The following is a 143,856-nucleotide window of genomic DNA, read 5'->3' on the forward strand; positions in this document are numbered from 1 at the left end:
TCAGGAAGATTTTCTTCTATGTTTTCTTCTAAAAGTTTTATAGTTTTATCTCTTAAGTTTAGTCCTTTGATTGATTTTTTGGTTAACTTTTGATTTAACTTTTGTGTGTGGTATGAGGATATCCAGTTTTCCCAGCACCAATTGTTTAAAAAGCCATTCTTTCCTCCTTGCATGGTCTTGGCACCCTTGTCAAAAATCAATTGACCATACACGTGAGAGCTTTTCTGGGGGGACTCTATGTTCTATTCCGTTGGTTTATATGTCTGTCCTTATGCCAATACCCCACTGTTTTGATTACCGATGTTTTGTAGTTAAGTTTCAAAATCAGAAAGTGTGAGAACTTCCAACTTTGTTCTTTTCTTAAAGATTGTTTTGGCTATTTGGGGTCTGTTGAGATTCCATTCAGACTTTAAGTTGGATTTTTCTATTTTTGCAAAAAACATTATTGGGAGTTTGGTAGGGATTACACTGAATCTGTAGATCACTCTGGATAGTATCATCATCTTAAAAATATTAAGCTTTCCATTCCAGTAACACAGGCTGTCTTTCTATTTATTTATGTTTCTTTAATTTCTTTCAGGAATGTTTTATAGTTTCAGTATACAAGTCTTTTGCCTGCTTAGTTATATGTATTCCTAAGTGTTTATTCTTTTTGTTGCATTGTAAATGAAACTTTTTAAAATTTCCTTTTCGGATTGTTTATTGCTGGTGTATAGAAAGTGAATTGATTTTTGTGTGTTGATTTTGTATTCTACAACTTTGTTGAATACACTTATTTGTTCTAACAGGTTTGTGTGTGTGTGTGTGTGTGTGTGTGTGTGTGTGTAATCTTTAGAGTTTTCTACATAGAAGATCATGTTACCTGCCAACAGATAATCTTACTTCTTCCTTCCAATTTAGATGCCTTTTATTTCTTTTTCTTGCCTAATTGCTCTGGTGAGGCCTTCTAGCACTATGTTAAATAGGTGTGGCAAAAGTGGGCATGCTTGTCTTATTCCTTATTGGGGGACAAGCTTTCCGTCTTTCATTATTGAGTGTGATGTTATCTGGGGCTGTTTTATGTATTGTCTTCACCACATTGAAGAAATTTCCTTCTAGAAATTAGGTTTCTAGAACTAAGTTTCTAGAAATTGGAAACCATTCAAAAGATCTGAGAAAGCCAAAAGCCTCCAGGGGGATGGAAAAAGTCTCACTGTTCTAGTAGAGTTCTCTAGTCAATGGTATTATTTCAAACCAGAGGTGATGGTACAAATGGGTACAACCCTTTGGTAAGGTGATTTGCTAAATATATTCAAGAGCTCTAAAGCTATTCATAACCTTGAGCCAATAATTTCATTTCTGAGAAATGATCTGAGAAATGGACTTATTTTAAATATGTAAAGAGCTTTATGAAAAAGTAGAAAGAAAAGTTTCTGCATAGTATTGTACAGTCCTGTGACATGACTGGGAAAGTTTAAGTCAGAGCATGGATTTGTCCACAGCTATAGAAAATTAAAGTTTGCTACCAGGGCAACACAGAGAAATTCAGGGTGCCTTCTCTTCACTTTACATCCACAGCTCTTTTGTGAGGTGAAACATTAAAAAAAAAAAAATCAAATTCAGTTATCCCTAGTATTTCAATGTGATACTGTGGTCAACATTGTTTTGGTGGCTAAGTAAGATCTTATATTAAGGAACAAAAGGGAATTATTTGGCAAGATAGGACAGTGGAGTATGGGATGAAAAAGTTATTTCCAGTGTGGTGTAACTGTCCTTTGCATCTGGAATGCTCTAGAACAGTGGTTCTGAACCAGGGGGGATTTTGGCCCAAGGGACCTTTGGCAATGTCTGGAGCCATTTTATTGTCCTGACTGGGGGTGGCGGTTGGGGTGCGCTACTGACATCTAGTGGTAAAGGCTGGAGATGCTGCTCAATACACGGTGCTGGCTCGCTATATTATACGTGAATATTATATACAGGGTGATACAAGTAATGATGCATTGAATGAATACCCACAAGCCCACCACCCAACTTATGAGTTAGAACATTATCCATACTGTAGGCTCCTCCTAAGTTCCATCCCCCTGCTTCTTCCCAAGAAGAGTTCAAGAATTCACCATCTTGAATTTTATCTTTATCATTCCTTTGCCTTTTAAAAATAGTGATATGCATCCCTAAATTATACACTTTTTAATCTTGCTGTCCTTTTCCTGTGTAAAAATGGTGTCGTAATGGAGGTCGTCCTTTGTGACTTGCTTTTGACATTCAACATTATCCATTTTCTCACATGTCCTTGTAATTCATCCATGGTACTGCTGTATAATACTTGAGTAATTATTCCAAAATTTACCTATTCTCCTAGTGATATACATTTGGGTTTGCTATGGGCTGAACTGTGTTCCCCCAAACTCATATGTTGAAGGCCTAACCCCCAGTACTTCAGAATGTGACTGGATTTGGAGATCAGGTCTTTAAAGTGGTGATTAAGTTAAAATGAGGCCCTTAGGATGGGCCCTAATCCAATTTGACTGGTATCCTTATAAGAAGAAGAGATTAGGGGAAATTAGGGGGAAATTAGGGGGAATTCCCTGGTGGTCCAGTGGGTAAGACTCCGCGCTCCCAGTGCAGGGGCCTGGGTTCGATCCCTGGTCGGGGAACTAGATCCCGCATTCATGCCGCAACTAAGAAGTCCGTGTGCTGCAACTAAAGATCCCACATGCTGCAACGAAGATCCCGCATGCTGCAACTAAGACCCAGAGCAGCCAAAATAAATAAATATTAAAAAAAAAAAAAAAGACGCTAGGGATATACATGGACCGAGGAAAGACCACGTAAGGACACAGCAAGAAGGTAGCCATCCACAAGCCAAGAAGAAAGAGGCCTCGGGAGAAACCAAACCTGATCTCTGACTTCTAGCCTCCAAAACTGTAAGACAATAAATTTTGTTGTTTAAGCCACCCATTGACATCTTTTTATGACAGCCCTAGCAAGTACATATATATGTAATATATACATAATGTATGTGTACTATATATATATATATAGTTGTTTCTAGTCTTTAACATTATGAGCAGTGTTGTTAAAAACTCCCTTGCTCCTATACACATGTATGTGCCAACAGTCGGTATTCTCAGACCTGTTAGTTATTGTTCTTTCTTTTTTTCAATTGAATTTTCTTCTTATCCCATTTTACCTCTTCCACTGGTTTGGAAGTCATATACTTTATTTCTTTTATTTTAGTGGTTACCCTTAGTATTTTACCATACATATTTAATTTAACGTTAATCAGCATTTTTCCTCTCCCAGGGTCATAAAAGAGCTTTAGAACATATGCTTGCGATCACTCTTTCCCAATTTATATGCTGTTATTGTCCAGCATTTCATCTTTTTAAAAAACCCGTTTAGATATTATTATTTTATGCAGATGATATCTGCTTTAGGCACACACACATGCGTGCACACACACACACTTATCAGTTTCATTATTTTTTTGTTCATTCATTCCTCCTTACATCGCACACTTGGTTCCTGAAGCAGGTTTTGTTTTTGTTTTTCTTCCCCTCTGAGGTTCTTTTATGAGTTCTTTTTAGTGGAGATGCACTGGAAACAAAAACTGAAAATTTATTTTCCATCTGAAAATGTCTTTATTTCAACTTGATTCTTGAAACGTAGTCTTTCTGAGTTCATAATTCGAGATCCACAGTAGTTTGCTCTCGGCATTTTTTAAGTGTTTCTTGGCAGTTCCCTGGCTTCCGTTGCTACTGGTGAGAAGTCAGCCGTCAGTCTAATTGTCATTCTGAGGAGGTCATCTTGTCTCACTGGCTGCTTTAACAGGATGACCTTGCCTCTGCATGTGCCCAGACAGCCCAGTTTAAGACTGCTGCCTTAGGACAGTGATGAAGAATGCCCTCTTTGATGCCAAAAATATGTCCCCGTTTGGACAATAAACAATATGGCAACCATAGCGTTCAAGATCTTCTTTTTCTCTTGCATGGTCTTCAATTTCACAAACCGTGTCTAGAATTAGATTCACTGTCATTCATCCCCCGCCCCCCACCATGTGCAGGGCACATTATTTACTTTCCTGTCTCTCTTTGCAGCAATCTGTGCTGTTTTTCTAATCTCTCCCCAAGTTTGCCAATTATCTCTCAACTACACCTAATCTGCCTTTTTACCCATACATTGAGAGTGTCAATTAATATATTTTAAAGATTTGGTTCTTTTAAAAAATTGTTGGCTCATGTTATGTTTTGTTGCTTCCTTATCACTCTTTTACACATTTCCCCCCCCTCTTCATTCATGCTTATTTTGTATTCTGTATCTGGTAACTTCAGTATTCAAGTTCTTGGAGTACTAAGTTTATTGTTCCTTGTTTCTCGACTTTGGGTCATGGTGGCGTACTTCCTTACATGTTTGGTGAGCTTGCATTGTGAGTTCAGGTTTGGTTGATTTTAATCAGTTGGAATTCTGAGGGCCTAAATCCAGGATGCTTTCTTTAGGAAGAAAGTGTTTTATCCTCTGGTGTGTGCCTGATGGTCCCCTCAGAAGACCCAGAGAAATGTGAGACTCTGAGGTTTAGCTCTCAGACCTCGTGGTGAGCTCAAGTATTGTGGATTTTTCTATATCACCTTCAGCTCTACAAGCTTTGCTTCATGTACTTTGGATCTCTGTTGCTAAGCGCACACACATTTAGTATTGTTGTCTTCTTGCTGAGTTGGCCCCTTTATCGCTGTGTAATGTCCTCTACATTCAGGGTAATATTCCTTGTTCTGAAGCCTACTTTGTCTGATATTTACATAGCTGCTCCAACTTTCTTTTGGTTAGAGTTTACATGGTATATTTTTTCCCAGCCTTTTACTTTAAACCTATCTTATGTCTTTATATTTAAAGTTGGTTCTTCAAATGTATGTATACCAAGGGGGAAAGGGATGGGGTGGGAGGAACTGGGAGATTGGGATTGACACACATACACTACTGATACTATGTATAAAATAGGCAACTGGTAGGAACATACCGCATGGCACAGAGAACTCTACTTAATGCACTGTGGTGTCCTAAATGGAAGGGAAATCCAAAAGGGAAGGGATACATGTATATGTATGACTAATTCATTTTGCTGTGCAGTAGAAACTAACACAACATTGTAAAGCAACTATACTCCAATAAACATTAATTAATAAAAAAATAAAGTCGGTTCTTGTACACAGAATATAATTGAGTCTTGCTTTTTAAATTATTATTCTAATCTAATGATTTGTCTTTTACTGATGCTTTTAGAGTTAATTGTATTGTATGAAGTTTATACAAGAAGGGCCTAAAGATTCCCAAACTGAAAAATTTCAATAGCATTATTGATATAACAATTTATTAATAATTGGATGAATCAAAAGTTACTAAATTAATCTAAAATATAAAAGTTCTAAATGTTGCCTACTACCATTTAGCAGAAATAGCTAAAAACAATTAAGGTTACCTAGATTCCACCAAATACATTTATTGAATGTTTACTATTTGCTAAATTCTGTATCAGGTGCCATCCTGGCTGAAACAAAGAAAATACTTTGTTGACTTGTGTGAGTCCACCCTTTCGCTCTGGAAAGATCAGTGGGAATGGAAGTGGTACAGGTAGTTTCTCAACAGCCCGGAACCTGCTTAGAGGATTCTTTGTGACTGGCTTTTTGATTGCCTGTGGTAATATTTGCCCCCGATTTTGCATGTAATTAGAAGTGGGATGTATTTTGAATAACATATTGAAGCGTGACCTGAAAGATCTGAGTCAGCAAACCCATTCCACCCTCTTTCCCATTGCCATGTTCCTGTTAGATGTGACGATGGGACAGCAGCACCCTGGCTCTTGGTGTAACTGAAACAGCCATAGGGGCTTCGAAGCCTGGAAGGCGGACCAGCCACTGACTTGCTCTGAGACTTAGAAGAGATTCAATTCCTAAGCATCAAATGTATAGTAGATGCTAATTCCTAACCCCTGTCTCGTTAAAGAGTTTAGAAACTCAAAGATGATGTGAAACATTATTTTTAAAGATAGAAGGGATCCTGGAAGGTTATTGGTGACTTTCCAAGAAATGTTTATTACGAAAAATTTCAAACTTACTCAAAAGTAGAGAGAATATTGCAATAAATTCCCATATTCTCATTGCCAAAACAGTGTGCCAATCTTACTTTACCTACCGCCCAGGCCAACTTTTTCTTTGTTTCCCGAAGGATTTTAAAGCAAACCATAGTACCACTTCATTAAATCCATAAATACTTCAGTATGTAAGTAAATCCTTTAAAAATTACATCTATTAATTCTTTGTTAGTCCCACTCCCTCCTTATTAGATTAGGAAACTAAGAGGGTTAGTGATTTGTCCAAAACCATGTAATTAGTGGTGGAACCAGAGTTAGAACCTTAGTGTTCTTAATACTTAAGCCTATATTCTTTTCCCATAAAACTTGTTGCCTCTGAAGATTACCTACTTTCCAGCTACAGAGATTGAAAAAAAACCTGCAATTAGATTCTCTACCAGTATCTTACATTGGCATCATCCTGGGAGATATTAAAAATGTAAATTCCTGACCCCCGACCCCAGAGAACCTAATTCCTTGAGGTTTGCTGGAGCCAACTTATACTGGTTCTTGAGAGCCAACTATTAAATTTTAAGGAATCTTATGAGTCAATTACTAAAAATCATTAAAAATTAAATTATATATGCTTACAGTTAAATACAGTATATTAAAAACAAAGGTAACAAATATTCAAAACTCATCACTTCTTGGGCTTTACTACACTCTACTATGATCTATGCTCTCGAGGCCGGTTGTGTCTGGCTGGTGGAAATACTGAGTCACAGTGTGCTGTTGGGTGTCAATTCCCAGCTGCACGCTCAGTTGTGGCTTGAAAATGGCCACGTGGGGCTTGGCAAATACAAACCAGGCTTAGTTTATGGTTTTGTTGATTATCTAGACCTAAGAGAGTAATGGAGAAAATGTTAATAATGCAGATTAAACTTAAAAGTGTGTCGTGTCTATGGCCATTACATTTTGAATAGTACAAAGTATGAGAAAATATTCTTCCAGTATTCAAAAAACAATTACAGTTCAGCAAAGAAGTCTCTCACATCATTAATAATTGATGTTTCACTTTTTTATTACTCATTAATATAAACGAAAATATCAACCCACATTCATGTCAGAGCTACACTTAGTCATCAATCGCGACCACAGGTTGGCTATAGATAAAAGAGTTTGGCAAAAAAAAAAAAAAGCATTTCTGTGGGAATCGATTAGCTGTATGAAATTTACAATAAAAAACATTGTTGGGCTTCCCTGGTGGCGCAGTGGTTGAGAGTCTGCCTGCTAATGCAGGGGACACGGGTTCGAGCCCTGGTCTGGGAGGATACCACATGCCGCGGAGCGACTGGGCCCGTGAGCCACAATTACTGAGCCTGCACGTCTGGAGCCTGTGCTCTGCAATGGGAGAGGCTGCGATAGTGAGAGGCCCACGCACCGCGATGAAGAGTGGGCCCCGCTTGCCACAACTAGAGAAAGCCCTCGCACAGAAACGAAGACCCAAGACAGCCAAAAATAAATAAATAAATAAATTTAAAAGAGCTTAAAAAAAAAAACAAAACCCAAAAAAACCCAAAAAACGTTGTATCATTAATTGTAAATTATGTACTACACATCCTTTTTATCAGCAAGATATATAATATACTTAGGTATGTATAGAATGCTACATTGTTTTCTTTTTTGTTTTTTGGGAGGGCCAGTTGATCAACATTTTCTAGCACACCTCTGTGTGACACTCAGGAGTCCGCATTTCAAACGAGCATCTCAGGTATTCTTAGGCCTCCTGAATTTGGAGAATCACTGTTTTAGCCGTTGAACAAAAAGTCAGGATCATTCATCAAGACTGTGAACGTATCCATCACCCACGAGTTCTCTCATGCCCTTTATGGTCCTTCCCTTCTACCCCTCCTGCCCACCCCACACCCAGGCACCACTGACCTGCTTTATGTCACTATAGGTCCTTTTGCATTTTCATACAGAATGTGCTCTTTTTGCTCTGGTTTCGTTCACTCAGCATAACTGTTCTGAGTTTCATCCATGTTGGGGTCTAAATAGTTTGTTCCTTTTTATTGTGAGTAGTATTCCATTGTATGGATTCAACACAATTTCTGTATTCATTCAACGTTGATGGACATTTGGGTTGTTTCCATTTTTGCCTATTACAAATAACATTGCTAGGAACATCTGTGTGTAAATCTTTGGACATAACATTTATTTTTCTTTGGGGTAAATATCTAGGAATGAAATGGCTGGATCACATGGTTGATACGTGTGCTACTTTTTAAGAAACTGCCACACTGTTTTTCGAAGTGACACAGGCCATTTGTTTCCCTTTTTTTGTGGTGAAAAAAGCATGGGTGGTTTCTGACGTTGGCTCAAGATTTTCACGTGAGCACCCTAAGCAAGCCAGGAATGCAATTACACAGCAATGCATATGCTTTAAATAATTATGTAGCCTTGAGTTAGTGGGAGTGGGAAGAAACTAGTCTATAGGAATGAACATTGCATGGGGTTAGAGTTGCTCATTTAATTCACTTCAATGGCTGATGATACATTTGTTTGAATTTATTTTCCATTTTTCTGTAGTTCTTATTTGTCCTTCCCTTTCCTTCTGTGATTTTTCTGAACCAGACAACATCTTAGGCGGTATATTAAAAGGTTTAAAATTTTGGATCGTAACTCACTTCAGTAAACATTATGCTATACATTATTTGATTTCAGAATTTTAGCTGAAGGCAACTAATTACTATTTAGCACATATACATTGACAACATACTCAACAGAGATAGGCGTGTGTGTGTACGTGTGTGTGTGTGGTGTGTTTATTTTCCCACTCCAGAATGTCATCTATTTCCAGAGCAGTGAGACCAATTCTGTTTTACTCAGGCTAACAGGGGCTGTAGCTCTGATTCATTTCAGTGATATGTTAGTCTCCTTTTATAGATTATTACTCCAAGAAGCTGCCTGGCTGGCCTCACAGTTTATCTGGCTCTGAAGGGCCCCTTGAAGAAAGACAACCTGAAAGCTAAGACTAGGTATGCAGTTATGATATAAATAGATTTTGCAAAACCCCATATAAAATAGCACAGTCAGAGCTCACCTCCAGTTAATTGTACCTAGAAATTCAGGGCAGCATCAGGGCTTCTGCAAGGAGATGGCCACAGGGAACCCTGACTAGGGAACACTTTCTCGTGTAAGTGTGACGGCTTCTTAAGCACTTCAAAATGGGTTTTTTCCCCCCAGTTTTTCTCAGAATGGGTTGCTCAGAGGCAGGACTGGAAGAGCGGACGAGCCTGCCTGAGCTTTACAGAGATGCCCCAGGAAAGAGGCCACACATGCAAACTGCCGAAAGTCAATGGACGAGTGCCCAGTTCCCTTCTGATGAAATTCAGCTGCAATGTGGTATTGTTATTTCTTTTCCCATTTTATTTGTAACACCATATTACTCTAGAAAAAAATAGAACTGTATGTACAGCAATAAGTAATATGTCCCCCCTTTTCCTGGGCATTATTCTCAAATACACTGCAGAAGTTATGTAAAAGTCTTCAAAAAGCCGTTTCTCAGTGAGAGAGCAGGCTATCTTCTCCGTCCAATCAAGATAAAAGCTCTATCTGGAGGGGAGCACTGTTTATAGATCCTGGGACTGGTCCTCTTCCAAGATGCTGGTAAAAAAAAATTAGGAACGAGACGTATCTGTTCTGTGAGAAGGAAAAAAACCAAAAAGCCTTCTCTATTTCGTTAGGTAAACACTGTTAGTATGACTCTAGTTGTTGGCTTAATAAATTGAAAATACATAAATGATGTTGATTGTCACCTCAACTGGAGTACAAAACGCGGCATCATGTGACTAAAGAATAAAGGAAATGACGGAAAAACCAGCTCCATTCATTAAAATCTAGGTTAACTTTCCATTGTAATACTTGGCCGCACTTCCTAAAAGCTCTGACCACGTACACTTAGACCATGAGAAGAACGTGTTGGAATGCAAGTCAGGTGGGCTAGGTCCCAGTTCTGGATTCGCCTTGTTCTCAAAGGGGGCACTGGAGAGATTGCTGGTCCCCAGCTTTTCCACTACAAAGAAACTATTTTATAATTTTTGCCCTGCAGACATGATGTTTTGAAAGATTTTATTAGTTATCTAAACTGTTACAGTATCAGGCTAAGACACGAGCCCCCAGAGGTGTGTCCATGGGGAAAGGAAGCTGGTCTGGGTGTGAATCCTGGTCCCACGGCTTACCAGCTATATGATCTTGGGAAAGCTATATACCCTCTTTAAGCCTGTTTCCTCATCAGGTGTGGCAAGTATATAAATATATTTATGGCTTAGATCAGTGCCTGCAACATGGTAAAAGCCAAAATCTTAACAATGATACTACTAATAATAGTGATATCATTATTATTATTATTTGAACTAACCAGACAGAAGGGCTGGCCCTCCTGGAGCTTGCTAGCAGCCCCACCCAGAGTGCCCAGAGGGACACAGCAGACTTTGGTCTGAGTGATGCTGCTGTACCTTTAAGGGAGTGTGGATTGGACTGCAGGAGTTTGGGTGCAGAGGTGGTCCTGTTTTTCGAGGGCAGAGGTCAAAGCTGAGTTTGCTTGGGTTATCAAGGTTGGAGCAGCTTTTGATTAGGGAGTTGTACTGCAGGTGGAGGAAGTGAAATTGGAGAAAACAAACAAACGAATAAACAAAACAGCCGGGAAGGGATCAGGGCCTGGGTCAGACTGCCAGGCTTGAAAGCAGAGGTTGTTCTCAGAGAACTCAGACCTCCGGAAAGGGGAGAGGATGCTGCCCGTGGTGACCGGATGCTCACGGTGGATACAGACTGAGGGCAGCGAGACCAGAGACAGCCCCTGCTCCACAGCGGGGCTGCGGATCCGAATAGTTTAGGACGAACTCAGGGCTCGGACACAGCTGGGTCTTTAGATTCAAGGTCTTGAGAGCCTGTAACAAAAATGACTTTCTCCATTTGGAGTCACATTATTTTTCTATTTTATCTCTGATTCATCCAGATTTTAACCAAAGCTTCACCATTATCAAAGGGATAGAATAAATTTACTTTGTGGCTTGAATTACTGATATGGTTGTGATGCTAAAAAACAATCAGGATGGGTAAACATACAGGCACTTAAGTTTCTAGGCCAGGATTGACGGCTTGCTGGACCCTCTGTGCACAGTGACCGGGTCACCATCCACATCCCAGAAAGTCCTGGAATGCCATCAGCAGCAAATCAGCTTGGGTCCATTGTGAAATGTCAGTGTAACCGCAGTGATTTCAGATGATTCTAGTAAAAAAAAAACAGGGAAATTTTTGTGCTTAGTTAGCTGATGCTGTCCCATTGTAGATATACATACCTTTTCTGTTGGGTTTTTGAAGTGATGATAATGGCTCATCTACAACTAAAGTGGCTTCTGGACAAACCCAGTAGATGCTACAGAACTTCACGCTTGTATACCCGTCCCTCACCCCGTGAAGCTCTCTGGCTCGTAAGACACCTGGTTCCTGTCTTTCTCACACCTTCCAGTTTCCTTCATAGAGCCTCTTTTCTTGTTCCATTAACTCTAATGTCCCCTGGGATTGTGCTCTCAGCCACCTTCTTTCATTGTATATACGTTCATCCTCATTTAAATGGTCATATTTCATACATGGAGGACTCCCCATTCTGTCCATATCCCTGGCTCTGGCCTACCCTGAGCTCCAGCTCTCTAGTTCTTTTTTTCTTTTTTTGGTGGTGCCGCGCAGCATGGGGGATCTTAGTCTCCCACCAGGGATCGAATCCACGCCCCCCCCCCACCCCTGTGGTGGAAGCGCAGAGTCTTAACCACTGGACCGCCAGGGAAGTCCCCAGCTCTCTAGTTCTAATGGAAAACCAGACCTGTCCTCGGGTCCCACAGATACCATAAGCTCAGCCATTTTTCACACTGATTTTCCTCTTGGCTAAAACCAACCACAATTCACCCTTCCCTCCCAAGAGCTGGGGGCGTGTTGACCTCCCTCTTAGGGCCTCATGGGGGGGGGCCACCGGGGGATGCGCTCTGAACAGCTAAGAGTTCCTCCAGCAAGGAAGGCTGTGATTCGGCAACTATCGCTGCTGGTCCACACATACAATTCCCCGCTCACGAAAATCCATATCATAAATTCCTTACCTGTCATTCAAAGTCCCCATAGTCTAGACTCAGGCCACTTCTGGACTCTTACCTCTCTCTCTAAACGTCCCCTGTGTTCTGGCACCTTTTCAGGACGTGTGCAGCCCTTCCCATCCCTGCCTCACTGGTCAGGCATTGCTGCTTGGGGCCACACTCCTATTTTCTCTGCCCATCAAAAGCCACTCATCTCTCAAGATGTAGCTGGAAAGCCGCTTCTAACACGGAGCAGTCCGTGGACACCTCAGGTGTCTCTCTCTTTTCTCCTTTGGATTCCTATAATACTGTGTTCGGTCTTTCCTACTAGATTTTAGGTTCCTTGAGGTTAAGGGCTGTGCTTAGTCATTTTTGTAGTTTCCACAGTGCCTGGCACACCTGAACTGCCTAACTTACTGGTATTGGATGAATAATGATTTGCCTAAAACATTTTGGTTGTGTTTACAAAGAAGCCAAACATGTCTCATGTAGCAAGAGAGGCAATGCTGGCATCTTTGAATTTGAAAAGCTCCCCCGCAAATGCATGTGTGTGGTTATACACAATGAATCCCTTGTATGCCCAGGTTTTAGATATGTATGAAAAAAGGAAAGGAAACACACTTGTTTCTAAAATTGGCAATGCTTGTTTCCTGCATCACCTTTGCCTTTCTGTGTCTTTTTAATTTGTCAGTGGGCATTTCACTTGTTGCTTCTCCTTTAGGATTAATTATCCTTGGACCTATTGATAATTACTATCCTTGCCTTTCTGGTCTTCCAGCCACTTTCCCTGTTGAGTGTTAATATTTTATACAGTAGCTTTCCTGTACATCCTGTACATCCTTGAGTACATCTTATACATCCTATTTCTACTGTCAGTAATAAAGATTCTTATGGTAATGTGTGTTATTGAAACATATTCTTTTATTAATGGAGATCTCACCATAACATGTATTTATAGCAGTGACAGGGCCCAGAGCGAGGCCTGGAAGTCAGACAGGACTTTGCCGATATTGACTTAAATGATAAATGATCAATTTTTTAAAAAAAAGATGCTAATAATGCTTGGAAAGAGATAATAATAATTTAAAATAATCTGTCCATCAGAGTTAAAAAATTAAAGCTGGGGTGAAAGCTACCTACCCCTTTTCTGTACACCTTAGAGACGTGAGGTGTCCAAGGGAAATGTTTACAAACCAGTATTCCTGGTTTCCAAGAAGACAGGCCTGGGTGAGCTAGAGCTGTATAAGGGTGAATTAGCGCATCCACTGTCGAAATAAAAGGCACCGTCTTGAGCTGATCTGTGTTTAGATCTCGGGATTTTATGTCAGGCAGATGCAGACCAGATGTGGATTAGTCTACGGTGCCGCCGTGCTGTTTGTTTTTTTTCCCCCTGTGGTTCCCTCTGTAACACTCTTCTTTTCTCGTGGGAATGCTGGGTGCACAGAAGCAGAATGGCAGCATTGCCCTGCGAGGCGCTTGGTGTGCTAGAGGCTTCTGTGTGAGGTCCCAGCGATCCTCTTGGTGGCACGTGCCTGCGGAACTGCTCCCGCTGCCTGTCGCTTGGAGAAGAGCACTTGGTAGGGGCACAAAGATGGGAGTATGTCTTCTTGTCCTGCTCCTGGAATGACTCGGGAGAAACAGCGCAAAGAACGGAGAGTGTAGGATTGAAAATAATACCAACCAACTCATTGATTTTGATGCGTATATTTAAAGATGTTAATGCAAAAGTCTAGACGAAGTTAATAGCATCCCTTATTCAGTCAACACATTTTAAGTGAGCCCCACTATGTCTGAGTTACAGGGCTTATGGAATGAGGTCTTCAACGGGGGTGGCTTTTGGTCTCGAAAAACAAAGCTTGCCTTTTTAGGTCACACATTATTTATTTTCGTCAGTTTAAACGAAAACCTGTTTGAAAATACATTGCATATTTGCGAGATTTCTGAAGTAGACGCTCTGGACTATAATTAGACCCGATCTCAATGACACCTCTCCCAGCAGCTCCAGCCCACGAGTCCTCACGCTTGAGCACGACAGACCTCGCCCACCGCATGAGTCCCTCTGACTCCACAGCACAGCTGCTGTGATCTAAGAAACCAGATAACCCTGATTATTAGAGCTCTTTAAAGAAAGAGTCAACACACTTGAGTGACTGCCTGGCTGCGTCCCTTAGAAAGTACAGCAGTAACTGAGCTTTAATGACTGAGCTTCATAAATGCTCCCTGGGTTCCTGGACGGCTCTGGGTCACGGTTCTCAAGGGTCCAGGTGAGGCTGAGAAGTCTGACCTTGAACTGCGTGAAATACTTCTGTGCTTAAAGTTTAATATCTATGCAGTGTATATCTGAAACAGGTTATTAAACAAATTACATATTATACTACACATATTTTGTATTTTATAAGTGTAAAAGTTTGACACCTTACGTATTTTTTTTGCTTGTTTTACAGTATATTTTTATATGGACTAGTTCCCCCCCCCGACACCCCAAGAGGGTAAAATCATTCTGGCATCATGATCGTACTTATTTCCAGAACTCTGTGTATATTTCTGTACTGTTACCACATTACCAGGACCATGTGACGGTGGCAGCACCTTTATAATGTGCTTGGAAATTCAAATAACATGTTCTGATTCCTGAATCACTATGTTTATGAAAAACGTTTACATAAGAGCACAACGGCTAAAAGCTAAAACCCATGTAGAAAACTAAGAAAGTCTAAGGGAACCCATCCTTCTACTGGTTTCACTGTCCCAATTCTGTTTGGCATCGTCCGTCACAGAGCGGGAGCTGCAGAGGTGAGCTGGTTGGTCTTTCCCCTGTTCTGTTTCTGTTAATGGTGGACACTAAGGATGACTGACACTGCCTCGTAATAGTGCCTCCACCCCCAAAAGTGGCCCTCCCCAAAGATAATCCATGTAATCAAAATAGTATCTACTAAATAATAATTGAAAGAATATCTACTTTCTTTCTGGGTAGCACACCCACAAAAGGTATGTTTTCTCACATTATGCTATTAGTTTTGTAGTTTTATCATTTTTCAGCTCTCTTATTTTCTCATTATTGTACCAATTATTGTGAAGATGTACCTGGAGGCACCAAGCCCTCAGCTAGCACTGGCTTCATGACTCGGTACATATTGATGTGAACCGCTGTGAAACGTATTGATACCTACGCTGCAGTGCTGATCTATTCGTATCCTAACTGAGAAAGGTTGGAAAATTTCTTCCCGTACCTTGACAGGTGTGTTACGAGCCCTGGAGCTAATGTGATTAATCCTGACGTGATCTCCCTTTTCCTTCTAGATGATGGGAAAAGAGACAATCGCAGCCACAGGGGTGGGTGCCTCCCCCGCCTCCCCCAAGCCAGTGCACGTGACCTCTAGGTCGCCCAGTGTGCCGGCACAGCAACCCCTACTCAAGTCCTTGGCCCATCCTCCAAACCAGATTTGTCGCTTAAACCCTATTATACAGAGATTCTGGAGACATCACTGAACAGAGAGATGGGAGATACCTCGGCAGAGGCAAGAAAATCAATGCTTTAGCAACCTACCTATTACTGCATGGGGGTGGGGAATGTCTTGGGGACAGTTGGAAGGCTCTGAAGAGGTTACTTGGTTACCCAGAGTGCCTGATTGTGCTGGCTCTAATCTTTACACGACTCATCACTAACCCAGCCTCTATGTGGGCCCTGCACCTGCACAGTGGAGATTGTCCTACGATCATGTATGGAGGAGGCTTGACCAATCACTCGTACCTACATGTGTGTGGATGCCGCGTTAGCCATTTAGGTACCACCTCCATTACTTTGCAACATTCTGGGGGCAGTACATTGACCCTGTGTTTTTCATCCATTTGGTAAACACCTGCTTCTCCCCTCTTTCTCAAATCACAGTTGAGTTGCTGTGGGGACCTCCTCACAAGGTGAGTAACTCACTCAGGGGAGTCGGGGTGCGGACAGAGCCACTGAGGTCCCGGGGCATCCTTGGAAGAAGGGTGGCCTGGGGTGGTCTGGGGAGTTGCCGTAGGAAGCAGGCTTGCTGCTGGGATGCTGGCTTCTGGAGTGCTTCTTGCGGGTCAGTAGGTGCTTGCCTCCAGGACTTACCAGCCTGTGCCCACATACAGTCTGTGCCCCCAAATCTCTGGGATGGGGACCCTGGGCATTCTGCTGGCCGGGCAGTAGAAGGAGCACCAGGCGCCGGAGGACCGGTCTCAGCTCTGGTCCTGCCTTGCCTCAGCCGTGGGCGCCTCTGCAAGCTGCGTGGAGAGATGGCCTCCTCCAGGCGGACCCTGTTGCCTCCCGAGTCTCCTTCATTATACCGAGAATTGGGGTTCAAAATACCTCCCCCTCCCGCAGAGGAGCGCTGGAGCACTGGCAAGTCAAGGGCACTTGTGGCCCCAAGGGCCTCTGTGTGTGTGTGTGTGTGTGTGTGTGTGTGTGAGAGCGGGGAGGCGCTTTATTACTCAACACCTCGCCTGCCTGCTTTCCATCCTTCTCCACCCGCTCCGACCGACCTCCTCGGCCTCCCAGTGGCCGTCAGGGCTCCCTGCAGACATCACTTCCCCACGGCGGTGGGGTCGCGGAGCTCACGGGCTTTCTGACCTTCACTGTGAGTAACAGCTCTCTAGTGAAGGGTTATAACCCACTCGGGCCGCAGAGACCGCGACTGCGGGATTAATCCTCCAAAGTGCCATGTGCAAAGTTTGGGTAAGTCAGTCGGCCCAGGGAGGGGAGGGCAGCCGAGAGCAGGCAAGGGGACAGGGCGGCTGGGGGGAGGGGGTCGGGCGGGGGTCTCAGTCCAGAAAGAGGAAGGGCCACACTTGCCGAGTGGACACCGACGCCCCCTGCTGGGGCCCCACCGCCACCGCGTCCTCGCCCCTCCCTCAACTTCGCCGGGTCTCAGGCGCGCGCGGAGCCGCCACCTGCGGGGTGGTCTCGGGCGCGCCCGCCGCAGGGGCAGCGGCTCGGGCCCGAGGGACCCCCGCCCCGCGCCCCGCGGCTCGCGGCCCCCACCCGGCGCGGGGCTCGGCCGCGGTCCCGCGCTCCCCGCCCCCGGGTCCCCGGAGGCTCCGCGGCCGCCCGAGCGGGAGGTGGAGCCGAGCCCGCGGCGCCGCGCAGGAGGAGCCGGCGGCGGCGGGAGCGGCGGGAGCCGGCCAGCAGCGCCTCGCGGTGAGTCGGGCCCGGGCCGGCCGGGCGTGGGCGTCGGGGCGGCATCCTCGCGCCCCGCGGCTCCACCACGGGTGGCTCGCGCGGCCGTGGGGGGCGGTGCCGCGGGGAGGGGGTCGCGCCGCAGGGGGGGGGTGGGGGAGGAGAGGGGAGGGGGTGGCGCGGCGCCCGCAGGTGGGCGCGCGGGGTCGCGGGGGAGGCTTCCCGGGAGGGCCCCGGGCGCTGCTGGCCGGGGTCGCTGTGGCTTCACCAGACTCTGGTGGCCTTCAGCTGTTTGATGACTTTCTTGAACACCGACTAAAAAGTAGCCTTTGCACGTGCCCGCGTGACTGCTTTAGCTGCGGCTGCACAGAGTCGTCTTTGCTGGGATGGAGAGGGCGCGGGGGGCGCGCCCAGGTGGAGGTGGGCAGCGTGCCCTCTGCCTGGGACCCGGGCCGGGGCGAACGTGCCTGAGGGTCGCCGCGATCCGAGATGCCGGGAGGAAGTGCTGTGCGCGGTCAGCGGAGGGGCCCCTCGAGGGCACGGTGTGGGGTTGGGGGTGAAGGGCGGCCGCGGAGGAGAGCTGTACGGAGACGCCGCGAAGTTGGTGTTTCCGCTGCGCTTCCTGCACCTGCACGCCGGTCGGTGACTTTGAATTTATCTTTTCACCGATGAGCCAAGGGATGGGAGAGGAGAAGGTCTAACAGCGCCGTGCACGCCGAAACAGCGAGCCTTGGGAAGCCCGCGTACATAATAGAGTGGCTATTTCGCCGCCAACTCCGCTTTTATTCTGATTTCAAAGCCTCGGAGTGGTTTTTACTTAAATGTCGTTAGAGAGGTCTAGATAATAAAGATAATTAACTGTTCTTTCACGTCTTTTTACTAGAAATGGAAATTCAATTCTACCGGGTTTGTTGGATTTTGTTAACATTTTCAAACAAGAAACTCGTAATTGTCGTAGCGTTACTTGCAACAGTGAACATTAACAAGCCCTGCGCGGTGCTGTCATGTTGCTAATTGGAAGCAGAAACGCCAAACTTAGATATAGAAGCATAAAGCAAAAAACATAAAGTCTTAGTCGTAAAAAATGACTCGGACACGTGTAATAGTGCATACTAGGGCATGGGACGGCGTGTTGTGCTCCCGGAGAGGGTCAATTCCTGGAAAGCGAGAGATGGGCCGTAACGGTTTAAACATGTGATGGTTCTTTCCATCCTATGTGTACTCTAAAGTATACAGCATTGAAATGCTTTAATTCTGTTCATCTTTGTGCTCCAGATTGCAAACTGTCATAATGGGGTTCAAAGCAAAATCTCAAGCTTTTGGATTCACCAGATGACACGAAAGCGAAGGGAACTTTTGCTTTGCCGTCCCAGACTCCTGGGCTCCAGGCAGCCTCCCATTTATTAACTGTATGACCTTGGGCAAGTCACCCTTTCACAGCCTTGGTTTCGACTTTGTAAAATGCCAGTAATATCCCTCACCTTATGAAGACGTTGGGAAAAAGGAAGTAACACCTAGGAGCTTATCCCAGCGCCCAGAGCACACTAAGTGCTCTGGAAAAGTTGTCTCTTGTCTTCCTTGACTTTTAGGAACCCCCAGGTCTGGCATGTTTCAGCGTTGTTGCTGTTTTTAACTTAAAATTCCTTGTGTGCAGCCTTCCTTCCCATCCATCCCTTCAAGCACCCTTGATTGAAGAACCTCAGATGCTGCCCTGTCTGGGTGTTTGGAAGTGAGGGGCTGAGACTCTGGAGGTGGAGGTGGGCAATACTTCAGGTTTTTCCTGTTGGTAAGAATCCATCACGAGGTCACACGATGACGCATTGTACTTCCCGGTCTTCATGTTGCTCTAGCTCTGTCCCCAGTGTAATGTTGTCACACTGGAAAGAAAGCACAGGAAGCTCTGCACAGTGCTTGCTCTCGCTTTTACCCTGTCTCTCCAGGCCAGCTCAGGCCGGGCAGGGCGCGCGGCTTCATCAGTATTTGTGGATTTGAAAGACAGGATGTAATGAAGTTATTCTTCAGGTCACATGTTTTTTATTCCTAGTGAAAGGACCTTGGGATTCTAAATGATGGCCCTACTGTATATTAGGGCTAATAGAGGTTATTAAAGAAGGTAGGTAGCTCAGGTAGACTTGATTACCTATCGATTTTGCCCTGGTGGTGAAGCAGTCTTATAAAAGCTTACGCAGCCAAGTCGGAGCAGCGGCTCCACCACTAGGGGCCTCTTCTGCATAGCGTATCACCCAGGCTGTCATTCTTTGCCATTATTATGTCCTGTAAGGTAGCGAAGGAACTTAACTTCCTGGGTTCGCCACACGGAATACTTTATTAGAAAAGGGCAACCTTGTGTGAAAAGCATTACCAAAGGCCTAAAAATATGTGCAGGTGATCAGCTCGGTGCTTTGTGACCACCTAGAGGGGTGGGATAGGGAGGGTGGGAGGGAGGGAGATGCAAGAGGGAAGAGATACGGGAACATATGTATATGTATAACTGTTTCACTTTGTTATAAAGCAGAAACTAACACACCATTGTAAAGTAATTATACTCCAATAAAGATGTTAAGAAAAAATATGTGCAAGTGGTCTTAAATGACAGATTCGGTACCATCTGAGAATAACTTTAAAGGTTTAAAGGAGATGTAATAATCGGGCTTTTTGCTTTGCATATCCTCATATTCCAATATATGACTTTAAAAAAACTGTCTAAAAATTCAAATATATGATTTAGCTCTAGTATTTTTCAGGGGTTTTGGGGAGTACGTTTTTGGTAGAGTTTATTTTTATCTTTTAATGTGTTTAAAATTGCTTTATTTCCCAAATTGGTACTTGGAGCGCTAATAACTTGTTTCTCAAGGAGTTTATCTGGCCAGTAGGAGCTGCTGGTGTCTTGTGTTTTTTAAAAAAGGGGCCACGTGAAATTCCACGCATAAAAATATATATTTCATTACATTCCAAGATGTATCATTGAAAGGCATTTTTCTTCTGGGAGTTTTTGAAAAGTCCTCTTATTTCTAAATTAGAGCTTGAATGAAGTTAGTCAGGCTTGAGACTATTGAACAACTTGAAGGTGTGTTGGTGTTTTTATTTGTCAGATGGAATTTGCTATTTGGTAGAAAAAAATACCGACAAGGTATGTAAGCAAACACGATGACTGAAAATATTGCCATATGGTTTGTGAGTGAATAAGAGAATATTGTATTTTCAGGTTTTCACTGAAATGTAATTACAGTGACAAGCTAAATACCAGTAATCGGTAAAGTAAAACTAACTACCATTACAGAAGAGTTCAGCGCATTGCAGGCCCCAAATCTTACCGAGGGATTTCTTCTGAATTCAGTACGTTATCAGACTTCTGATTCCGATTTTCACGTGGCAGGACTTTTTTTTCAGCGTGTTTTTTATTGAAGTATTGTTGATTTACAATGTTGTGTTAATTTCTGCTGTACAGCAAAGTGATTCAGTATATGTATACATATATGTTCTTTTCCATTATGGTTTATCATAGGATATTGAATATAGTTCCCTGTGCTATACAGTAGGACCTTGCTGTTTATCCATTCTCTATATAAAAGCTTACGTCTACTAACCGCAGCCTCCCACTCCATCCCTCCCCCAACCCCCTCCCCCTTGGCAACCACCAGTCTGTTGTCTATGTCCGTGATTCTGTTTCTGTTTCATAGATAGGTTCATTTGTGTCATATTTTAGATTCCACATGTAAGTGATATCCTATGGTATTTATCTTTCTCTTTCTGACTTACTTCACTTAGTATGATAATCTCTAGGTCCATCCATGTTGCTGCAAATGGCATTATTTCATTCTTTTTTATGGCTGAGTAGTATTCCATTGTATATATGCACCACATCTTCTTTATCCATTCATCTGTCAATGGACAGATAGGTTGCTTCCATATCTTGGCTATTGTGAATAGTGCTGCTATGAACATAGGGATGCATGTATCTTTTTGAATTATAGTTTTGTCTGGATATACATCACGTGGTGGGACTTTAAAGCAAGGCAGTCTGATCGTTGCTGCCTTTCTTTCAAGGTCTAGATCATTACTAAGAACTGGGGAAGAGGAGAACTTCTGTGTGAAAGTCATAGATAATTCTTCTTATCACTTCCCGATGAGTTAGCTAACTTTTGGGGGTTATGTTTAGGATTCTGAGCATGTCAAAGAGTTACACAGATCCTGTTTGCACAAGAACGCTTCTTTAAACTGGGGGAGCGCTGCCGCTGCCCTCAAACATCCCGCCGGTGAAGGCCCTGCGTCTCCCTGCCTCCCCGACTTCCCCCAGAAGGAGGCGAGGCTCAGCCACAGTGATGGGTGTAGAGCTGCGTGTAAGGCGAGGCATGTGAGTTTGGACAGCAGCCTGGAGCTGACCAAGATGATGGAAGCCCCAGGTGGGAGGAATTGCATGTTTATACATGGGAGTCTTTTTTTAGGAACTTGCACTTGGGCCCTGGATGCACAGAAACAGCAGCACTAGAGTTTGCAGAGAGGTTTGGATCCTGTGACTTAGTGAAACAGTACTTTGATGCACAGATCATTTTAGTTGTTGCTTTTGGACAGTGCAAAACATACATTTGGTTATCCTGGGGTCATATCTGTTACTCTGTTTCCTTTTCACCCAAAGGGATATTTGAGTTGATGGAGGAAGAGGGAAGTAGGAGGCAGGGAGGAGGTAGATGGGAGTTGTCTGTTTATGCTGGACCCCCCGGGCCGCTTATTTTCCCTTCTCAAGGGACGTGAGCACATACCCTGCAACTTGATGATAGGAGCTGTTCACTGGTGTTTTGGGGCTGTCCTCATCTACTCTGTTAACGAAACTACTAAGATGATGGTCTTCGACTTAGGTCCTGGGTACTCTCCAAAGTGACCTTCTACTTCTGTCTGCTGTCTTTAGAAACTTGCTCAGTTAATGTGGCAGCTAACCTCTGTGAACAGGGCTGCCAGCCCAGCAGGGGCCCCTTTAAGGTGGAGCGTCCGCGCCAGGGTGCACAGCGTGGGAAGCAGAGTGTGGGCCTCAGCCTGCTCGCCTCCCGTCGGGCACTCTCGTGGGACAGTTGTCCACACAACTGTCTGTGAGGCTTACACCTGTACAAGTGGTTAGAACAGTGCCGGGCACATGATCGATGAGAGATGTATCATTGCGGCTGCTGGCGGTGGTGGTGATTATTATTATTATCATTACTGATAGCGTTGCTTTCAGGGTAGACCATGCTGGTAGGCACAATAATCTGGAACAGAGGATTCAGGTGAACTTAGTGCTTATAATAATGTTTGCAAAAGCAAGTGATTCATTCTTTTCAGATTTCTTGCTACATTTCCATTAGAGTTCTTCTCTTCATGTGTCAGAAACGGCTCACACAGAGCCCTTAACCGCGTGACAACTGCTCTGCGAAATGTGGGCCGTGAGTTGTTCATTCAATCAGCACAGCAACCTTAGGAAATACGCGCTATTATTCTCTGCATTTTTGCAGATGAGAAAACCAGGGTGTAGGGCGGCCAGTTACCTGCCCGAGGTCAGCTCGTGGGTGGCGGGCCTGAGCCTTGAGTCCGTGTCTGCCCGGCTCCAGAACCTCTGTGCTGTCTTTTCCAGCATCCATAGTCTTTGAATTGGTAGCCCAGAAAGCGTCTTCGAGTTCTGAGGGTTAACAAAATGTGAAAACATTGATTTCCCTTAGATTCTTGTATCTGTATCCTTTTCTAGACACGATGGAGCAGGATGACAAATGAACTGTTATCAGTGGGTCTGCTTCAGCACTTTTTATTTATAGATTTTTATATGTGGCTTTTCCTAGTAGCTCGAAATACAATACAGCGTGGTACAACTTATTTCTGTACAACGTTTAACGTCTTGTGAAGGCGCTTCTCAGGCATGTTATAAGCAGAATATATGAATAAAAGCCAGCGTGTGGTTGCAGAATATTAAGGTGTGAAGGCTGGCGTCAGGCGTTCATGCATTCACTCAACAAATACTTCTTACTCACCTCTTCTCTGGAGTCACTCTGCCAGACACCACAGAGACGGCGAAGATGTGGAAGGCTGCAGCGCAGAGGAAGGCTCTGGGCCTTCGGGGTGGGCATTGCTGGGGTTTGAATCTCAGCTCTGTCGCTCACTGACTGGGGGTCCTGCCCCATCAGTGGACATCTCTGAGGCTTAGTTTCTTGTGTGCATAATGGGGAATAATAATACTTGGTAGGCTGTTGCACGAATTAAATGAGATGCATGGGGAAGCCATCAGGCCGCTGGAGGTGGTGGGTACTGACCCACAGCGGTGCCCTTCCTCTTCCCCCATCTTACCTGTCTCTTCTCCCACTTCCACCAATTACAGGGGCTGGGAGAGATAAAGATACTTAAACTCCAAGATAGAATCCTTCCACATGTTCCTTTCTGGCTCTCCCTTGCGGGGCTGGGACAGACCCGGCAGCGGGGTTGGGTGATACGTGAGCTGGTGCCAGGGTAGCGTTCCTGTCACGCTGGCTTGTTACCCAGGAGGCCCAGAGGAGGATGGATTCCAGGAAGCAAGGGCAGCTTGGAGCCCAGCATAGGTGCCTATGGGTCCCGGGGGTGGGGATGAGAGTCTTCTGGGGGAGTAGCCAGGAACTCGGGTCCCATGGAGATTGGAACAGGCCAGAAAAGAAGTCAGAGGCGGGCTGAGTGGAAAGGGTTTGAGACGTGCGTGGAGGGCGAGGCAAGAACGTGAGCAGCTTGTCCTTGGGGACACGAGGGGGTCAGGCGGCTCAGATCTGTGGCTGGCGGGCGGTGCTGAGGCGTGGGGAGAGGCCTGCAGCCCTCCTGCACTGCCTCCCCCACTGCTGCAGGGCCTGTTACGGACTTCCAGCTCCCTGGCCTCCCACTGCAGGGTTTTTCCAGAAGCACTGCAGCCTCTCCCAGCAAACAGCTAAGTCAAAATTACTAGTTGTTGCCAGTTCTCACTCTAGATCTTCAAGGGGTAGCCGGTATCATGGGAAAATAAGCCTTTACTTATTCCAGTTGGAGATTCGGTTAAACACACCCAGATCTGTTTCTGGTGAGGCCGGGAGCCCGGTCCGCAGGGCCCTGTTTAGGGTCCTGCTGGCCTTTCTGGAGCGTGGGCTGTGTTGTGAGATCAGGGGTGTTTTCAGGGAGATGTTCCTAGTGGTTTTATGGTAATGGGCCACCTTGTTTGGTGTCTGGGGCAGGTGCCGTGTGTGGTAGGGATGGAGCGCGGGCTTCACAAAATCATTACGGTCTGGGACCGGCTACCTCAGCCAGGGAGCAGGAGGCCCTGACTCATTTATTCTGCACTGGCTCATGGGCATAAACCAGCCCTTCTGTGAATAAGCAAACAGAACCTGCCCAGGTGCAAGAGAAGCTTGATTCAGCATTTAAAAAAAATGCGAGAAATTTAAAAAACGTATTGAATCGGGGAACAGTTTGTTTAAAGTAAGCTACTGTAATTTTCAAAAGCCCATTTTATAGAATTAATAGAGTGTATTAAAATGAAATGAACAAGCAGACTTTAAAAAAGCGACAGAAGGATAGTTTTGTGGGGAGGAGAGTAATCCTTGAAATGGATTCCAGGTTGGTTCCTTTGGTTTCCGGGGAGCTGAGTGGAATGAATGTTTGCTGATTGCTCTAATAAGTGAGACCGTCTGGTCAGCTCCGGGACGGGCCTGGGCGGTGGAGCCAGTTCACCCAGGTCCACCCTTTCTTAACTGTGATCCTGGACAAGTTACTGAATTCTTTAGATCTCAGTTTTCTCATCTGTAAAGTGAGGATAATAGTGCCCATCGTATTGGGCAGTTTGCTGATTGATTTAGAGAATGTATGTGAACGGCTTAGCACGAGGTGGTTACTTGGTAGCATCAGCTGTTGTGATTACACAGGTGCACAGGAAGGAAGGTGGAAGGGAAACATAGGCGCGCAGGAAGGAAGTTTTTAATGTCTTAAGTCCTAGATGATTATAATCAGATACGTCTTGAACACCTGCTGTGTATATGTCCCTATGATAAGGTGCCTGGGTGTAGACTCTGATCCCAGAAAACTGCCCTCGGTATCCTCACGTAGCTCATGGTCTTAGGCTGAGAGGGGCAGGACCGTGACGGGGTCTTGCCGTTCAAGAAGGAATTCTTAGTGTCCCTCGGCTATTTCAGTGAGCTGCCCAAAGGATACTTGCCGTCCTTGGCTTATTTCCCATCTACTCTACTTACAGATGGATAGAAAATAAGTACTTCTTGGGCCTCGACATAAATAACTCAAAATACCCAGGGTACCTTTGGGTGTCTTATTTGCATAGAAATAAGATTTATTTAAGTACGTTTGTGGCTACATAATGGGAACCCAGCGGAGGAGACTTGTGTTTGGGGGGATATTTCTTTGGATGTGGCTCTGACCTGCAAGCTCTTGTATCTAAAGCATGTCCTTTGGTGTGGACATGTGGGAGGGTCCTTTTGTCTTTTCACTGAACTCATGGCCCATAGATTTCTGGGCCACACTAACGAGAGAGCTGAGTGTAAAGGGGGTTTTGTTTGTTTGTTTGTTTTGTATCTCTCCTCCAGATGGAGGTGTACACGTGTTGCTGCAGAAGGAGACTAGGTCGGTGGAGAAAGGATTCCCGAGCTGACTCACTCTGTGGCCATGGGCAAGTTCTTAATCCCTAAAGTAGGAATTTAATCATTGAGACTCAGGGGCCATTTGAATGCGAAGCAATAAAGTTTATGGACTGTGAACAGCTTCATCAGTCCAAACGGTGGCTGAAGCCAAAACCTGAGCATAAAGCTAGTTACTCTGCTGGATCAAGTGAGCTGTTTCTACATCTTGGGCCTTGGATTGTCTCAAAAATGGGTTTTCTTTGTAGAGAGGATATTTTTCACTTAAGTAATTAAAAATCGTGAGAGTGTTTTCCATGAATATCCTTGGGCATACAGGAGAATTTATCCAGCGTCACTGGAATTACCTTTTTCTCTTCCTCCAAGAGTGAGTCTGGACCAGTGCCTGGGCGGTTATTCGTGTGGAGCGCAGAGGCCATGAGAACACGCCCTTTACGCAGAGCGGGTGTCTCATGTTCTGATGGAAACGAGGCCGGAGACAGGAGGAGATGCAGGAACTAGACCCGTCTGGTCGCCTGAAAGCACGGGGAGGTGACTGTTTGGCTTGTGGGGACAGCCCTTCCTGGGGTGAAGGCACGTGGGAGGCACCAGCTTTTTAAAACTCTCTTCCCTGGTCTCTGTAAGTGACTGTTTCATTATCTTGGGGGCAAATGTCATGCCAGTGTGAAGTGGACAGGCATTACTGCAGCTCTTAGTCACTTCGGAATAAGAGTCAGAGAATGAATGGAGAAGCTTTGACTAAAGCTAGCCATGTTCATCTATTTTATCTATATGAACTAAAAAATCTTTGAAATGGCAAAATCGTGCATCTGAAGGGGACACGTGGATTCTGGAGGATTTGTAGACTTCATTTAACGGTTTTGTCAGTGACTTGTTGGAGTTAGAAGTCACGGGAGGACCACTGCTTAGCAAGAATACATCAACAGAAATAATGTTATTTCTGAGATCAGTTGGACCAACGTAAGTATTTTGCAGAAATAATAGCACCATTTGAGATCATTTGGACTATCTCCGTATTTTTCAGATGAACAGAAAGAGGCCCAGAGAAGTGAAGTGCCTTATCTAAGATGGCCCAGCTACTGAGGGGAATGACATTGTCAGGAATGGAGCCCAGGTGCCTTGTTTCCATCCCACTGCTCTTGATGGGCCATGCAGCATCCTTGGGTAGCACCGCCAGCTGGCAGGTAGTTTTAGGTGCCCCGACAATGATGCCACCTACACAACGGCCTGCTCTTAGGTTTTTCAGAATCTGGTTATGGAGCGCCTACCGTGTGCCCAGCACTGTTCTCAGTGCTAGAGATACACAGGTGAAAAGACAGGGGTTTCTGACCTCAAGGAGCTCTCAGTAGAGTGAAATACAAAGAAGGGACTATATTATTAAGCCATAGCTTAGTGACATGTGGAACATCTTCCTTGGAGATGTAAGCTCTCAGTGCCTACTTCAAGGTCAATGGGATTAGTTTTAATTTCCTGTTGATTTTACAGCATCAGAAATGGAAATCATGGCCATAAACTTCATGAATCAAATTGACTCCAAATGATCCCAGTCTCATCTGGATTAAAATGTGAAACTCTTTTTTCTCTGCACTTCAAATCCATGATCTTTCTGGAAACACTTGCTAAGAATAGTTCTGGAGGAGTTTGTTTATGGACACAAGTCAAAAATTAAATTGTTTATGTCAAAGAGAAGTAAGATGTCGATATGGGTATCACTGCAGCTAAGTCAGGGGTTGAATTATTGGCTTTTTAATTAAATTGAGGCCCTTTTTTTTCCCTGGGAGTGCAGAAGTGGCAGAAGCTTAGGAAGAAATCTACTAGGTACTGGGCAGTATCCAAAGCACTTTATTTGTGGAATTGTTTTTAAACCCATATAAAAATACTGGAAGGACTGAGGTTCAGGTAGACGGAATGCCTTGGCAGGGGCAGATGGCGTGGCAGGGAGACCCAGCGTTTGCACAAAGTCTGTCTGCCGCTGAAGCTCCTGTGCCCAAGCGTGGCGCCTCCATGGGTACCAAGTGTGATGTGGCAGCGGCCTTGCAGTTGCTTTTGTGTCATTCTTGAACAGGACTGCAGACCTGGAGCATGGGGTCCACAGCTCACACCATTGTTGGATGCGCTGCAAGCAGCAAGGTGCAGTGTGTAGACACGGTAGGTTCTTTGTAAGTACGCGTGAAATGAACAGAGGCAGCAACTGAACAGTCAACAGGCTTTGTGAGAAACTGTGTTCACGAACAGGGCACGTTACCTTCCAGGGTCCCTGCAGGTGAGTGTAAAGCTGACCTTGGAGAAACCAAACAAACTACCCACCCCAAAAGAAAAGTCTTTTTTAATATCATTTGCTGTTCATAAGCGTGCCTGTTTGCAACTGTCTTCCCACATACTGTTTTCTTGCTTGGTGTTTTCTTCCAAGCTACCTGTAAACAAATTATGCATTCATAATCTTATGGCAGGCTGGCTGGATCTAACAGAGTCAGGAAGGCTTCCAACACATTAAGTGTTCTTGAAGGTTATATAAAGGAGGACTAATTATCGCACTGACGTGATTATAAGAGAGATGCTGGAGGTCTCTCTTTTTTTTTTTTAACTCTAGGTGTGTGGGCTTCAGTAGTTGTGGCGTGCAGGCTCAGTAGTTGTGGCTTGCGGGCTCTAGAGTGCAGGCTCAGTAGTTGTGGCGCACAGGCTTAGTTGCTCTGCGGCATGTGGGATCTTCCCGGCCCAGGGCTCGAACCCGTGTCCCCTGCATTGGCAGGCGGATTCTCAACCCCTGCGCCACCAGGGAAGCCCCGATGCTGGAGATCTTGATTCACTGGGATTTTGACAGCAGCCAGAGTGGTTAAGACGCTTTGAGAAACAGCAGAGGTGATCTGTTTCCACCAAGTGATTTTCTTAAATCTGTGACATGGGCGTACTCTAGGCTCCCGAGCAAGAGGACGGACTAAATAAGGCATGGAGTCACTGGGGTTGGAGTGGTGATGCGTCGCTGGTGCTCACAGTGGGAGCCTGTGAGATGTTATATTTAGTGATAATACCTCTCCCGTAGCCATCTGTCTCTCTCTTTAATAAGCCATGTTCCTTATCAGGTAATTTGTGTACATCGATTACACCATTATACTTGTTAAATATTAAAGCGTTTATCCCCCCCTTGTGTGAAGTCTAATTAGGCAAAGCGCTCAGCACAAGCCTGGATTATCAGGGTAATAGTCTGCTCGTTACCTGCGACATACCTCAGCTTCCTGGATCATTTGTGTTTTTTTTTTTTCCTCCTATCAGAGTGCCCGTGTACCTAATACAGTGCAGGAGGGTTTGGTGAAGGGTTCAGCACCGTCGGGCCATTAATAAGGGGCCTGCTACAAAGATTATGAAACCTTTAAAAAATGAGTGGAGCGATGTATTATCTATAGTTGGCATTTTTCATGAATCAGTCTTCTGAACAGATATTTCTGATGAAACTAATTTGACTAAATTAAAGAATCTTAAAATAGCTTTAAAGGCTAAAAATACAAGTTACAATGTTGTTTGGAAGAAGAGAAAACCCATCAGTAAGTAGTTGCATTTTATACATGCTGCTGATGAAAAGAATAATTTTAGATGTCAAACCAGTATCACCTGAAAGTCCATGGGGTGGTCCATTACTTACTTTTTCAACTTATTTCTTCTGTGCAGTCTAATGCAAAAATTAATTTGCATCATGGATTTCCTAGCAAGCATTTTATTAGTATAAGGCCAAAAGTAAGGTTATGAATCAGGCTAGTATCTTTGATAAGTTATCTACATCCTTTTGAGACAATCATTGTAAAGACCGTTTTTTTTGGAAGTGTTCGTGGTACTCCCTCATTATTTACATTCCTAAAAAAATCTGCAGTGTGCTGTGAGCATGTACACACACACACACAGGAACATGCATGTGCACACGTGTAATCTGGGGCTGATGGGCATGAACCAGATAAGGATTAAGCCCAGTTTACTGCTTATTATTCTCAGGGAGAAAAGCTTTTAAGCCGTGTTTCATGTAATGGGTGGCTATCGGGGCGAATCGGTTTTTCCCTCTCATGGTCCCAGCAGCTCCTGTTAGGGTTTTGAAAGCGCCTTCATCCCTTCACAATTGCAAATAGCAGTAGCGTCACTTGTCCTTTATGCACTATGGAAAGAAAGCAGCCTGTATCTCCTTAAAATGAGAGTTTATTTTGGGTTGTTTTTGAATGTAGTCAAATCAAAATGAGACTTAGCTCTGAGTTAAAATATGGATATAAAGATCAGAGAATGGAAGGGAACTCACAGGTCATCTGGTCTAATGCTTCTGCTTCTCTAGTGGGGAAGCTGAGGCAGGGAGGCACGTGGCTCCTCAAGGTCACATGGTGTTAGCAGGGGTCCTGCTCTACTGCACTTGTCTGCAGGCCTGATGGTGACCCTCGGGCCAGGTCCCACCTTCCGGCCCTTCACAGGTATAGTGTACCTGGGCCTGGATCAGTTCGAAAATTTTTTTAAATTTAATTTTTATTTTATACTGGAGTCTAGTTGATTTACAATCTTGTGTTAGTTTCAGGTGTACAGCAGAGTGATTCAGATATACATGTACATATATCCACTCTTTTCCAGATACTTTTCTCATATAGGTTATTACAGGATATTGAGCAGAGTTCCCTGTGCGACACAGTAGGTCCTTGTCGTTAATCTATTTTATATATAGTAGTGTGTATATGTTAATCCCAAACTCCTAATTTAACCCTCCCCCCACCTTTCCCCTTTGGTAACCATAAGTTTGTTTTCGAAGTGTGTGAGTCTGTTTCTATTTTGTAAAGAAGCAAAAGCTAAGAGAATTCAGCACCACCAAACCCGCTTTACAACAAATGCTAAAGGAACTTCTCTAGATGGAAAAGAAAAGGCCACGACTAGAAATAAGAAAATTATGAATGGGAAAGCTCACCAGTAAAGGCAAACATACAGTAAAGGTAGGAAATCATCCACACACAAATATGATATCAAAACCAGAAATTGTGGGAAGAGGAGAGCACAAATGCAGGATATTGGAAATGCATTTGAAACTTAGAGATCAACAAGTTAAAATCTTGTTGATCAAATTCAACAAATCTTGTGTAAATATAGACTGCTATGTCAAAACCTCATGGGGACCACAAACCAAAAATCTACAGTAGATACACACACAAAAAAGAAAAAGCAATCCAAACACAAGATAGTCACCGAATCACAAGAGGAAGGGAAGAAAAAAGACCTGCAAAAACAAATCCAAAACAGCTAACAAAATGGCAGTAAGAACATACATATCAATAATTACCTTAAATGTAAATGGATTAAATGCTCCAACCAAAAGACATAGACTGGCTGAATGGATACAAAAATAAGACCCATATATATGCTGCCTACAACAGACCCACATCAGATCCAGGGACACATACAGACAAAGTGAGGGGATGGAAAAAGGTATTCCATGCAAATGGAAATCAGAAGAAACCTGGAGTAGCAATACTCCTGTCAGATAAAACAGACTTTAAAATAAAGACTAAGAGACAGAGAAGGACACTACGTAATGAGCAAGGGATCAATCCAAGCAGAAAGATTTTGAAGGAAAGCTTGCTGCCTTACAGCCAACTCAAGGCAGAGTGGGTGTAGTCTGAACCTGTCCGGGGTTGGAGAACTTACATTTTGTATCTGCTCATTGGCATATTCCTAGAAGTGGAGAACTGGGAGCCAGCGTGTGCCTCTGAGCATCTCTGAGTTCAGCAGGGGGTCAGCAGGGAGGCCGCTGTCTGCTGTCCTGGGATGATGATCCAAGGGAGGGGCGCCTGCCGCTCGGCCGACCTCAGCTGTGAAGGCCCAGAGTCTGGCCTTTTCCAGCCTGCGGTTGCATCGTCAGGCCCCGAGTAAGTCATCCAACCAACACACCCCAGGGCACAGGGGTTAGGGGTTAGTTCACCTTGACAAATAACTGTCTTGGTGGTTGGTAAGAAGCGTGGTGGTTAAGCCTGTGGGGTCTGAAGCCTAATGTATTTGGGTTGCACTAGCTGCCGTGTATGGAATTTAGGCAAGTTACCTTACTACTTGAGCCTCAGGCGTTTTGTCTGTAAAATGGGAATAGTAGCAAACATTTATATTGTACTCACTATGTGACAGCTGTTGTCTCAGTGCTTCAGGACCACTGACTCATGTACTCTTCACAGAAACCCTATGAGGTAGGTACTACCATCATTCCCACTTTACAGATAAGGAGACTGAGGCCCAAAGAAGTTCAGTGAATTGCTCCAGGTGACACAGCTGTTAAGGGTTGGAGCCGGGGTGTGAATCTTGGCAGCCCGTTGCTCTTTATCTCTCTCCTCTGCTTCCTCTCAGTGGGATTAAGATGATTGTGAGGATCAAGTGAGATAAGCTCTCAAGCAGTATCAGCTGTCCTCGCTGATTGTAACAAAGCTGACAGTGCCTCAATAACAGCAACAGGAAAATCTACGTGATCAGCGCCTTCTTTACCCGTCACCCAGCTCCTAGAAACGAGATCATGATCAGAACGTCACTTTGACAATTACAGAAGTCACACAGAATTCGGAAGGCTTAACCAAATGTCCCTCTGTGTGGACAGTGTGGGCACAGCCATAGGAGAGCCGACCAGGGCTGGGGGGCCGCGGGGCCGAGCCGATGGCTGAGATTCCTTTCCTGCTCGCAGGACCTGGTGACTTTCTCCGCTGCAGGTGGCTCTGGGGTTTCAGACAGCAGCTTTGAACTATTTCCCCTCATCTGTCATCTGGACAGTTGAGTGGATCAGATCCACCCAGAGTGCTGTCACTGACCTCCGCCGCAGAGGTCAAGGGTGACACACCTTCGAGGAAGTCTGCCACCGCTGACCAGCATCTTCCACTTTGTGTTGAGTTCATAGCCTCGTCGTCAGGTGCAGGCTTCTTTCCGGATTGTTTTGCTATGGAGTTTAGAGATTATGCTGTGTTGTTCTTTGTTTCCTTTTAAATTCATAAGTCATGATAAGTATATGTGTATGTAACGTGTGTGTGCCTTTTGACTTATAATAATAAAGCGAGTAACGATCCAGTAAGCATCTAGAACGTTCCCTCTGAAGCCCCTCCCATGTACTTCCGGGTCTTATTTCCTTCCTTCCTCCTGCCCCACCCGAGGGGTAACTGCTCCTCCAGATATCGTGTTAATCATCTCCTTGCTTTATTAGAGTTTTACCACCAGTGTGCATCCCCACATAGTTTATTGTTTTTGTGACAGGCTGTTGAATTGGAAAACTTGACTAAAGCCTCCAGATGCACTAGATAGCAGTTACAAAAATGAGGTGTGAGCACGACCAAGATGGGCATTTTCAGAGGCAGTATCGGCACACGAGGCTCACAGCTCTCGAAAATCCTCCTTACTGTGAGGGTATAAGAAGCACCCATCTATCTGGAGAAAATTCTGCTGTGAATCTGCACCAGCCCCTCCCCTCCTGGAGGAAATGGGGGTGGAGGTGCTGCCCACGCACCCCGAGCCCTGTGTCCCCTCAGCTGGGTGCGTGGTGGGCTGGCTCTGACTCTGGTGAGACGTTTGGGGGTGTGGAGAGTGAAGAGCAGCTGGGACAGGCCTCCCCGCCACTGCTGTGTTTCTTGGGGCCATTGTAGGGGGGCTCCCCCTGGACCAGGTGTGGCCCCTGCAGGGAGGGAGAGCCAGCCTGGAACTTGACCCCTGCCCAAGGACACAGCCAGTGGAGAGCTTGTGGAGTGAGTTTCAGGGTCTGGGTGCATCGCCCACACCACAGGGATCGGAGGGGAACCCCTGGAGAATCCACAAAAGTGCCCACGAGAGTCAGAGTCAGGCCTGAGTATCGGCTGGTCCATAGAGTGCAAAGCCATCTGTGCTGGTGAGGAGGAAGTTTGCCTGCATGTAAGAGAAACAACAGTGGTAACACACAGTAGAAGTTAATTTCTGTCTTACGTAGAATCAGTTGGGAAGTAGGCAGTTCAGGGATGGGATGGGGGCGCCACACAGATGTCAAGGTCACACCTCCTAGTTCACTGCCCCACGGCCCAGGCCCATGACTGTGGTCCTCGTGCTCCTGCTCAGAGGGGCTGCTGCAGCTCCAGCCATCATGTTACAGTTCAGGCAGACAGAGGCAGGATCTGCTCCCTCCCTTTTAAGGATACTTTCAAGATACATCACCCAACATTTCTGCTTATATGCCATTAGCCAGAGTCGAGTCACGGGGTCAGGCCCAGCTCCAAGAGAGCCTTGGAAATACAGACTTGTTGCTGGGTAGCCATGGGCCCAGCTTAAAGTTGGGATTCTTTTTGTCAAGAGGAAGGGACTAGTGGATATTGGGAGGCAGCCAGCAGCCTGTGCCACTTCTTTTTCATGGCACTAGCAGTCAGGTGGCCTTTTTCCACGTTCCAACGCTGGAGGGGAGGGTAACCGCGGCCAGCAAGGGGGGAGGGGGAGGGGAGGAAATGCAGAAGCCAATGCCTCTTACTCTTTTTGGCCTTACTTAAAGGGTCGATAATACACTGACCTGACATTTTATTTTTTGAGTTACAGTTGTGTTTTGTGACTTAAATTAACTTTAGGACTTTCTGTTACCTACAAGTGGCCAGAGAATTATGGGACCTACCAGAGTTTCCCTCGGGTAGCAGGGGGAAAACATACTGCTTGAATATTATATTTATTTCAACTTAATAATGTCTTTGTTATATAAAACCACCATGCCGTTTTCACACCTAAAATATTAATAATCATCCTTTAAAAATCGCCTAATACCCAGGCCATATTTAAGTTTTCCTCATTTTGTAATTACCTGTGGTGATGGATGTTAACTGGACTTGCTGTGGCGATCGTTTTGCAGTTTGTACAAATATTGTATCATTACATTGTACATCTGAAACTAATTATATTATGTTAGTTATACCTCAATTAAAAAAATACATACTCTAACCTAGTAAGTCTGCTTATAATCATTCATTCTATGGAGATCATCAGACTAGTATCCAAAGGTGTGTAAAAGCATGTTCATCAAAACCTTATTTGTAGAGAAAAGATCCTAAATATCACTCAGTGGGAAATGGGTTAAGATATTATGGTGCCTCCATACAGAGGAATTATTATTAGCCATTAGAAAGAATGATGTAGATGATTAATGATGTGCACATATGATTAAACTATATTGATGAGTGAAAAAAAAGGTTTCCTTGATTATCCTTGAGTATCTCAAGGAGTATCTTTTTCTTTGTTTGCATCTCATTTCCAAAAGGTCAGCGTGTGTGAGGTGTGTTTCAGGTGTATTTCAGCTGGCATAGGTTAGCCCTCAATGTTCCCCTATCAGCAGAAAGACCTAGACCTCTCAGCACACAGAGTGCCTGGTGCGTTGCCTCCGTGACCCTGTTTTAGGAATTTGGAGGAGGTTAGCAATAATCTGTATTCATGTGTCACACAGCTGCTGACTTCTAAATCAGAAAGCTTGAGACAGTGGAGTTTGACTTGGGGCTTATCCTGAACAGAGAATTGATTTATTCTTACTAACAGAAAGTAAAGGTCTTCAAAGTGGGAAATAAAGGAATCTATTTTATGCTTAAATAGAATTTCACATTGATCATTGATCGAGTGCGGGCCTTGGATGTGATGTTGTAATGGTAACATACCACAAGGAGCTTATTCCAAATTGACTAGGGTGCTTTATAAGATTGTGTATTTAGAATATATGGATATGATTGTATTTTTATTTAACCTGAACTTACTGGATACCTTCCACATGAAACACTGCTGTGTCAGACAAAAGACATGGAAAACAATGGGTTTTCTTAGGTCACTATTGCCTCTTCTCCCCTCTTCTTTCCACATGTTTTACTCTTTATCAATATATGTTATTAATCTTCAGAAATCCTCTTTCAGTGCTATACCATTCCCCAACATGTCAGTCTAAACGGCTGGTTAAGGAGTATCATCGTTTAAAACTACGGGTTCTCCAGTTTTTAGGTATTTATATGTTATCCTTTTCATATTTACAAATGAATTTGAGATATCCACATGTTCTACTTTTGAAAAAGAACAAATAAAGAACAACAATAAACCCAGTATCATCAAAGTTACAAAATAGATAAATTAGAAATTACTTACATTCCTAAAAAAAAAAACCACCACCAAACTTTCCTTCATCCATGCAGTGATACAAGGTAATACAGATAGCAGTTCATATGGTGAGGTAGTGTATTTGGAAATGACATAACTTTTAAAGATGCACGTATATAACTTTTTTGCAACTTGACTTCTTGCCAAAAGTAAGGTGTCTGTGAATACTTCTTACTTTTGGTGTATATTGTAAACTCTTGAACCTTGATGTTATTATTTATTCATTTAACACATGTTCATGGTGCCCCTGCTATATGCCCTGCATTGAGCTGGTGCCAGGGAAAAGTCACATGAAGACACAGCTGGTTTTTATTCTAATTTCAGGGTTGGGGAAATTCAATGTCTAAGTGAAAGGTCAGCTACTGGAGAGTCAATTTGTGTTCATGTTTTGGTTTTCAAGAGATGGGCCTGGAGCGCGCGGCAACTAATTTGATACCTGTTCTATGGCAGCTGATAAATAGAGTTACCCACAGTGGATACTTATGGATCTTAAATTGGTGTATTTTGTTGTAGAAATACTGTTAAAAACTCTAACTTTTGTATTTCAGGAAATTAAAAATAGTGTTTTTGAGTGCAGATTTTACATGTTAATATCTGTCAAACACAGTAGGAGGAATAGTTAGCCGTTGTTAGTTTATTTAAAAACATGCCATTTTTAACACACTAGCTTCTAGAAAACAAGGAAGATGTGATTAAAGCTAGATTGATCCAGATTGCAGCCTTTGGCTTACATTACTTAATTCTCTTAACTTGGAAGATTTAGAATTGATTGTAAGAAAGGGTTTGGCGAATGACACTTTTTGGGAAATGTTCTTGTTTTCTGCGTGCTATCAATGCATTATGGAGATAAAAACTCTGATAAATTTCATCAGATTTCACTCTGATGAAATGGCAAATACAGAGTTGCAGCATGGCCTGACAACTAGGTTATTATTTGATTCAACATTTTAATTTATTTTCTAAATGATTAACCATGACAACAGTTTAAAAGATGTTCTTAACGTAAAATTATAGAGGATGCTGACAAGTAAATATCTGCTCTTTGTTGATCAGGAATTACAGCCTAAGCAAGAGCTTTTCTTTTTATTTTTTTTAATTGTGGTAAAATACACATAACATAAAACTTACCATCTGAACCATTTAAAAATGGTTACTTAAAAGTGTACAGTTAAGTGACATTAAGTATATTCACATTGTTGTGCAGCCATCACCACCATTCATCTCTGGAACTCTTTTAGGAGCTGATTGTTATTACTGTTATTTTGAAGTGCCATGTTCTAGCTAGCCTGATGGAATTTCATTACGGACAGGTGGCATTGCAAGTTCTCAGGTCTTTAAGTTTTAAGGTGGTGTGTCACAGGACACGCATCTTTAGAGGACTCATGAGGCCCTTTCTTTAAGGGCGCCCTTCCATTTCCCCATACTCCCTAATCCCAGTGGGGATCCCAGCCAAGGTTAGTTCTGCTACTGAGTCCAAGCTTGTACTGCTCGCTGCATGACAGCCAGTAAATCGAGAGATGAGGTGTTGGGACGGGGAATAGTAACTTGATTTGGAAAGCCAGCAGACGGAGAAGACGGTGGAAGAACCACCGGAAGTGTACGGAAGAACCATTTTACCCAAGTTGGAATTCAGGCTTCTTTTATACTGAAAGGGGAGGAGGGTGGTTAGTTGTTGTAAACTTCTTGGTGCTGGAATCCTTTGTTCTTGCAGCTGTCCACCTAGGTCAGGTCAGGATGTTCCCTTAAACCTCCAACAAGGCAAAGGTTATTCTCTGTTCTGCAACTTTTTATCCTTATGTGAGTGGGAAAGTGTTATACCTTTAAAGGTCAGAGCCTTGAGAACAGCTTCCTGTATATTTCAGGCAATAGGCAACATTCTTAACTTGTAGCAAAAGCAACAAAATACAGAGTTAAAGAAACAGATCCAATATGGAGTCAGATTTGTTCTTCCCTATTACAATTCCCTGAGCTTCCTCAATTTCTCCCACTCCTCCTCCCACGGGTATCTGCTTAAAGTCCCCACAAGCTTTAGACTGTGTCCTGCTGGCTGAAGGATGCAGGAGGCCAGGTCACGGTCATCCCGGGCGTGGTGCATGAGAGCTGCCTGAGAGCAGCCTTTCGGGGTTAGTGAGGAAGGTCTGGCCAGTGGCAGTTGGAGTCTGGTTTGCAAGATGATCAGAAAATGGAAAACACGAGAATTAGTTGTTACTGACAAGCACCAGCAACTTGAAGGACACACTGCCCTAGGAGGAGAGTCAGAGGATGGCCAGAGCTGGGCTGCTGCGCCCACTTGGGAGTTACTGGCTGGGCCTGGAGGTGCCACTGCCGGTGACCACGTCTGTGTCTCCACACGGTCCACATTATCACTTGACTTTTTTTGCTCGTTCCCCACCCCCTTTTCTTAGATAAAGTCCATTCAGAATAGCAGTCGCTTAAACATTGTCATTCGCAGCATGGACGTAATACACATGTAACAATGCAGAACATTTTTAGTCATCTAGCGTAAGCAGTTTCTGTATTAACAACTTGACTGGAGGGCCTCCAGTGTGCAGATTCTCTTGGTGCTGCACTTCGGCCCTCTCTGGAGCCAGGGCTGAGCCGGGAGCCTGGCCTCCTTCCCAGTGGTCGTCCTGTCTCTGCCTTCATAATCCTTTGGTTGGTTAGGATTTGGGGATGATGATACTGAGAGTCTAAAGAAGGGAGTGTGGTGACTTGTAATGTGATTTTGGCTTTGCGTTTCTCAAGGGACGAGCTTTCTGCTTTTCTATCACTGAGGAGCTGAGAGTCGGGGTTGCAGAGTGGGGGTCTCTATCTGCTTCGTGGGCACCTTCAGAAAGAGTGGAAGGATTTACCTAGGAGGTCTCTAGTCTGGTGGGCTCCCCCTGCACCACCCTTCCCTGTGGTCCCCCCTCTGCCGCAGGGATGGCCTGGTCCTGCTCACGTCCATGTTCCTCCTGGGAGAACTCAGCGGCGCTCCCTCCAGGGAGCTGGGGTGGTCGGGCATGTGTCCCTCCCTGAGGCAGGAGCCTGGGATCATCTCCGTGGAACACGCTGCAACCCTTCTTTCTCACTGCTGCAGAGTGACCCCAGGAGGAACCCAGAGTCCCCCCTCCCCACGTGCTGGGTGATGGGGATTACCCTTCCCTGGGGGGTCAAGGACCGGGAAGGGAAGTCTTGTCACGTTCTAGGTATGTTCCCCGTATGTCCTGGAGCTGGATCCTCTGCGCCTGGGCAGTTCAGGAGAAAAACATCGTTAGATTGAAGTGAAAGGAACCATAGACTCCTGGTTTGCCTCGGTGAGGTCCTGGGCTCTCTCAGTTGACCTAGATCTCGATCGAGTCGAGATCTCTATGGAGTCTAGCTAGCGCTCTGATACTGAAGCTTCTCTACAGCAACCCGGGCTGTCCAGTCCGTGTTTGAATACTTCTGGGGACAGCAAACTCACCACTTTACGGTACGGTCCATTCTGAATCTGGGTGGCCCAATTTGAAAGCTTTCCATATGTTTTCTACAGCTGCTACCCATTGGTCTTAAATTCTGCCCCTTAGAGACACGAAGTGCAATTGGATAAGATGGGTACAGTTTGCGTGTGAACCCTGTCTGGAAACATGCACCCAGTCATGTAACAAGCAAGCAGGCAAGCACACACATGAATGTGTAAGTATCAGAGTGAGCTGAGCCTGCTTCTCGACTCCATGTGTTATTTTGTGTGATTTTTCTCCCTTGGCTTAACATGCCAACATTCTTGCCCAGAGCGTCCCAGTGCATGCGTTAGTTTTCAAAAGATACGACTTTCCTTCCTGGCAACAGTGGTACATTTCAAGCACACTGGGCTGAATCTGGTAGGCCCAATTTAACTGGTTTATGCCGTTATGGAAATATCTGTGGGATATTTTGTCAGAGGACAGAGATGAAATTTGTGTTAATTGCCTTGGGTAAATATATTCAGCTTAAAAAAGAAAGGGAACAGTTAAAATTTCCCCTTGGTAAACTCGCCAGTAACATGACATCTGTAAACTCATAGCTCCTTGCCTGAAGGATAATTTTATTTAGTCCTCTTTTCTTTCCCTTTCTTGAATGGCCCAGGCTAGAGGGGAATTAATCTCCTAGGGTCCAGGAAGGAGTTAATTTTTTTTCCACAGTGCAGTAATACACACCTAAAACCATTCCGGAGTTTTGGGTAGAACTTGTAAGAAAGTCTTAAAACTTGAGAAATGAATTAACAAGCCGCCTTTTTATGCGGCAGCAACGTGCCTCTTCACTGAATGAATAGCACTTTATCCTCAGCTGCGTAATCGTGGGCAGAAATGTGGAGCCACCTCTGCATCAAGGAGGGTGCCTGTGTGTGTATGTGTGAGTGTGTGTGCCTGTGTGTGCGTGCGTGCTCAGATTAGAACAGATCCATGCAAATAAGATGAAAAGTCTGACCTAAACTCACAGAACCTTGAAAGAGAAGAATTTAGAATAAAACTCTATCTTCAGCTCACACCACTTAGATGAAGCCTTTGTTAAACTTCATTCTTACTATAGTTCTAATAATTCCTGCTGCCCACGTGGGGAATGTTCCATGTTCTGTTACTGAATGCAAGTTTGTGTGCCCGGCCCACAGTGAGGCCAAACAAACTGAAACTTTGGAGTTTGGAGCAGAGAAAAGTCTATTGCAGGGCCATGCAAGGAGATGGGTGGCTTGTACCCCCCAAACCCCCCCCCCCCCCCGAACTCATCCAAGCGTTGCAGCAAAGCACTTTTAAAGGCCAGGTGAGGGAGGGGCATGGTTAGTTGTTGCAAACTTCTCCGTGTTGCAATCCTTTGTTCTTGAAGCCGGTCAGTGTAGTTCAGGTTCAGATGTTCCTGTAAACCTCCAACAAATGTTATTCTCTGTTCTGCAACTTTTTATCTCTATATGAAAGGACTCTTAAAGGTCAGAGCCTCAGAATGGGCTCTCCTGTATATTTCAGGCTACAGGCAACATTCTTTTACAAAAGATGCAGAGCCAGCCTGACTAAGCACAGGCCTCAGGGCACAAAGGTTAAAGAAAAAGGAACAGATCTAATATGGAGTCAGATTTGTTCTTCCCTATTACAGTTCTAGCCTTCATCCTGCTCACTTCTTATTTTTAGGGCTGACTAATAGGTGTGTTAATATTTTTCCAAATCAAATAGCTGAAATATGACTGTAAAATCGAGACTACTTCTTGTGAAATAATGTAGACATAGAACAGTGATCCCTTTGTGCAGTCACTGTGATGTTTTACACAGACTAATTCCCTTAATCCTCGCAACAGCCTAAAGAGGTGGGCGCACCCGTTAGCTCCATTGTACAGACAAGGAAACTGAAGCTCTGAAGTCTCACCAGCTCACCCCGCTCGCCTCTGCTGAGGGGGAGCCCTGCCCGAGGCCCTGGCAGTTTGTCCTGGTGGCAGTTTGTCCTGAGTGTGGCTCAGTCACTCCTTGACATGGCCTCTCAGAGCATAGTTCCTAGAACTACCGTCCCCCTTGTAGTGACATCCTGCGTCTGTTGTATCAGTTAGGATAAGGCCAAGAGGTTACCACAAAGAGACTCAACAATAATTTTAGCGGCTTAAGGAAAAGAAGGTTTTATTTCCCTCTCACGTGGTCTGAGGGGACATCCAGGCGAGCAGGGCAGTTTTGCTGCCGGGAGTCCTTCGTGGCCTCAGGTTCCTATTCCTTCCAAGTCAGTGCTCTGTCACCTTTAGGGTGCTGTCGGCACCTGTGTGATGGGGGCTGGGTGGTGGCCGTGCTCAGATTCGGCCCCTGGGGATGGGAAGGAAGTGGAGGTCACCTGCCCTGTGTCTGCTTCGGCTCTGAGGCCTTGTCCGCCCAGGCGCGGCGTGTGATACCCTGTACATCTTCCATGGAACAGAGCTTAGTATCACCTGCCATGGGCACGGTGCCACGCCTGTCTGCAAGGAAGGAAGGGACATGCAATCCAGCCATGGTTTTAGGAAAAAGGGGAGAGCGGATTTTGGTGGGCAACCGGCAGTGTCCACCATGTGCATAAAAAAGAACATAATTATCTTGATAAAAATAGCATATCATCATTATAAGAAATCCAGCAAGTAAAGAAAGTATTTAAAAAAGAGAGAAAAAAATCACTCCTGATTCCACTGAAGCAGAATTTTTGTTTTAAAGTATCACCCACCCCTTCCATTAAGCTCTCTGATCTCCTCTGGGGGGATTACATCTCTCCCTGCAGGGTAGAGTCTGGAGGGATTGTAAAGCAGGGGCCTCTCCCTCCCCTTGCCCTGGGGGGAGGGGTGTGTGTGACCCAAGCTGGGTAAATGGTGGTGTTCCTTCCCAAGGATTAAGGAGAGTGACAAAGATTTAAAATGCCGGGGCTCATTTAATCCTGATGGTGGCACCTGAGCGGCATTCCTGGGTGAGGACTTTCTTGAAGTTGCCTTACTTCTCACTTATTTACTAGCTTGGCTTCCCAGCTCACAATCCCATGAGCTCCCGGTATCCTCGTCGTAAAACTCGTTTGGTTTGAGTTAGTCAGAACTGGTCCCTGTTGTTCGCAGCTAAAGATCTCTAACTGATAAACTTGCTATTTAGAGGAAATTTCTGCCAACGTTCGATGTATTTTCCTTCCATTGTCTCTTAATATATTTTTACATATTCAATATTTATATTGTTCATACAATTTTATACCCATTCTAAAAATAAGTGTTTTTCCTATTTCACCAAGATAGCATGGATGTTTCATGTTTATTAAGATAATTCACGTATTTTGTGTCTTAAATAAATGTTTTTCTTTATTAGGCCTCATTTTAGGAACACAAGGCTATTTCATTTATTAAAGGTCCTGAATATACTTGCATTAAAATTTAATTTTCACTTATTTTAAAATTTGTAACTACTTGCAATACCTTTTTAAATCCAAATATGCATATCCAAGTATACACTTTCTAACATCTAGGCGATTCAGGCAGGAATGCCAGTGTCTTATTACTAAATCCAAGGCCCCATGACTTTCCCTGGGTAATATGGCCATGATTATTGGCCAACATTATCAATTTCTGGTCTTTGCAGACATTCAGGTCTATTGGTGCATTGTCACAGGCTCTTATTTATCGAGTTGGCTTTCGGAGCCACGTTGGACGCTCCCCAGGGTCTTGGGCAGCCAGCGGGCAACGATTCTGGTAGCTGTGTGTCCAGAACCCCCCGGCTCTGACTGTTCTGGAGGGTAGGCTTCACTGGAGAGGCTCGAGTGCCTTTGAATTCTCCGCCCATCTGAGGATGAGCCTCTACCCACACTACCCGAGGAAGCCTGTGCTTATTCCTGGCCTGATGTAGCTTCCTGGGTAAGGATGGGTTCAGGGTCAGGTTAAACAGCCAGGGTCAAAGGTAGGTGGAGGCACCGGCCAAGGCTGACGCAAGGGTGGAGGTCACGGGTCAGACGCCTCGAGGAAGCAGGGTGTGTCGGGGCACCAGGTGCACGTGGGGCCTCACACCTGACCCCCTGCCATCCTCTAACCCTGAAAGGTCATGACACGCAGAGCATGTGCCGTGTCTCACCGGCAGCCCTCAAGGCTGCGGATCCCGGGACGTCTGGGCAGAGTGCGCTTACGTTGGTGCCTTGCTTTGGACTCCCTGCAGCTTCATCGCCCCCGTCTCTGCTCGTTCATGAGCCGAGGGTGTTGTGGGCAGGATAGTCGCCTCCGAAGATGCCCGCATCCTCATCCCTGGAACCCGTGGTATCGCACGTGGCAGAAAGGGCTTTGCAGATGTGATCGGGATTAGGGATCTGGAGACAGGGAGATCCTTCTGGACTATCTGGGGGGCCCAGTGTGATCACAAGTCTTCAAAGAGTCAGAAAAGAGATGTGATGAAGAGAACAGAGAACCAGATTGACGTGATGTGAGAAAAACGCAAGCAGCCATCGCTGGTCTCAGGAGTGGAGGCCGGAGTTGCGGGCCAGGGTGAAGGCGGCTTCTGGAGACTGGGGAGGTGAAGAGATGCTTCTCCCTGGAGAGGCTCCCTGTGTTCCAGAAGGATGCAGCCCCGGGAGACCCATTTTGGACCTATGACCTCCAGAACTGTAACAGAATACATTTGAGACGTTTTAAGCCACCAGGTTGGTGGTAATTTGTCACAGCAGCTGCAGGAAGTGGGCGCAAGCATGCTGCCGGGTTGGCCCTGCTTCCCGGGGTCAGCCTGGCTCAGGGGATCAGAAACAGAGAAGCCAGCGCAGAGGGTTCATGCAGAAACCCCACTTTCAGGCACCAATATACCCAAGAGCCAGAAAATCCTAGGGTTTTAGAAATGGGATATTTGAAGCCTCCCTCCTAAAAAAGGTGATAAAATTGGTGTTAAAATAGAATAAACTACTTCTACCGATAGAAGAAAGTCTCCTACCCTTGAAAGATAGACTCTTTGGTCAGAGTTCTATTTCAAACTGACTATTTTCATTTTCATTTGAATTTGGGACCAGGATAGTTTACAGATTATAATATAGCCACCTGAGTTTTCCAGGGCGTTTGTAGAATGTTCTCACTTACAGTACCATTAAATGGTGAAGGTGTATCATTATGTTTAACCATGAGCTTCACAAAGGAGCCACTTTTTCCAAAGTGAAGGTCACATAGTGTGGGAGGAGCTAACCATGACCTCTGTGCCCTGAAGCAGAAAATAAACCTGTCGACTTACCTTCCTTCCCCGCCTTCATCTTCTCTTTTTATCCCAGTAGCATTGCCTTGTTAGTGGTTAGTTTTATAGATTCCATTTCCTTTTTTTACTCTTGCTAACCTGAGAACTGACACAGTCAGCCACCCTTGAGGTCTGAGATGAACATTTATTCTTCTTCCGAATAGTCCCTCGTATCTGGAGAGAATGGAAGTGATGTGACGTTTCCACTGATGTGATGCTAATACCTAGTGCTGATGTTTAATGTGAATATATAGTGTTTAATGCCAATATATAATGTTTAATGCTAAATATAGTACTGATGGCCAGATTTTTTTTGTTGTTCTTGGCACACTTGTCTTTTATCAGCATGTTCAAAATGTTAAGCACACGTATGATATTGTTTGCGGTTCTTTAGGCTTATACCAAAAGTCCTCCCAAATATAAGAACTTGAAAATAAGGGAAATAAGCTTTGACCTTAAAATATGATATCAATCCATTGGGTCTTTGGGTCAGAGCCCCGACTGCTGCATCTCTTTCAAGAGGTGAAGGGTTCCCAGAATTTCAGTTTGAGGGTAGCCTGACTAAGTGAATATTAGCCTATGTACCTGGAGGAGGCTGGCTCTCAGGTGGAGACACGGAAAAGGACAGTCTTGAGACAGACATAGGAATTGCCTCTCTACGCTTTGTCCCCAGAACTGAGGTGGGTGGCTGGCAGTGGTAGCCAGTGAAATCCAAATAGTTGCTCTGAAAAGACTTATGAAATGTCTGCACCCGCCCTTGTTCTGGTTTCCCAGCAACGTTCCGATGATTACTTGGCTTCCTGTGTAGCAGATCCTGCTACTCAGGAGACTATGCTGGTCCCTGTGACGTTATTTCCCATCGCAGAAGAGGAACTGGTGCTCTGATCACGCCCAGCACGGGGACTAGGTTAGTCTGAGTCTCTTGAGTGATGACTTGGCCCCTGCCGGTTAAATCAGGTTTCCGGGTGTGCAAGGCCAGTGCTCCACTGGGACTCTGGGCTGCGAGGCCCCCTGAGGGGCGGCTGGCCAGACCGCGTCTGGTGGCCACACGCTCGCGTCCGCACACTTCCCCGCTCGTGGGCGCTGGGACAGGGAAATGAGGCGCAGATGGTGTTGGGAGTTTGTGGCCACACCTGCCTTTAAATCTTGGCTGTCACTTAATAGCTGCTTGACCTTGGGCACATAACGTTCCTGAGCCTCAGTTTTCTTCTCTGTAAATTGGAGACACTACCTATGTTTTAAGGGTACTTGGAACATAGTGAGCTTACAAGAAATTTTCGCTGTTGGTATTCCTTTAATTAGCTAAAGGCATCATGAGATGCTGTAAACAGCTCATTTCTTCCTTCATTTATATGAGAATATTTCATCTTGTGTTTCATTTTATTTATTGATTGATTGAAGTATAGTTGATTTACAATGTTGTGTAAGTTTCAGGTGTACAGCCAAGTGCTTCAGTTGTATATATACATATACACGTATATATTCTTTTCAGATTCTTTTCTATTATAGGCTATTACAAGATATTGAATATAGTCCCCTGTGCTATACAGGTCTTTGTTGGTTATCTTTTTTGTATACAGTAGTTTGTTCTATGAGAATGTCGATTGGGCTCCTCTGTGCCACGCTCTGCAGTGTGGATTCCTGGGAAAGAGCCGTCCCAGGGCAGGCAGCGTAGCCTCGCGACCTGATTCCTCTTGCTGCCTTGTTGGTTTTTATGTTCTTTTTCTCATCTAATGAGAAAAAAGAGAAAAAAAAGATGATTAAATAATTACTTAAAATTATTTGAAATGTAAGCAAAATAGCTTATATTGAACTTAAACCAGAATTGGTCAGTCAGCTTTAAATCACAGAAAGAAAGACTTCAGTACAAAATTTATTTTTTGCTAGTTGAGGACTTACTCAGTGTTGGTACCAGCATGTTAAGACACTCGGCTGTAGCAACATGTTAGCTGCTTTCTATCTTTACGTTGATTGCAACAGGGAATTTGTTTTTATAGCTATTAATGTTTCTGTTGAAATTAATATGCTAAGGGAGACATTTAATGATCCATAAAAATGTTGACTTTATGTAAAAGAAACAGCCAAAGCCAATTAGCATGTATGAATTTGCATCTGTAGTCCGGCTTGTTAGCTGTAAATGTGTTTTCAATGTGATGCATGGTATTTTTTGACTATGTGATATGGTGAGAAGAAATGGCTGTCGTTTCAAATTTAACCTTTGAGGTGGCAAATAGAATTGTGTTGACTGTTACAGTCTATGTGTTTTAGGTAAAATATTTGTGTAGTTATTGATTTCACAGTGAAGACAGTGCTCTCCATGCTTCTTCAATCAGAATCCTTCTTTGTGTGTGAGGTGGGGTGGGTGGAGACAGGGGGCTTGAGGTTTTGGCTGGGGCTCTGGGGTGTGTAGTTGGGTCTCCGTGGAGGACCAGTTACATGGTCTCCAGGGTGGTGTTTACAAGGAGGACCGGGGGCCTCCCGAGAAAGGGTGTAGACTGGGCAAGATGGCCCTGAGGGTTAGTGATAGGTGTCAGCTTTGGAGGGTGAGGTGGGATTTACGTCCACACGCTGCCCTCTGTCTGGCCTGGCCTGGTCTGGTGAACTTGGCCCGAGTCCCAGCGGGCAGTGGCACTTTTCAAAACAGATGGTGAGGGTGTGATCTCCTGCACTGTTGGTGGGAATGTAAATTGGTGCAGCCACTATGGAACACAGTATGGAGGTTCCTCAAAAAACTAAAAATAGAACTACCATAAGATCCAGCAATCCCACTACTGGGCGTATATTGGGACAAAACTATAATTTGAAAAGATACATGCACCCATGTGTTCATAGCAGCACTATTTACAATAGCCAAGATGTAGAAGCAACCTAAATGTCCATCAACAGATGAATGGATAAAGAAGATGTGGCACATGTATACAGTGGAATATTACTCAGCCATAAAAAAGAATGAAATATTACCATTTGCAGCAACATGAATGGACCTAGAGATGATCATACTAAGCAAAGTAAGTCAGACAGAGAAAGACAAGTATCATATGATATCACTTATATGTAGGATCTAAGAAATGATACAAATGAACTCATTTACAAAACAGAAACAGACTCACAGACATAGAAAACCAGTTTATGGTTACCAAAGGGGAAAGGGGGGAGGGATAAATTAGGAGTACGGGATTAGCAGATACAAACTACTATATATAAAATAAAGAAAATCAACGACAAGGACCTACGGTATGGCACAGGGAACTATATTCAATATCTTATAATAACCTATAGTGGAAAATCATCTGAAAAAGTATCTATATGTGTGTGTGTGTGTATATATATAAAATGGAGTCACTTTGCTGTACACCAGAAACGAACGCAGCACTGTGAATCAACTCTACTTCAATATAAAAAAATAGACCCCCTTCCCCAAATCACAGAGGGTGTGCACAGTGAACAGCGTCTGGGGGTGGGGTGGTGGGAGACGCTGAAAGCACAGGGCGGTGCTGCGTGTGGCCCGTGTGGATGCGGCGGGGGGCGTGGAGGGTGGTGCCCCCCATTTGGGACTCGGTGAGTCAGGGCAGGGAGCGTGTGTGTGGGTGACCAGCCGTGCTCTGGTGGCAGCAGCGGGTTGTGGAGATTGCGTTGCGGTGGCCGAGGACCCTGGGGGGGCCTGGGAGGAAGACACGGAGAGAGCCTCGTGTAGGTCGTGGGCACCAGCCTCGAATGGAGGAACCAGTGGGGACACTTGCGGGTGGCCGAGTTCCAGCAGGGGGAGAGGGCCGGCCGCACAGCTGGGTTCCTGCTTCTGGCAACCCCCTACGTATTGCCCAGGCCCCGTGCCGTCTGGGAAGACAGTGCTGCAAACCCCTGGGCGTGTTTTCTTGGGCGCCCTGGCCCGGAGGCTGAGGTCACACAGCCTCAGGGTGTCTGCACAGGGCTGTTGTCACAGCGCCGCAGGGCCGCCTTCCCTGCAGGCTGAGGCTCAGATTCCTCATCAGGGCTTTTGCTGCGATGGTTTGAAACATGGGACTGAAACCTCGTCCAGGGAGCCGCTCTGCCGGCGTGTTCCTGGGCCCCAGCCAGCAGCCCCAGAATCATCTGGGGAGGACGGAGGAAGGGTGGTCCCCTTGGGGCCCCGAGAACACATATCTGGGGCTCTTGAAGTGGGCGGGTGGAAGGGAGGGTGGAGACAGGGAATCCTAGACGTGTTCCCTGCCACGCTCCTCAGCCGCGTCCGTCCGTCCGTCCGTGGATGGGGAGCCGCCTTAACCCCGCCAAGAGGCTCCAACCCGTGCCGTCCACCGGTAGAGATGCACTCTCTTGGATTGCACAGCGTTGCCCCAGGTGGGATAAAGGTGCTGTTTGAGAGTGAAGTGGCCCAGTTGAAATGCTTTTAGCTAGAAGCCCTTCTCCCCTCTCTGAACTCCCTTTAGCACCCCAGCTGTGGCCCACGTGCTGGGCACGTTCCGTCCGGTGGTAGGAGTATTCCTCCGCGTTTCCATCTCCCCTGATAGATTATCGCCATCCGAGGGCTGCTGGGACCAGGCCTTACTCATCTTGCTTACTGTCAAGGACACCTCTTCCCCATAGCTTTGGGACTGAGTTTGGCTGCATGTAATAGAAAAACCTGAACCTCCAGATTGAAATGTGGTTTATTTTTCTCGTGCGGCAAGACGTGCAGAGGATGTAGTGGTCCAGGCTGGTGCCCAGTCCCCCGATGGTGCAGCACCCCTATCCTCAGCTTTCTGCTCTGCTTTTCTCTCATTCTTAGGTCTAGAAATGGCTCTTGTACATCTAGAAATGGTCCTTACGTGGCCTTCCCGGTAGTAAGAAGGATGAATGGCGACATCAAAAGGTGTGGGCCAGTGGAGTGTGTTTCTCTTTTTTTTTAAAAAAGAGACTTTATTTTTATTTATTTATTTGGCTGCATTGGGTCTTCATTGCTGCGCGCGGGCTTTCTCTAGTTGCGGTGAGCAGGGGCTACTCTTTGTTGCAGTGCACAGGCTTCTCCTTGCGGTGGCTTGTCTTGTTGCAGAGCACGGGCTCTAGGCACGCAGGCTCAGTAATTGTGGCTCGCGGGCTCTAGAGCACAGGCTCAGTAGTCGTGGTGCACGGGCTTAGTTGCTCCATGGCATGGGGGATCTTCCAGTACCAGGGCTCGAACCCATGTCCCCTGCATTGGCAGGTGGATTCTTTTTTTTTCTTTTAAATTAATTAATTAATTTTTGGCTGCGTTGGGTCTTTGTTGCCATGTGCCGGCTCTTCTCTAGTTGCGGCGAGCGGGGGCTACTCTTCGTTGCGGTGCACGGGCTTCTCATTGCGGTGGCTTCTGGCAGGTGGCTTCTTAACCACTGCGCCACCAGGGAAGTCCAAACAAAGCCTCGCTTCTCTTGTTCTTAGGAAAAGGACAGCTTTCTTCTGCCCACACCTCCCTGGCCAGAAGTAGGCCATCCTTAGCTGCAAGAGAGCCAGGGAAATGAAGCTGCTTTGTTATGGAGGGTATGTTGCTGCCTGGAGCAAAATTGGGGTTCTAATGGTAATGAATAAAGGAGAAGGTAGGCAGCTAGCGTTGAGAGACATGCTGCCACGTAGAAAAGACTCAAACAAACACTTGCCAAGTGAGTGGTTTTAATAGCGGACGGGAAGCTCTGTGCTAAGAGGGAGGGTGAAGGTCTAGACCCTGAAGCACACGGGATATTTGGGGTGGCTGCTCCCGCCAGCACCAGAAGACTGTTTGGAGGGTTTAACTCTTGGAATTCACTGTCTTCCTGCAGTTTTCCTTTTTTCTTTCTCCAGCTTTGATGAGGTAATGATGGACAAATAAAATTGTAAAATAAAGTGTGCAGTGTGAAGATTTCATATACTTGGTGAAATGATCACCACAGTCAAGTTAATTCCCACATCTACCACTTCAGAGTTACCTTTTCTTGTTTTTTTTTGTGGTGAGATTACTTCTTATCTACTCTCTTAGTAGATTTCAAGTATATCATACACTATTGTTACCTATAGTTCCCATGCTGTATCCTCAGAACTTCATTAATCTCATAACTGGAAGATTGTACCTTTTGACCAAAATCCCCCTCACCCAGAAATAAACATTCTACTGTTTCTATGAGTTTAAGGGTCTTGTTGTTTTTTTTAGATTTCACATGTGATACTGTACAGTATTTATTTCTCTCTGACTTATCTCAATTCGCATAATGCCCTCTGGGTTCATCCATGTTGTTGCAAAAGGCAGTACAGTTCACCTTTGAACAGCCTGGGGCTTAGGGGCACTGACCCTCCACGCAGTTGAAGATCTGCCTGTCGTTCATAGTCAGCTCCATTCCTCGTATTCGCGGGTCCTCAGGATACAGTTCTGCATCCACAGACTCAACCAGCCTTGGATCCTGTAGTACCATAGTATTTCCTGTTGAAAACAATCTGAGTATAAGTGGACCTACGCAGTTCAAACCCACGTTTTTCAAGGGTCAACTCTACTTCCTTCTTTTGGATGGATGAATAATATTCCATTGTGTGTGCGTGGGTGTATTTCACATTTTCTTCATCCACTCATCCATGGATGGACACTTAGGTACTTAGGTTGTTTCCATATCTTGCCTCATGTGAATAATGCTACAGTGAACATGGGGGTGCAAATATCTCTTTGAGACAGCAATTTCATTTCCTTTGGATACATAGCCAGATGTAGGATTGCTGGATTGTATGGTAGTTCATTTTTAATTTTTTGAGGAATCTTCACATTTTTTCCCACAGTTGCCACTCCAATTTGTGTAACTACCGACAGCGTTCCCTTTCACCACATCCTTGCCAACATTTGTTGTCTCTTGTCTTTTTGATAATAGGTGTGATAATAACAGGTGTGAGGTGATATTGTGGTTTTGATTTAAATTTCCCTGATAATTAGTGATGTTGAACATCTTTTCATATATCTGTGGGCCATTTGCGTGGTTTCTTTGGAAAAATGTCTATTTAGGTCCTTTGCCCATTTTTAAATGAGGTTATTTTTTTTTGCTATTGAGTTGTAAGGGTTCCTTATATATTTTGGATATTAACCCCTTATCAGATACGTGATTTGCAAATATTTTCTCCCATTCTGCAGGTTGCCTTTTTTAAAAAATTTATTTAATTTATTTATTTTTCGCTGCATTATGTCTTCCTTGCTGCGCATGGGCTTTCTCTAGATGCGGCGAGTGGGGACTACTCCTCTTCATTTCAGTGCGCAGGCTTCTCATTGCAGTGGCTTCTCTTGTTGCGGAGCACGGGCTCTAGGCGCGTGGGCTTCAGTAGTTGTGGCACGTGGGCTCAGTAGTTGTGGCTCGCGGGCTCTAGAGCACAGGTTCAGTAGTTGTGGCGCACGGGCTTAGTTGCTCCGCGGCACGTGAGATCTTCCTGGACCAGGACTCGAACCTGTGTCCCCTGCATTGGCAGGCGGATTCTTAACCACTGCACCACCAGGGAAGTCCCGCAGGTTGCTTTTTAATTTTGTTGATGGTTTCCTCTGCTGTGCAGAAACCTTGTAGTTTGATGTAGTCTCACTTGTTTATTTTTGCTTTTGTTACCTGTGTTTTTGGTGTCAGATCCATAACATTATTGTCAAGAGCTTACTGCCTATGTTTTCTTCTAGGAGTTTTATTGTTTCAGGTGTTGCATTTTAGTCCTTAATCCGTTTGAGTTGATCTTTGTGAGTGGTGTAAGAAAAGAGTCCAGTTTCATTCTTTTGCATGTGGCTGTCCAGTTTTCCCAACACCATTTATTGAAGAGACTGTCCATTCCCCATTGTATGTTCTTGGTGCCTTGTCAAAAATTATATGCATGTACTGTATATGCATGGGTTTATTTCTGGGCTCTCTGTTCTATTGATATGTGTGTCTTTTTTATGCCAGTTCCATACTGTTTTGATTACTATAGCTTTGTAAAATAGTTTGAGATCAGGCAGTGTGATGCCTCCATCTTGGGTCTTCTTGGTCAAAATTGCTTTGGTTATGTGGGGGGTCTTTTCTGGTTCCATGTGAATTTGAGGATTGTTTTTTTCTATTTCAGTTAAAAATGCCATTGGAATCTTGGTAGGGATTGCATTGAACCCGTAGACTACTTTGGGTGGTATGGACATTCTTACAGTTTTTCTGAAAATATCTTAAAGGAATGGGAAATTTCTGATTTGGGCCAGATCAGGGCCTTGGTGTTGTTTAATGCACCCAGGGTTGAGTAGCTCATGGTCCTGGCTGGTCATAGCAGCGGAGCCTCAGGACTTAAGAACTTGTGCTTACTTCTGACACATCTTTGTAGGATGACAAGTATCAGCATGTTAAGACTCCTCTTGCCAACATTGCCTCGTGGAGGGTACTGGATGCCTGTGCCAGAATGAGCCGCACTCTCTGACACATTCTCACCCTCTCTCCAAAGCATTCATGCACATGGTGAGATTAAATGAATTACAAGTCAGAGAGACCTGTGATTGGAGCCGGGGCTGAAGGTGAAGTGACCACATGACAGGTATGCCGTATGGTCCTGTATACTTGCTAGAAGTCGGGGACACATTTAGCCCTGAGCTTTGTGTTACTCAGCAAGTAGAGGGAACGAACCCTCATCCATGAGGCAAAGACAGACAGTTACTCAGGAGAAGCTTGATGCTTTCCAGTGCTGAGAGATCTTGTAGGCAGGGAGGGGACCTGTCAATGGCCATAACACTTCAAGGCGGCTTAGGATGATGAGAAACTTGGGCTACAGAAATCCAGGTGAGAGGGAAGAGATTCCTTCCTGTTCGTGGTGGTCTGAGAGGGCTTCCTGGGGGTGGTGACAGTTGCAGAAGGGACAGGGGTAGAGAAGGTGAAAATAAGTCCTTCATTCAGAGCAGAGCTCTCTTGCAGGAGGCAATCTGGGCAAATTTAGAGGCGGCTAAATGGTTTGGACTTTACCAGATGAGTAGCGGTGAAATGTGAGATGTTGGGCGCAGGGAAGTGACAGGGTCGAAGCAGTGTTTTTGAGAATTACTAAGTGCTCATGATGGGAAGACACTGCATACCATAATTGCCGGTTCATGTAAAATAAAAACAGCACATTGATGGCGAGAGAAAAAGAAAAGTGAATCTGTTCAGTTAGATCACTTGGAGAACACAGATGCGTTTCCTGTGACCATGCATTTCTGTTGATAGGGCGTAGGAATTGTGCACATTTATTTCAACGTCAGTCTTTGGCTTCTACTTTGTAAACAGGAAAATGGATAAGAAATGGCCTGTGACGTTCTGGACCTTTCAGCCCTCATGAATTGAGTCTGTCGGCTCTGGGCTCTGAACTCCAGGCAGACAGTGTATTACTGAATGCAAGTTCATGTGCCCAACGCACAGTGAGGCCAAACAAACCAAAACATTGGAGTTTGCAGCAGACAAAGGTTTAGTGCAGGGCCAAGCAAGAGAATGGGTGCCTCGTGTCCAAAAATCCCCCAACTCCCCGAAGGGTTTCAGCAAAGCATTTTTAAAGGCCCCGTGAGGGAGGGGCGTGGTTGGTTGGTGCAGTTTTTGGTGCCGGAATCCTTTGTTCTCGCAGCTGTCCATGTAGGTCTGGTCACTGTGTTCCCGTAAACCTCCAACGAGACAAATGTTATTCTCCGTTCGGGTCAGGTCATGCATGGCCAGGCTGTCCTGTGTATTTTAGGCTACAGGCAACACTCTTTTACAACATTCTTTTGCAAAGCCAGCATGACTAAGCCCAGGCGACAGAGCACAGAGGTTGAAATAAGAGGAACAGATCTAAGATGGAGTCAGGTTTGTTCCTCCCCATTACCAGTGTCCCCACCATGCTGCAGCCTGTGGCCAGGGAGGACAGGCAGGGCTGTGGTTGGGCCCCTTGGCCACGGGATACTTGGGCCCTGCCACATAACGGTGCCAAGGCTAGACTAGGGTAAAGTGTGAGAAGCTAGAAATGACCTCTAGCCTTGAAGAAAGTAGTCTACAGAAATAAGGCCTAGGTTGGTGGTCCCTGGATGACCAAGCTGGGGTTGTTGCTATCTTGGTCCCAATCAGGAGTATGGGGGACTGGGGCCCAAGAATCAGGCACCCGAGCTGGGCCCGCTGGCTGTATGGTGTTACCCCAATACCCAGACCACATAAGCGGAGGCCTGAGGGGACTGTGGAGTGATGGGCCATGTTTTATTGGGGTTCTGGGGTGGTGATGACTTGACTTGCTGTATTTGTCAAAACCCACGTAACCGAACACATGGAGTCTGGAGGCCCAGCAGTGAAGTCACAGCCCTGAAAGGTCACTGCCCTGCCACCTCATCAGGAGCCTCCTCCTGTACACCTCTAGGGTCCCTCTGACCCCCCAGAAGAGGCGGCCGTCGTGTATAGGCCACGTCAGCAGCGACACCGTAACTTTGTCCCTTGCTTCTGTCACACGCAGTAATATTCTCTTGAAGCTGAATTGCATGGGACACATGGCAGTGGCTTCCTCCAAGGAAATCAGAGTTGCTCCTTAGCTGCCCTGTGAGCTGGCGGTGGCACCAGAGGGTACAGGGAAGTCTCCCCTGGCTGTGGGGCGCGATGGGCTCCGTCCCCTCCTGCTGCCGGCGAGGCCACTTGTACCGAGGCCCAGCCGGACCTGGAGCCCAGGGTGTGGATCTCATGTCCTGTTTCTATGTGATGAATCCTGTTCTGAAAGAATGTGGGCGTTTCGCCCGGACCCCAACCCCAGGGCTTGTGAAACTCCATCCTTATGGCCACGAGCGCCAGTGTCATGTGGCCGGGGCAGGGTGGTCATGAGGCTCGTGGTCACGGCGAGCAGAATCCCTTGAGATCGCTGCACAGGTCACTGGGCCAGTGGAGCCGCTGGAGGAACAGACTGGACTCGAGTCTCTGCTTCGCACTAATCAGTTACGTGACCATTAGTGTTGACTGAGCTTTGGTTTCCTCGTGTCACAAATTTGGATGATGACACGCTTAGCTTTGAAGTGATGAGGCTCCATGAGAAAGTGCAAAGCCCTGGGCACCGTGCTGGGACCAGTTAAGGCTCCTCCGTTCCTCGTTTGCTAGAAGAGATTATGTCTTTTTTTTTTTTTTAATTAATTTTTATTGGACTGTAGCTGATTTACAATGTTGTGTTAGTTTCTCCTGGACAGCAAAGTGAATCAGTTATACATGTACATATATCCATTCCTTCTTAGGTTCTGTTCCCATATAGGTCATTACAGAGTATTGAGTACAGGTCCCTGTGCTATACAGTAGGTCCTTATTAGGTATCTGTTTTATATATAGTAGTGTGTATATGTCAATCCCAATCTCTGCGATTACTTCTTAAAATGATGATCATACTGCAAACTAACATCTGTGCAGTGCTTCTCATATGCATCATCTCATTTAATCTTCACAACAGTCCTGTGAATTAAGTATGAACCTCCCTCTCTTTATCCCCACTGAGGCTCAGATGGCTAAGTCATCTGCCTCAGGCCACGCAGCTACCGAGAGGGGACCTGAGGCTCCAGCATGAACTGCTGTCTCTTAGTCATTTACAGTTAGCAGGAAAGGACCAGGTGAACCTGTGTATTTGGAGGTTGGAGGAGAGTATAAGGTGGTGTAAAAGAGAAATACTAATTTAAAATACTAATACTAATTTAAAAAAAGGAAAAAGTTTGTACTGTGTTATCAAAGAAGAAATGAAAGAAGAAAGGTGTCATGAAAAAAAATTGTACAGAAAAGTTTTCATAAGATGGCATTTACTCTCAGAAACTACCTCGTCATTGTCCCCAAACTGATCAGATTCAGGGCTGCTGACTCAACAAAGCTCGTAAGAGACTGTTTAATAAAAAGCATAATGGCAGTTTACTAATTTACACTGAGAAATGTAACAGGCGGACCAAGCAATTGCATCAGCCTAGCCACTTAGCATTTTCTGCCTGAAGTTTAACTAGGTGGCAATTCATTTATCAAAAGGTTGCTTAGTGAGTATGGAATCAGGTGAGGAGGCCCCATGATTCAAGTGTATCTTATTTTGATGATCCTAATGAGGGCCATCTCCTGATGGGCAGCTGAATACAGAGACCTGGCAGTGCACTTTTTTCATTGGACTAACAATTAAAATGTGGTCTGTGGAGGGGCTGTTAGCTCAAAATTATTTATCCAATAATACTTTCACTGTGTTGCTATCTGCACTGCTGGCGCATAAACAGTGGGTAAAACTGCTGGTGCCTTAGCACAAATCAAGGCAGTGGTACTGAGTAGTCATTGTATTCTTCACTGCCATGCATTCACTGAACAATGTACTTGATGAATCAGTAATTATATATTTTATTCACAGCACTCACTGTCTTTTCAGTATTTTGTGTGACTGAATGGAAGTATGCCTAAACTTTTTGGTTGTCTTGAAGAAAAGCATTTGTGCAATTGTGTTAAGTTGTGGCCCAAACAGGCCACTCTTCTTGGAATGCCATTTGTACTTGAACAGCTGAGTGTTTGTTGCCAGGCATAAAATTTGAGCTTTTGAGGGAAAATTTTAATCTACCCCAGTCAGCTTGACAGCTTCCCGCTACCTTCTGATGAAATCAAAGTGATGATATTAATGAATTATTAATGAATTATTAATTATTGAATCAATAATGAATAGTTAAATGTATCCACAATTGGTGGATCCGTATAGCTCAACGGACCAATATTTTCCAAATGACCCATCTATGATATTAGCATGAATGCATAAACAATCCATTCACATTACCAGATGTAACAGAACACAAAAAGTACATTGATAGGGTTGCAGATTCCACACTGCAACTAACCTTTGAGAAACCACCACTTGTCGAATTTTGGTGTAATATTGAAGAATATCCACAACTTCTTAAAAGACTCCTAAAATCCTCCCTTTCTGACTATATAACTGTGTGTATGAGTGGATTTTCTTCATGTACTTCAACCAAAAACACCATATTCCAACAGATTGAATATAGAAGCAGATAGGAGAATCTGGAAATCTTCTATTAAATCGGACGAAAGAGATTCGCAAAAATGTAAAACTGCCATTTTCCTGGTTGGTTTTTTGGAAAATATAAGTTTCATAAAATGTTACTTTTGTTAACATGTAATGAGTTTATTGCTTTATTAATGAATTAACAAAATTTTAAAATCTCAAATATAGCAAATAGCACTAGCTTGGACCCACATAAAGGAAATCTGGAGCTAGAGAAGAGAGTAAGACACTACTGTCTCTGCCCTCAGGGATCCCAATTTTGAGAGAGACCAACAGTATGCTACTCCCCTTAGTACCCTGAAAATGATTATTTGCTTGTTGAAGAAGTACTATTTGGGAACACAGAAGCAGGAGGGATTATCTTTCTGATGGAGTCAGGAAGGGTTCACAAAGGAGGACAAATTTCGTTATTTATATCCTTTAGTGAGGCCTTCAACTCAATTCTGTAATTGGTTATATCCCAGATATTAACTTATAAATTAGTAAGAGAGTCCAGAAGGTTTCCCTCTGGAAGTTATGTTATAAAAAGCAATGTTTTTCAAATTGGGTTGTAACCCATTAATGGGCAAGTCAGTGTGTATGGACAAGCTTTAAAAACAAAAAAGTATATATAATAGAACTTTCAACTTCACTGAATTCTCTCACATTTTATTTCTTTCCTTCTACTTGATTTGGTCCACTCTAGCTTTTTTGCCCAGCAGTTATTGCGATATAATCGACAAGTAATACTGTGTAAGCTTAAGACATACAATATGATGATTTGATATATATTGTGAAATGACTACCACGTTAAGATTAGTGAACAGATCCTTCACCTCACACTTGAGTGTGTGTGTGATCTCTCTTAGCAAATTTCTAGTATATAGTACATGCTCTAATATTTTAAGGTGGAAGCTTAGATTGATCCAAGCTTAGATGATGATTTTTTCCCCAATATAAGCATTTAATGCTATACATTCTGTTTTTATTCAGCTCAAAATATTTTCTAATTTCCCTTCTTGAGACATCCTCTTTGAGTCAGGGATTATTTAGAAGTGTATCATTTAATTGCCAAGTGATTGGAGATTTTCCTGTTATTCTCTATTATTATTTTCTACTGGTTACTCTAGGAATTATATACTACGTATTCAACTTTTTACAGCCTATTTATATCAATATTTTATCACTTCAACTGGCATGTAGAAACCTTACCACGGTATAGGTCTCCTGACCCCCACCATTTATGCTATAGCTGTCTTATATATTACCTATACTTACATTGAAAACCCCATCAGACAATTTTATACTTTTTGCATTCAACCACCAAACATATTTTAAAGAACTCAGGAAGAGTGGCCTATTACATTTACCGAGAGATTTACTATTTTTGTTACTTTTTTTTCATTCCTGATGTTCCAAGTTTCCTTCTGGTATAATTTCCCTTTTGCCTGAAGAAATTTCTTTCAGCAGTTCTTTTAGATTAGTTCTGCTGGTTGCAAATTCTGTTTAGTTTTCCTCAGCTGAGAATGTCTTTATTTCATCTTCATTCCTGAAAGATGTTTTCGCTGGATACAGAATTATGAGTTTACAATCCTTTCAGCACTTGGGAAGTGTCACTTCCTGTCATTAGAATGGTCGTTCACCTACATGTCATCTCTCTCTGGCTGCTTGCAAAAATTTTATTTTGTCTTTAGTAATTTGATTTTGATGTTGTCTGGGCCTGGATGTCTTTGGATTTACCCTATTTGCTCAGCTGCTTGAATCTGTAGGTGTCACCAAACTTGGGAAATCTTCAGCCATTACTTCTTCAAACATTTTTTCAGCCCTTTCTCTTCTGTGGGATTCTCAATGCAAGAATGTTAAACCTTTTGTTCTTGTCCCGCAGGTGCCTTTTGTTCTTTTTTTTCCCTTTCTTTTTCCTTTTTTTTCTCTGTTGGTCAGATTAGATCATTTCTATTAATCTGTCTTCAAATTCACTGACTTCTTTTCTCTGTCATCTCCATTCTACTATTGAACCAATCCAGTGAGGTTTTTTGTTTTGGTTATTATATTTCTCAGTTCTAGACATGGGCATTGGAAGGGCTGCAGCCTGTGAATTATTGTGAAGCGATGGGAGTTCCCCGAAACCCACTGGAAAGTTGAAACACCAGATGTGGATGGCTGTGGCTCACGACAGGAACTGAAGACACTGAGAGATGCTGAGAGATGCGTGCGTGTGTTTTGTGCGTTCCTCCGCATTTTTCCGCATTCACCTAGTGTTCTTCCAGGATGAAGTCACGCATAAACAAACGTGGACGTCTAGCACGGGCACCCCCGGGGGCCTGTAAAAGCACAGAGCGCTGGCCCCAGCCCCGGGTCTGGGATGGAGCCCGGAATTCGCACTTCTGACAAGTTCCCTGGAGCTGTGAAGCTTCGGCACCTGGTCTGGTCTGAGGACCGCCCTTTGGAAGCACCGCCTTGCGCTGAGCAGGAGCTTTCTGCAGCGTCTAGATCGTACAGGTCCTCTCCGCACCCGCACCCGCACCCGCGCCCGGCTGCGCGTCCGGACTAAACACATCACCGCCCTCACGCGCTGGCAGAGAAGCAGCCGCCACAGGACACAGCCCGGTGCGCCGGGCCTGCTTCCGGGTGCGCTCCGACTCTGGCTTTGCGTTCCGGCGACCGACCTCCGGTTGCGCGGCGGCTGGAGGACGACACCAGGGCGCACCCTCGCGCTGGTCCTGCTGGGCGCGCTTCCGGCCGCGCAGGCGCAGGAGGCCGCGTGCCAGACCGGGGGAGGGGACCGCAGGTAGGGGCGACGGGCCGGGGGAGGGGGCGGCAGGTAGGGGCGGCGGGCGGGCGCGGGGATAGCTGGGCTGCGTCCTGTCCGGCGCCCGAGCTGGACGTGAGCCGACGGACACGCCGCCGGGACAGGCTTCAGCTCCTGCCTCTGTTGGTGCCGCGCTGCGACCGCCTCCAGGTCTGGAATCCTCTGCTGCCACTTTTTCAAAAGCAGGGTTTAGCCATATTCTTTGGTGGTCTTGTCTTCTCCACCCTTGCTTGACCTTTACTATAGAACCTTAAGGCTAAGTAGGCATCCGGAATATTGAAAATAATTAATGTACCTGTGCTTTGTTGGCAAAATGGGATTTCTAACCAGAATTGTATGGGCGGGGGGGGGGGGAACTAATTCATTTCTTCTCTGGTTGTGTAAAATATTCTGTAGCTGGCAAAAACCAATTTTGTTCCATTGCTTTTCTTTTTTTAAAAATTAAGCTGTGAGTGTATAGCAGTGGAAACCACTTTTTTCCTGTTGCCAATTTTTTCTTATCATTGTCAGAAATCCTTTGTGTCTAAACAGTGCCTGAATTTCTCCTACCCACCTGGACCTTCAATCGTTATTTCTTAATTTGCAGAAGCTTTCAGTGTCGTTTTGCTTATTTCTGGACGAGAACATTTCCTCAGCCATACAGCCTCTTCCCTAGCTCTGGGCAACCTACTCCAGAAATATGCCTTTAAAAGAAAAAAAAGGGGACTTCCCTGGTGGTCCAGTGGTAGAGAATCCGCCTTACAATGCAGGGGGCGTGGGTTCGATCCCTGGTCAGGGAACTAAGATCCCACCTGCTGCGGGGCAACTAAGCCCGCACGCCACAACTGGAGAGCCTTCGTGCCGCAAAGTGCAAAGCCCACGCCCTGGAGCCTGGGCACCACAACGAGAAAGACGCCCGTGGCCGCAACGAAAGATTCTGCATGCCGCAACTAAGACCCGATGCAGCCAAAAACAAATTAAGTAAGTAATAAATCTTTTTAAAAACGACCCTCAGGTGATGGAGTGGGTGAATGACTTCTTTAAGAAGTGGGCGGGACTTCCCTGGTGGCACAGTGGTTACGAATCTGCCTGCCAATGCAGGGGACACGGGTTCGAGCCCTGGTCCGGGAAGATCCCACATGTTGCGGAGTAACTAAGCCCACATGCCACGACTACTGAGCCCCTGCTCTGCAACAATGGAAGCCACTGCAGTGAGAAACCCGTGCACTGCAACGAAGAGTAGCCCCCGCTCGCCGCAACTAGAGAAAGCCCGCGCGCAGCAATGAAAACCCAACGCAGCCAAAAATAAATAAAGTAAATAAAATGATTGAAAAAAAAAAAGACCCCATGTAAACCTTCCACATGTACACAGGAAGTGTGTGCAAACCTGAATCACCAGTTGCGGTATAGTCAATCCAAAAGAGCGAAGTAGAGCGTCATGTATCTGCTTTGATAAACCTCAAAAACATAATGCTGGGCTTTTAAAAAAGCAAGTCATAAGAGGACTGTGTGTCCTGCATCCCCGATACAGAGGGATTCTACACCATTTTATATGAGGGACTTGAGCATCCGCAGATGTTGGTATTCGCAGGGGGTCCTGGAACCAATCCCCTGCGGTTACTGAGGGACGAACAGTACAACACTGCTTGTATTGATATAAAGTTTGAAAACATACATGTATTATGTGTTGTTATTTATGGGCACATACTCATGTGAGAATAAAAAGCATGCGTGGAGATTATTAAACTTCAGCATGCACCCCTATGTCACGTGTGTTAACACAGATGTCTGGGCTCCACCTCAGAGTTTCTGATGCAGTAGGTGTGGGGCAAGGACTCAAGAACCTGCATTTCTCAGAAGTTCCAGGTGGCGCTGCGGCAGGTACAGGGACCACAGTTTGAGAACTACTGACATACCAACTTGAGGATGGGGACTACTTCTTGGGATGGAGCAGAATAGGACTGCGAGGGGTACCTGGCTTCAGCCATGTTTGTAATATGTTATTTCTTTAAAAAAGAGGATGCAGTGTTACTTGACAGAGCTGGATGGGTGCTAATGATCTTACGTTTTAACTTTATGCTTGAAACATTTCAGGAAAGAAAAAAGATCCTAGTCGGTGAGGAAAATGGATTGGAAAAGAGAAAGCAGTGGGAGAGTGTGTAGGAAAGCGTTGCAGAAGCCCGGGAAGGTGATGCTTAGACCAGGGCGGGGGAACGGAGGCGGGGGAACAGGGGCAGGGGGGTCGGGTGTGAGCAGATTTGGGAGCTTTGCGGGGACAAGTGACTGTCGGTGGCGACTGGTTGGTCTAGTGGTTACAGGGAGGGAGGAATCAAGTCACCTGGGTGTGTGCCCGTCACAGAGGGGAACCCTGTGGAGTGAGCATGCTGGCGACCGGAGAGACAGAATTCAGGTACGGATGTTGCAGACCTTGAGGGGCCAGCTGAGCGAAGTGTAGGAGAAAGAGCCAGGCCACAGAAGAGACTTGAAACAATCAGCGTGTACACAGCCGCCAGAGCCACGTGCGGGGACGAGACCGCGTGGAAGGCGTGGAGTGGAAGGGGGGCCCACGACACCCAGAGGGATGCCGTCACCTAAGGTGGGCTGGCTGGCTGCTCCCCGCCACCCATTCTTGTACGGCCTGTGAGCTGAGGATGCTTTTCACTTTTTTAAATGTTGGGGAAAAATCAAAAGAACGTGTGGCATGTGAAACGAATCTCAGCTTCCATGAGCACCGTTTTGTTGGGGCACAGTCACGCTCGCTCACTTGTGTAGCATGGCCTGGCCGCTGCTGACGACGAGATGAAATAACTCTGACAGTTACCTGGTCACCCGGCACCACTGCTCCTCACCCCGCACGTCACAGTGCCGTGGCCACTCGATTCCCGCTTCTGGCTCCTAAACCTGAACATTTACTGTCTGATCCTTTACAGAAAAAAAGTTCTCTGGTCCCTGACCTCAGGTCTAAGTTGACACACTCTTGGTCACTTTAAATGCTACAGAGGAGAGATGGCCGTGGTTTTGCCCATTTCTTTAAGGTCACCTTCTAAGAATCAGGCGTCGGTGGAAGAAGCTCAAGAGACCGTGAGGCCTGAGTGGTGAACATCGTCATCATGTCCACAGGAGTCCTGGAAGATGCCCGGAGGGAGAGGTGGAGAGAAAGATGTGGGCCCGGAATCTCGATGAGGAAGGTGAGCAGACAACCCCCTGCAGCACTGCTGGGCATTGCTGACCGGACTCAGGTGGTGGGTGAGCACGTGGCATCGTCTCGAGAAAGGAGCAGTTACCTGGGGCTGGAGCAGTCGAGTGGAGCCAGGGTCTCTCGAGCACCTCGTCATGACGGGGATGAGCAAAGTGGCGTGTTCTCGTCTCATTAGGAAGAGTGCACTGACCCGTAGAAGAGTCCATGCCTTCTAAAACTCCCTGCTCAGCAGACGAGTGTCACTCCTGACCCTTCACCTGCAGCCTTGTCACTGGAAGAATACAGTTGTCACTCACTGAGATTGTGAACACTGAAAACAGCAGATTTGAGGGGAAGAGTTGAGTTTGGGAAGCATTTTTATATTTTAATGTTGAGATTTTATATATACATAAAAATACATACCACGTCTTCTTTATCCATTCCTCTGTCGATGGACACTTAGGTTGCTTCCGTGTCTATTTATATGGTAAACAGAGCTGCAGTCAGCATTGGGGTGACTTTTCGAATTAGTGGTTTTTGTTTTTTTTCTGGATATATCGCAAGTGGGATTGCTGGATCATATGGTAGTTCTAATTTTAGTTTTTTGAGGGACCTTCACACTGTTCTCCATAGTGGCTGCACCAATTTACATTCCCACCAACAGTGCAGGCGGGTTCCCTTTTCTCCACACCCTCTCCAGCATTTATTATCTCTTGTCTTTTTGATGATGGCCATTCTGACAGGTGTGAGGTGATATCTCATTATGGTTGTAATTTGCATTTCTCTGATGATTAGCAATGCTGAGCATCTTTTCATATGTTGGCCGTTCATATTGTCTTTGGAAAAATGTCTATTCAGGTTTTCTGATCACTCAGCCATAAGAAAGAATGAAATTCTGCTATTTGTAACAACATGGATGGACCTAGAGAGTATTATGCTTAGTGAAATAAGTCAGAGAAAGACTAATACCGTATGATGTCACTTATATGTGGAATCTAAAAATAAAACCAACAAATGTATATAGCAAAACAGAAACAGATATAGAGAACAAACCAGTGGTTACCAGTGGGGAGAGGGAAGGGAGGGGGCGAGATAGAGGTATGGGATTAAGAGTTACAAACTCCTATGTATAGAATAGGTAAGCAACAAGGATAATTGTACGGCACAGGGAATACAGCCATTATTTTGTAATACAGTAAGTCCCCTGCATATGAACCTTCAAGTTGCGAGCTTTCAAAGGTCCGAACCTGCATTCCATCAACGTCAGTCGTGAGTGAAATGGCAGCTTGCCCTCCGTCTCCTATTGCTGACAATCCTTCAGCTCTGCCATCTCCCACCTTCTCTCCCTCCTCCAGTCAGTAACTCTTCTTGCCTGTTCACTCGATGCCAGCCCCTGTGTGCCAGCTGTTGTACTGTACTACTGTACTTTTCAGGGTACTGTACTATAAGAATGTTTTCTGTATTTTTTGTGTTTGTTTTTTATGTATTATTTGTGTGAAAAGTATTATAAACCTATTACAGTACAGTGCTATAGCCGATTGTGTTAGTTTGGTACCTAGGCTAACTTTGTTGGACTTAACGAACGCGCTCCTGGAACGGAACTCGTTTGTAGGTAGTGGACTTGCTGTAGCTTTAGATGGAATATAATCTAGAAAAATACTGAATCGCTATGTTGTACACCTGAAACTAATACAATATTGTAGATCAACTATAATTCAATTAAAAAATTAGGTTGAGATATAAATTACAGGCTATAGATTTGCTATTTTAAAGTGTACAGTTAGTGATTTTTAGTATATTCACAAGGTTGTGCAACCGTCACCACTAATTCCAGAACATTTTCATCCAAAAAGAAATCCTGTCACATCAACAGCCTCTCCCCATGTCCGCTTCCACCCAGGCCCTGGCAACCACTGATCTACTTGCTGTCTCTGGACTTCCCTGTTCTGGAGTTTTATATAAATGGAATCATATGCTATTTCCCTTAGTTAATTTTCCTGAGAATAATGTTTTCAATGCATGTTGCAGCACGTATTAGTGCTTTATTCCTTTTAATGGCTGAATACTGTGTCACTGTGTGGACACATCACGTTCTGTTTATCCAGGCATCATCTGATGGACATTTAGGTTGCTTTCACTATTTGGCTGTTATGAATAATGCTGCTGTGAACATTCATGTACAAGTGTTTGCATGAATGTATGTTTTCAGTTCTCTTGGGTAGATACCGAGCAGTAGATTTGGTGGTAACTCTGTGTTTAACCTTTGAGGACTTCCAGACTGTTTTCCGCAGTGGCTGCTCCATTTTACATTGTCACCAGCAATGTATGAGGGTTTCCTTCCACACTTGTTAACCGCCTGGCTTTTTGATTATAACCATCCTAGCGGCTGTGAGGTGGGATCTCGTCGTTTTGGTGTGCATTTCCCTGGTGACTGTTGAAGTTGAGCATCTTTTCATGTGGCTGTTGGCCATCTGTATATCTTCTTTGGAGAAATGTCTGTTCAAGTCCTTTGCCCATTTTTAAATTGAGTTATTTGTCTTTTTATTGTGGAGGAGAAATATTATTTTTGAGTTGTCCACCAGACTCCAGGTAGAGGTGTCAGGAAAGCAGGTGTGGAGTTCTGGGGAGGCTGGGATTGGGCTTCACACCTGGAGCTCAGCAGATGGGCATGATCTCCCCACCCCGGGAACGAGGGCGGGGGCCAGGTCCCAGCCCGCACGTGGTGTCCTGGGAGCCGAGTGCAGAGCATTTTCAGGAGGAGGGAGGGGGTGGTCGGCCAGGCCAGGTGCTGCCGAGGGGCCAGGCCTGCACGTTGGCTGCTGAGCTTTGGCAGAGGATCTGTGCCGTCACTGGTGTCCCGCGTGCCCCAGTGCTGCGGTTAAGCCGGCGCACAGTGGTCCAGCCACATCGCTTGTCGGGGTAGTGACGCTCCCTGTGGGTGGCAGCCAGTGTCCGCCCCAGGCACCCTGACTGCCCCGCTCCCGATGTCCAGGTCCCTCCGCACCCTCCACCGAAGCATCCAGGTGGTGACGCCTGCCTCCGCCCCGGGCCTCGCACCTGCTGCCGGGCGGGAGCCCATTGGGTGGCGAGCGCCCCTGCCTCGTGGTGGCTGCTCACCTGCGCGCCCGCCCGCCTCACCCCCATCTTGTCGCCCTGCGTTCTCATCGGCGCTCGTTCTGGATTCCGGCTGGGGCCTCCCACCCTGGGGCGCCCTTCACACCTTTGCTTCTTAAAAACATCAGGGGGCTTTTGAGTACCTTGCAAGGAGCATCCCAACCCCTCAGAGTCCCAGCCGCACCCGGACCCCAGCTTCTCTCCTGTCCACCTCCTGCCGCAGCCCCACTGGACTAACAGAGCCACAGTTTGCTTTCATCTTACTAACTGTTCAGTGCGTGTCTACTCAGCGCAGACAGCTGCAGGGGGGACAGAGACAAAGCCAGACCCAAGACTCCCCTCTGCTCGCAGCTGTGATAGGAAGCAAAGATTCTGGGAGGAGCTGGCGTCGAGCGTTGGTACAAGGCTGCTCTCAAGCCCTCTTTCATCCTCACAGTGACCCTGAGGCCCAGGGGGCTGTGTCACCCTCCGTCCTTCCTGAAATAAGACGGACCATGCCTACTCCCTGTTTCACTGTCTGTTTTAGGAGCTCGCAGAAGCCAGCGCCATGGAGACGAGGCCCCAGGAGGGCAGGAAGGGGCCCCCGCCCAGGGACGTGCCCCCGGTGGTGGGACTGCTGCTCTCCATGGCCCTCATGAACGCCCTCCTCTACCTCTGCCTCGACCGGCTCTTCATCTCGCCCCGGCGCGCCACGGAGGACCCCACGCGCTGTCCCCACGGCCACTTCAGGATGGGGCCGATGAGCAACTGCTCCCCGTGGCTGTCCTGCAAGCAGCTGAGGACAGAAGTGAGGCAGATGAAGCGTGTCGGGGAAGGAGCCGTGAAGAGAGTGAGTCCCTGGCTCACCGCCCGGGGGAGTGGGTGGCCCAACGGGAGGGGGGCTGGCACCGTGTGCCGGAAGCCACGAGCCCAGCTGCCAGTGCCTCCAGCTGGGACATTATCCTAGTAAAGGGAGGCGAAGGAAGGAAGCGATGCACCAAGGAGTACTCTGCTTCGTTGTGGATAGTAATAGAAAGCTAGAAGTAATAACTACAGGGCAATGGTTAAGTTATGGTCCAACCACTTGTAGAATATTCTACAGCCAGTAAGTGTAGTTAGGAACGCTGTGTGGCAACATGCAAAAGCTCTCATTATGATAAGTAGAAAAGCAAAATAGAAAATTGTGCAATACGCTGTTTTCATCTGCAAGATTATATATGTAGAAAAATATAAAAATGATAGAAAGTGTGTTATGGTGAAGGAAGATTTGGGGCAGTTTTTTTCGTTCTTATTTTTCAAACTCTATGGTGGTATTATATTGATTAAAAAAATTTTATTTTAAAAAGAGAAAGCAAAGGGGCGAATTCAGTTCTCACGTAGAAGCTTCCAGAGCCCCGTCTCATGGGCTGCATTTCCGCAGTGGTTGCACTGAGACAGGGTGACTCCAGAAGCCAGTGAAGGGTGTTGAACAGGACAGACCCTCTGTGAGGACGCAGCGAGTGACGGCAGGGCTGCAGCTGGAGAGACAGCTGCGTCCCTGAATGGGGAAAGGATTCACCTTGAAGGAGGGAGTCAGAGGGGAGAAGGGAGGGGAATTAATGTGAGGTGAAAGCATGAAGCCAGGTGACTGGAAGGTAATGGGTTTCTTCAGATTCGCCCGCTCATTGTAGTGGGTGCTGGGGGCACAGCAGTGCACAGAACAAAAGCCCTTGAAGCCAGCTGGGGAGACAGACAGTCAAGAAGACAAGAAACAGGCGCGTAGGAAGCTGTATTAGTGACGCGCTCTGAGCCAGTGGGGCAAGGAAAGAGCCGCGGGCTTGTAATGGTGTGGGTATTTGGGGACAATGATCCAGCAAGAAAGATGGGGACCAGCAGACGCCCCTGGGTGGAACGTGCCTGCTTGTCCGGGGACCAGAGGCAGGATGTGAGGAAGACGTCAGAGGTGAGGGTCCCCCGGGGCTGCTGGCCTCGGGCACCACTGCAGCGTGAGTGGAGGAGAGGACTGCCGGCCTGTGTGCAGAGCAGACCCGGCCGGGCTCGCGGGGAGCTTGGTGACAGGTGGTTACAGCTCGACACGAGTGTCAGCACCAGACACAGCGAGAAATCGGTGGGTTCTGGTTGTCTCTTAAAGGCGGGGGCAGTAGAACGTCCCAGTAGACTGGACGTGGGGTGTAAGGGAGGGGATGACGGAGGCGCCCGGCCGGGGCAGCAGGGAGGACAGGGTCTGCGTTACCTGCCCAGGGAGGTCCTGTGTGTGTGTGAGGTGGCCAGGCAGGGACACGGGAGTTGGGTGTACGAGTCTGGCACTCGGGGGGTGGGGATGTAGATTTGGGGGGGGGTGTTGACAGCATTGGGCTAAGAAGTCACCAGGGAGGGGAGTAGTAGAGGACTCAGAGCCAGTTAATTTCTGTCTCCTTTGGAGAGGGACCCTGAGGGCTGCCCACTTGTTTCCATGCTGTTGAGCTCGCTCAGAACATTTTTGGAATTTTTTTTGGAATTGCTTTTTACCCTGAAGGATGTTTTTGAGTAGCTTCTATGTTGGCAGATTGTTGTTTGAGGACAGATTTGATTTTACGGAACCTCGCAGATGACACCCAGCCCACTAGATTTCAGCAATGTGGAATGTGGTTTGTTTGTTAAGGTGAAGGGCTGTTACACTGAGATTTTGTTTCTTTGGCTGAAACTTGCCTTTGGGGCACAGGTGTTCTGAGCGCAGGATGTCAGCTCCACTGGGAGCCCCATCTGTCCTGCCCCGTTGGGACCCCGGGGCCTGTGCATGGTCCGGCCCAGGGCAGTCCCCTGACCCTCCGAGTAGGCACCTACTCCAACAATCCTGCTGCGGCCACCCTGCCCACGTGGGCATCCCTCCTCTCTGGCACCCGTTCTGGGGGCATAGTTTCTCAATAGGAATTTCTGTGACCAAAGTTCCTGATGTCCCTGTCTGACCTCCACCCCCACCCTTCCTGGCGCCCTGGCTTCAGTAATTCCTCGGGGCCTCGGTGGGCTGATCCCACCACCTTCTCCCTCTCTGACCCTCCCGCCTGTCTGCATCCCGACTCACCCAGCAGCAGATTCTGTGGCTGTGTCCTCGTCACTCTGGCGCACACACTGGCGACATCTCCCTGCATCTCTGTCTCCATCCTGCCTGGCGGGAAAGCCCCACACCCGGTTGACGCCAGCTGTGTATCTGCACTTGGGCAGCTGCCCTGGAGGCAGAGAGGAACGCCACAGCCCTGCCATTCCTGCACGACCACAAACCTCAGCACAGCCCAGGGGTCAGGCTCTTTTCCCTTAGTAACTTCTCCCTCCCATTCTCTGAGACAGACGTTTCCTTAACAACCCCCTCGTTGTTTCCTTAGATGTTTCCTTAGCTGGTGATCTTGCTACTAAGATGTTATGAAAACAGAAGCCACCCAGAGGGCCCGTCCTCATCTGCCCACCTGACCTACAAACTTCCCAGCTCCGGGGTCGTCCCTGACTGCTCACAAGTTCCCTTTAAATGATTCCCCCTCCCCTACGTCATCGCTCTTCCCCTCTCTGAGGATGGTCCCTACTGGCTACGCACAAACGCTCGCGCTTTCAAAGAAAAAACCCTCTTCCCGTGATTCCCTGTTTCTTCCCCTCTGCTTCCTCCTCGCCCATCCACCCTTCCGTCGTCCTCCCGAGAGGCTCCCAAACACCGCCCTCCCGGGAGACGGCTCTCTCCCAGCTTCCCGCTGACCCCCGGCCAGATGCTGCTCTGCCCGCCTCTCACTTGACCTTTCCCGCAGCCCTTGGCTCCTCGTCTCTCCCTGCAGCCCGGGCTGCACGACTTTCTGGTTTTCCTCCCCTGGGCAGCCCTTCCTAATTACTCCCCTTGGCTGCTCCTGTTCGCTCTTCTTGCCTCTAAAGCAGCGGTTCTTAGCCCAGAGGCGAGGCTACTCCTCAGGGGACGTTTAGCAATGAGTAGAGACCCCCGTGTGGCCGTCACAGCTGGGCGTGGGGAGGTGACACGGGCGTCCAGTGGGCAGAGACCAGGGGCGCTGCTGACCACCCTGCCGGGCGGGGACGGCCCCATCCCCAGCAGGTGGCTGCGCGGCCCGAGGTGGCCCTGGTGCTGAGGCTGAGAAACCTTATTCCTCCCGGTGGCTACCGGGGTCCCCTTCCTTTGTCTTCTTGGGATGCACTCTTAGGTGATTTAATCTATCCATTGCTCTAAATGCATTTTATGGGCTGGCGACCCCCAGCTTGATACCTGCAGCCCGTCCCTCTCCCCTGAGCCGCAGGTCTGTGTATCCACCTGTACTTGACCTGTCTACTTGGGGGTCCCTTGAGCGTCTAAGTGTGACCAGGGTGGAACTCTTGGTAATTTCCCCTCTGAAGCCCCTTCTTCCCCAGCCCTCCTGTCTCAGTAAATGCCAGCACTCCCCCCAGCGGCGCCGGCCAGACCAGGGAGTCAGCTTGCGTCCTCTCACCCCTCCCCCGACTAGGCCAAGAGCAAGTTCCATCAGGTATGTTTTCAAAACATTTCCCAACTTGTTGGGTAACCCCTCTGTCCCTGGCCTTGGAACCAGCCTCCCTGCCCACGTGTGCCCTTCCCCGAGCCCCAGGCAGGCATCTTGCAGACACACTTCAGACCACACATGTCCCTTCCTTAAAACCCCCAGCGTCCTTAGGAAAAACCGCAAACCTGGGCCCTGCCTTCCTCCTAAACTCACCCAGGCCGGTCCGGGTCCTCACCCCACCCTGCCCTTTTTTTTGTTCCTTGATCAGACAAGCCCTTTCTCACCTCGGGGCCTTTCCCAGCCTGAAATCTCTTCCTCCCCATCTGCCTGACTCCTCATTTCCAGGTCTCAGCTCAGATGTCACTTCTCTGAGAGGCTTTCCCTGACATCCCTCTCTAAACCCACCTCACCCCCTGCCGTGGACCCTCCCATCTGGCATCTGGTTTGTTGTCTCTTATAAATGCAAGCTTCCTGAGGGCACAGACACCAGTTACCTGTGTGTCCTCAGCACCTAGCCCGTGGCTGGTTCATAGAGCAAATTTTAGGGGCCTGAACACAAAGGCTCATTGGCTGAATCCACATAAAATAAAATATTGGCTTAGCTTTGACAGTTTCCTCACTATACAAGCACACCACCACCCGCCCTTTCCCCAGACTGTGTTTCTGGTTTGTGTTTGGAATTGCTGGGGCCACAGATCCTCTCCTGCAGCTGGTGTGGGGGCAAGGCCGACTGACCCCCTGCTTTTCCTTTTCTGTTCTTTGATTATGAAAGCTGTGCATCCAGCTCAGATGTGCAGAAGGAGCTGGAGCACAGGGTGAAGGCCCTTCACCTGCCCCTCCTCACGGTCCCATCTTACTCCTGGGGATGACAGTGAGGTTCAGCCCTTTTGGATTTTTAAACCCAAGATGACACTGAACGGACAGGTACGTTTTCTGCCAGCCGCTCAAGGACAGCAGCGGCCACGTCTCGGGGCTGCCCGTTTTCTGAGCCACAGACTTGGGCAGCAGTGCGCGTGAGGAGGAGGAGCTGCAGTAGAACCGACGCTTGCGGGGGCGGACACTCCACCGTGCTTTGCGGACACCGGGCACCATCCCGGCCACGCGCGTCCACCTGGGGGAGCGGAGGCGGTGTGGCCCCGTGCAGCGTCTGTGTGCTCAGCCGCACAACTCTCCAGCAGAGTTTTCTCAGTTACGTGGTTTCTCCTTTAAAATTAAGGTATGGTGCGTTAAAAAGCCATAACATTTGGGTTGGCTCCCATCAGAAGAATGGATTCAGCTCTTACTCTGCCACCCTCTGGTTTTGTGTAACCCTTAGAAGGGTCGTGTGTGATCTGTTTTCAATGTGGAAGGCTGGCTGGAGCGCAGATGTTGCCTGAAATAGCAGTGCCCACCCCTCGGTCTCCCCTGCAGGGTCCACCTCCTCATCCCTCTTAACCTTGGACTTTTCTTCTCCTCTGTGCTCACTGCCAGGGTGGCCTCGTCCAGTCCCGTATCTTTATCCCCTGAACGAGCTCTGGACCTTTCTATCCCCTGCCTACCCCGCATCTTGGATGTTGAGTGTCTTCTCAGCCTGAGTGTGTCACAGACCGTCCCCTCAGCCTGCTCCTCCTTCACTGTCCCCATCACCCTGAGGACAACCCCACCCGTCCAGCTGCGTACACCACAACCCGGGAGGCATCCTTTGTTTTTGTTTTTTAATTTAATTTTTATTTTACATTTGAGTCGAGTTGATATACAGTGCTGTGTTAGCTTCCGGTGTACAGCACAGTGAGTCAGTTATACATATACATGTATCCACTCTTTTTCAGATTCTTTTCCCACATAGGTCATTACGGAGTATTGAATAGAGTTCCCTGTGCGACACAGCAGGTCCTTGTTGATTATCTGTCTTGTATATAGTAGTGTGTATATGTTAATCCCAAACTCCTAATTTATCCCTCCCCGCCCAGGGAGGCACCCTTGTCATCCCCCTTTCTCCACAGCCACGTTCGGTCCCTCAGCAAGTTGCAGTATCTCCACACGCAGGAGAGACCTGGAATTTGGCCACTGCTCGGCTTCTCTCCGGCCCCCTCCCCGCCCAGGCCTCTGTGCCTGGTACCTGGTTATCTCGGCAGCCTCCAGAGTGGGCTCTCTGCCTCCACACTTGCCCCTTCAGATGCTCTCGCACGGCAGCCAGCTCCTCCGTGTAGGGCGCCCTGTCTCACGCTAGTCCTTGCAGCGACTGAAGGCCTCTCCCAGCCTCTGCTCCCCTCCCCCTGCTCAGACACCGCAGCCCGTGGACATATCCCACCCCAGGGCCTTTACCCTGCTGTCCTCCCCGCCTGGGACATGGTCCACCTCCTTCAGGTTCCTGTTCGAGCCTCACCCCAGTGAGAGCTTCCCCAAGCTAGTAAAGCTGTAAACCCTTCCCTGCTTAATTTTTCTCCAAAGCATATTTTACCTTCTAATATACTTTACACACTTCCTATTTATTTTCTCTCTTGTCCGCCTCCTGCACTAGAATGTAAATTTCATATGGGCAGGGATTTATTTCAGTTTTTTTAATTGATGTAAGTACTTGTTAAATGAATGAAGACAGATTTGACGTTGTACTACAAAAGACCACATAAGCGAATTATCTTCTAAAATTTGTCCTTACATTTGTAATAAAGGATCACATGAATAATATATAAAGAACTAGATATTAATAAGCGCAACGCAAACAACCCTAGAGAAAATAGTATGAAGGACAATGAACAGACTTTCCACGGAAGAAACACCGAAATGCCCAGAGGGTGAGAAGTGCTCTGTCTCATGAGTAATCAGGGGAATACAGATTGGAACCGGAAAATGTTTTCATCCATTAGATTGGCACAGATTACCAAGATTGCCAACACCTAGTGTGGTTAAGGCTCTAGAACACAGGATGTATACACGATTGGTGAAAGTACATGTTGGTACTTTGAAGGGTCCTGATAGTACCTCGTCTTCATTCAGTGATCCATCTACTTCCCTAGCTTATAAAAACACTTGCAGATGTGCACAGAGATGTAAATATAAGGCTATTCATTGTAGAATTATTGTTGCTAAGAAATAAATGGGAAATAGTTTAAATGTCCATCAAGTCTTTAAAAATAGATCACATTAGATCATATTAAACGTTTATGTAAAATGATAGAGCTGTGTAGAAAAAAGAACCTAATCCATTCTGACAGCATCTGTTCCAAATTTTATGAATTTTTATTATATCATACTTTAGTTTTAAAAAAAGAAATGATCATCTGTAAAACTGAAAATATACCAGTATAAGCAGTACACCCATACTATGAAATATTATGCAGCTTTATAAAGAATGACTTAGATCTATATATACATTAGGGAAAGATTTCTGAGGCATCTGTTAAATGAAAAAAGCCAGTTGCAATATATTTGTTATATTCCCACTTTACATAATAAACTCAAATGCTATTTTGTAAATGGATATTAATACATGTAAACGCATAGAGAAACTTCTGGGAGGTTACCAGCCAAATAGTTAACTAGTTTCCTTTGGGTTGGGAGTAAATGCAGAGGAAGGAGTTCTACTTCTGTATTTGAACTTTTACCAAGAAAAGTATTCATGATTAGTTTTATAATTAAAAAAAAAGGTAAAGTTGGTTTCTGAGAAATGATTCTTAACCTTTAATTTGCAAATATTTAATATTGGAGGCTTCAGATATTTGGGAGAGATCCCAAAGACTAATACTACTTAATAATAAGTAGTATTTAATCTTTCATTTATCTGAGGCACAAAAATGAATTTGTCATAAGCGAGGGTTCAGGAGGAAGTCATGAGGCCTGTAGCCGAACCTCTCCCGCGTTTCTTGTTGAATAAATGCGTAAACCGTGGCAGCTTCTCTAAAGTGATTACTGTTTTGTATGAAAAATGGGCCTGGACACCAAAGCTGTCTGCTAGTGCTGGTGCCGACCACGCGCAGGAGGGGAGCCCAAGGGAGTGATGGGTCTCAACAGAAACAGGATTTTTATACTGGAGTCAGAGATCAAATACAGTGCTGGTGCAGATCTATGGAGAGAATAAAATGTGTTCTGTATAAAAATAAATAAAATATATATTCATGAAACTTATAGACTGTAGCAGCCAGAGAAATGTGGCTTCTTAATAGAAAGTATCCATGGTGAAATTTCTCAAATTCGGGTTTCTGAGAAGGTCTTGAAAGATTTCTCTTTTGAATAAACGGTCGACAGCAGTTAGAGGGTTTTTCCATTAAGGAACCTCCCTTCTCAGGCTCAAAATAAATCTTCATAGTCCTCTAGCCCACCTCCATTTGATATAATAGTTTTTAGTTCTTTAAAAAAATGTTTTAAAATATAAAAGTAATATATATTCATTGTGGAAAAGTTATACCAAAAGGTATGAAGGGAAAAAAAAGCATATAAAGGGAACAGCAAAAATCCTTCGATTTCTATGTAGTTTGCCTTGTTTTATGCAGTTAGAACAATGGTATAAAAACACGTTGTATCCTTTTCATTTGTAACATTACTTTTATCTGAGAAAACCCTATCAGCGGCTGCATTTTGCTGAGCCCTGTAACCTTCCTTGAGTGGTCCTGCATAACCGGACTGCTCCCCGATTTTTGATGGATGGATAGCTTCCAGTTATGCTTTTATAAATAATGCCAGATTTTTATTCCTAGAGCTTTTTAGGTATTTCAGATTGTTGCCTTAGATAGATTGTAGATTTTAATGTTAAAGGCTCTTGATAAATATGCCCCAAGTTGCTTTCGTAAGCTTTATTTTAACAATGAAGAAGAGGAAGCCAGAGGGACACAGCCCACGGGGTCAGGAGCCACGTGGTGCAGTGGAGACCTGACCTGGATCCTGTTTTCTCTTCTGCAACCTTCTGCCTTCCCTTTGGGGACTCGAGCAGAAGATCAGTGGTTCTTATTTCTTTTTTTTTAAATACCACTTTATTTATCTGTTTATTTATCTATGTATGTATGTATCTATCTATCTATCTAAACCGCACAGCTCACGGGGTCTTAGTTCCCTGACCAGGGATTGAACCCCGGGCCTATGACAGTGGAAGTGCAGAGTCCTAACCACTGGACTGCCAGGGAATTCCCCAGTGGTTCTTCTTTGTCAACTGATGGAAATGGGAATCCAAGGCCGTGCGGTACAGCTGCTCCTCTGCCAGCTGTGTGCCAGGACAGCAGGTCCAGTGTGTGCCACTTCAGCTCCTGCTGTTACAGCTGAAGTCACAGAAAACCACGGACCGTGTGAAAATGTGTTCCTTACGTAGGGTCGTTCCTGTTTGTGGTTTGCTCTGACACCTTTTAAAGCGAATGGTGGCGTTGTGTGTGATGGGCTGGCTGGGCTCGGTCCCTGTGTGGGGTTTTCCAGCTCTCCACTCACCACTTTTCCAGCCTTCTCCCGCCCCGCCCCCGCTTCGTGCTGCCCTGCTTTGGTCTGTCTGCTACTCCCTGTCTTTCTTTGTTCGTGCCGTCCCCTCTCCTGGGCGTGCCCCCCATTCTCCACAGCTGGCCTGCGAGCCCCATCATCCCGCAGACCAGCTTCCAGGACATTCCCGCGGGCTCTTCCGACAGCCCTCGGCACCCGGACCAGCTGCCCGGCCTCCTCCGCGCTAGGCCTTCGCCCTGACAGGGCATTTGCCTCGCCCGGCGTCTGGTCCGGCTTACGAGCAAGTCTTTGGAACGGTCTGTGCCTCGCTAATGTCTGTGTCCTCTGCACCACGTCTGACCCTGAGAGGCATTTGCCGTGTGGCTTCCCGGCTCACCAGCTGGCAAGGGTTCCGGGCTGACGTTCCCTGTGGCTTTGTTCCAGGTGTTTCTGTCCGAGTGGAAGGAACGCAAGGTGGCTCTGTCGCGGCTCACCAGGCTGGAGGTAAGAGACGACTTCCTGCACGGACTGCGGATGCTGAGGTCGTTGCAGAGTGAGCACGTGGTCACGCTGCTGGGCTACTGTGAGGATGACAACAGCATCCTCACCGAGTACCACCCCTTAGGCTCCCTGAGCGGCCTGGAGGCGACGCTGAACCTCTCCAAGTACCGGAGCACGAACACATGGCAGCACAGGCTGCAGCTGGCCCTGGGCTACGTGGCCATCATCGACTTCCTGCACCGCAGCCCCCTGGGCACGCTGGTCATGTGCGACTCCAGCGACCTGCCCAAGACGCTGTCCCAGTACCTGCTGACCACCAACTTCAGCATCGTGCTCAACGACCTGGACGCCCTGCCCCTGGTGAACCGCAGCACCGGGGCCCTGGTGAAGTGCGGCCACCGGGAGCTTCGCGGGGACTTCGTGGCCCCAGAGCAGCTGTGGCCCTACGGAGAGGACGTGCCTTTTCACGACGACCTCATGCCCGCGTATGACGAGAAGATCGACATCTGGAAGATTCCAGACGTCTCCAGTTTCCTTCTGGGGCACGTAGAAGGGAGCGACATGGTCCGATTCCACTTGTTTGATATTCACAAGGCGTGTAAGAGCCAGACGCCTGCGGAGAGACCCACCGCTCAGGACGTCCTGGACACTTACCAGAAGGTTTTGAATCTACTCAGAGACACCGCGACGTCTCAGACAAGAGAGATGCTGTAAAGACCAGTGCAGTCGGTGAGGTGCGGGAGTCAAGGATCGGATGGAAGAGTTACAGTGGTTCCGCTCTGACGGGGAGGTTTCTGCTGTTGCCCCGTGGTTCTTCCTCTCCATCCGCGTGCACAAGTGAGCGGCGCCCTATCCTGGCCGCCTGGCAGGAGTTACTAAGCCAGAGCAAACCGGGCTTGATGGGAGCCTGGCTTCAGGCGAAGGTGCAGAGAAGCAGCGAGTCTGGCCGGTATCTGGAGGAAGTAACCAAAATGGAGCTACAAAGAGGCTTCCCTAACACCTAAATGTGTAAGCTTGTAAGAAATGTGTGTAGAGAGGTTTTTAAATTGCAGTGTATGGAAGAAACAAGCTGTAGTACTTGCTTTTTTAGGTGAGTATTTGCGGTGTATTTCACTGGTACTGACGAGGCATCTCTACCATTTCAAATGATTGCTCTGTGAAACTCCTGTGCCATTCCCTTCCCAGCGAGCTTGCATGCTCTTTGAAATTTTGAATGGATAAGGAACATTTAAAATATCAAGTATGATGGAGATTATATCTGTGTTACTGCCTTGGATGGTGCTTGTGAAATTCCTATTTACCTTCCAGCTGGATTTTCTGTGTCCAAAATTAATTATTGTGAACATTTTATATCAACAGTATCTGTCACTCATTACCAGAAGGCGTCAAGCCCTTGCACTTGCCTCACATGATTGAATCCTTCAAATAGCTCTTTCCTTGGTCACTGTCATCCTCGCTTGCAGGGGATGATGGATTTGGTGCATAGCCATCATCACCAGTAAGGGGGTTAAAGCTGGCACTGAGGGGCAAAGACGCCGTGCAGCCGACTGCCTGCCCCTGGCTTGCACAGGCCTCACAGTCACGGGAGTCACAGGGAGCTGGGCCCCGACCCACAGGCTCTGACTCAGTCTGTCTGGGTGGAGTCCGAGACTTCGCATTTCTCACTGGCTTCCAGGTGATGCTGGTGCTGCCAGTCTGGGGACCACATTTCGAGAACCACTGTCCTTAACTGTCAGGGAGGGCAGCCCAGGCAGTAGGATAGGGAGTATTGTCAGTATTATCCCTGTTCTACTGCCTGTGGTTGATCGGGCCCTGTGGGTCCTATGGTTGGTCAGAGAATACGCTTGCCCAGAGTATATTAACTGCTGCTTTTTGTTATAAAAATGCTGCCAGAACCCACTAGGACGGCTGTAATCAGAAGGATGGACAATTACAAGTGTTGGTGAGGATGTAGAGAACTGGAGCCATCGTACACTGCTGGTGGGAATGCCAAGTGTTCCAGCTGCCTTGGGAAACAGCCTGGCAGTTCCTCAAAAAGTTAAAAATAGAGTTACCATGACCCAACCGTTCCACTCCCCAGTATTCACCTGAGATAATTGAAAACATGGCCATAAAAGAACTTGTACATGAATGTTCATAGCAGCATTATTCATGATAGACGAAAGATGAAAATAACCCAGATGTCCATCCACTGGTGAATAGATAAAGAAAACAAAGAAAATGTGGTCCATCCATTCAATGAAGTGTCGTTCAGCCATAAAAAGGAAGGAAGTACTGATACATGCTCCGACATGGATGAATATGCTAAGTGAAAGAAGCTGTCACAAAAGACCACATTTGTATGATTCCATTTATATGAAATGTCCAGAATCGACAAACCCATAGACACAGAAAGTAAATTAGTAGTTTCTAGAGGCTGGCAGGGGCTTGGGGCTGAAGAATGGGGAGTGCTTGCTAATGGGTACAGGGTTTCTTTGGGAGTGATGAAAATGTCCAGAAATTATGCAGTGGTGATGGTTGCACAACTCTGAATATACTAAGTAACACTGAATTGTACAAAAAGGGAAAAGTCTATGGTATGTGAATTATATCTCAATAAAGCTGGAAACCCCCCCACCTCTGCCACAAGACCATGTACCTCTTATGACGTACCTCTTATGGCGTAGTAGTTACTGTGTGGAGTTGCTGAGTTGAAATTACCCTGTTCGTGTTGTAACTCTGGTTTGAGGGTTTTCTTGGTTTTGGGACTTTGCATTGGGAGCAGAACTTTGTTTCACATGAATTTGTTTTCAACTATTGATGATAGAGCTCAAATGGACAGCATGGTGTAGGGGAGGGGACACGGGCAGGATCAGGAGACCTGAGATACAGTCCCAGCTCTGCCTCTGCCTCATGTGTGGCCTCAGACAAACCCATTTCTGAATGAGGGAGCTGGTGAGAGGCATTTCCAACTTCTGCTCTGCCTCTGAGTTCTCCCTGATGCTTTATCATGCCAGTGCCAGACACCAAACTGGACCTGGCCCTTCACGTTCAATCTTCAGTACCAACAGAGCTGCAAAATCATAAGAGGAACTTACATTCTCACTAAAACCTAGGTGAGTTCATTGCCCACGTATTCAGCAAAAGTATAATCAGGAGAAAAGGCAGATGAGGTGAGCCATTCTCAAAGCACAGCCCAGGATTAAGTGGTCTCTCTGCTAACCTTATTCCAAGTATTTTTTTAAAAAACTCACCATGGGGACATCACTGGAGGTCCAGTGGTTAAGACTCTGCACTTCCACTGCAGGGGGCAAGAGTTTGATCCCTGGTCAGGGAACTAAGATCCCGCGTGCCACGTGGCGCGGCCAAAAAAAAGAAAAAAATATCATCACTACCATGTGGTTTATAGTGTGCTTTCTCTTTACCTCATGTGCTGCTACAAACACTCCAAGCTTCTGAGAGCCTCCAGGGATTGTAAATTGTTCAGCAGAGACAGGACACATGAGTGTTCTTAAAACGAGGCACATGAGGTGGGAGTGGGGTGGAAAGCTTATCTGACACAGGACGTGTTAAAAAGGTCCTCTATGTATCCACCCTCCCCCCCATTATTTTAAAAATAAATGTCGCTCAGTTTCAGTAATCACTATTCTCATATGACTTTTAATCATTTAACACAGGGGTCCCCGACCCTGGGGCCACAGACCAGTACCAGTCCGTGGCCTGTTAGGAACCGGGCCGCACAGCAGGAGGTGAGCGGCGGGCAAGCGAAGCTCCATCTGTATTTACAGCCGCTCTCCATCGCTCGCATTACCGCCTGAGCTTCACCTCCTGTCAGATCAGCGGCGGCATTAGATTCTCATAGGAGCGTGAACCCTACTGTGAGCTGTGCATGCGAGGGATCTAGGTTGTGCGCTCCTTATGAGAATCTGATGCCTGATGATCTGAGGTGGAGCTGAGGCGGTGATGCTAGCACTGGGGAGTGGCTGCAAATACAGATTATCATTAGCAGAGAGGTTTGACTGCACAGAGACCGTAATAAATCAATTGCTTGCAGACGCATATCAAAACCCTATCAGTGAGTGGCAAGTGAAAACTACGCTGCTTTTGGTGGCAGGCTTTATAGTGGCAAGTGAGTTGATGGTACTTCAATTGTACAGCTGCATCTGATGGTGGGCTTTAAGTCAGAATCCGACACTTATTTTAGTCCGCGTGTGGTCTGCCCATTATTTTATTTGCCACTTCCATCCGTGCCTCTTTCCTGCACTGCACACTTGTCTCAGTCACAGTTTTGGTAAGCCCACAAGCTAACCCTAGTCAAAATGAGTAAAAAACAAACATTGCTGGAGAGCTTCTTTGAAAAGGTGGAAAGACCCAATGATGAGACAACTGAAGACTCTAAGACTGCCAACAAAAAGAAAGCTGCATTTAGAAGAAAATACCAAGAGTCCTACTTAAATTATGGGTTCATTGCAACAGGTGATTCACATTCTCCAAGCCTGCTTTGTATAATATGTGGTGATGGGCTATCCAACGAAAGCATGAAACCTTCAAAACAGCTTCACCACGTGGAGACCAAGCACCCTGCATTAAAAGACAAGGCTTTGGGGTTTTTCAAAAGAAAAAAAAATGAATACAAAGAACAGAAGTTCAATTACTGAAGTCCACCACTTCATCAAATGTGTCTGCACTGAGAGCATCATACTTCGTGGCTAACCGCATTGCTAAAGCTAAGAAGCCCTTTACTATTGGTGAAGAGTTGATCCTGCCTGCTGCTAAGGACATTGGTCATGAACTTTTAGGAGAGGCTGCAGTTCAAAAGGTGGCACGTGTTCCTCTTTCGGCTGGCACCGTAACTAGAAGAATTGATGAAATAGCAGAGGATATTGAGGCACAATTGTTAGAGAGGATTAATGAGTCACCAAGGTACACAATCCAGGTTGACAAGTCTACCAATGTTGACAACAAGGCAACAATGCCTGTCTTTGTGTAATATATTTTTCAGGAGGATGTGCATGAGGATATGTTATGTGCACTTTTGTTGCCAGCCAACATCACAGCTGCAAAACTATTCAAGTCTTTGAATGATTACATATCAGGAAAACTGAATTGGTCATTTTGTGTTGGTATATGCACGGATGGAGTGGCTGCCATGACTGGACGGCTTTCTGGTTTCACTACTCAGGTCAAAGAGGTCACTTCTGAATGTGAGTCTACGCACTGTGTCATCCATAGAAAAATGCTGGCTAGCCGAAAAATGTCACCTGAACTTAACATTTTGCAGGATGTGATTAAAATTATCAACCACATTAAAGTACATGCCCTTAACTCATGTCTGTTCATGCAGCTCTGTGAGGAGATGGACACAGAGCACACACATCTTTTCTTATACACAGAAGTGAGATGGCTTTCTAAGGGTAGATCACTGGCCAGAGTTTTTGAGTTATGAGAGCCGCTCCAGAGATTTCTTTTAGAAAAACAGTCACCACTGGCAGCACATTTCAGTGACACGGAATGGGTCGCAAAACTTGCTTACTTGTGTGACGTATTCAACCTGCTCAAAGAACTCAGTCTGTCACTTCAGGGGAGAAAGACAACTGTGTTCAAGTTGGCATTCAAAGCCAAACTGGAATTATGGGGGCGACAAGTGAACGTTGGGATTTTTGACGTTTCAAACATTAGCAGAGATTTTGAAAGAGACTGAGCCAGGGCCTTCTTTCTCCCAGCTGGTGCATGATCACCTGTCTCAGCTTTCAAAAGGGTTTGAGCATTACTTCCCAACCACAAAAGACCCCCGAACTGGGAAGGAATGGATCCGCGACCCATTTGTGAGTAACCCAGGTGAATCGACTTTGTCGGTGCTAGAAGAGGATCAGCTGCTTGAGATCGCAAATGATGGTGGCCTTAAAAGTATGTTTGAGACAACTTCAAATCTCCATACGTTCTGGATTAAAGTCAAGGCAGAATATCCTGAGATTGCCACAAAAGCACTGAAAAGCCTGCTTCCATTTCCAACATCTTTCTTTGTGAAGCAGGGTTTTCTGCAGTGACAGCAACCAAAACGAGATTATGGAGTAGACTGGACATAAGCAACACACTTCAAGTGTCACTGTCTCCCGTCACCCCCAGATGGGACCATCTAGTTGCAGAAAAACAAGCTCAGAGGTTGCACTGATTCTGCATTATGGTGAGCTGTATAATTATTTCATTATATATTACAATGTAATAATAATAGAAATAAAGTGCACAATAAATGTAGTGCTCTTGAAACATCCCAAAACCATCCCCCCGGCCCCGGTCTGTGGAAGAATTGTCTTCCATGAAACCGGTCCCTGGTGCCAAAAAGGTTGGGGACTGGTGATTTAATGGTAATTTAAAATGTGAAACCAAGGCATCCCCAATGTTCTGTATACCTCACCTACACACACACCTAACCCATGGCTGGATCCCTGTGTACACCCCAGAGGGTGGTGAGAGTGAACCATTGCAGATGCCTGGTGAGCACGTGCAGAAATCCTGACTCTGCAGGATTGGGAGAAAGTACACAGATTTGAACATTCAACAGTGCCCAAGGGAAAGCAAACAGGAGGCTGTCAGCACTCAGCCTAGCTTTGTAGGATAAAGAGAAGGCAGAGAATCTTAAGAATTCCCCCCTAGGAGGGATCAGGAAATATGTAACAGGCATATCCATAGAAAAGTTCTGGAAGAGCCTCAGAATCCCTGGCAGAACTGACAGAAGGTATTTCTCCTCCAAAGCCAATCACTAAAGACTGGAAGAGATGGCTGCCTCTTCAAATGTGAAGATGGCCATTCAACACTTCATGGGACATGAAAAATAAAGGAACATGATAATTTTTCAGTAACTGATCCCAAAGGAGTGGAGATCTGTGATTTGCCAGATAAGGAATTCAAATTAGTCGTTATAAAGAAGTTTAGCAGGCTACAAGAAAACAGAAGACAATTCAATGAAATAAGAAAAATAATACCTGAATAAAACAAGAAGTTTAACAGAGATCTAGATCTCATAAAAGAGAGCCAAGCAAATTCTGGAGCTGAATTCTACAACGAATGACATGAAAAGTGCAATAGAGAGCAACAGCAGAGTTGATCAAGCAGAAGAATCTCAGTAATACAGCAAGTTGAAGACATGTCATTTGTTCTCTCTCTCAGTAAGACAGGAAGTTGAAGACAAGTCATTTGAAATTAGTCACTCAGGAAAGAACAAAGTAAAAGGAATGAAAACGAGTGAAGAAAGCCTGCGTGAATTATGGATACCATCAAAAGAGACAGTCTAGGCACTGTTGGAGTCCCAGAAGAAGAAGAAAGGGAAAAGGGGGCAGAAAGTTTACTTTAAAAAATAATGGCTTAGAACTCCCCAAATCTGGGGAGAGATTTGGACATTCAGGTTCACGAATCTCATAGGTCCCCCAAAAGATTGTTGAATCTTTTTGTTTTGAATCTTCTCCAAGACATTAAAATAAAGCATCTAAAATCATACAGATAAAGAGAGAATTTTTAATGCGGCAAGAGAAAAAAAAAAAAAGTCCTCACATACAAGGGAACCCCCATAAAGCTATCAGAGAATTTCCCAACAGAAATCTTGCAGGCCAGGAGAGAGTGGAATGGTATATTCAAAGTGTTGAAAGAAAAAAACTGCCAACCTAGAATACTTTACCTAGCAAAGCTGTCCTCCAGAAATGAAGGAGAGATAAAGACTTTCCCAGACAAACAAAAGCTGAGGGAAGTCATCACCACTAGACATGCCTCACAAGAAATGCAGAAAGGAGCTCTTCAAGCTGAAATTAAAGGATGCACATTAGTGACATGAAAGCATATGAAAATATAAATCACCCTGGTAAAGGTATGTACATAATCAAATTCAAAATATTCTGATACTGTATATGGTGGTTTGTTAATCACTAAAGTTTATTATAAAGGTTAAAGGACAAAAGTATTAAAATAACTATAGCCACAATAATCAATTAATTATTTGGTTGCACCAGGTCTTAGTTGTGGCATGTGTGCCCTTAGTTGCAGCTCACGGGCTCCTCATTTGCGACATGTGCGCTCCCTAGTTGTGGCAGGTGGGCTCCTTAGTTGTGGCTCTCTGGCTCTTTAGTTGTGACATATGAACTCTTAGTTGCAGCATGTGGGATCTAGTTCCCTGACATGGGATCAAACCCGGGCCCCCTGCATCGGGAGTGAGGAATCCTAACTACTGCACCACCAGGGAAGTCCCACAATAATTTATTAATTGATACAGAATATAAAAGAATGTGAACTGTGACATCAAAAGTAAAATGGGAGAAGGAAATAAAAGGGTAGAGTTTTTATATGCAGTCAAATTTAAGTTGTTAACAGCTTAAAAAGACTGTTATAACTATAAGATGCTTTATGTAAGCTTTACAGTAACCACAAAGCAAAAACCTACAGTAGATACACAAAAGATAGAAGAGAACCAAAGCATACCACTATTGAAAATTATTAATTCACAAAGGAAGACAGTGAACCAGGAAGACAGGAACTATAAAGCATCCAGAAAACAATAAGATGGTATTAATAAGTCCTTACTATCAATAATTACTTTAAATGTAAATGTATTAAATTCTCCAATCAAAAGGAACAAAGTGGCTGAAGGGATAAAAAGCAAGACCCAACTTTATGCTGCCTACAAGAGACTCACTTCCATTTTAAGAACACACATAGGCTCAAAGTGAAGGGATGGAAAAAGATATTCCATGCAGATGGAAACCAAAGGAGAGCAGGGATATTATATATTAGACAAAATAGGCTTAAATCAGAAACTGTAATAAGAGAAAAAGAAATTCATTATATAATGATAGAGGAGTCAACTCATCAGGAGGGTATAACAATCGTAAATATATATGCACCCAACAATGGAGCACCTAAATATTTTATCAAATGCTCCCAGCTCTGAAGGGAGAAATAGATAACAATACAATAATAGTTAGAGCCTTCAATGCCCCACTTTCAACAATGGACAGATCATCCAGACAAAAAATCAAGAAAGAAACATTGGATTTGAACTATACTTTAGACCAAATCAATCTAACAGATATATATAGAACATTCCACCCAACAGCAGCAGAATACACATTTTCCTCAAGCACACATGAAACATTCTCCAGGATAGATTATATTGTTAGGTCACAAAACGAGTATTAACAAATTTGAGAAGATTGAAATCATACCGACCATCTCATCTCATTTTCTTACCAAAATGGTATGAAACTAGAAATCAGTAACAGGAGGGTGAAAACAAAGGGAACAGAAACCAATGAAATAGAAAACAAATGGACAACAGAGAAAATTCACAAATGTGTGGAAATTAAACAACACACTCCTTTTTGTTTTGTTTATGGTTTCCTTTTCTGTGCAAAACTCTTAAGTTTAATTAGGTCCTGTTTGTTTAATTTTGTTTTTATTTTCATTACTCAAGGAGATGGCTTGAAAAAGATATTGCTGCAATTTATGTCAAAGAGTGTTCTGCCTATGTTTTCCTCTAAGAGTTTTGTAGTATCTGGCCTTACATTTAGGTCTTTAATCCATTTGAGTTTATTTTTGTGTATGGTGTTAGGGAATGTTCTAAACAACACACTCCTGAACAAACAATGAGTCACAGAAGAAATCAAAAGGGAAATTTTAAAAAATTCCTTGAGACAAACAAAAATGAAAACACACTATACCAAAACTTACAGATGTAGCAAAAGCAGTTCTAAGAGGGAAGCATATGTATAGTGATAAATGTCTACATTAAGAAAAAATAGACCTCAAATAAACAACCTAACTTTACACCTCAAAGAACTAGAAAAAAAACAAACTAAGCCTAAAAGTTAGCAGAAGGAAGGAAATAACAAAGATCAGAGCAGAAATAAATGAAATAGAGACCAGGAAGTCAATAGAAAAGGTCAATGAAACTAAGATCTGATTTTTTTAAAAACATAAACATGGACAAACCTTTAGCTAGACTAAGAAAGAGAGAGGACTCAAATAAATAGAAATGAAAGAGAAGATATTCCAACTGTACCACAGCAATAAAAAGCATCATAAGAGATTACTATGAAGAATTGTATGTTAACAAATTTTATAACCTAGAATAAATGGATAAATCCCTGGCACATATAACCTACCAAGACGGAATCATGAAGTAATAGAAAATCTGAACAGACTAACGAGTAGGAGATTGAATCAGTATGAAAAACCTCCCAACAAAGAAACGCCCAGGACCTATAGTCTTTACTGGTGAATTCTACTAAATATATAAAGAAAAATTAATACCAACCCTTCTCAAACGTTCAAAATATTGAAGATCAGGGAACACTTTCAAACTTATTTTATGAGACCAGCATTACACTGATACCAAAGCCTTCTTGGACACTACAAGAAAAGAAAACTACAGGCCAATATCCCTAAAGAATATATGAATATGAACCAAGGATGGTTCATTCAACATACTCTAATCAATCAATGAGATGCATCACATTAACAGAATGAAGGATAAAAATCATAGAATCATCTCAATACATGCAGAAAAAGAATTTGACAAAATTCAACGTCCTTTCATGATTAAAAACTCTCAATAATAAGAGATAGAAATAATGTACCTCAACATAATAAAGGCCATATATGACAAGCCTACAGCTAACATCATATTCAACAGTGAAAATCTGAAAGCTTTCTCTCTAACATCAGGAAAACGACAGGAATTTCCACTCTCACCACTTCTATTCAACATAGTACTAGTTAGAGTAATTAGGCAACAAAAAGAAATAAAAGGTATCCAAGTTCTTAAAGAAGAAGTAAAAATGTCTGTTTACAAATGACATGATTCTATATATAGAAAACCCTAGACTCCACCAAAAAAAAAAAAAAAGTTAGAACTAATACATGAATTCAATGAGGTTGAAGGATACAAAATCAATATACAAAAATCAGTTGCTTTTCTATATGTTAACAACAAATTATCAGAAATAGAAATTTAAAAAACAATTCTATTTACAATAGCATTAAAAACAATATTTAAGAATAAATTTAACCAAGAAGATGAAAGATATATATGCTGAAAGCTATAAGACAGTGATGTAAAAATGAGGGAGACGCAAATGAATGGAAGGCTAGCCCATGTTTATGGACTGGAAGAATTAATATTGTTAAAATGTCCATACCACCAAAGACAGTCTGCAGATTCAGTGCAATCCCTATCAAAATTCCAATGACATTTTTCACAGAAATAGGAAAAACAGTCCTAAAATTTGCTTGGAATCATAAAAGACTGAATAGCCAAAGCAGTCTTGAGAAAGAAGAACAAAGGTGGAGGCATCACAATTCCTGATTTCAAAGTACTGTATTACAAATCTAAAGTATGGTACTGGTATTAAAAGTAGACACAGGCCAATGGAACAGATCTGAGAGCCTTTTATAAACCTTGATTTTGTCAGGAGTGCCAAGAATACTTAATGGGAAAAGGATAGTCTCTTCAATAATGGTGTTGGAAAACTGGATATCTACATGCAAAAGAATCAAACTGGACCCCTATTTTATAACATTCACAAAAGTTAACTCAAAATGGATAAAAGACTTAGAATGTAAGACCTGAAACTGTAAAACTCCTAGAGGAAAACATAGGTAAAAAGCTCCTTGATGTTGGTCTTAGCAATGATTTTTTTATATGACACCCAAAACCTCAGGCAACAAAAGCAAAAATAGACACCTGGGACTACATCAAATTAAACAGTGTCTGTACGCAAAGGAAACAAAATGAAAAGGCAACCTATGGAATGGGAGAAAATATTTGTAAACAATATATCTGGTGGGTTAATATCCAAAATATATAAAGAACTTGTGCAACTCAATAGCAAAGAAACAAATAATTCAATTTTAAAATGGGCAGAATAGACATTCTTCCAGAGCAGACATACAAATGGCCAACAGGTACATAAAAAGTACTCAACATCACTAATCACCAGGGAAATGCAAATCAAAACTACAATGAGATATCACCTCACACCTGTTAATATGGCTTTTATAAAAAAGACAACAGATAACAAGTGTTGTCCAGGCTGGGGAGAAATTGTGCACTGTTGGTAGGAATGTAAGCTGGTACAGCCATTATGGAAAGCAGTATAGAGGTTCCTCAAAAAAATTTAAAATAGCCTCGCTCACTCTGTTCCGATCGCCTGGCGCGGCGGGGCAGGGTCTCGGGCTAGTCATGGCGTCCCCGTCTCGGAGGTTGCAGACCAAACCGGTCATCACTTGTTTCAAGAGCGTCCTCTTGATCTACACATTCATCTTCTGGATCACTGGTGTTATCCTTCTTGCTGTTGGCATTTGGGGCAAGGTGAGCCTAGAGAATTATTTTTCCCTTTTAAATGAGAAGGCCACCAATGTCCCCTTCGTGCCCATTGGCACTGGCACTGTCATTATTCTTTTGGGCACCTTCGGCTGTTTTGCTACCTGCCGAGCTTCTGCATGGATGCTAAAACTGTATGCAATGTTTCTGACTCTCATTTTTTTGGTTGAACTGGTCGCTGCCATCGTAGGATTTGTTTTCAGACATGAGATTAAGAACAGCTTTAAGAATAATTATGAGAAAGCTTTAAAGCAATATAACACTACGGGAGATTATAGAAGCGATGCAGTAGACAAGATCCAAAATACGTTGCATTGTTGTGGTGTCACCGACTATAGAGATTGGAAGGATACTAATTATTACTCAGAAAAAGGATTTCCCAAGAGCTGCTGTAAACTTGAAGGTTGTTCTCAGAGAGATGCAGATAAAGTAAACAATGAAGGTTGTTTTATAAAGGTGATGACCATTATAGAGTCAGAAATGGGAGTTGTTGCGGGAATTTCTTTTGGAGTTGCTTGCTTCCAGCTGATTGGAATCTCTCTAGCCTACTGCCTCTCTCACGCCATAACAAATAACCAGTATGAGATAGTGTAACCAGCATAACACGGGCCTATTCCTCTCCAACTTTAAGGATATTAACATCCCCACCCCCAACCCTGTGAATTACAAGATCGCCTGGATGGAAGACCGACATTTCTTACAGATAGATTGAAAAACTATATCAGTAGTCTGATTCGATCAAGACATTTGCTTGATATGTTCGAAGTCCACCTTTTGTCCCATTCATGTTAGATAGTTGAAATCCCCATGTCACTCTGAAACACTGGAAGAGCTTAGTAAATTGTAAATGAAGCAAAAAAAAAAAAAAAAAAAAAATTTAAAATAGAGCCGTATGATCCAGCAATCCCACATTTGGGAATATATCTGAAGTAAGTGAAATCAGTCTCTCAAAGAGATATTTGCACTCCTATGTTTATTGTAGCATTATTCACAATAGCCAAGATATAAAAGCAAACTAAGTGTAAGGAAGGTGTGACAGAAAATACGCATACACAAAAAACATTATTCAGCCATGAGAAAAAAGAAAATCCTGCCATTTGCAACAGCATGTATGAAACTAGAGGACATCATGCTAAGTGAAATTAGGCAGACAAAGAAAGATAAATACCGCATGATCTCACTTATCTGTGGAATTTAAAAAAAAAATTAAACTCACAGAAAGAGAACAGAATGGTGGTTACTAGGGGCCGGGGAGTGAAGGAGATGGGAAGATTCCAGTCAAAGGGTACAAATCTTCAGTTGTAAGATGGATAAGCTCTGGGAATCTAGTGTACAGCATGGTGACTATAGTTAATGTGTGTGTACTCTAGGTTTTTGAAGAGTAGACCTTAGGCATTGTCTCTGCAAAAAACAGTAACTGTGAGGAGATGGATGTATTAAATAACCTGATTTCACACAGTATACTATGTCAAATCATCATGTGGTACTCTGTTAATAGATACAATTTTATTTGTCAATTATTCCTCAGTAAAGCTGAGAAAAAATTGAGAACATTTTCATCATCTCAAAACCCTTGATACCCATTAGCTCTCATCCCCTATCCTCCCATCCCTCCCCCAACCCCAGCCCTAAACAACCACTGATCTACTTTCTATCTGTATAGATTTCTCTATTCTGGACTTTCATATGAATGGAATCCTATAATATGTGAACTTTTGTGTCTGGTTTCTTTCACTTAGCATAATGTTTTCAAGGTATATCCAAGCTGTAGCATGTATCAGTACTTCATTCCTCTTTAGAGCTGAGTAACATTCCAGTGCATGGATAAATACTGCATTTTGTTTTATCCCTTAGTCCACTGATGGACATTTGGGTTGTTTCCACTTTGGGCTATTATGAATAATGCTGATATAAGCATTTGTGTTTTCATTTCTCTTCTTATATACCCAGGAATGGAACTATTGGGTCTTTTGGTAACTCTAGGTTTAATCATTTGAGGAACTGCCATTAAACAGACTATTTTTCAAAGCATCTGCACTTTTACATTCCCATCAGCAATGTAGGAGGGTTCTGATTTCTCTACATTATCCTTTTGATCATAACTCTCCTAATGGGTGGGAAGTGGTATCTGATGATGGTTTTTCTTTGGGGTGGGTTTACTTTTATATATTTTTAGATGAGGCTTCTGATACTTGGAATTTGAGTGTCCTTACTGTTAAAATCAGTCTCACAGAGGCTCTATTTCTTATATGTGAAATAGGAAATGACAATAACTTTCTTCTAGAGTGGTTTTCCCACTTTTTAAATTATAGTAAAATATAAATAAAATTTACTATATTTAAGTGTGCAGTTCAGTGGCATTAAGTACATTCACGGTGTTGTGCAACCACCACTACCGTCCATCTTCAGAACTTTTTCATCTTCCTCGAGGGAAACTCTTTATCCATTCAACACTAACTCCCCATATTCACCAACCCGCCCCGCTCCCACCCCAAGTGCCTGGCAGCCACCATAATGCTGCTATGAACATGGGTGTACAAATATCTGTTCTGAGTCCCTGCTTTAAATTCTTTTGGGCATATACCCAAAAGTGGAATTCCTAGATTATGTGGTAATTTTATGTTTGATTTTTTGAGGAACCGCCATACTGTTTTCTACAGTGGCTGTACCATTTTACATTCCCACCAGCAATTACACAAGGGTTCCAATTTCTCCACATCCTCATCAGCACTCGTTATTTCCCTTTTTTCTTTTGTTTTCTTTTTTTTTTCAATAGTAGCTTTCTAATGGATGTGAAGTGGTATTTTATTGTGGTTTTGATTTGTATTTCCCTAATGGTTAGTGATGTTGGGCATCTTTTCATGTGTTTATTGGCCATTTGTATATCTTTGGAGAAATATCTATTCAAGTCCCCTGCCCATTTTTGAATCAGGTTGTTTGATTTTGTTAAGTTGTAGATGCTCTTTATAAATACTGGATATCAATCCCTTATCAGATATATGATATGCAAATATCTTCTGCCATTCCATGGTTGCCTTTTCACTGTTGATAGTATCCTTTGATGCACAAAAGTTTTTAATTTTGATGAAGTCCAATTTATCTATCTTTTCTTTTGTTTTCTGTGCTTTGGTGTCATGTCCAAGAAATCATTGTTAAATCCATTATCATGAAGTGTTCCCTTCTGAGACTTATAGTGTTAGCTCTTGGATCCATTTTGAGTTAACTTTTATATACAGGGTCCAACTTATTTTTTACATGTTGCTATCCAGTTTTCCCAACATCACTTGTTGAAAACACTGTACTTTCCCCATTGAATGGTCATGACACCCTTGTCTAAAACCACTTGGCCTTATATGTGAGAGTTTATTTCTGGGTTCTCCATTCTATTCCTTCAGTCTATTTCTCTGTCTTTATGACTCAGTATCATATTGTTTTGATTACTATAGCTTTGTAGTAAGTTTTGAAATTGAGTATGTGAGACCATATAAATTTTAGATGTTTTTTTCTATCTGCAAAACACACCATTGGGATTTTGATGAAAATTGCATGGAATCTGTAGATTGCTTTTGGGTGTTATTGACATATGAACAGTATTAAGTCTTCCAGTGAACAGCCTACCCTGTTCCTTCATGAACAGGGCACTCACTGTGCATTTGATGTGTATTTTCCTGATGACTAATGATATTGAGCATCTTTTCATGTCCTTATTGGCTATTTGTATATCTTCCTTGGAGAAAGGCCTATTCAGATCCTCTGCTCATTTGTTTTCTATGCCCATTGTTTTTTGTTTGTTTGTTTGTTTGATGCTTGCTTTTAAAGTTTATTGACAACTGTTTGGTCCCAACACACAAAACAGCACTTGAACCACAGAAAAAGTGTTCAAACAAAGTAGACAGTTAAGAAAAACATCTCTTCCCCCAAGCTCAATCCAAACAGTGCAAGATGGGAAATGGGGTTTTGGTGATAACTTTTGTCTTTTTTTAAACAGATAAAGCTAATCTGGTATATCTTTCCACCCAGAAATAAAGAATTTCACTGTTTTAATTCTCATACATCATTTTGTCACATCATACAATTAAGCCTCTAGATTTAAAAAAAAAATGGATAGCAATTGGACTGGCCATTGTGGAGTACATTATGAACACAACGAGCTTCGCTGTATTCTCACATCTTCAAACAGCAATTTTTAGAGTCACACACGCGTCCCAGGCTGACTGGTGACTCCAGTGAACGATTCAACCACACCCACACCACAGCACACAACTCTAGTCTCTTCTTTGTCTGTTGCCCAAAGAAGCTGCTCTTTGAGGCTCTTCCTAGTGACTTGTAATGGTGCCTCTTACATCTTTAAAGTCCACATTCTTTACCTTCAAGCAGGACTAAAGTACCTGTCCAGTTTTCCCAGCACCGCTTATTGAAGAGGCTGTCTTTTTTCCATTGTATTCTCTTTCCTCCTTTATCAAAGATAAGGTGACCATATGTGCGTGGGTTTATCTCTGGGCTTTCTATCCTGTTCCATTGATCTATATTTCTGTTTCTGTGCCAGTACCATACTGTCTTGATTACTGTAGCTTTGCAGTATAGTCTGAAGTCTGGGAGCTTGATTCCTCCAGCTCCGTTTTTCTTTCTCAAGATTGCTTTGGCTATTCGGGGTCTTTTGTGTTTCCATACAAATCGTGCAATTTTTGGTTCTAGTTCTGTGAAAAATGCCATTGGTAGTTTTACAGGGATTGCATTGAATATGTAGATTGCTTTGGAGGTTATAGTCATTTTCACAATGTTGATTCTTCCAATCCAAGAACATGGTATATCTCTCCATCTGTTTGTATCATCTTTAATTTCTTTCATCAGCATCTTATAGTTTTCTGCATACAGGTTTTTTGTCTCCTTAGGTAGGTTTATTACTAGGTATTTTATTTTTGTTGCAATGGTAAATGGGAGTGTTCCCTTAATTTCTCTTTCAGATTTTTCATCATTAGTTTATAGGAATGCAAGAGATTTCTGTGCATTAATTTTGTACCCTGCTACTCTACCAAATTCATTGATTAGCTCTAGTAGTTTTCTGGTAGCATCTTTAGGATTGTCTATGTAAAAAGTATCATGACATCTGCAAACAGTGACAGTTTTACTTCTTCTTTTCCAATTTGGATTCCTTTTATTTCTTTTTCTTCTCTGATTGCTGTGGCTAAAACTTCCAAAACAATGTTGAATAATAGTGGTGAGAGTGGGCAACCTTGTCTTGTTTCTGATCTTAGAGGAAATGGTTTCAGTTTTTCACCATTGAGAACAATGTTGGCTGTGGGTTTGTCATATATGGCCTTTATTATGTTGAGGTAGTTTCCCTCTATGCCTACTTTCTGGAGAGTTTTTATCATAAATGGGTGTTGAATTTTATCAAAAGCTTTTTCTGCATTTATTGAGATTATCATATGGTTTTTATCATTCAGTTTTTTAACATGGTGTATCACATTGATTGCTTTGTGTATATTGAAGAAACCTTGCATTCCTGGGATAAACCCCACTTGATCATGGTGTATGATCCTTTTAATGTACTGTTGGATTCTGTTTGCCAGTATTTTGTTGAGGATTTTTGCATTTATGTTCATGAGAGATATTGGCCTTTAGTTTTCTTTTTTGGTGACATCTTTGTCTGGTTTTGGTGTCAGGGTGATGGTGGCCTCGTAGAATAAGTTTGGGAGTGTTCCTCCCTCTGCTATATTGTGGAAGAGTTTGAGAAGGATAGGTGTTAGCTCTTCTCTAAATGTTTGATAGAATTTGCCTGTGAAGCCATCTGGTCCTGGGCTTTTGTTTGTTGGAAGATTTTTAATCACAGTTTCATTTTCAGTGTTTGTGATTGGTCTGTTTATATTTTCTATTTCTTCCTGGTTCAGTCTCGGAAGGTCGTGCTTTTCTAAGAATTTGTCCATTTCTTCCAGGTTGTCCATTTCATTGGCATATAGTTGCTTGTAGTAATCTCTCATGATCCTTTGTATTTCTGCAGTGTCAGTTGTTACTTCTCCTTTTTCATTTCTAATTCTGTTGATTTGAGTCTTCTCCCTTTTTTTCTTGAGTCTGGCTAATGGTTTATCAATTTTGTTTATCTTCTCAAAGGACCAGCATTTAGTTTTATTGATTTTTTGCTATTGTTTTCTTCATTTATTTCTGATCTGATCTTTATGATTTCTTTCTTTCTGCTAACTTTGGGGTTTTTTTGCTCTTCTTTCTCTAATTGCTTTAGGTGTAAGGTTAGGTTGTTTATTTGAGATTTTTCTTGTTTCTTGAGGTAGGGTTGTATTGCTATAAACTTCCCTCTTAGAACTGCTTTTGCTGCCTCCCATAGGTTTTGCATCGTCGTGTTTTCATTGTCATTTGTTTCTAGATATTTTTTGATTTCCTCTTTGATTTCTTCAGTGATCTCCTGGTTATTTAGTAGCATATTGTTTAGCCTCCATGTGTTTGTATTTCTTACAGTTTTTTTTCCTGTAATTAATATCTAGTCTCATAGAGTTGTGGTTGGAAAAGATACTTGATAGTATTTCAATTTTCTTAAATTTGCCAAGGTTTGATTTGTGACCCAAGATATGGTCTATCCTGGAGAATGTTCCATGAGCACTTGAGAAGAAAGTGTACTCTGTTGTTTTTGGATGGAATGTCCTATAAATGTCAATTAAGTCCATCTTGTTTAATGTGTCATTTAAAGCTTGTGTTTCCTTATTTATTTTCATTTTGGATGATCTGTCCATTGGTGAAAGTGGGGTGTTAATGTCCCCTACTATTCAGCGCACGTTCATGGAGAACCTGGTGCTAAACCATTCATAGACCACCTGCTTCTGGGTCAGGGTTTCATATGTAACAGAGCAACTCCCTCGGTGCAATCTATTGAAAGTCAGCCCTTGACACAAGTGTTTGTTGAAAGATAATAAAAAAAAAAAATTTAAAGTCCCCTACTATGATTGTGTTACTGTCAATTTCCCCTTTTATGGCACTGAGGTGCTCCTCTGTTGGGTGCATAAATATTTAGAATTGTTATATCTTTTTCTTGGATTGATCCCTTGATCATTATGTAGTGTCCTTCTTTGTCTCTTGTAATAGTCTTTACTTTAAGGTCTATTTTGTCTTATATGAGAATTGTTACTCTAGCTTTCTTTTGATTTCCATTTGCATGGAATATCTTTTTCCATCCCCTCACTTTCAGTCTGTATGTGTCCCTAGGTCTAAAGTGGGTCTCTTGTAGACAGCATATATATGGGGTCTTGTTTTTTATCCATTCAGCCAGTCTATGTCTTTTGGTTGGAGCATTTAATCCATTTACATTTAAGGTAATTATTGATATGTATGTTCCTATTACCGTTTTCTTAATTGTTTTGGGTTTGTTTTTGTAGGTCTTTTCCTTCTCTTGTGTTTCCTGCCTAAAGAAGTTTCTTTAGCCTTTGTTGTAAAGCTGGTTTGGTGGTTCTGAATTCTCTTAGCTTTTGCTTGTCTGTAAAGGTTTTAATTTCTCTGTCGAATCTGAATGAGATCCTTGCTGGGTAGTGTAATGTTGGTTTTAGGTTTTTCCCTTTCATCACTTTAAATGTGTGCTGCCACTCCCTTCTGGCTTGCAGAGTTTCTGCTGAAAAATCAGCTATTAACCTTATGGGGATTCCCTGTATGTTATTTGTTGCTTTTCCCTCGCTGCTTTTAATATTTTTTCATTGTATTTAATTTTTGATAGTTTGATTAATATGTGTCTCAGCCTGTTTCTCTTTTGGTTTATCCTGTATGGGACTCTCTGTGCTTCCTGGACTTGATAGACTATTTCTTTTCCCGTGTTAGGGAAGTTTTCGACTATAATCTCTTTAAATATTTTCTCAGACACTTTCTTTCTCTCTTCTTCTTCTGGGACCCCTACAATTCGAATGTTGGTGCGTTTAATGTTGTCCCAGAGGTCTCTGAGAATGTCCTCGATTCCTTTCATTCTTTTTTCTTTATTCTGCTCCCTGGCAGTTATTTCCACCATTTTATCTTCCAGCTCACTTATCCGTTCTTCTGCCTCAGTTATTCTGTTATTGATCCCTTCTAGAGTATTTTTAATTTCAGTAATTTTGTTGTTCATCATTGTTTGTTTGCTCTTTAGTTCTTCTAGATCCTTGTTAAATGTTTCTTGTGTTTTCTCCATTCTGTTTCCGAGATTTTGGATCATTTTTACTATCATTACTCTGAATTCTTTTTCAGGTAGGTTGCCTGTTTCATCTTCATTTATTTGGTCTTGTAGGTTTTTACCTTGCTCCTTTGTCTGGAACATATTTTTTTGTCGTTTCTTTTTTTTGATGGGTGGTGCTGTATTCCTGTCTTACTGGTTGTTTGGCCTGAGGTGTCCAGTACTGGAGTTTGCAGGCAGTTGGATAGAGCCGGCTCTTGGTGCTGAGATGAGCACCTCTGGGAGGCTTCACTCCGATTGATATTCCATGCGGTCTGCGGTTCTCTGTTAGTCCAGTGGTTTGGACCTGGAGCTCCCACCACAGGAGCTCGGGCCCGACCTCTGGCCCAGGAACCAAGATCCCACAACCTTCGTGGCACAGTAAAAAAGAAAAAAAAAAAGGAAGAAAGAAAAGGAGGAGCAGTACAATATCAAAGAATAAAAAACAAAATAGAATTAGAAAGATAAAAATTATATTAGGAAAAATAAAACTATAACTGAAACAACTGCAACATGGTAAAATAAAGCCACAACAGAAAAAAAGAAAAAAAAAAGGGGGGGTCGGAAACAAGCCAGAAGGAGAGAACAATAACAAAGTATAAAGGATAAAATAAAATTAGAAAAATAAAAGATTTTTTAGGAAAAATAAAAATATAAAAGGATCAACAATAATGAATCAACAAGGTAAAACAGGAAAATGTAAAAGAGGAAAAAAAAAGCCTTGGCTATGTGGGCGGGGTTTAGGCGGGGGCTGGAACTTAGGCAGGGGCAGGGTTTTGGGTGGGGCAGGACCTAGGTGGGTGGGTGGGTGACATCTGAGCATGGGGCGGGGCCTAGGCAGTGAAATGCTCAAGTGTGGGCAGGGCCTCTGCTTAGGACCTGCGCAGAAGGGGAGAGGCAGCATGTGGAAAGGAGGGCCTCTGGGGTGTGGGGTTCCTGAGTTAGGAGGTAGCAACCTGAGTGAGGGTGTGTGGGTGGAGTTTAGGCCCAGCGCATTGGAGGGGTTCTCAGAGGGGGTCTCCGAATGTAGAGGTGGGGCCCTGGGTGGGGGTGTAGGGGCGGGGCTTGGGCTCCAAGGTCAGAGGATTAGGCCCAGGAGACCAACAGGTTCCCCGGTGCCTAAGTGGACAGGGAAAGCACTAGCCCCATTCCCTTCTGTTCCTTCACGCCCCTCCCCTGCCATCTCCCCCAGGGTCTCCCCCATCGACGCTGGACCCCTAACCATGGGTGGGTCCCACTGGCTGTAGGAAGTCCTCCCCTCCCCCAGCCACCCCTCAGGGGTGCCCGTCCTGTAGGTCCAGCCTATATTTTGCTCCCCCTTCCGTCCCTCCCACTCCCTCAGGACCCGCGCAGCTGGAGAGGGCCTCGGTGGGCAGAGGATCAGGCCGGGGATCTCAGCAGGTTCCCGGGGGCCCTAGTGGGCAGGGGAAACTTGGCCATGCTCCCTTTTGATCCTCTGCCCTCCCAATAGTCCCCCAATTTCCCCCTTCAGGTGCGGGATCCCTTCCCATCCCCCAGCCACCCCTTAGGTGGGCCAGTCCCATCCCGCCTCCGCTTCTCCTCTCCCTTCACTTCCCCCAAGCCCCACATCCTACCTGGTTGCTGGGGGTCTCTCCCATCCCCTTAGGTGTCCGTGGTCCCCCTCTCGTGCCTGGTAGGTGCCCTAGTTGTGAGGAGACACAAATTCGACGTCCTCCTAGTCCGCCATCTTGACTCCGCCCCCTCTTTGCCCATTGTTGAATCAAGTTGTTTGGTTTTTGTTGCCGTTGAGTAGGAGTTCTTTATATATTCTGTATACAAGTTCCTTATCAGATGTATGATTTGCAAATATTTTCTCCCATCCTCTGAGTTGTCTTTTTACTTTATTGACAGTGTCTTTTAAAAAACAAAAGTTTAAAATTTTGATGAAGCCCAATTTGACTATATTTTTCTTTTGTTAGTCATGCTTTTGAGTAACAAAGAATCCAAGGCCAAATCCAAGGTCATGAAGATGAACCCCTATGTTTTCTTCCAATAGTTTTATAGTTTTGACTCTTACATTAAAGTACTGAGTTAATTTTTGCATATGGTGTAAAGTAAGGGTCCAGCTTCACTCTTTTGCATATGCCTATCCAGTTGTCCCAGAACAATTTGTTGAAATGTCTACGATTCTTTGTATTCCTTTGACCCCTCCACCCACTGCAGTCTGACCTTTGTTACTACTACTGCCCTGAAACTGCTGTCACCAGGTCACTAATGGCTAAATTTAATGTGCACTTTTCAGTCCTTTCCTTTTTGAAATACCCCTTGACTGCTGTGGCTTCCCACCCCCTAGCTTTCTCCCACCCCTCTGGCTTCTTCCGCTCAGTCTCTGCCCACCCCCAGCTCCTGGTTTCCATTATCAGCCCTACACACACTACCTGGGTAATCTCATCCTCTTTCACCATTTCACTTGCCACCTAAGTACTGATTTTCCCCAAATACTTAACTCTCCTGACTTTTATATCAATGTTATTTGCAAATCATATATCTGATGCGTGATCAATATCCAGTATATATACAGAACTTCTACAACTCAGCAAAAACCCCACAAACCATCCAGTGAAATGAATAGACATTTCTCCAAAGAACATCTCAAACTCAGCATTTCCAAAATAACTCTTGAATAACTCTGCTTCAAATTTGCTGCGTTGTGTGTGCTACATCTGTACATGGCACCCCATCCATGGCGATTTCCCAAGGGAGAAACTCAATTTATATATAATAAAATGCAACCATTTAAAGTATTCATTTCAATGAGTTTTGATACATTTATATACTTGTGTCACCACCCCTACAGATAAAACACAATGAATTTCTATCTCTTCTGGAATTTCCTATGTGCCCCATCCCATTCAATCCTTTCTCCACTGCTGGCTCCAGGCAATGACTCTCTGCTTTATTCTTAGAAAGATTAGAATTTCTTTTCCAGAGTTTCATGTAGTTGGAATCATGCAGTATGGTATATACCTTTTTGAGTCTGTCTTCTTTCGTTCAGTGTAATGTTTATGAGATCCATCCATGTTTATCCATTGCTTATATATATTTTGTTAAATTTACTTACGTATTCATTTTAAAAACTTACTGTAAATGCTATTTTAAAAATTTCAAAGTTCATTTTGTTTATGTCTAGGTTATAAAAATACAATCTATTTGTATATTGACTTTGAACTTAGTGACCTTGCTAAATTCACTTTTAAGTTCTAGCAGCTTTTATTTTGTAGGTTCCTTAAGATTTTACACATATATAATCATGTCATGTTTGAACAAAGCCAATTTATGTGCTTTTAATTTCTTTTTCTTGCCTTATTGCACTGACTGGGACCTCCAGGACAGTGTTGAGTAGAAGTGGTAAGGGCAGATATCCTTGCCTTGTTCTTGATTCTAGGCAAAAAATATTGTCTTTCAAGTGTCATATTAGCTGTTAAGTTTTTCATAGATGCCGTTTATCAGATTGAGGAAGTTGCCTTCTATTCCTATTTTGTTGAGAGTTGAATAGATGTTGAATTTTGTCCAATTTTATTTCTGCATGTGTTTGTCACATTGGAATCATATGACCTGCTTTGGCCAGTGAATGCCAGTCACAGGCATCTCTGTTGGGCAGGAGCCAGTGTAGGATTTGCTACATCATTTCTCCACGGCTGCAGTCATGGTAGAAGCTCCTGCTGAGACGAAGCACTGGACATGAATGTGAGCAAGACATGAAGTTTTGCTGAAATAAGCCACAAGACTAGGTGTCTGTTTATTGTGCATTATAGCTTAACAGAGAAGGTTCTTGCCCTCAGGACAAACTCTTTGCCTTCATGGATCTTACATTCTAGTGCAAGGGAAGCAGAAAAACAAATACACGTTATAATGTCAGGTAGAGATGAGTAGAATGAAGAAAACAAAGCAGATATAGCAGGACATAGGGATAGAGAATGTTTTAAATAGGGGTATTGGGGAAGAAGGTAACAGGTGAGCTGAGACCTGAAGTGAGGGAGGGTCTGTGAGGTGTCGGGGGAAGGGTGTTCTAGGTAGAGGGACCAGCCATGCTCAGCCCTAAGACAGGAATTCCAGATTCTTCTGGGCACGGAGGATTGTGACAGAGCTGAAAGAGCCATCCTCGAAAAGGAAGCAGAGAAGGGCACACCTACCCAAGGGGCCCTGTGGCCCATTCTGGTTTTGTGGGGACCAGAGAAGCTGTTGGACAGCAGATGTCTAGTTGGCGATGGTCTTGTCATACTACTTATACACCAGTGTCCCTCAACTCCTGGAATTTTGAACAGTGGGGCCGGGCAAGGAGGAAAAAAGGAGTCACTGAACTTCTTCCTGACCTTCAGGCACAGAGGTTTGTTTTCTCTGAGAAAACCCATGTGACTGACCTTTATTAGATAGTTCATGACCATGACTTTCCTGAACATTATCTCCACCCTAAAACTCTTCAACAGCTTCCTACTGTTCTTAAGAAGAAGCCTAAACTCAACCCTATTGTCAGGCTCACCTCCTGTCTCCTCCTTCCCCTCACAGAATTCTGCTTCACTCACACTGGGTCTCTTTCAGTTCCTGCAGTGAGACGTGCTTTCTCTGAGCCTTTGCAAAGGCTGTTCCTTCTGTTAGGAACGCTCTTCTTCCCTTCTCCTGGCTCACATCCCTCAGGACTCAGTTTAAATGTCAGTCCTCCTGGGAGGCTTCCCAGACTAGCTTAGGTGCTTCCATCAAATGCTATCTTAGCATCTTGTCCTTCTATGAACATAGCACTCACCACACTGTATTGTAGCTTTACAAAGTTATCAAGTCATTCAACATAGAGAAGTATAAAAAATAATATAGAGCGCACCCATAAATCTATCACCCTACCTAAGCAATCACTTCGCTGGCTGAAGCCCACTGTGAAGCTGGCCCTCAACATTGTGCCTCCTAGCTATTCCCAACCACGGCTTAAATTCAGTGTTTAACTTTCCATATGTATCTTTATACTTTTACTACACATGCATATAAGCCTAAACAACGTATCTATTTTGCTTGGCTTTACCCTTTATGTATGATATTACAAAGATATTTCTGCAACTTGCATTTCCCCCTCAGCCTTATTTTTGAGATTCATCCGTGTGGACACAGGTAAGTCTAGATCATTTCTACTGCTGTATGCATTACACCACAATTCATCCATTTTCTCCACTGATGGACATTTAGATCATTTACAGGTTTTTGCAGTTTCAAACCACTCTGCCTCAAGCATGACTGGGTCTGCCCTTCATACGTATGATAGTTTCCCCGGGCGCAAAGCTAGGAGTGTAACCGCGGGGTCATCGTGCCTGCGCGCCTTTAACTTCATCCGGGACTGGCAACCAGCTCTTCCAAGTGGTGGTAACACACGGTGGCTTTTATGGCTTTTATGTCGCAAATCTCCCTCTGGGTAGCAAACGCCTTGGGGGCTGGGACTCAGAGCAGGGGACAGAGGACACTAACACCCGTTTGTATGGCGAATGGCTGGACGCAGGGATTCAGCGGAATGTCGCTCCGCGGGTGGTGAGGGACCGTGGAGCGGCGGCTCGGGGCCTGCGGGGCCCTCTCTTCCCGACGCGACGCGTCTCTCCCAGTACAAAAAAAAACCCCCCCAAAAAACCAAAACCCTGCGCAGCTGCTCCAGGCGCGGTGAGCTCCCCCTCCACCGGAAGACCCGCCCCCGCTCCGCCCCCGCTCCGCCCCCGCGGTGGCTCGCGCACCGCCCGTGGGGCCGTGCGCCGGGGGATGACGGGAGCGCGGCCGTTTGCGGTCGAGGAACGTGGGTCCCGGGAGCGTGGCGGCGGCGGCGGCGCGGGGGCAGCGGGCGGCATGAGCGGGGCGGGGAGCGCGGGCCGTGCGCTGGCCGCGCTGCTGCTGGCCGCGTCCGTGTTGAGCGCCGCACTGCTGGCCCCCGGCGGCTCCCCGACGCCAGGTGAGTGCGCCCTCCGGCCGGGCCCGCAGGGCGGCGACTGTCCCCTCCCCGGGGCGGCGCGCGGGACAGCTCGGGAGGAGCAGCGCCCGGAACTCGCGTGTCGTTTCCGCCGCGCTGTCGTGGCGGGGCCGGGGCTCGTGCACGGAGGCCGACCCGCGGGAGGACGCAGGAGGGCGGGAGCGGCGCTCCTCGGGCTTCAGGGAGTGCCTTTGACCCGGAGACCTGTCGCCCCCGAATGCAAAGCTGATCGGAGCCGGGCAGGCGCCCCCCTCCGTCCGCCGCACGGAGGGGTTGCGGGGGACCCCGCTGGAGCCGCGGCCCGAGTGCGCAGCCCCGTGCGCGGCGGGACGGAGAGGCCGGGTTGGCTGCGCTGGGCTCCGGGGTCACCGCGGCCCGGGCCAGGGGCGCAGCGGGAGCGCGCGGGAGGCGGCGGGCGCGGGAGCTGGTGGCCGAGGCGCGGGGTCGGATCTCGAGCGAGCCTCCCCGGCCCGCTTGGTGGTTCCGCTTCCATGATGACGGGCGGAGCGCCGCGGCCGCGGTCTGCAGGGGGACCCCAGACGAGGTCGGCGGCCCGGGAGGACTCGGCGGGGCCGGTGCTCATGTCCGGCAGGGAGGAGAGGAGAGCTGAACCTCGGCTCAGCGAGCGTTTCCCCAGCTTGCCTGGTCTCCTAGCTCGCCAGGGAAGTGGGAAAAAAAAGGCAAATTCCAGGGCCTCCCGCTAGACCCTTTGGACGAGGACCCAGGGCCCTAGAAGATCTCAGTCCCAAGCCCCTCCCCAGGGGATGCTGTGGTCGGAGGTGGTGGGATCAGCGAAGGGCAGCACACCCGGTTCGGTCAGTGTTGGGGAAGGTCTCCTTATCACCTGGGTAGCTGGGGGCCACTTGCCTCTGCTCCCTTCATCCCATCACCTTTGTATCAGAACGCGGGGGTTTTGGTGTCAGCGTATGTGGTTCAAACTGCCCCTCCTCCTCAATCAAAATGTTGTAGGGAGAAGACAAGATCAATTTTGAAAAAGCATCTTAGCTGATTACGTTTAATACAGTGTCTCCCCCGCCCCCGAGCTCAGTCTCGTCACTCCCTCCCTTTTATAATCGAGGAACAGACCTCAAGGGGTTACATAATCTGCCCTGTCACAACTTGTCAGGGACAGATCCCGTACAACGCTCTATTTTTGTGCTTTAGCATCAGTTAATAATGATAATTATTGTAGGAAAAAGGTAAGTTTCTGAGCAGTGATTGTGTGTAGTGAGGGAGAACATACTAGTAGCGTTCTGAAGCCATCCACTCCAGAACCTTCACAGAGCAGTGTTGCCAGGTCAGCCAGGCTTTTAGTGCCACCTGGAGGCCACCTTTGGGCGGGACAGATTCCTACTAAGAACTCCACCTTTATATGATTTATGGACTCAAGTTTACTTGAAAAGAAAAAAAAAAAGTTAAGTAGACTATGTCTTTGAAAATATGCTCAGCAAAGACACTTACGAGCAGGGAGCTAGAACCAGAAATTAAATATTTGGAAATGAAGTAGAAGCCTAATATGCGAGCAGTACAGTTACTTGGGCACTATTGAAACGTGACTTTGTTTGGTTTATTTCCTCACCAAGACATTGTAGACAGGAAGAGGGAATTGTCGTATGTAATGCTCCTTGAGGCTGCCCTGGTATTTCTTTTTTTAAAAAAAAAATATTTATTTGTTTATTTGGTTGCACTGGGCGAGTTGCAGCAGGCGAGCTCCTTAGTTGTGGCATGCAAACTCTTAGTTGCAGCATGCATGTGGGATCTGACCAGGGATCGAACCCCGGGCCCCCTGCATTGGGAGCACAGAGTCTTAACCACTGCGCCACGAGGGAAGTCCCTGCCCTGGTATTTGTAAGTTCAGCTGTTGGCAGCTTTTTCTAGAAACTGAGCATCAGTTTCAATTTCGGCGTCATATTGGATGGCTTAGGAATTTCGTCCTTTGTGTTTGTGTGTGTGTGTGTGTGTGTGTGTGTGAGTGATACAGAGTACAGACTCATTGGGTTTTTAAAAAATTTATCGTATTGAACTATAGCTGATTTATAATGTGTTAATTTCTGCTGTATGGCAAAATGATTCAGTTATACGTATATATACGTTCTTTTTCATATTCTTTTACATTGTGGTTTATCACAGGATACTGAATATAGTTCCCTGTGCTCTATAGTAGGACCTTGTTGCTTATCCATTCTATATATAATAGTTTGCATATGCTAATCCCACAGACTCATTGGTTTTTTAAAAAAATGCTCAAATAATGCAAAAAGGTACAAAGGTGTCAGAATCCCCTGGCCTTACACTCAGAGTGTCTGTTGCTGTTGTTTTGGGGAGGATAGTAAGTGTTGATGAGGGTGTGGAGAAAAGGGAACCCTCCTACACTGTTGGTGGGAATGTAAATTGGTGCAGCCACTATGGAGAACAGTGTGTAGGTTCCTCAAAAAACTAAAAATAGAACTGCCATATGATCCAGCAATTCCACTCCTGGGTATATAACTGAAGAAAATGAAAACATTAATTCAAAAAGATGCGTGCACCCAATGTTCATAGCAGCACTATTTACAATAGCCAAGATATGCAAACAACCTAAGTGTCCATCAACAGATGAATGGATAAAGAAGATGTGGTACATATATACAATGGACTATTACTCAGCCATAAAAAAGACTGAAATAATGCCATTTGCAGCAACATGGATGGAACTAGAGGGTATTATGCTAAGTGAAATAAGTCAGAGAAAGGCAAATACTGTATGTTATAATTTATATGTGGAATCTAAAAATAAAAGGAATGAATATAACAAAACAGAAATAGACTCACAGATATAGAGAACAAACTAGTGGTTAGCAGTGGGGAAAGGAAAGGGGGAGGGGCAAGAACAAGGGTAGAGGATTAAGAGATACAAACTACTATGTATAGAATAAATAAACTACAAGGATATATTGTATAGCATGAGGAATATGGCCAATATTTTATAGTAACTTTAAATGGAGTATAATCTATAAAAATTTTGAATCACTATGTAGTACACCTGAAACTAATATATTGTAAATCAGCTATACCTCAATTTAAAAAATACAAAAAATAAATCATACTGGTTGGGCAGAGATTCTGATTTAATAGGTCTAGGGTGGAGCCAGGGCATTGGTATTTTTTTGTTTTGTTTTATTTTTAAATTATTTATTATTTATTTGTTTCTGTTATTATTTTATTTATTTATTTATATTTTATTTTTGGCCGTGTTGGGTCTTTGTTGCTGCATGCGGGCTTTCTCTAGTTGCAGCGAGCGGGGGCTACTCTTCATTGCAATGTGCGGGCTTCTCATTGCGGTGGCTTCTCTTGTTGTGGAGCACGGACTCTAGGCACACGGGCTTCAGTAGTTGTGGCATGTGGGCTCAGTAGTTGTGGCTCCCGGGCTCTAGAGCGCAGACTCAGCAGTTGTGGCGCACGGGCTTAGTTGCTTCGCGGCATGTGGGATCTTCCTGGACCAGGGCTCGAACCCATGTCCCCTTGCATTGGCAGGCAGATTCTTAACCACTGCACCACCAGGGAAGTCTGGTTTTGTGTTTTTTTTTTTACCTTGCCAGGTAATTCTGATCAGCTAGCATTAACCCTTCATACAACCTTATATAAAATAATATTGATGACAATTAAGAGCTTTCAAAGTCTGAAATTCACATGGAAAAATTAAGCATGAAACAAGAACCATATTCCACCCACCGCTGAAGACTCATAGAAGTATGAATAAAAACAGTAGTTACTACAGCTCCGAAGGGATGATGCTGTATAGAACAATTACGGAGGAAAAGGTCAACAGCTAGTGACTATAAATTTGCAAATGGAAGCTCTCAAACCTGAACAAGGGAAATGAAAAAGAGAAATACTTGAAAACATTATGACAAGTATGACAAAGGATTTAATATCACAGGGGCTAAGTGGTTAAATAAACATTCCAACATTTCACAGGAAAGGAAAGTACTGATAGTCAACATTTGGAAAACATGTTCAAACTTGATCATTGTTAGTTCAGAACTGAAATAAGAAGGAGATTATATTTTCTATACATCAGGCTAAAAAGCAAGGGGAAAAAATTGAACTGGCCCAGCTGCTAGGGAACAGATCTGCTTAGTCTCAGGAGGCTGGGAGCATAGAGGTTAGGTGCTGGCCAGAGTGGTGGGTCAGTCTGGTGGGTGACCTCTCCAGGCCTCCCATACCTCATCCCGAGGCTGGAGACACCAGCAGCTGTTTCACGAGGCTGTTGGGACCTGGAGCACAGTAAGTGTGTCGTTTTCTGTGTCACCTGGGAGCCAATGAACAGCACAGTCGTCTTTATAAACCGGCACAGCTAAATTGGGAGAGGAATTTGGCTAAACATATCAAAAACTATTTAAAAAGCTATTTTTGGTTGAAAATTTCACTCCTGGAAGTTCATTCTTAAGGAACTATGTTGAAAGGAGAGCATGTTGATTTTCAGATGTCTATAGCGCCATTTTTATATAGGATATAGCATCATTTCTTATAATTGGAAGAAAGGGGAATGGGGGGAAATTGGAAATAAGGTTAAATGAAAAGAGAAGAAACAACTTTTCAAAATAGTTAACCACATGTTCCTGATTCTGACGAAGCCCATGTTGTCCCCTGCATTGGTTGGATGTGGCCCAGATCATTATAATCATCATTTGTCGAACACTTACTTTGTTTGAGGTTCTGTGTCAAGCACTTTGCTTGTGTTATCAATTTTCGCCTCCCCAGCAGTCCTCCGAAGCACACACTGTTATCCCTAATTTATTGATGAGGACGCTGAGGCAAGGTGGGGTCCAGATTCAAGTTGGCCCAACGTGGAGTCCACACACTTAACCCACCATGTTATACTCCTGGTCTCAAACGCTGCTTCCGCTGGCCGCTCGCCATAGGGCGACCAAAGAACAGAAAAAGTGATTGATAAAGCTTTGTTTAGCCTGGAGGGGAAAAAAAGCTTCAGTAGATTATTAAAAGTTATATACTCTGTGTTTTGTCTTCACTGAGAGCTAAATAAGGGTAAATTAGGATAAACGCTAAAAATGAGGGATTTAGGCTGGCTGCAGTGAAGAATTTTCTGAATTAACCAGATGAGGTACCGGGGAGCCCTGAATTAAGCTTTCATATTACAAAATATAAGAGGCTAGATTATTACCTTTCTGGTTGTGTTATTAAATAGTTTCCCTTAACCCTTACACTGTTGGTGGGAATGTAAATTGGTACAACCACTGTGGAGAACAGTATGGAGGTTCCTTAAAAAACTAAGACTAGAATTACCATATGACCCAGCAATCCCACTACTGGGCATATATCTGGAAAAAACCATAATTTGAAAAGACACATGCACCCCAATGTTCATTGCAGCACTATTAACACTAGCTAAGACATGGAAGCAACCTAAATGTCCATCAACAGAGGAATGGATAAAGAAGATGTGGTACATATATGCAATGGAATATTACTTAGCCATAAAAAAGAATGAAATAATGCCATTTGCATCAACATGGATGCAGCTAGAGACTATCATACTAAGTGAATTAAGTCAAAGACAAATATCATATGATATCACTTATATGTGGAATCTAAAAATAAATGATACAAATGAACTTTTTTACAAAACAGAAATAGACTCACAAATTTTGAAAACAAACTTATGGTTACCAAAGGGGAGATGTGGGAGGGGGAGGAATAAATTAGGAGTTTGGGATTAACATATACACACTACTATATATATGTATATATAATAGGTAATTAACAAGGCCCTACTGTATAGCACAGGGGACTCTACTCAGTATTCTGTAATAACCTATATGGGAAAAGAATCTGAAAAAGAATGGATATATGGGGACTCCCCTGGTGGCGCAGTGGATAAGACTCTGCTCCCAATGCAGGGGGCCTGGGTTCGATCCCTGGTCAGGAAGCTAGATCCCACATGCATGCTGCAACTAAGAGTTCGCATGCCACAACTAAGGAGCCCGCCTGCCGCAGCTAAGGAGCCCATGTGCTGCAACTACGGAGCTGGCGAGCTGCAACTAAGGAGGCCACCTGCCGCAACTAAGACCTGGTGCAACCAAATTAATTAATTAATTTTTAAAAAAAGAATGGATATATGTATATGTATAATGGAATCACTTTGCTCTGCACCTGAAACTAACACAACATTGTAAATCAACTATACTCCAATATAAAATAAAAAATTAAAGAAAGTTTCCCTGTTTTTCTTTTGCCTAGAAGCTAGATGGTAATTTCTCTTTCATATAGTATAACAGATATAAATGGCCCAGCTGATCTGGATGAAACACTTTGCTTTAACTTTAGCCAATAATAGTTCACTGTTTTCCTACCAAATTGGCAGACTGAAAGGTAGAAGATGCATCATCCTTATGGGACCCTAAGAACATCTGGTAAAGTGATGAGCTCTAAGCCCAGGGAATATGGAGCAGTGGCTCTTTCTGCCCTTCAGACTTACCCTCTCTCCTTCCCCGCCTCACGTCTGCCATGGAAACCAGGAGGTGCAGAACTCCAAACAAAAGTGATATCAGGCAGAGCTTCTCGGACTGTAAAGGGCGTGCAGATCCCCCAGGAACACTGCTGTTCTGCGCGTCCTGACTCCCTAGTCTGGGGTCCTGCAGGTTTTAAGAGCTGCCGATCCCAGCTCAGAGCTGAGTGATGTGGGCCAGGAAACTTGGAGCTTCGGAATCACGCAGATTGGGTTCACGTCAGTGATTTCACTGAAGAACTCTGTGGCCATGGGCAGTTACGTAATTTTTGTGAGCCTTAATTTCTTCATCTGTAGGATGGAGAAAATACCTAGCTCATGAGGTTGTCATTATTATCAAATAGAAGTTGCGTGGAAACAAACTCGGTGCCCCTCATACCTTAGTACTTGGTGACTGTAAGATGTGAATGGTATTGATTGAGTCCTCGTTTGTAGTAGAGGCATGTGTGTGGAAGGGAACTGGGTGTGTGTGTGCATGTGCACATCCGTGTGGACACGGCATAAGGGGCGAGAGACCCCAGGCATTTGAGAAGCTCTCTTGGGAAGCCACTTTCCACTCTGATGCACTTTGTCTCTGACACATCTTTCAGGTGCCTTCTTTTTCTTTTTCTTTTTCTTTTTCTTTTTCTAATTCTTACCAGACTTAGGAAACAAAAGGCGCTTAGAGCTGAAGATGGACCAGGCTTTGCTGCTCATCCATAATGAACTGCCTGGGACAAACTTGACCGTCTACTGGAATTTCGATCGCTGTTATCACGTAGGTGCCGCGTGCTTGCTCACAGTTGTGTTTGCTTTGGGGCTAGTTTGCTATGGCCCCAGTGCTGTCAGACCTGAAGCCCTTCACATGTTAGCTTCAGCTTTACAGGGGAGGAAACAAACAGGCTAGACAAAGACTCAGAAGAAATTCCATCACGGAGGATGCCTAGCAATGGGCAGCATCCTTTTTTTATCTTTTCCCTGCCCATCTTTTTCAAACCAGTTTCTGTGATGAGCAAAATTGATAGACATGTTTTTTTTGTTTTTCGTTTTTTTTTAATGCGACAAGCATTCTTTCATCCCACAATAAGAGCATAAACCAGATCCGGGCCTCTTGCTCATTTCTGCCACCTCTTATAGCCTGTACCCTCAGAGCCATTAATCAAGGGGCCTAGAGTGTGACAGGGCAGCCACACCACTGGTTTTCAAGTTGCAGAGGGGTGATGCACTAGGATGGGGTCTCAGCAGGATATTCACAATCCCTTTTGGAGTCCATTCAGTTTGATCCCTTATGAAGCCTGAAGTGATAGACGTGTTTTATTTGACTCCTCTGCCCACTGCATAACCCTCCTGCTGGACAAGAGAAGGAAGGAGTGAGACACCGGGGGGCAGGGCGGGGCGGTGAGGGCCACGGAAGGCTTACGCTGAGGCCCTTCTGACGATAAAGGATTTTATCTGAAGGTGTTGCTCCTATGCTAGACCTTGTTGCTTTTTAAGGACAGGGCTATTCTTCCATGTAAAATGAAATAGTCTTTATTTCCAAATTAAGAGCTTCAATGTACCACCTTCAGAGGAGGAATTTTAATGGATAGTGACCTGTTTAGTGTAAATAGCTTTTTAAAAAAGAAAACAAATTTAAAAAGTCCCCAGTGTGGGTATCAGCTAGAAGATGATGGAGCAGTACATGACACCTCCTGTAAAGTTAAGTGAAACACAGAACATCGGTAATATTAAAAAGGTAGGTCAAGACCAAGAAAAGGTTTATCACAAGAGGGACCTAAAAGGACCTTAAATTAAGTAGAAAAAATAGATAACTTCAAAAATATCTGTAATGTATTTAAGAAAACATCAATCACGTGTTGTCAAACGAGACTAAACACAAACGGCAGAGATTATACTTTCTGCAATTTCATATCTCTGCATAACAAAAACAAACTAATAGGAGAGAGAATACAGACATAAATGTCATAGAAAAACCAAGAGACGGTTTTCTAAAATAAAAGTCACACATACTCAATAATGGCCTGTATGGGAAAAGAATCCAGAAAAAAGAAAAAGAGTGGATATATGTATACGTATAACTGATTCACTTTGCTGTACACCTGAAACTAACACAACATTGTAAATCAACAATACTCCAATAAAAATTTTAAAAATTAAAAAATAAAAGTCACAATTGATAAATTATTGATACATTTAAGGGAACAATGGAAATTAATGAAATTAGAAATTATATGTCAACAGAAATTAAAATAATTGTGGTCCAATGAACAGTTAAGACTGATCAATTTAAAGTACAAAAATTGATTGATTTCCTTCAAAAAATATAATATGAAGATTGATTCAAGAAATTGAGGACATAAATAGATCAGCAACTGTTTAAGAAATCTGGAAAGTTGTAATGAATTTCTCTACCTCTAAATAGGTCATTTTTTCCTGCATTTTCAAATAATAAATAATTCTTAATCTATATTAACTGACCCTAAATATAACAACAATAAAAAAAATGATGGCTTGGTATCTGATTCGTTCTGCAGGGTGTTGATTTTAAAATCTAGCCAAGACATGATAGAAAATGCAGGTCAATCTTTCTAATTAATGTGGGTGTAAAAATCTTAAATAAACTATCAGGTAGAATAAGTTGGCATATTGAGAGATTTATGATGACTTATATTTTCATCTTGAGGAATCTGTAAGAGGTCGTATATATGGACAATGATAAAATTTTAATGGGAAAATTATAGGCTAAATGGAGAAATAGCCAATGCACGCTGATGTGACACCTAAACGTAGGAAAAATGGCAATACTTCCCAAATTAGTTTATACATTCAACACAATTGCTTGTGGATACTTTATAGAAGCTGCATAAAAATAATTCCAAAATGTCTATGAAAAAATAAGTGTGCAAGAGAATCAGAGGATGGCCCAAAAGGAGAACGGACAGTACGGAGACTTGCTGTGCCAGATAAGAAGTATCACAGAGCACAGTCGTGAACGTAGCCAAAAAAGAGAAATGAAGACCAACAGGCCAAACGAAGTATAGGAAGTAGAATCTAATTTACGTAAGAATTTAACAGCTAAAACCATGGGAAAGGTATTTAGAATTATGGGATACCATCTGTCAAATACCCCAAGTGGATTCAAGTAAAAAAAAAAAACACCCACAAATTTAAAACATACTAAAAAAATGCAGAATACATTTTTAAACTCATGAAGCAATAGAAGAAATAACAAACCAGAGTAGTATGACTCTGTAAAACTTTAAAAACAACAGAACATAATAAGATGAAAGCACTAGAGTGCGGAAGTGTTTGAGAGAGTTAGAAGTTTAATGTTACAGTGTACGAGGACAGATTTCTAAGATTCTGTTTGAGGGAACTGAGTGTCTACCAGGTGGTTCACACCATAAGGAACATAAAAGAGCAAAAGAAAATTGAATTATTTAATCTACTTGTAATTTAAAATGTAATCTTAATGCTGTGGTATCATAAACACCTAGTACCTGAACAAAAGGAAGAATGATACGAAGTCCTGGTAAGGCTGATGAGAAAAAAATCTATTGTAATTTTTCTTATGTGAGTGCTATTTGGCCACGTGTAACAAGAACCATTAAAATGATTATTTTTTTAATCCAGTAATCTCATTTTTGGAAATTTGTCTTAGGGAAAGAATTTAAAGGAATAAAAACATCATGTGTAGATCTTTTAAAACAATATAATTTATATAAATTATAAATATAAGTAGATTTATATTATTATATATTATATAATTAAATTATATATCTTCCAAAACAATATAATTTATATAAGTTATATAGAAAAAGATAAAACGAGCTTTGAAAGCAGCCTAAGTATTCATAGCGATAGTATTTGATAGAATATAATGCAACCATTAAAAATTATAAATATGCAAATTGGGTAGAATCATGGAAGTTTATTTGTTAAATAATATTAAGTAAAACCATAGAATGCAAGATTAAAGGGATGCTGTATTTGTTAATTATGTGAAGAATTTACCTATGAATAAAGATTATGTAGTTCCATAGCAACACCTAGTTATGTAGGCAAATTTTACCTAAATCATTGAAGTGTAAAAGTTTTCTATAAGTATGAAGGAAAAGTTATCTCAGGTCTTCAGTTGGATACCCAACAACCACAGACTGTCAAACCCCTAACACCTGGCCTGTGCTTGGATCGTGTAGTGCCTGCTCCAGGTCCTGGTCGACGTCTCCCAGAGCAGGAAACCCGGGGAGCCCAGCATTGAGGCCGTGGCTGTGAGCACCCAGCACGGATCCATCCTGCAGCTTAATGACACCGCGGAGGAGAAGCAAGTTTGTAGGTTCGTAGCTGCTATGATGTGACCTACTGACACCTGCACGTTCTCGCTACTATTTTTTTCCTGTTTGGGTTTTAGCTTCTTCTTTCAAAATATCTTTCTGTGTCTTCCCTGGTCTGCACCCAGGAATGCCTATCACTCTGCCTGGGTGACATTACCAACATCCAACTGCTTATTTCCTAACCTAATGATGTTTCTTCATTTTACCTAATCTTTGTAGGCTGGAATACAAATTTGGAGAATTTGGAAACTATTCTCTCTTGGTAAAGCACACCCATGATGGAGTCAATGAAATTGCGTGTGACCTGGTCGTTAATGAGAAGCCAGTTGACAGTAACCTTCGTACGTACATGCTCTTGGTTGATTTTTATGTTTTAAAAATATTTATTTATTTATTTATTTATTTGGGTGCTCCAGGTCTTAGTTGTAGCATGTGGGATCTAGTTGCCTGACCAGGTCTTAGTTGTAGCATGTGGGATCTAGTTGCCTGACCAGGGATCGAACCTGGGCCCCCTGCACTGGGAACGCAGAGTCTCAGCCACTGGACCACCAGGGAAGTCCCTCTTGGTAAATTTGCATTTTCAACGGTTTTAGTTTTTGAGTACTGTTTGCGACATTTTGGGTAATTTAAATCCTGGATTATAGGTTGTCTGTCTCACTTAGTTGTGGCATATTTGTAATGTATTTGTTGTGTCATTGGTGTAGACTAAGAAAATTATGTGACATACCAAAAATTATTTGATGTATCAACATATTCTCATAGTTGTTATTTACTGTATTATGAAGTATAAATAAGCCAAAAAAATTAATGCAGTGGAAAGAAACTAGAAATAAGACAGTTGACTGTCAGGTGTCTTTCTTTGTTTTAGGATTTAGGGTACAGTGTTTCCTGTATGTGTCTCTGACTGTCCAGAGGTCCCCTTGGGTTCAGGAGGGATTGTTCATTCTCTAATAACTCCACTGGAGAAAATCTGTCCCTCCAAGCCCCCAGTAGATAGTATCAGGAATCCCTGGGGCTGTTCCAACAGTAAGTACTGTTCACAGTGACGCTGTTGAAGACTGTCAGAAGAACACTGGTAAGAGCCAATGTGAAAGAGCCAACGCGGGATGATTTAATCATTAAAAGAATAAGGAATGTAATTGACGGAAACATGTTGCACATACAAAAACCAGTGAGTTCACTATGAAGCTAAAAAGCACAAGGCCCCCTCCCCCAACAAAAACAATATTTTGGTTGCCTTTGGGGGTAACAAGGACACCTGGTGTTTACTGATGATCCTGGTAAAGGCAGGACCATCTCTCCTGCCTTTCCTGTTTTGACTATATCTTAGGGTAACGAAATAGTCCTAGATGATGAGGGTAAATTCTTTAGAGAAGGAATCCAGCTAATGTGGCAGAATATTTTGCAACGCCCATTTAAGTTATTGATTTAGGCAAAAGCCATGAGTGGATGGAACCATCCAATGAAAGGGGAACTTTACACGGGAGGGGACAGGCCTTCACCAGCTGAACGTGGGCGTCGGGCACAAGGTCTGAAGCAGGAGGTGCTCCTGATGGGACCTAGTGGGAAAGACACAGCACCTGCGAAGCATTCCTGCCAGAGAAGTGGGACTTCTCGGCCAAGGCTTTACAGCTAACTTCCCATTTACAGGACGCACGGAGGATAGAGGAACAAGTTCAGTGATACCAGGCGAGGGGTCCTGGCAGATCTAGACCTCGAATGAGATGCCCTGATAGGAGACAGCCAGCCTCGTGTAAATCAAGTCAGTGGCTGTGGACCAATGCATGGAGCTTAAGGCACGTTAACAATGCAGGCAAGATGCAAGCCTTGCGTGGATCCTGATTTGAACACATGGACTACAACACACATTTTCGAGGCAACTAGAAAAATTTGAATATGGACTCAGTGTTAGCCAGGGAATTATTAATTTTGTATGACATTGTGCTTATACAGCAACAGGTCCATTCTTAAGAAACTTCTAATTTTGAAATAGTTTTAGACTCACAGAAACGTTGCAGAACAGGGTTTCCATATACCCTTCACTCAGCTTTCCCTAAGCCCCTAAACTGTATAATCACAGTGCAGTGATTCCATGTACGGTGATTGAAACCAGGAACTTCATGCACACAGCGCTATTAACTGAGCTGCGGGGTTCTCAGATTTCTCCAGTTGTCCTCCTCGTGTCCGTTTTGTGTCCAGGGTCCCACAGAGCATTTAGTGATCAGGTCTCCCAGGCCTCCTCTAATCTAACCTCATGGCCTCTAATCAGCCTTTCTTGGTCTTTCACGACCTTGACACTTTTGAAGAGGACTGGCCAGTTATTTTGTTACTTGGGTTTGCTTGCTGCCTTCTTGGGACCCAGAAGAGGCCGTGCGTCTTCAGTAGCGTCCTACGGAAGAGATGCAGTGTCCTCCTCTGGGGGTCACGTAAGAGTTGCATGACGTACATAGACATACATCCTGAAGATGTGGGCATGAAATAGCTTGATGTCTGGGGTTTGCTTAAAAGACTTCAGGTGGAAAAAAAAAAAAGGGTGAGTAGTAGTAGTAGATGAAGCAAGAGTGACAATGTTTGATATTCTAGAGTCTAGGTGACGGCTATATGTGGGTTTATTGTACAGTTCTCTGTACTTTTGTGTATGTTTGATATTTTTCATGATGAAAATTAGCGCTTCCCTCACGAAGAGTATTCTCAGTTGTTAATAAGAAATTTCACATAAGGATATAGGCTTTTCCTTCATACGTTTCCATTTTTATTTGTTTGCCTTTTTCTTTTTTTAATTTTTAAATTTGTTTTATTGAAGTATAGTTGATTTACAATGTTGTGTTAATTTCTACTATACAGCAAAGTGATTCAGTTATACGTATATATACATTCTTTTTCATATTCTGTTTGCATTTTTCATTTACAGATTCACTGTAATGGCACGACAGCTTTTGGTGATGATATGTTTTCTTTATTTTTGCAGCTGTGAGTATCGCGTTCCTTGTCGGCCTGGTGCTCATCATTGTGGTGTCCTTTCTAAGGTTCTCGCTGAGGTAAGCAGGCATTGGGGGGGCCATACTGGGGAAAGTAGAATACAGAATAGCTGTATTCAGAAAGGGTAGTTTGACCATTATTCCTGGATTAAATGAAAACTTACCATGTCCACCATGCCCAGTGTAGTCCTAGGCATTAGGGATTCAGTGTCGAATAAGAGATGGTCCCTGACTTCAGGGAAATAATAACCTAGTGCGAATGGCTCTCTGCCTTCAATTCTGCCACGTGGCTGAAGATGTAGAAGAAAATACTTGAGCAATCATTATTTCCTGACAGACTCTCACATCCTGCCACGTAGCGCATGGAAGAGGCCTGTGATGGTCTTGGGAGGTGCTGCCACACTGACTGTCTTCCTCCTCTTGGCTCTGAACCCAGAGGCCACGCCTCTGGTCCAGCTTCCCAGCTCCTGTGGTGGGGACCTCCGACCTCAGGGTGGACTCTCCCTTGGTTAGGGTCGGCCAGCTTGGGGAGGGGATTCCTTCTCCTGCCTGGTAAACAGCGATTCTGGTGAGTGGATTTGTGGACTGCAGAAGGAAAAGAAAGTGAAATAGACCCAGGCCTGGCACATCACCTTGCCAAGAGAAGGTCTTTCCTCTTAAAAGGAATAAGATTGAATTTTCACATGCTCAGCTGGTTACGGTCTCAGGAAAGACCGTGAGATTTTATTGGTGAGCTGGATCCAAATTGGAAGAAAGAACCTGCTAGCTTGGGGAAGTCCTGCACCTTAGGGGAGTTTATCACTCTGACCCTTTAGGGACGGAGTGCAATCCGCAAAGAGGAGTTGCATTACTTTGGTGATAAGATGTAAATGGTGTTCCAGTTTATTAGAGTGTTTTCATTTGGTGCTTTGGTTGTGAATGTATCTATTACATGATGTTTAAAGTGGTAGATAGCTGGTATCAGACTCTTGCAAAGAGAAGAATCCCACCTTGCCCCACTGTGGAATTGAAACTCCTTTTACATGTGATTCTCCCTTTGCAGCCTGTGGGCACAAAGCTCTTGTGGGGAAAGCAAGGGTCCCTTGTACCTTTCCCCATCACTTTCCAGTGTGCCCATGGAAGCCTAGGGAAGTTCAGATTTGTCTGAACCAGAAAAGAATCTGAAAAAGTAGTAAGAATACAGCATCTTTCTCCTTTTCACTTGGGGAACAAGCATGTACAAGAAAATAAGTGCTTTTTTTAATTTTAATTTTTAAATATCTTCTTTTACCTTTCCTTAGATGGTTCTGTTTTCAAGTTTTCATGTGATGGTGATGTTATTAGTGCTGGATAAACTAGAAATGGGAGTTGAGTTGTAAGGAAAAAAAGAAATTAAAAATATAAGCAATGGGTATATGGAACATGTTTGGATACTGACTTGACCAATTAAACTGTAAAAAAGACAGGAAAATTGAACTTGCTATTTGATAATATTGAGGAATTGTTGATAATATTCTTAAAGGAGGTAATAGAATTGCAGTATGTTTAAAAATAAAGAGTCCTTATCGTTTTCTTTTTTTTAACATCGTTATTGGAGTTTAATTGCTTTACAATGGTTTGTTAGTTTCTGCTTTGTAACTAAGTGAATCAGCTATACATATACATATATCCCCATGTCTCCTCCCTCTTGCGTCTCCCTCCCACCCTCCCTATCCCACCCCTCTAGGTGGTCACAAAGCACGAGCTGATCTCCCTGTGCTGTGCTGCTGCTTCCCACTAGCTGTTGTACATTTGGTAGTGTATATATGTCCATGCCACTCTCTCATTTCGTCCCAGCTTACCCTTCCCCCCTCCCCGTGTCCTCAAGTCCATTCTCTACATCTGCATCTTTATTCCTGTCCTGCCCCTAGGTTCTTCAGAACCTTTTTTTTTTAGATTCCATATATATGTTAGCATACGGTATTTGTTTTTCTCTTTCTGACTTACTTCACTCTGTATAACAGACTCTAGGTCCATCCACCTCACTACAAATAACTCAAATTCGTTTCTTTTTATGGCTGAGTAATATTCCATTGTATGTATGTGCCACATCTTCTTTATCCATTCATCTATCGATGGACACTTAAGTTGCTTCCATGTCATGGCTATTGTAAATAGAGCTGCAATGAACATTGTGGTACATTACTTTTTTTGAATTATGGTGTTCTCTGGGTATAGATGCCCAGTAGTGGGATTGCTGGGTCATATGGTAATTCTGTTTTTAGTTTTTTAAGGAACCTCCATACTGTTCTCCATAGTGGTTGTATCAGTTTACATTCCTACCAACAGTGCAAGAGGGTTCCCTTTTCTCCACACCCTCTCCAGCATTTATTGTTTGTAGATTTTTTGATGATGGCCATTCTGACTGCTGTGAGGTGATACCTCATTGTAGTTTTGATTTGCATTTCTCTAACGGTTAATGATGTTGAGCATCCTTTCATGTGTTTGTTGGCCACCTGTATACCTTCTTTGGAGAAATGTCTATTTAGGTCTGCCCATTTTTGGATTGGGTTGTTTGTTTTTTTGATATTGAGCTGCATGAGCTGCTTGTAAATTTTGGAGATTAATCCTTTGTCAGTTGCTTCGTTTGCAAATATTTTCTCCCATTCTGAGAGTTGTCTTTTCATCTTGATTATGGTTTCCTTTGCTGTGCAAAAGCTTTTAAGTTTCATTAGGTCCCATTTGTTTATTTATTTATTTATTTATTTTTATTTATTTATTTTTGGCTGTGTTGGGTCTTCGTTTCTGTGCGAGGGCTTTCTCTAGTTGCGGCGAGCAGGGACCACTCTTTATCGCGGTGCGCAGGCCTCTCACTGTCGCGGCCTCTCTTGTTGCGGGGCACAGGCTCCAGACACGCAGGTTCAGTAGCTGTGGCACACGGGCCCAGTTGCCCCACGGCATGTGGGATCTTCCCAGACCAGGGCTCGAACCCGTGTCCCCTGCATTGGCAGGCAGATTCTCAACCACTGCGCCACCAGGGAAGCCCCCATTTGTTTATTTTTGTTTATATTTCCATTTCTCTAGGAGGTGGGTCAAAAAGGATCTTGCTCTGATTTATGTCATAGAGTGTTCTGCCTATGTTTTCCTCTAAGACTTTTATAGTGTCTGGTCTTACATTTAGGTCTTTAATCCATTTTGAGTTTTTTCTTTTGTGTATGGTGTTAGGGAGTGTTCTAATTTCATTCTTTTACATGTAGCTGTGCAGTTTTCCCAGCACCACTTATTGAAGAGGCTGTCTCTTCTCCATTTTATACTCTTGCTGCCTTTATCAAAGATAAGGTGACGATATGTGCGTGGGTTTATCTCTGGGCTTTCTGTCCTGTTCCATTGATCTATATTTCTGTTTTTGTGCCAGTACCACCCTGTATTGATTACTGTAGCTTTGTAGTATAGTCTGAAGTCAGGAAGCCTGATTCCTCCAGCTCCGTTTTTCTTTCTCAAGATTGCTTTGGTTATTTGGGGTCTTTTGTGTTTCCATACAAACTGTGCAATTTTTTGTTCTAGTTCCGTGAAAAATGCCATTGGTAGTTTGATAGGGATTGCATTGAATCTGTAGGTTGCTTTGGGTAATATAGTCATTTTCACAATATTGATTCTTCCAATCCAAGAACATGGTATATCTCTCCCTCCGTTTGTATCATCTTTAATTTCTTTTATCAGTGTCTTATAGTTTTCTGCATACAGTTTTTTGTCTCCTTAGGTAGGTTTATTCCTAGGTATTTTATTCTTTTTCTTGCAGTGGTAAATGGGAGTGTTCCCTTAATTTCTCTTTCAGATTTTTCATCATTAGTGTATAGGAATGCAGCTGATTTCTGTACATTAATTTTGTATCCTGCTACTCTACCAGATTCATTGAGTAGCTCTAGTAGTTTTCTGGTGGCACCTTTAGGATTCTCTATGTATAGTATCATGACATCTGCAAACAGTGGCAGTTTTACTTCTTCTTTTCCGATTTGGATTCCTTTTATTTCTTTTTCGTCTCTGATTGCTATGGCTAAAACTTCCAAAACTGTGTTGAATAATAGCGGTGAGAGTGGGCAACCTTTTCTTGTTTCTGATCTTAGAGGAAATGGTTTCAGTTTTTCACCATTGAGAACAATGTTGGCTGTGGGTTTGTCATATATGGCCTTTTTTATGTTGAGGTAGTTTCCCTCTATGCCTGCTTTCTGGAGAGTTTTTATCATAAATGGGTGTTGAATTTTGTCAAAAGCTTTTTCTATGTTTATTGAGATGATCATATGGTTTTTCTTCTTCAATTTGTTAATATGGTGTATCACATTGATTGATTTGTGTATATTGAAGAATCCTTGCATTCCTGGGATAAACCCCACTTGATCATGGTGTATGATCCTTTTCATGTGCTGTTGGATTCTGTTTGCTAGTATTTTGTTGAGGATTTTTGCATCTCTGTTCATCAGTGATATTGGCCTGTAGTTTTCTTTTTTTGTGATATCTTTGTCTGGTTTTGGTATCAGGGTGATGGTGGCCTCATAGAATGAGTTTGGGAGTGTTCCTCCCTCTGTTATATTGTGGAAGAGTTTGAGAAGGATAGGTGTTAGCTCTTCTCTAAATGTTTGATAGAATTTGCCTGTGAAGCCATCTGGTCCTGGGCTTTTCTTTGTTGGAAGATTTTTAATCACAGTTTCAATTTCAGTGCTTGTGATTGGTCTGTTTATATTTTCTATTTCTTCCTGGTTCAGTCTCGGAAGGTCATGCTTTTTAAGAATTTGTCCATTTTCTCCAGGTTGTCCATTTTATTGGCAGATAGTTGCTTGTAGTAATCTCTCATGATCCATTGTATTTCTACAGTGTTAGTTGTTAGTTCTCCTTTTTCATTTCTAATTCTGTTGATTTGAGTCTTCTCCGTTTTTTTCTTGATGAGTCTGGCTAATGGTTTATCAATTTTGTTTATCTTCTCAAAGAACCAGCTTTTAGTTTTATTGATCTTTGCTATTGTTTCCTTCATTTCTTTTTCACTTATTTCTGATCTGATCTTTATGATTTCTTTCCTTCTGCTAACTTTGGGGGTTTTTTGTTCTTCTTTCTCTTATTGCTTTAGGTGTAAGGTTAGGTTGTTTATTTGAGATTTTTCTTGTTTCTTCAGGTAGGATTGTATTGCTCTAAAACTCCCTCTTAGAACTGCTTGTGCTGCATCCCATAGGTTTTGCATCGTTGTGTTTTCATTGTCATTTGTTTCTAGATATTTTTTGATTTCCTCTTTGATTTCTTCAGTGATCTCTTGGTTATTTAGTAGCATATTGTTTAGTCTCCGTGTGTTTGTATTTTTTAGTTTTTTTCCTGTAATTGATATCTAGTCTCATAGTGTTGTGGTCAGAAAAGATACTTGATACTATTTCAGTTTTCTTAAATTTACCAAGGCTTGATTTGTGACCCAAGATATGGTCTATCCTGGAGAATGTTCCATGAGCACTTGAGAAGAAAGTGTACTCTGTTGTTTTTGGATGGAATGTCCTATAAATATCAATTAAGTCCATCTTGTTTAATGTGTCATTTATATCTTGTGTTTCCTTATTTATTTTCATTTTGGATGATCTGTCCATTGGTGAAAGTGGGGTGTTAAAGTCCCCTACTATGATTGTGTTACTGTCGATTTCCCCTTTTATGGCTGTTAACATTTGCCTTATGTATTGAGGTGCTCCTCTGTTGGGTGCATAAATATTTACAATTGTTATATCTTCTTGGATTGATCCCCTGATCATTATGTAGTGTCCTTCTTTGTCTCTTGTAATAGTCTTTATTTTAAAGTCTATTTTGTCTGATATGAGAATTGCTACTCCATCTTTCTTTTGATTTCCATTTGCATGGAATATCTTTTTCCATCCCCTCACTTTCAGTCTGTTTGTGCCCCTAGGTCTGAAGGGGGTCTCTTGTAGACAGCATATATACGGGTCTTGTTTTTGTATCCATTCAGCCAGTCATGTCTTTTGGTTGGAGCATTTAATCCATTTACATTTAAGGTAATTATCGATATGTATGTTCCTATTACCATTTTCTTAACTGTTTTGGGTTTGTTTTGGTAGGTCTTTTCCTTCTCTTGTGTTTCCTGCCTAGAGAAGTTCCTTTAGCATTTGTTGTAAAGCTGGTTTGGTGGTGCTGAATTCTCTTAGCTTTTGCTTGTCTGTAAAGGTTTTAATTTCTCCGTCGAATCTGAATGAGATTCTTGCTGGTTAGAGTAATGTTGGTTGTAGGTTTTTCCCTTTCATCACTTTAAATATGTGCTGCCACTCCCTTCTGGTGTGCAGAGTTTCTGCTGAAAAATCAGCTGTTAACCTTATGGGGATTCCCTGTATGTTATTTGTTCCTTTTTCCTTGCTGCTTTTAATATTTTTTCGTTGTATTTAATTTTTGATAGTTTGATTAATATGTGTCTTGGCGTGTTTCTCTTTTGGTTTATCCTGTATGGGACTCTGCACTTCCTGGACTTGATTGACTATTTCCTTTCCCATATTAGGAAAGTTTTTGACTATAATCTCTTTAAATATTTTCTCAGACCCTTTCTTTCTCTCTTCTTCTTCTGGGACCCCTACAATTTGAATGTTGGTGCGTTTAATGTTGTCCCAGAGGTCTCTGAGAATGTCCTCAATTCTTTTCATTCTTTTTTCTTTATTCTGCTCCCTGGCAGTTATTTCCACCATTTTATCTTCCAGCTCACTTACCCATTCTTCTGCCTCAGTTATTCAGTTATTGATTCCTTCTAGAGTATTTTTAGTTTCAGTAATTTTGTTGTTCATCATTGTTTGTTTGCTCTTTAGTTCTTCTGGATCCTAGTTAAATGTTTCTTGTGTTTTCTCCATTCTCTTTCCGAGCTTTTGGATCATCTTTACTGTCATTACTCTGAATTCTTTTTCAGGTAGGTTGCCTATTTTGTCTTCATTTATTTCGTCTTTTAGGTTTTTACCTTCCTCCTTCATCTGTAACATTTTTTTTTGTCGTTTCTTTTTTTTTTTTTCTTTTTTTTTTGATAAGTGGTGCTGTATTCCTATCTTACTGGTTGTCTGGCCCGAGGTTTCCAGCACTGGCGTTTGCAGGCAGTTGGTTAGAACCAGGTCTTGGTGCTGAGATGAGGACCTCCGGGAGGCCTCACTCCAATGAATATTCCCTGGGTCTGAGGTTCTCTGTTAGTCCAGTGGTTTGGACTTGGAGCTCCCACCACAGGAGCTCGGGCCCGACCTCTGGCCTGGGAACCAAGATCCTGCAAGCCAGTCGCTGGGGGTTCCTACCATCCCCTTAGGTATCTGTGGTCCCCCACCAGTGTCTGGTAGGTGCCCTAGTTGTTCAGAGACACGAATTCCGCGTCCTCCTAGTCCGGCATCTTGACTCCGCCTCCCGAGTCCTTATCTTTTAGCAGTACATACTGAAATATTTATGGATGAAATGATATGTCTATCATTTTCCTTCTTTTTTTTTTTAAATATATTCTTTTTAAAAATTAATTAATTAATTAATTTGGTTGCACTGGGTTTTAGTTGAGGCAGGCGGGCTCCTTAGTTGTGACACACAGGCTCCTTATTTGCAGCTCACGGGCTCCTTAGTTGTGGCATGCGAACTCTTAGTTGCGGCCTGCATGTGGGATCTAGTTCCCTGACCAGGGATCCAACCCAGGCCTCCTGCTTGGGAGCACAGAGTCTTATCCACTGCACCACCAGGGAAGTCCCCTATGATTTTCTTTAAAATGATCAAGCCAAGTCAGGGAAAAGGGTCAGTGGGTGGAAGTATAGATGAAGTAAGATTGACCATGCTTCATAGATACTTGTTGAAGGTGGGTAATGGGTCCATGGTGGTTCATTATACTGGTTTGTCTACTTATATGTATGTATATGTTTGAAACTTTCCATGACCAAAAAAAAAAAAAAAAAGGAAAGAAGAGGAAAAATCCTATGCATTGAATGTATTAAATGTTCAAATGTCCAAATTTTATGCAAAACCTGTGTGAGTATGAAGTTTATTACACTTTTCAGTATCAAGAGAGCTGGAAGCACAGTACATATAAGGGCTTGTAATATTAGAAATGTTATATATAATTTCTATAAGAAAGCCCTCAATGATTTACAGACAAAGACTTGTCTTCTCTTGATTTTTTAATCAAAGAATTGTACTTACTAAAAGGGCAAATTTAATAGTTCTTATATACCAAATTAAAAATGCTAACTATTCATTATTATTTGAAAAATAACAAATTGGCCTGTTAGCTCTGAGTTTGACACAGTTGTTGGGTTGAGAAAGGATTCTGTGTGGACTTTAATAATCGGATGTGGGGACATAAAGTGGAAAGTTCATGTCCTTATGGGCACAAACAAAGTAAAGAAAAGAGAAACTGGCCCAGAAAATTTCAGAAATTGTAAATAACAAACGGTATTACCCCATCAAGTCACTAAGCAATCTTTAGTGTATTGGAAATCAGGATTCATTTCCACTGCAAAGTTTAAAAAAAAGAAAAGGGGAAGTGAAGTAAATCAGAATGTAAACATTGTGTGAAAGAGCTAAATATACTTTTTGAAACATTTTTCCAACTAAGATCTCTCGTTTCAAAGAAAAACCAGTTAAGATATTTATCTTTTGTTAATCATGTGAATCAACTTAATATCCTCTGGATATCTTGTTGCACTGAAGCACCGTCTAGGAGAAAGAACCCAGTACATTAACTGTGAGTCACTCCAAGGTCACTGTCAAACTTTCTCAGTTTGCATCTGTGCATATTTTTTTTTTTTGGCCGTGCCACACGGCATGTGGGATCTTAGTTCACCGACCAGGGATCGAACCTGTGCCCCCTGCAGTGGAAGCATGAAATCCCAACCAGTGGATGGCCAGGGAAGTCCCACATCTGTGCATTTTTATTTGGTTGTAATTGAGTCTGAATACTATGATTTGCTTTTTGTATTTAATAGTTTGTATTTATATTTCTTTGTACAGACATTCTTTTTTTTCCAGGGTGGACAAATTTTTTTTCTTTTGTCTCTCTTTTTTTAAAATTTGTCTTATTGAAGTATAGTTGATTTACAGTGCTGTGTTAATTTCTACTGTACAGCAGAGTGATTCAGTTATACATGTATATACATTCTTTTTTTAAATATTCTTTTCCATTATGGTTCGTCATAGGATATTGAATACAGTTCCCTGTGCTGTATAGTAGGACCTTGTTTTCTATCCATTCTGTATATAATAGTTTGCATCTGCTAATCCCAACCTCCCATTCCATCCCTCTCCCACTCCCCTCTCCCTTGGCAACCACAAGTCTGTTCTCTATGTCTGTGAGTCTGTTTCTGTTTCGTAGATAAGTTCATTTGTGTTGTATTTTTAGATTCCACATATAAGTGATATCATATGGTATTTGTCTTTCTCTATCTGACTTCACTTAGTATGATGGTGTCTGGGTCCATCCTGTTGCTGCACTCTTCCTGCTGTTTTAACAGCCATAGCTCATCCTGTCACAGATGAAGACACTGAGATTAGTCATTGCTGCACTGAGCACGTTTGGTTGTTGCAGGCTTCTGCTATTCTAACTTTAATAGTGTTGTTAATCAGAATTCCAGCCACGGGGAATAATGATCTCATTTCTCCCTCACAACACTTTTTTTTTTTGAATTTTATTTATTTTTTTATATAGCAGGTTCTTATTAGTTATCCATTTTATACATATTAGTGTATACATGTCAATCCCAATCTCCCAATTCATCACACCACCACCCCCACCACTTTCCCCCCTTGGTGTCCATTCATTTGTTCTCTACATCTGTGTCTCTATTTCTGCCCTGCAAACCAGTTCATCTGTACCATTTTTCTAGGTTCCACATATATGCGTTAATATACGATATTTGTTCTTCTCTTTCTGACTTACTTCACTCTGTATGACAGTCTCTAGATCCATCCACGTCTCTACAAATGACCCAATTTTGTTCCTTTTTATGGCTGAGTAATATTCCATTGTGTAAATGTACCACATCTTCTTTATCCATTCATCTCTCGATGGGCATTTAGGCTGCTTCCATGACCTGGCTATTGTAAAATAGTACTACAATGAACATTGGGGTGCATGTGTCTTTTTGAATTATGGTTTTCTCTGGGTATATGTCCAGTAGTGGGATTGCTGGATCATATGGTAATTCTACTTTTAGTTTTTTAAGGAACCTCCACACTGTTCTCCATAGTGGCTGTATCAATTTACATTCCCATAAACAGTGCAAGAGGGTTCCTTTTTCTCCCCACCCAATCCAGCATTTGTTGTTTGTAGATTTTCTGATGATGCGCATTGTAACTGGTGTGAGGTGATACCTCATTGTAGTTTTGATTTGCATTTCTCTAATAATTAGTGATGTTGAGCAGCTTTTCATGTGCTTCTTGGCCATCTGTATGTCTTCTTTGGAGAAATGTCTATTTAGGTCTTCTGCCCACTTTTGGATGGGGTTGTTTGTTTTTTTAATATTGAGCTGCATGAGCTGTTTATATATTTTGGAGATTAATCCTTTGTCGGTAGATTCGTTTGAATATATTTTTTCCCATTCTGAGGGTTGTCTTTTCGTCTTGTTTGTAGTTTCCTTTGCTTTGCAAAAGCTTTTAAGTTTCATTAGGTCCCATTTGTTTATTTTTGGTTTTATTTCCATTACTCTAGGAGGTGGATCAAAAAAGATCTTGCTGTGATTTATGTCAAAGAGTGTTCTTCCTATGTTTTCCTCTAAGAATTTTATAGTGTTTGGTCTTACATTTACGTCTCTAATCCATTTTGAGTTTATTTTTGTGTATGGTGTTAGGGAGTGTTCTAATTTCATTCTTTTACATGTAGCTGTCCAGTTTTCCCAGCATCACTTATTGAAGAGGCTGTCTTCTCCATTGTATATCCTTGCCTCCTTTGTCATAAATTAGTTGACCATAGATTTATGGGTTTATCTCTGGGCTTTCTATCCTGTTCCATTGATCTATATTTCTGTTTTGTGCCAGTACCATATTGTCTTGATTACTGTAGCTTTGTAGTATAGTCTGAAGTCAGGGAGTCTGATTCCTCCAGCTCTGTTTTTTTCCCTCAAGACAGCTTTGGCTATTCGGGGTCTTTTGTGTCTCCATACAAATTTTAAGATTTTTTGTTCTAGTTCTGTAAAAAAAAAATACCATTGGTAATTTGATAGGGATTGAATTGAATTTGTAGATTGCTTTGGGTAGTATAGTCATTTTCACAATATTGATTCTTCCAATCCAAGAACATGGTATATCTCTCCATCTGTTGGTATCATCTTTAATTTCTTTCATCAGTGTCTTCTAGTCTTCTGCATACAGGTCTTTTGTCTCCCTAAGTAGGTTTATTCCTAGGTATTTTATTCTTTTTGTTGCAGTGGTAAATGGGATTGTTTCCTTAATTTCTCTTTCTGATTTTTCATTGTTAGTGTATAGGAATGCAAGAGGTTTCTGTGCATTATTTTTGTATCCTGCAAACTTACCAAATTCATTGATTAGTTCCAGTAGTTTTCTGGTGGCATCTTTAGGATTTTCTATGTATAGTATCATGTCATCTGCAAACAATGACAGTTTTACTTGTTTTCCAATTTGTATTCCTTGTACTTCTTCTTCTTCTCTGATTGCCATGGCTTGTCCTTCCAAAACTGTGTTGAATAATAGTGGTGAGAGTGGACATCCTTATCTTGTTCCTGATCTTAGAGGAAATGCTTTCAGTTTTTCACCATTGAGGATGATGTTTGCTGTGGGTTTGTCATATATGGCCTTTATTATGTTGAGGTAGGTTCCCTCTATGCCCACTTTCTGGAGAGTTTTTATCATAAATGGGTGTTGAATTTTGTCAAAAGCTTTTTCTGCATCTGTTGAGATGATCATACAGTTTTCCTTCTTCAATTTGTTAATATGGTGTATCACCTTGATTGATTTGCCTATATTGAAGAATCTTTGCATCCCTAGGATAAATCCCACTTGATCATGATGTATGATCCTTTTAATGTGTTGTTGGATTCTGTTTGCTAGTATTTTGTTGAGGATTTTTGCATCTATATTCATCAGTGATATTGGTCTGTAATTTTCTTTTTTTTGTAGTATCTTTGTCTGGTTTTGGTATCAGGGTGATGGTGGCCTCATGGAATGAGTTTGGGAGTGTTCCTTCCTCTGTAGTTTTCTGGAGGAGTTTGAGAAGGATGGGTGTTAGCTCTTCTCTAAATGTTTGATAGAATTCACCTGTGTAGCCATCTGGTCCTGGTATTTTGTTTGTTGGAAGATTTTTTTTTTTTTTTTTTTTAAACATCTTTATTGAAGTATAATTGCTTTACAATGGTGTGCTAGCTTCTGCTTTACAACAAAGTGAATCAGTTACACATATACATATGTTGCCATATCTCTTCCCTCTTGCATCTCCCTCCCTCCCACCCTCCCTATCCCACCCCTCTAGGTGGTCACAAAGCACCGAGCTGATCTCCCTGTGCTATGCGGCTGCTTCCCACTAGTTATCTATTTTACATTTGGTAGTGTATATATGTCCATGACACTCTCTCACCCTGTCACATCTCACCCCTCCCCCTCCCCATATCCTCAAGTCCATTCTCTAGTAGGTCTGTGTCTTTATTCCCATCTTGCCACTAGGTTCTTCATGACCTCTTTTTTTTTTTCCCTTAGATTCCATATATATGTGTTAGCATACTGTATTTATTTTTCTCTTTCTGACTTACTTCACTCTGTATGACAGACTCTAACTCCATCCACCTCATTACAAACACCTCCATTTCATTTCTTTTTATGGCAGAGTAATATTCCATTGTATATATGTGCCACATCTTCTTTATCCATTCATCCGATGATGGACACCTAGGTTGCTTCCATGTCCTGGCTATTGTAAACAGAGCTGCAATGAATATTTTGGTACATGACTCTTTCTGAATTATGGTTTTCTCAGGGTATATGCCCAGTAGTGGGATTGCTGGGTCATATGGTAGTTCTATTTTTAGTTTTTTAAGGAACCTCCATACTGTTCTCCATAGTGGCTGTATCAATTTACATTCCCACCAACAGTGCAAGAGTGTTCCCTTTTCTCCACACCCTCTCCAGCATTTATTGTTTCTAGATTTTTTGATGATGGCCATTCTGACCGGTGTGAGATGATACCTCATTGTAGTTTTGATTTGCATTTCTCTAATGATTAATGATGTTGAGCATTCTTTCATGTGTCTGTTGGCAATCTGTATCTCTTCTTTGGAGAAATGTCTATTTAGGTCTTCTGCCCATTTTTGGATTGGGTTGTTTGTTTTTTTGTTATTGAGCTGCATGAGCTGCTTGTAAATCTTGGAGATTAATCCTTTGTCCGTTGCTTCATTTGCAAATATTTTCTCCCATTCTGAGGGTTGTCTTTTGGTCTTGTTTATGGTTTCCTTTGCTGTGCAAAAGCTTTTAAGTTTCATTAGGTCCCATTTGTTTATTTGTGTTTTTATTTCCATTTCTCTAGGACCTGGGTCAAAAAGGATCTTGCTGTGACTTATGTCATACAGTGTTCTGCCTATGTTTTCCTCTAAGAGTTTGATAGTGTCTGGCCTTACACTTAGGTCTTTAATCCATTTTGAGTTTATTTTTGTGTATGGTGTTAGGGAGTGTTCTAATTTCATACTTTTACATGTACCTGTCCAATTTTCCCAGCACCACTTATTGAAGAGGTTGTCTTTTCTCCACTGTATATGCTTGCCTCCTTTATCAAAGATAAGGTGACCATATGTGCGTGGGCTTATCTCTGGGCTTTCTATCCTGTTCCATTGATCTATATTTCTGTTTTTGTGCCAGTACCAAACTGTCTTGATTACTGTAGCTTTGTAATATAGTCTGAAGTCAGGGAGCCTGATTCCTCCAGCTCCATTTTTCGTTCTCAAGATTGCTTTGGCTATTCGGGGTCTTTTGTGTTTCCATACAAATTGCGAAATTTTTTGTTCTAGTTCTGTGAAAAATGCCAGTGGTAGTTTGATAGGGATTGCATTGAATCTGTAGATTGCTTTGGGTAGCAGAGTCATTTTCACAATGTTTATTCTTCCAATCCAAGAACATGGTATATCTCTCCATCTATTTGTATCATCTTTAATTTCTTTCATCAGTGTTCTATAATTTTCTGCATACAGGTCTTTTGTCTCCTTAGGTAGGTTTATTCCTAGGTATTTTATTCTTTTTGTTGCAATGGTAAACGGGAGTGTTTTCTTAATTTCACTTTCAGATTTTTCATCATTAGTATACAGGAATGCAAGAGATTTCTGTGCATTAATTTTGTATCCTGCTACTTTACCAAATTCATTGATTAGCTCTAGTAGTTTTCTGGTAGCATCTTTTGGATTCTCTATGTATAGTATCATGTCATCTGCAAACAGTGACAGCTTTACTTCTTCTTTTCCGATTTGGATTCCTTTTATTTCTTTTTCGTCTTTGATTGCTGTGGCTAACACTTCCAAAACTATGTTGAATAATAGTGGTGAGAGTGGGCAACCTTGTCTTGTTCCTGATCTTAGTGGAAATGGTTTCAGTTTTTCACCATTGAGGACAACGTTGGCTGTGGGTTTGTCATATATGGCCTTTATTATGTTGAGGAAAGTTCCCTCTATGCCTACTTTCTGCAGGACTTTTATCATAAATGGGTGTTGAATTTTGTCGAAAGCTTTCTCTGCATCTATTGAGATGATCATATGGTTTTTCTCCTTCAATTTGTTAATATGATGTATCACGTTGATTGATTTGCGTATATTGAAGAATCCTTGCATTCCTGGAATAAACCCCACTTGATCATGGTGTATGATCCTTTTAATGTGCTGTTGGATTCTGTTTGCTAGTATTTTGTTGAGGATTTTTGCATCTATGTTCATCAGTGATATTGGCCTGTAGTTTTCTTTCTTTGTGATCTTTGCCTGGTTTTGGTATCAGGGTGATGGTGGCCTCATAGAATGAGTTGGGGAGTGTTCCTCCCTCTGCAATATTTTGGAAGAGTTTGAGAAGGATAGGTGTTAGCTCTTCTCTAAATGTTTGATAGAATTCACCTGTGAAGCCATCTGGTCCTGGGCTTTTGTGTGTTGGAAGATTTTTGATCACAGTTTCTATTTCATTACTTGTGATTGGTCTGTTCATATTTTGTTTCTTCCTGGTTCAGTCTTGGAAGGTTATACCTTTCTAAGAATCTGTCCATTTCTTCCAGGTTGTCCATTTCATTGGCATAGAGTTGCTTGTAGTAGTCTCTTAGGATGCTTTGTATTTCTGTGGTGTCTTTTGTAACTTCTCCTTTTCATTTCTAATTTTATTGATTTGAGTCCTCTCCCTCTTTTTCTTGATGAGTTTGGCTAATGGTTTATCAATTTTGTTTATCTTCTCAAAGAACCAGCTTTTAGTTTTATTGATCTTTGCTATTGTTTTTTTTGTTTCTATTTCATTTATTTCTGCTCTGATCTTTATGATTTCCTTCCTTCTACTAACTTTGGTTTTTGTTTGTTCTTCTTTCTCTAGTTCCTTTAGGTGTAAGATTAGATTATTTATTTGAGATTTTTCTTTTTCCTGAGGTAGGCTTGTATTGCTATAAACTTCCCTCTTAGAACTGCGTTTTCTGCATCCCATAGGTTTTGGATCGTTGTGTTTCCGTTGTCATTTGTCTCTAGGTATTTTCTGATTTCCTCTTTGATTTCTTCAGTGATCTCTTGGTTATTTAGTAATGTATTGTTTAGCCTCCATGTGTTTGTGTTTTTTATGGTTTTTTCCCTGTAATTGATTTTTTTTTTTTTAAACTTTCAGGGAAATTTATTAAAGAGAAACATTGACTGAAACCATTGAACACAGGGCATAACAACACACAGAGGAACTTCTAACGGCCACCGGATCCAACAGGTCCCAGCTCCCCATCCCAGGGTCCCCAACAAGGTGCCTCTACTGCACCCCACCAGGCAGCCCTCCATCCCCCCCCAGTCTCCCTTCCTCAGGGCCCCGCGGGTGGCCTCTCGCCAGGACAATGGGCACTGGCAATGCCCGCTCCCCCCGGGGCAGCCCCTCCCCCTCTGGCCCACATGCCCGGGGCCTGGCCCTGCCCTATGGCGGGCACAGGACAGTCCCACAGCAGGGCACGTGCCACCGAGCCGAGGACGTGGAGTCCCGAGGAACAGTGGGGTGGCCCAGCAGAGCACAGGCCCCGGGGTCCTCCCACAGACCTCCTGCAGCCCCGGTCCAGGTCTTCCTTCCCAAGGTCCCAGGTGGGCTCCCAGGTCCTGGGGTGGGCGCTGGCTGTGACCTCGTCCATCCCGTCCTCCCCGCCGGCTCCTGGGACTGGGCTCGGGGTCTCCGCGCCGGGCCGGGGTGGGGGGAACTGCTCAGAGGAGAGCACACGCACATTTCCACAACAAGAAGCAGCGCTGGGCCTGAATCTACGCCCAGAAAGCACACGTTGAGCTCGTGACACTGGCCCACAGAGACCAGAGCCTTGGCTGGCACGTGGCGCACCACAGGGCTCCGCGGGGGGACGATGGCTAGGGTGTGTGTGTTGGGGGGGAGGGGAGCGGGGGCTGGGGGGGGGTTCCTTGACACCTGGGTCCCTCTGGGGCCTACAGGGACACATTTGGGCTTGCCAGCACAGGGAACAGCCTGCCCCAGAGGGGGGACACTGAATAGGGGTCCCCTCTCGGGAGGGAGGCCCAGGCACCTTGAGTGGCCCCTAACGTCTCCCAGGCCAGTGTGGCTGGCAGCCATCTGCAGGTGCCCCTCACCTAGGCTGGGGCTGGCCACTCAGGGCTGCTCCCAGGTGGCAGGCTTTGGGGCTGGCCTTGGCATTGGCAGCTGGTGAGTTGTGGTTCTCCAGGCCAGTCCCAGGTCTCCAGTGGCCATGCACAAACCTAGGTAGAACAAAACACTCCTCCCTCCCGCCAACAAATTCTCTTGGACCCCGCCCGGACCCCCCTCCTCCTCCTGCCCCTTGTCCTCTTCTCCATGTCTCCCTCCTCCGTCTCCTCCGTCTCCTCCTCCTCCTCCTTTGGAACAAACGCTTCCCTGCACCCCCAACTCACACCAAAGCCAGTTGTGGGGTACTGGGCCACCAGGTACTCAGCGCCCTGCCTGCCAAGCTGAGCTGACGCTCTCGTCTGGGGTCGTCTCCTCACAGCGTTTGCGGTCCTTGTCCCTATTGCCCTTGCAGGCTGCAGGGGGAGGAGACTGCCCCCGGCCCTCACTTGCACAGAGGCTCCAGGGGGCTGCCTTCCTGGGGCGGGGCTCCCTTCGAGCGGTGTAGATGATCCTGAAGATGGGCTGGACCCTGCGGTGTCCCCTCCGGGGCACCTCCTCTCCGCCCCGCAGCTCTTCCTCGCCAGCGCCAGCGCTGGCTCCTTCCGGCAGGGGCGGCCCCGGGGGAGGCGCCTCTAGGCCCCACGTGGCCTGGGGTCCCATCAGCATCATTAGCTCAGAGCCCACAGGGTGGGCGTCTGAGGGTGGCCGGAAGACAGGGCTGATGCCAGAGCCCCCGACTATACCTTTCTCAGCCTCTGCTGTGTTGGGGTCTCTGTCTGAGGCTCGGGTACCCCTCGTGCTGGGTATGGTGGTTCCCTGCTGTGTCGCCGGTGCCTCCCTGAGCTGACTTTGGCTTGGTTGGTGGAGTCCCTTCCAGCTGGTGGATGCCGAGGGGGCTGGGCCTGAGCCTGGCTGCCCTGCCCCTCTGCCCCAGTCAAGGCCCCCAGTGTTCCTGCGGACTGCCCCTTCCCCTCGTTAAAATATCTGGGTTGCCTGCTAGGGGAGGGGGTGCCTGGATCTCTTGAGCCTATGCTTCCTCGGGCTTGGGGTGGCTCACGGCCCCAGCCCCCATCTCGTTTCCGAACTCCTCTGCTGCAAGCTGAGGCTTCTGCTTTGCTGGGGGCTGGTTCTCGACCCTAGGACACGCTGCCTGGCTGTGGCCTTCCTCCCCAGTCCCGCAGAGGCACGGCACCTGCCTGCGCTTCAGTGACAGGGTAGCCCCTTCCTGGACGGTCTCAGCGCTGCTCCCACGAAACAGCCGTGCCTGCACCATGACCGGAGGGGCTGGCACACTGGTTTCTGCCAGTACCTGGGGGCCAGAGGCCCTGCGGCCCCTTCCCACTTGCCTCTGCTTCTCCCTGGCCACTGCCGTGGTGGCCTCCCACTCCTCCTCATCTCGAATGAGCTTCAGTAACTCCAGGAAAGTGGGCGCACACCCTCGCTGCTCCAGGAGCTTGAGCTTGCCCTGGAGGGCGGTGCTCACGGAGGCCTGAGCCAGGACGTGTTTCAGGCGAATCATGTCTGCGCTTCTCACTGACCAGGGGCTGTGCTGCAGGGCGTTCTGCAGCAGGGGCTCTAACCGTAGCAAAAAATCAGAGACTTTCTCTCCGGACTTCTGGCACGTCTGGAGGAAGTTTAAGTGTGAGGTTCTATAGTCCTCTTTACTCCCGAAGATCTGCTTCAGGGTGTCCAGGCACTGCTCCACAGTCATGGAGTCATTGTTGGCCCGCAGCACCTGTATGAGGGACAGGGCGGGGCCCTCTAGGCTTTCCAGGAAACGCCGCTGCTGCTCTACCTCAGGCACCTGCCACATCTGCATCATCTCAGTCACCTGCTCTAGCCAGGCTTCAAAGTTCTCTTCGCCTGGGTCTGGGAATGTGCGTCCCGAAAACACCTTCAGTTTTGGGTACCACATGCTTGCTTTCAGAGGCTGCGGGACTGGTGGCTCGACTTGAGCCAAGCCTTTTGGCTCTACGTCCTCAGGGTAAGTGCTATGCCCCAGGGTATTGACCACATCTACCATTCTCCGGCCCTCATCTTTCAGGAAGTAGTTCAGTCTGTTGATAAATTCATCGTCTGGGCCACGGGACTTCACCACCACTTCCCAGGTACCTCCCTTTCCTGGGATCTGATTGGGCATCGTAGCATAATTGACCTCGTCAGCCAATTCGATGAAAAGTGCCTTAGACTTGTTTTCTCTTCTGAACATTCTGCCCAGCACACGGTAGGCACACAGGGGCTGTAAGCCCGCCTTCAGGGTCTCTGTAATTTCCTCTTCACTACACTCCACGGGGATGCCCACGATCAGCACGGCCTTCCTGGGGTCCAGGTCCATCCCCTTGCACCAATCCTCCAACAGATTCACAGCTATTGCTCCCACTACCTATGGACAGATTCACAGCCATTGCTCCCACTACCTATGGACTGATCTAATGCTAGGGGCAGTAATCAGCTCACAGCGTCTGACCAGGACTCAAGGAATTCTGAGTCAATGCCAAGTATGAAGGCAGAATCGTTCCAGGTTTCCACAGCCTCTGCTTGCCGTGGCCGCCTCCTCCAAGTCCAAGGACTCGTCTGCGTGTGCTGGATGCGCCTGCTGGAGACGCCTGCAGGCCGGGGCGCTGTGCACCACGCCACCACGCGTCCGTGGCCACTGCTCGCGTGGCGCATTCTCCTGTAATTGATTTCTAATCTCATAGCGCTGTGGTCAGAAAAGATGCTTGATATGATTTCAATTTTCTTAACTTTACTGAGGCTTGATTAGTGACCCAAGGTGTGATCTATCCTGGAGAATGTGCCGTGTGCACTTGAGAAGAAAGTGTAATCTGCTGTTTTTGGATGGAATGTCCTATAAATATCAATTAAATCTGTCTGGTCTATTGTGTCATTTAAAGCTTGTGTTTCCTTATTAATTTTCAGTTTGGATCATCTGTCCATTGGTGTAAGTGAGGTGTTAAAGTCCCCCACTATGATTGTGTTACTGTAGATTTCCTCTTTTATAGCTGTTAGCAGTTGCCTTATGTATTGAGGTGCTCCTATGTTGGGGTGCATATATATTTATAATTGTTCTTTTTCTTGGATTGATCCATTGATCATTAGGTAGTGTCCTTCGTTGTCTCTTGTAACATTCTTTATTTTAAAGTCTATTTTGTCTGATATGAGAATTGCTGCTCCAGCTTTCTTTTGATTTCCATTTGCATGGAATATCTTTTTCCATCCCCTCACTTTCAGTCTGTATGTGTCGCTAGGTCTGTAGTGGGTGTCTTGTAGACAGCATATATATGGGTCTTGTTTTTCTATCCATTCAGCGAGCCTGTGTCTTTTGGTTGGAGCGTTCAATCCATTCATGTTTAAGGTAATTATTGATATGTATGTTCCTATTACCATTTTCTTAATTGTTACGGGTTTGTTTTTGTAAGTCCTTGTATTCTGTTGTGTTTCCCACTTAGAGAAGTTCCTTTAGCATTTGTTGGAGAGCTGGTTTGGTGGTGCTGAATTCTCTTAGCTTTTGCTTGTCTATAAAGCTTTTGATTTCTCCGTCTAATCTGAATGAGATCCTTGCTGGGTAGAGTAATCTTGGTTGTAGGTTCTTCCCTTTCATCACTTTAAATATATCATGCCACTCCCTTCTGGCTTGTAGAGTTTCTGCTGAGAAATCAGCTGTTAACCTTATGGGAGTTCCCTTGTATGTTATTTGTCGTTTTTCCCTTTTTGCTTTCAATAATTTTTCTTTGTCTTTAATTTTTGTCAGTTTGATTACTATGTGTCTCAGCGTGTTTCTCCTTGGGGTTTATCCTGCCTGGGACTCTTTGCGTTTCCTGGACTTGGGTGGCTATTTCCTTTCCCGCGTTAGGGAAGTTTTCAACTATAATCTCTTCAAATATTTTCTTGGGTCCTTTCTCTCTCTCTTCTCCTTTTGGGACCCCTATAATGCGAATGTTGTTCTGTTTAATGTTGTCCCAGAGGTCTCTTAGGCTTTTTCTTTTTTTTTCATTCTTTTTTCTTTATTCTGTTCTGTGGTGGCAGTGAATTCCACCATTCTGTCTTCCAGGTCACTTATCTGTTCTTCTGCCTCAGTTATTCTGCTATTGATTCCTTCTAGTTTTTTTTTTTTTTTTATAAATTTATTTATTTATTTATTTATTTATTTTTGGCTGTGTTGGGTCTTCGTTTCTGTGCGAGGGCTTTCTCTAGTTGCGGCGAGCGGGGGCCACTCTTCATCACGGTGCGCGGGCCTCTCACTATCATGGCCTCTCTTGTTGCGGAGCACAGGCTCCAGACGTGCAGGCTCAGTAGTTGTGGCTCACGGGCCTAGTCGCTCCACGGCATGTGGGATCTTCCCAGACCAGGGCTCGAACCTGTGTCCCCTGCATTAGCAGGCAGATTCTCAACCACTGCGCCACCAGGGAAACCCCTTCTAGTGTATTTTTGATTTCAGTTATTGTTCATCTCTGTTTGTTCTTTAATTCTTCTAGGTGTTGTTCTTTAATTCTTCTAGGTCTTTGTTAAACATTTCTTGCATCTTCTTGATCTTTGCCTCCATTCTTTTTCCGAGGTCCTGGATCATCTTCACTATCATTATTCTGAATTATTTTTCTGGAAGGTTGCCTATCTCCACTTCATTGAGTTGTTTTTCTGGGGTTTTATCTTGTTCCTTCATCTGGTACATAGCCCTCTGTCTTTTCATCTTGTCTGTCTTTTTGTGAATGTGGTTTTTGTTCCACAGGGTGCAGGATTGTAGTTCTTCTTGCTTCTGCTGTCTGCCCTCTGGTGTATGAGGCTATCTAAGAGGCTTGTGCAAGCTTCCTGGTGGGAGGGACTGGTAGTGGGTAGAGCTGGGTGTTGCTCTGGTGGGCAGAGCTCAGTAAAACTTTAATCTGCTTGTCTGCTGATGGGTGGGGTTGGGTTCCCTCCCTGTTGGTTGTTTGGCCTGAGGCAACCCAACACTGGAGCCTACCTGTGTTCTTTGGTGGGGCTAATGACAGACTCTGGAAGGGCTCACGCCAAGGAGTACTTCCCTGAACTTCTGCTGCCAGTGTCCTTGTCCTCATGGTGAGACACAGCCACCCCCCGCCTCTGCCGGAGAGCCTCCAACACTAGCAGGTAGGTCTGGTTCAGTCTCCTATGGGGTCACTGCTCCTTCCCCTGGGTCCCATTCGCACACTCCTTTGTGTGTGCCCTCCAAGAGTGGAGTCTCTGTTTCCCCCAGTCCTGTCGAAGTCCTGCAGTCAAATCCCGCTAGCCTGCAAAGTCTGATTCTCTAGGAATTCCTCCTCCTCTTGCCGGACCCCCAGGTTGGGAAGCCTGACATGGGGCTCAGAACCTTCACTCCAGTGGGTGGACTTCTGTGGTATAAGTGTTCTCCAGTCTGTAAGTCACCCACCCAGCACTTATGGGATTTGATTTTACTGTGATTGCGCCCCTCCTACCGTCTTATTGTGGCTTCTCCTTTGTCTTTGGATGTGGGGTTGTTTTTTGGTGAGTTCCAGTGACTTCCTGTCGATGATTGTTCACCAGTTAGTTGTGATTCCGGTGCTCTCGCAGGAGGGAGTGAGTACACGTCCTCCTACCCCGCCATCTTCCTCACAACACTCTTGAACGAAAGCTCTGTCTTTATTCCTGTCTCATCGATCAGGAGACCATGCTGTCAGGGTGAAGCATTTGAAAGTACTTGGATTTCTACTTCCGTTTCGTTAAAACACTTTAAAATGTTTAATTCTTTGACTTGTATAGAATGTGAACTTTAAATTAATTTCCTTTCAATATGATACCATTTTGAAAATTCTGCCGAGGAAAACAAATTAACCAGGCCTTTTATTTATTTACAGCTTGGAAGACTTTCATGATTGGATTTCTAAAGCCATAAATTCTCAGGAAACTGATGGCCTCATCAATTCTGTGAGTTGTTAAAACGCATCGTGTGTGCTTTGGGTGTTTTCCTAGATTCGGATTTACAGACCGCTGTTTAGTAATCTTAATTATCTCATGCTGTGCAAGGCCAGGTCATGTGTCCTGCCTTCTTGGTAAACAGCAGTCCTCGCTGGCCCCGTGAAGGGTGCCCCCCCTGTCTTTGTGAGGCTGGAGCTTGAGCTGCTTTGTGATGCTGGGTGTGGAGATGGTTTTCACTCTTCAGGCAGCACTGTTGAATCAATCCGTTTAAGTAGAGAGTATCAAGATTAAGATAAAAGAGTGAGAGACATCAGTATTAAATCTATACATGGGATGGCCTGCTGTGATGATTAAACATACTGTGTTAATCGATTAATTATGGACGTATCTGTGTCCACTTATGGACAAACTTGCTGGTACTCTTGCTCCTTTGTGGTCATTTATCAGCATGGCCACCGAGAGCTCAGCAGGAGGCACATAAACCAAATAAAGTGAAAAACCTAACCTCTAGGTGGGGTCTTTACAAAAGCAAATTAAACTGTTATCCAGAACAATGATCCTTGGCTTTCAGTCTGCTAATTTCTTCCCTAAAACACAGGAAAGTGTAGTTTACTCTTTTGTGTTATGAACTGTTTGCATTTTTCTCCCCTTTTCCGGCAGGAGCTGGGGTCTCCGAGCAGGGCGGGCGACCCCCCACCAGAGGCCTGGCGTCAGTCGGCGACCCCCCTGCGCCTCCGCTGCGTGGACACGTTCCGCGGGTATGTGGGCTCCCTGGTGACACGTGGGCACAGGTGGCCTCGGATGGCACGTTCCTAAGTCCACCCACTTGCAGCGGGAGGCATTTCACGGACCTTTTACTCTCTAGGCTAGAAAGGATTTCCTGCCCTAAAGAGAAATCGGCAGCCTCTTCTGACTTGAAAACTGTCATGAGAGCCAGGGTGACGTGTCACTGGAGAGCAGCAGTGGGAGAGGCCGGAGCCCGCCTCCCCTGGTGCACAGGTGCTGCTGAGAAAGCCACTCACACGTGTGAGCAGCTGCCCGAGCGCCCCGTGTCCGCTCAGCCCTGGACCAATGGGCCGGTGCCCCAGTCTGGAAACGGAACCCTCAGCCTCCTCCACCATTCGCACAGCAGCTCGGATATCAACTGATAGCAAATCCACAGAGTCCTGCAGTAAATTGTTATTTTCCAGTTCTGGGAAAAGAACGAAGGCCAGGACCAAACTCTGAAAATAGAGTCTAAAACTGCATGGCTGAAAAGCAATATCTAGGTGTCAGGTCTTCTGTTTCTCCCACTGAGGCCTTTCAAACTCCAGTGATAACCTGATAACTCTGACCCAGCTTCCCGAGCTCTGAGTGCTCCTGTGTGTGTATCCAAAGCCAGGCAGTAATAACAGTAATGATACTAATAGTAACCACTGCTAACAGTTTTGAGTCCTTATGGTATGCCAATCACTGTTCCAATTTGTCTTAATTTCTTTAATCTCTTAGCAATCCTATGAAGTATATACTTTTAATAATACACCTGTTTCACAGATAAAGAAATTGAGCCACAGAGTTGAGTAAGTTGGGCTCCAGAGTGCCCACAAATCACCCACTGACATACTAACGTTTTTATTCCCCACATTCTGAGAAATTAGCAGCAAACAACAGCACATGCAGAATCTATTTTATTGTATTCCTCTTTCTTTCAGAGATGTTCACAGGTGGACGGGAGTTGACATTGATTAAGTGCTAAGATATTTCAAGCACCGTTTAGGTGCTGTGATGTATGTTACTCTCCATCATGGTGCCCGTGGTCCCCGGGTCAGGGGTGTCCCTCCTTCACAGAGAACTGATGAGGGGCTCGCCTGAGGTCCAGTGGCTCCTAAGAGAGAGGGACCCAGGGCTTGACCCTGAAGACTGTCCCCTCCCACTACAGTTCTTTAACCTGAGACATCTAAGTAATTAGCACAAAGTGGAGTCATGAGGAATGTTTTGCACCGTTTTCAAGTTACACAGTTCAGTGTTGGTGCAAGTTTTTCTTCAGACATCATGTTGGAAGTGTTGGCAGAGAGGACTTCAGCGCGGGGTCCTAACCGTGATGGTTAGAAGTGGGAGTTTCCTGCTCGTTACGTGTCTGCTTGTATCATGACGGCACCTGTGTCCTGCAGCCGGGCCATCCTTGTCACATGCCCAGGCCCTGAGAGCACATCTTTGTGGCTTTGCAGGATCGCTCTCATCCTCATGGTCTTCGTAAACTACGGAGGTGGGAGATACTGGTACTTCAAGCATGCAAGTTGGAACGGTAAGACACCGCCGAGAGGTCGCCTTGCTGACGCGGGCCCTCTGAGAGCCGCAGGTAGGAGGGCTCCTCGGCGTCCCCCAGGGGTTCTAGAGGTGAGCCCCACAGAGGCCCCTTAGGTCATTCTGTCAGCCTTCAGTTCTGTTCTTCCTTTCATGTGCTCTGGCTCCGAGATGCTTCGCTGTCATCACGTTGTAAACGATCCTTGTCCTCTTCTAGGTGTGCCTTGTACCTCAGCCGCATGGGCGTCCTGCCCCGAGACTCATGGTCCGCCTGGGGATGCCGTGGAGCTGGGGGTGGTCGGAGTGGTGCTGAATAGTGGCTGTGAATCTGGCTGGGGGGTTGGTTTAGGATGGGTTTTGAGTAAGATCTGCCTAAGATCACAGATTGTCCGCATACTTCTCTGTGGTGCTCCCACAGCAGGGGTGCTCTCAGATAGCGCCCGGGCTGGCCCCTGGCCGCAGAGTCTAGGGAGCTCGGGGCTGCTTCACAAGGTTTTCCCAGGACTCGCCCCGTCAGTGTGAGATGGAAGCCGTCCCGGGTCAGGGAGCACCGACGTTCCAGGTCCTTTCCTCACTGTCGTGCTTGTGTTCTTCTGCAGGACTGACGGTGGCTGACCTTGTGTTCCCGTGGTGAGTTGCAAATCCGCCATCCGCTCTTCGTAGCCCATCTGCAAAGTTTTGTTTTCAGCGGATGCTGGACCTTCCCAACACCAGCCTTGAGTTCCAGGCTGCGGGCCTGTGCTGCCCACAGGTGATGGCGTGATGAGGTCCTTCTGAAAGCCGGGTTCCTGAATCATTCTGACACTTGGCCTCGTGCTTATCTAAGACACGTGAGAATAAAAGACTGCTGATTTCAGAGGGAACATTTTATTAGTGTGGATATGATGTACCAGATCCTGGAATCTCGTAGGAAATCATATATTCTGAATATTCCACTAATCCTGAAAATAAATTTAAACATCTTAGTTCCTAAAAGGTATGCAGTATATCAGTATCAGGGAATTCTGATAAGTTTGTAGCAGTTAAGGATAGTAATAAGTTACACTTTAAAATAATAGTGGAGGACTTCCCTGGTGGTGCAGTGGTTAAGAACCCGCCTGCCAATGCAGGGGGCACGGGTTCAAGCCCTGGTCCGGGAAGATCCCACATGCCGTGGAGCAACTAAGCCCCTGCGCCACAACTACTGAGCCTGCGCTCTATAGCCCGTGAGCCACAACTACTGAGCCCACGAGCCACAACTACTGAAGCCTATGTGCCTAGAGCCCATGCTCCGCAACAAGAGAAGTCACTGCGATGAGAAGCCCGCGCTCCGCAACGAAGAGTAGCTCCCGCTCGCCGCAACCAGAGAAAGCCCGTGCCCAGCAACGAAGACCCAATGCAGCCATAAATAAACAAATAAATAAAATAAAATAAAATAAATAATAGTGGAGTACCCCGCTCTGCCCGGAGCATTCCCCTGTTGAGGGACTCTGGCCCCTGCACAACGTGGCTTTTGTGTCTTTGCTGAGATGCTTTGAGCAACTTGCCTCCGTCATTTATAAGCAGGACCAGCCACTGGTTTGCGTCTTTGGTCCCCAGTGTTTCACTGCTAATGTGAACTCAGGTTTATCTGAGTGGGGGAGGAGTTCCT

At 44.3% G+C, this 143,856-nt stretch overlaps 3 protein-coding genes across 15 annotated transcripts in view; all 3 read left to right on the forward strand.

Moving 5' to 3' along the window:
* Nucleotides 1-16,742: 16,742 nt before the first annotated feature.
* Nucleotides 16,743-79,593, forward strand: LOC133083665 (protein O-mannose kinase-like). Of its 12 annotated transcripts, XM_061179784.1 has the most exons (8): nucleotides 60,364-60,399; nucleotides 61,007-61,380; nucleotides 62,494-62,587; nucleotides 62,759-62,995; nucleotides 63,435-63,587; nucleotides 67,218-67,520; nucleotides 76,975-77,034; nucleotides 77,156-79,593. In XM_061179784.1, exons 5-8 carry the CDS (start codon nucleotides 63,560-63,562, stop codon nucleotides 77,743-77,745), a joined length of 981 nt encoding a protein of 326 aa, XP_061035767.1. In that variant the 5' UTR covers nucleotides 60,364-60,399; nucleotides 61,007-61,380; nucleotides 62,494-62,587; nucleotides 62,759-62,995; nucleotides 63,435-63,559; the 3' UTR covers nucleotides 77,746-79,593. The 12 variants fall into 12 exon arrangements, with proteins under 12 accessions (XP_061035760.1, XP_061035765.1, XP_061035766.1 ...); XM_061179772.1 differs by having other exon boundaries at nucleotides 76,975-79,593; XM_061179774.1 differs by having other exon boundaries at nucleotides 62,825-62,995; nucleotides 76,975-79,593.
* Nucleotides 79,594-89,182: 9,589 nt separating this feature from the next.
* On the forward strand, nucleotides 89,183-90,226 carry LOC133083664 (tetraspanin-6-like). Its single transcript, XM_061179770.1, has one exon. It carries the CDS (start codon nucleotides 89,237-89,239, stop codon nucleotides 89,969-89,971), a length of 735 nt encoding a protein of 244 aa, XP_061035753.1. The 5' UTR covers nucleotides 89,183-89,236; the 3' UTR covers nucleotides 89,972-90,226.
* A 13,081-nt stretch (nucleotides 90,227-103,307) lies between these two features.
* The window catches only part of LOC133083663 (heparan-alpha-glucosaminide N-acetyltransferase-like), a 41,505-nt gene continuing 956 nt past the window's right edge, over nucleotides 103,308-143,856 (forward strand). Inside the window, exons 1-9 of one of the 2 annotated variants that reach the window (XM_061179768.1) lie at nucleotides 103,308-103,494; nucleotides 110,662-110,777; nucleotides 114,199-114,335; nucleotides 114,553-114,674; nucleotides 117,302-117,371; nucleotides 139,883-139,952; nucleotides 140,604-140,701; nucleotides 142,151-142,227; nucleotides 142,826-142,856. In XM_061179768.1, the coding sequence (XP_061035751.1) occupies nucleotides 103,308-103,494; nucleotides 110,662-110,777; nucleotides 114,199-114,335; nucleotides 114,553-114,674; nucleotides 117,302-117,371; nucleotides 139,883-139,952; nucleotides 140,604-140,701; nucleotides 142,151-142,227; nucleotides 142,826-142,856 (908 nt within the window). Of the gene's footprint in view, nucleotides 103,495-103,633; nucleotides 103,818-110,661; nucleotides 110,778-114,198; nucleotides 114,336-114,552; nucleotides 114,675-117,301; nucleotides 117,372-139,882; nucleotides 139,953-140,603; nucleotides 140,702-142,150; nucleotides 142,228-142,825; nucleotides 142,857-143,856 lie in introns of those variants that run through there. The other variant, XM_061179769.1, reaches the window with a different exon arrangement.

This window comes from Eubalaena glacialis, unplaced genomic scaffold, assembly GCF_028564815.1.
Source record: "Eubalaena glacialis isolate mEubGla1 unplaced genomic scaffold, mEubGla1.1.hap2.+ XY scaffold_474, whole genome shotgun sequence".
NCBI lineage: Eukaryota > Metazoa > Chordata > Mammalia > Artiodactyla > Balaenidae > Eubalaena > Eubalaena glacialis.

Excerpts from the sequence above, each read along its gene's own strand:
- LOC133083665 (XM_061179777.1), top strand. The coding sequence starts at position 63,510 with ATGTCCACAGGAGTCCTGGAAGATGCCCGGAGGGAGAGGTGGAGAGAA. Across the intron at positions 63,588-67,217 it reads CCGGAATCTCGATGAGGAAG|GAGCTCGCAGAAGCCAGCGC; the intron begins GTGAGCAGACAA and ends TGTCTGTTTTAG. Across the intron at positions 67,521-76,974 it reads GGGAAGGAGCCGTGAAGAGA|GTGTTTCTGTCCGAGTGGAA; the intron begins GTGAGTCCCTGG and ends GCTTTGTTCCAG.
- LOC133083664 (XM_061179770.1), top strand. The coding sequence starts at position 89,237 with ATGGCGTCCCCGTCTCGGAGGTTGCAGACCAAACCGGTCATCACTTGT.